This window comes from Colossoma macropomum, unplaced genomic scaffold (genome assembly GCF_904425465.1).
Source record: "Colossoma macropomum unplaced genomic scaffold, Colossoma_macropomum, whole genome shotgun sequence".
Classification (NCBI taxonomy): Eukaryota; Metazoa; Chordata; class Actinopteri; order Characiformes; family Serrasalmidae; genus Colossoma; species Colossoma macropomum.
The window spans coordinates 26,480,975-26,594,999 of record NW_023494799.1 but is presented as its reverse complement, the minus strand read 5'-3'; the positions used below and the strand labels follow the sequence as shown (position 1 = coordinate 26,594,999).

Genomic DNA, 114,025 nt, shown 5'->3' with positions numbered 1-114,025 from the left:
AATAATTCATAGTAGATAATATTTTTTTTTCTAGTAGATACCTTAAAATTCATAGATCCTAAATAATTCATAGTAAACACTAAATAGTTCATAATAATTACTAAATAATTCATAGTTGAAACTGAGTAATTCCTAGTAGATACTGAATAATTCATAGTAGATAACAAGTATTCCCTGTAGATATTGAATCACTTATAGTACATACTGAATAATTCATACTAAATACCAAGTAATCCTTGTAGATACGGAATAATTTATAGTAGATACTGAATAATTCATACTAGATACTAAGTATTCCTTGTAGATACAGAACAATTTATAGTAGATACTGAATAATTCATACTATATACCAAGTATTCCTTGTAAATACTAAATAACATATAGATACTGAATAATTCATGGTAGTTTCTAAGTAACCAGCCTTAAGGTTAATAACTGAGATTAAGGGGTTAAAACAGGCCAGAGCCAAAATCCTGCTCCATATTTATAGACGACTCTTCGGGAGGAAGTTCATGTTCTACTTTATCTAACCAGCCCGAGGCATGTGATGTCTTGTAAGATCACTTTATTCAGAAGCTGCTTGGTTTACGTTGCCGCACAATCAGGACAAGCCAGCGTTGCATAATACTGCACTGAATAAGCAAATCAAACAAACCATAAATGACAAATTAGAGCTGCTCTCGAGAAAGAAAAAAGAAAGACCCTACTCATATAAACAAACAAATGTTACATAAGAGTCCGCTGAATTCTCGTTAATTCCTGTTAAACTTGTTTGGGGAAAGTTGCTCAGGGAGCAGAGATACAGCCCCGCATTCCAATGAAGGCACGGCCCAGCCAAGTGGACGTCCTTTTCGGGGCCGGCCGTAATCTTCCCGTCCTTGGCGAATTGGCAGCTTGAGCTGTAGGTGAATGCAGGGTCACGCCGGCCTCGCTCACGTCACTCACTCCACAAGAGCTGCAGTTTCTCCCTCCATCTCTCTCTCTCTCCCTCGCTCCCTCCATCCCTCCCTCCCTCCCCGACAGCGCTCGGCTGCGGCCTGAACTTTAACTCCTTCGACGTTTCCACAGCAGCACTGCAGATTCTTTAGCTGATGGCAAAAGCTTTTTCTTCATTCATACAAGACAATTAACTTTCCTGTTGTGCTGAATATCAGTGTATTTGGTTGATTTGGGATTTTCATGAAACAAATCTGCACTTAGATTGTGGAATGTGTGTAATGCTAGTTAGCATTTTTGCTAGTTTGCTAGTTTGTTGGTTAACGCATTCATGTCCATCAACTAAGTGATTTAGTGTGATGAGGAAAATGGCATAGACCTTGTTCTTAGCTATAAAGTTATGGAATATGGTTCAGTTACACATTAGATAAACATTTAACAGTGACGTTTGAGTGTTTCGTATCACGTTTAATTTTCATATGACAAACTTGGGTTTTTGCCAAAAAATCAGGAGTCCAATTTGACCAAAGGACCAGATTTAATATGATATAAAACTCACTTTTTAGATTTAATATGATAAAACACACTTTTTTTTCCTGTAGTTACCATTTTGGAGATACGAGGTTTTGTTCCAACAACAGCGATATATATGTGTGTTGATTTCAGCTTGTAGTATTTCGTAGTATTGTACTCAGAAACCTGCTGTGCTGCTCCAACAGAACTGTGTTTTCATTGGATGCAGATTCTGTACTGTGGTTAAACCAAACAGACATAAAACAGACATGACTGTATAATGGCTGACCTGAAACCGAGCTATGCTGGTAGACGGTAAAATGAGATATTGATTCAGGTCACTTGGGTGTGTTTCTGACTTGACTTCAGAGAGCACGTCATGTGGGTAAAGGGCATTTTTCACTCGCCTCCAAAACCCTTAATAATGCTTGGCCTCGTTCCAAACACCAGTTGTCAGTGAAGAAAAGAGAGTGCATACCAAGATTTATGATAGGTCACTGCTGCAGGCGTTGTTGTGACACAGATTGTAAGAATGCACACATGCACTTACACCCGTATACACACACACACAGAGAGTAACCGGTGAAAAAGCTCACTAGACAATCCCTAAAGAGCAAACAATGAAACAAAACATGCTTTTGTAATCGGATTCCCGAGCCTTACAACACAACCTGGCCGGGCTTGATAAGGCAACCGGTTACCATGGGAAAGGAAAAAAAAGAATGCGGCTGTGGCAAAGTTGTGTGGCCTGAGCCTGGCTGTGCAGACATGTGCAAAGCATGTTGGTTGCTGGGGGCATTTCTGAGAAAGGCCACAGGAAGGGCGGGCTGAATTTCAGCTGAAGGCCGGCTCTTTGCGCAATACACGGCGTAATGGTCAAAGGTCATGGGGATAAATCTGGAGGCGAGACTCTGGCTCCTGATAGCGATCCAAGCAGTCAGCTGGTGGGACAGCGGTGGGAGCGCTGCAGCCAGCTGATTTATGGAAGTGGAGCATGCACCGTGGAGCGGCACAGAAGGGCAAGGAAAGTTCCGCCAGCCCCGCTTCTGGCAGCCATTTTGGAACAACGCGGCTATCTCAAGGCTTCGGCCTTGCAAAGCGCCCAGGCAAAACATTCGACAAGAGTGTAATATTTACAGCTATGATCTAATCTCAAGCAGACGTTTAACATTTGACTTGTAAAGTCAGAAGCCATGGCAGCTTTGCTAATAAGAAGCTACTCAGATCCCCCTCACTGTCAAAGTGGTCTATTTAAGGCTCACTCATTTCTGTGGTGCTGTTAATCAAGCCATTCTTACTTAAACATTACAGACAGTGCATTTTATAACATCTTGTCTGTTCTTACGTCTAGAAATCTATGATCATGATTTACCAACTTACCCCAGATGTAGCTGGTCATATGTTTGGTGTCCAAATTTGCTTCTTTAGTTTAGAAGGTTAACGTTGTTAACAGATACTGGAAGTCAATAGTCACCCAAAAATGTTCCATAAATACATCCCCAAAATGTCTCTCAGTCTGCATCCAGGTCTTGTCTATGTGGTTTAGGTGAACTATAAAAATGAATAAACCTTTACTGTGTAGCTTAAATGCTGTGGGAAGCCACCTTAGGCAACAGGTGTTGGGCTGTATTCCAACTTCCTTTTTGCATGCCTGTCAAATGACATTTATTGTTGATTTTATAAACACAAAAAAAGTCAACACTTTCTCTAAAAGGAACATCAATTATGTCAGGTCCTGCTAATTTTAGTGCATAATTTTTACTTATTTGGTGATTGGAACACCTAGGAAAAATAAAACATAAAATGTGCCATAACTTTTGAACAGGCCACATTTTTAAGTGTTTTTCCCCAATATGTTAAATTCAACAAAAAAGCAGTAATTGTGCCAAAGTGTGTTCTCTGTAGAGAATTCTTTGCACCAGAGTACCCAAACTCATACATACAACTGTATATGCTTATAAACAGAAACAGCAGAAATTGTGCATGTAGTATGTGGTGTCCATATGCCCGTGCTACATGCGTGACGTGCATGCAAAGGAGAAAGAGTGGGAATTCAGCAGAGCATCTGGTGTCTAAAATAGCTGCCTGCAGCATTCGGCTACACAGTGAAGTTTTGTTCATTCTTGAAGTTCTTACTGTCTTCTAAATCAGGGTTTCTCAGCTACTGGGCCAAGGACCACAAGTGGGTCGCGTGGCACCCCTTGGTGGTCCTTGGACCTATACTGAAGAGGCCCAGAGGTCAGTAGTGGGCCTGTGATGGCACTTTGTTGGAAAAATCAGTGGAAATAAAATTGACTCAGTAAAAGTGCACAAAGGCATCTTTGTCAGATTTTTTGCCCTTTGCCTCTAGAAACACTTGACCTTTCAGTTGTCCACTCACACCAATATTCTGCTGATATTTCATGTTTACTGACACACATCACGTATTGCAAGGGTAGGCCCCCACATATTGCTGTGTTGAAAATTTCCCAAAAATGACATTTTTAAGCAAAAACATTTCATTCCCATTTCACAAAGATTCTGACATTCATCAATGTTTTCTTATTTGGGATTTGTTCTTTGGTAAGAACAGAATCAAGAACAGAGCACAAAGATGGGAACAATTCTGCGGTTTAAGAACACGTCACAAATCTGACGTAGACTTTTTCTTATGTCCTTCCTCAAGAAGAAATTTAAGAAAAACCTTAGGAAGAAATTGGTGAATGAGGCCCATCGAGTTTTGTGGGCCTTCATGCTTTCTAGCGATAAACAGGTGGGCCTTGGGGTGGAAAAGATTGAGAACCCCCCTCCTAAATAACATCCACAAGTTTGCAAAACCTAAAACAAGACCTGGAGTGTGTTGACAGAAGTTTTGCAGGAAGACTTTAAAGTTTTAGTTAAGATTTGAGAAGTGTTAGCAACATTAGCCTCATAGCTCCAGCACTAAACTAATGAACTATCACTAATTTCATGCTTGAGTGGTACTTTACATGGTGAAATTGTTCTTCAGATTGATGAAGAATGCATTGTATATGGTTCTATATAGCACCAAAAAGGGTTCTTCTATTGTTATGATATCAACCTTGTAAACACAAGAAACTTTTCTGGTGCTGTAAAGAACCTTTTTCAAAAAAGTTCTATATATAACTATGTACAATGCATTCTCCATCAATGTAAAGAACCATTTCACCATGCAAAGAACCATTTAAGCATGAAATGGATCTATGTAGAACTCGCGGTTCTAAATAAAACCTTTCCCTTTAGTAAAAACCTTTGAAGAACCATGTTTTCTAAAGAGTGATTTTCACTAACCCATTGCTTTTCTCATTTCAGTGGTGCTGTTCATTCAAATACTTTATAGACAGCACATTCAATAACATCCTGTCTGTCCTTAATGGTCGCTGGTAGCATATTTTAAGACTCATAAAGGAAGTATTACAGTGAACACTGGCTCTTCACGCCTGTAACTTTGAGCCAGTGTGACGTGCCGATTCTTCCCCTTTGTTTAACAGGCAAGGTCAGCCATTTTGTGCCCTTTGTGCTCTCTGTTTACATTACAGCACATTCCTACGGGCATGACTAAGAGGGCGCCTACAGTACAGAGCAGTCATGATGAAACGTTTTCAGGAATCCTCCTCAGTTGCTTCATCTGGTTAAGCAACTTCTGCTTTTGTTTCTTCAACCGAAATATGCAGTTGCGTTTTTAAAAAAAAAAAAGTTTCACTTAAGGAAACCAGCTGCTCTGTGGGCATGTGAAAGCCTGATGTGGAGAGCACCGCCGAGTGCTGTTTTAACAGATTTTATCTCCTGTCGGCGGATAGAAGTCAACGGCCTAGTTTTCACACCTCACTAAAAGGCAGTTGTCTGGCAAAACAACCACTGTAGACACACTGTGATAAGCACAGGCCTAAAATAAGTCACTGCTAAATAGGCCAGTTAGAGCGTGAAGGTGAAGTCAGTGTTTTCCTTTTTGACAGAACAATATCTTGCATTAACCAGGTTGAGGAAAACAGCATGAGCTCATGTACGGGAATATGACCAGCCTAAACAGTCCAGGAATACAGAAGTGAAAGTGGGAAAGTGGGAAAACACATTTTTTAAAAATCTGGTCACGCTTCTGTCTCCACTTCGCTTCTCCTCACAAAGCCCCGCCCACCGACCTTCACACACCCACGCGCCGTTACCTGGCAACGGTGCTTCGCTTCAGAACGCCACGTTGCCATGGTGACAGAAGGCACACATGTGGAACTGTTTTCTTTTTTTTAATAGGTGGCAAATGTTGAAGAACATCGTGACTGAAGTTGTGAATCTCTGTCAAGTTTGTAATATTTTTTACAACAATTTCAACAAAACTGTAGAAGACATGCAACACATGCATTTACAGATCTGCACTGAAAAAGGTGCACAAATCTACTGTCTTAGCAGCTGTTGTTTTTGGAGAATGCAGTGGATCTATTGATTATGCACACTGCCTGACTTCAATTTCAAATTTAGCTTGTGCATGTGCAAATTTGCCAAAAGAATGATTACACTGATGCATATTTTTAATTTTTTGGGTAACACTTTGTGGATATTCCACTTTACTTAAATAAATTACATTCAAATAATTATCTACTAAATTGACCATAATTTTCTTTAACTCTAAACCTGGCTCTAATCCTAACCCTAGCCTTAACCTTATCCCAATACCTAAACCCAACCCTCACCCTGGTCCTGGTCCCAGCCCCAACCCTGGTCCAAATCCTAACCCTAACCCCACCACTGCTTAGAATCAACTGAGCTTCAACGGATAGTTTGTTAACAATTTGAACATCTGTAGATAATCTAAAGGGGACTATAGTGGACTATCCAAATAAACTGAGACTTTGCACTTCTTCTCACTAAAAGCAAATGACATATAAGCAATAATGAAACGCAGAACAAATCTTTCTAGAGCTTTGGTGTGTATATACACTGCAGAATGAACTGTTGACACTGATATCCTTTTTCAACACTTGAAGATACAGTTTCACTGGATAAGATCTTTTATGATTTTAAAAGAGACTTTGATTGCTTAATATGCACTTCTGTGTAAAAGGCTACATCACTCACCCCTTATAATTAACCACAATTGTGAAATTTCAGTTTGTCTGCACGGCGCTAACGGTTGCATAAATGGTTCTCTTCTCTGGAAATGGACGCATGCGCATGAGTCAGCAACATCCCAACAGTTCTTCTTTCGCTCTAAAGTTAATACTTCCTACTTCAATTCAATATGAATGAGAATAGTGTTGAAGTGCTATTTTTAAAGTTGTGAAAATTTGAGCACTAGGGGTGCAATGGAACACATTGGTCAAGTTCGAAGAAATTTTAGGTCCTAAGGTCAAGATTTGATTAAATTTCCAATATGTTATGTGCTACATTATGATGCGACCATCCAAGCATTGGCTATATTGTCACAAGATCCACAGCCATCCTTAGCCAGGAGTCCAAGAGAGCATAATTGGCCTAGCTTTCTGGAGGTGGGTAGGTTGACCCTCCGTCTCCCTCCATCACTCAGCATGATGCTAGGCAATATGGGCATGTGCCAGCTGACGTAACTGGCAATTAGTGTTCTCCTCCAAGCATGTTGAACTGTCTAATGGGTTAGCAGCAGTTTGAAAAGGTATGGTGGCACATGTGCTAGCCTTCAACCCCCATCTGGGAAGCATTCTGCAATTGTGCAGCTAAATGGGTAAAAATCCCCCAAAATTTCTAATTATACTCTACACAGATTTGTTTGGCTCTGAAAATGCTTTTTTGAATTTCATTCAAAAAAACTAAAAGATTGCAAAGTAGCATGTCCCCTAATAGTGATCTTATAAAACTGTAAGGGAGGTAAAATAGATAGAATTTACCCAAATGCCTAATTCTGGGCACTGATGATGCTTTTCAAGAAAGATCGTAAATGGAAGAAGCGAAGAGGCATTAGCGATATAGTTTTAAATTTCCATACATGATTTCCGCGTAAATAAATGTTTTCAATAATGCATTGAAATAGTTATACACTTAATAAATTTGTGAAAAAAATAAAAATAAACACTGGTATCTCTGGCAGTTCTGCTGCTGTTGTCTTGGAAACTTAGAAGGGAAGTGTAACATCTGAAGCTTCTACAGTGCTTTCTAAGCCCAAGACACAAATACATATATAAAAACAAGAGCTCTGCTATAAAGAGCTGCAGCTGCTGTTGCTGGACAGGCTGGTGCAGTTGGTACAACTGATTTACTGTGAACTGCAAAGTAGCGTGTACCAACAAGTCTCAGGTGAGGCGTGTGAGGAAAGAGTTAACCGTGTTTTGACTGTTTGCCTGATTCGGAGATAACAGACATGTGACGAGAAGAAGAGGAAGGCCCAAAGGGTGCCGCGAAGCCACAAGTGTTCCTTACCAGCTGGATTTCATTCAGACCCACTTCCGATTTAAAAGCCTTTTCTGCGGGGGGATTATATTAGAAGCAGCACCACTGAGTGGAAAGCAGACATTTGGTCCAAGCCGTGTTAATTGATTCGTTAATCAGCAAAGTGTCAGTTTCGTTCGAGAGAGCTGCACATTAGGCAGAATGGTTTGGCTGGCGAGAGGAAGAGGGAGCGAGATGTGTTTTTCTCAGAGTGTCCTCTTTAGACTCTGCCTCGTTGTGATTACTTTGGAAAACTTGCATTACTTAATCCCCCTCCCCTTTCCTTCCATCACATTGGAAAAACAAACACGGTTACAGTCAGAGGCTTCAAAGCTCTGTGTGTTTCAGATAAAGACATCAAACGGCTCTTTCAGATGCAAATTGGTGCGGCGACGCTCACGGATTCGAAAATAAACATGCTTCAGCATTGTCACAGTTATTCATCAACGCGGCACTCTATACAATGAGAGAGAGGATTATGGGAGGAGAGGGAACAGCACTTGTTGGCTGAAGTGGTTGGATCCAGCACTGAGATGAGGCTGAAAGGCCACAGTAGTACCAGTGTACTGGTAACACAGTGCTGAACCAAAATGATTCAAAATGAGGTGCTTTACACACAATTAAGAAAAGCCTTCTTATTACTTTACTGTATCTCACTGGAAAGCTCAAGGTGACATTGTCCTCCATTACAGAAAGAGGAAGAAAATGTAAAAAGCCCACCATGACATTGGAACGATAGCAATCCAGGTTTCAAGATGGCTGCTGCTACTGTTTTTAGCGATGTGGCATACTTATAGTCCATAATTCTAGATAATAGTATGGCATACAGTAACAGAAAGCGCATAAAAAGGTATATGTATAGTGTATAGTTTGAGGAATGTGTGATATTTTAAGCAAGCAGCTCCCACAATGCTAAATATAAGCTGTTACTTGTTAGCTATATTAGCCATGTAGCTCCAGAATCAAACTAAACTAGCAAACACGTCTTGGCTGATCAGCTACATTTGAAATAAGTGGAACTTTTGCTGAACTCTAACTTTAAGTCAACAAATAGCAGTAACCTGCCTGTGCGTAGAGATATGGCACTCTGTATAGTTTGGGGGAAGGCTGTATAGTTTGATGAAAGTGTGATATTTTAAGCAAGCAGCTCCCACAATGCTATATATAAGCTCTTGCTTGTTAGCTACATTAGCCATATAGCTCCAGATTGAAGCACTTTAAGTCAGCAAATAGCAGTAACGCATGCTTGGCGTAGAGCTATGGTACTCTCTGCAGAGTGGGCGAACTAGAGTTGGCACACCGAAAAGGTGCTTAGGCAGCCTTTACTGCGACGGGCTGGAGGCCACGGCATCTGTCACCCATCTCGTATGACAGGGCAGAGGACGCGTGGCCGGGCAGGCTCTCTGTAACTCAGCCCTGCTGCAGGGGTATCAACTCGTTTGCCCTTTTAACGTCCTCCCTCTGGCTCCATTTCCCTCTTTACCTTCACTAGCAGCTGACACTCCTTGGTAGTGGTGGTGGTGGAGGGGTTCTGGGGAGAGGAAGGGCAAGGGTTGGGGATATTTTAAGATGGAAGGTCTGTATTTTTAGGACAGCTGTACCTTACAACGTCCATCACATTCCAGGGACGGATGAAAATAAACAAACAAAAGGCTGGGTTACTGAAGGGGGCAGCTGGTGAGGACTGATAGAGAGCAGACCCGTCATCAAAATGGCTGCCACTTCTCAGATGCAGGCTTATTATTAGCCCTGAACATGGTTACGCAGATACAGTGTTGAATGGGCATGTGGAAATGATAGGCCTGAGATGTGAGCCTGTGCTAGTGCTATGAGCAACAAAGGCCTTGTTTCACTCGTTTAAACAGGATAATGCTACATCACCTGTTTAGCCTGGACCTTAATGTGGTTACTGTCAGAACTCACAATAAAAAGCATCCAACACAAACTTCCTCTTTGCTGGCGCACCAAAAGCAAGGCTGTGTTGCAAAAAGTGCAGAGTCAGCATGCGGCCTGGCTCCATGCGGCGCTGCTGCTAGCTGCTAGCCAATGACCTTGGCTGAGCACCTGGGGAGATTTCTGACTTTATGGAAAAAAAAATGCAAAGCTGACAGCTGCCTCCTGTCACTGCCTTTTCAACCTACTTCTCCTTTTGCTGCGACGCAAATAGCAGAATTCACACCTGTACCTTATCAATGGCCGTCATTAGCGGCAGGCATAGACAGCAGATGTTAAGCTGCCGCAAGCGTGGGTGGCAGAGCCTCGACATTGAAAGATCGCTCAACATGGGGTGAATGGCGGCGCTGGAGGATAAGAAATGTTGTGTGTCTTTCTGTCGGGAGCAGAATTTGGGGAGGGAGGGGAAATGGAGGTGGTGGGGTAGGGGTGGTGGGTGGTTTGGTGGGATTGCATCATCAGAGGACTCGTCTCTTTCACTGGGAGGTGCCCTGCCCCTGGCCATGTAAACAGGAAACGAGAACAGCCAGATGATGAATGTGTGGAGGGAGAGGGGAAAAAAGACCAGCGCCTTTCATCATTTGAGTATTTCCTGAGGCGAGCTTCAGGCAGGGAGCGAGGAAGAAAAAAGAGGGGAGAGAGAGAGAGAAAAGGGGAGGCTAAGTAAATGCAACTAAACTGGAAATGTTTTCTGAAGCTCGCGTTCCCAAACTCAGTCAGAAAATATGGCCTCGGGCCCGTGCCAATGTATTCATGTGAGTCTTGACCTGAAACAAAGGCTTCAAAGCCTCGGAACACAATATGCAGGCAGAGGAATTCGACGCAAAACACATCCTGCATAGTTCAGCAGTATCATACAGGCTGTAGCAAAACATGCTCGAAGAGTGTGGATTATTGTAAGGGCAAATGTGTTTTTCACCAGTTAAGCAGCACTAGTTTCTGCTGGATTCCTGAAAACACCTACACATATAATAAAAATTATAGGCACAAAAATTTAGTAATAAGTAGACCTTTTAATATGTCTATTTTAAAATGGCTTATGTGACCATATGAACATATGTTTGTTTTAGAAACAACTTTTCTCTTTTAGCAAGTGATGCGGTGATGCCACAGCCATCCATGACTGGGAGTCCACAAGAGCTTAACTGGCCACATTCTTGGTTGTCTCTGGGCGGGAAGGTTGGCCCCAACTCTCCTCCCATCACTCAGCACAGTGTTAGCCAACATGGGTGTCAGAACTGTTACTTAGTGTTCTCCTCCAAGCGTGTTGAGCTGTCCAGTGACAAGATGTGGAAAAGATATGGTGGTGCTTCTCATGTCCCTGCCAGCTGGGTAGGGGGAGACTTAGCTAATGGGTGGGAATTAGCCATGACTAAATTGGAGATAAAAAATTGTGTTGAAATCCAAAAAAAGTTCTAATATTGTACAGAGTTCTAAAAATCTAAAATCTAATTCACCCAATTTTCCACTTACCCCAGATGTAGCCCATTAGCTAAGACAAGTTTAGCCGAAACACACTCGAAGAGTCTGGATTAGCATGTTTTTTTCACCAGTTAAGCAGTACTAGATTGTAGTGGGTTCCTAAAACCACCAATACAAACAAAAGAAATTATGGACACAATAATATAACAATAGGTAGGCCTTAACTGTTTCAACATGTCTCTTTTACAAACCACTTTTGTCTAGCCACTGCTTGCAAAACCCAGCTATAAGTCTCAAAATGGCCACCAGTTCCATGGCTGGAGCACTATTTACATTTTTCCCACTTATAAAAACAAGTGCATAGATGTGGAAACAGCTTCCCCTATGTGTGCGGTGGGAGACCCAGAGGCCCAGAGACTGTAACGGCCCCCCAACACCCCCCACCATCTCCAGTTTCACAGGCTCAAGGCCATGACTATGGGAAACCCCGCTAAGGCTGGACCCAGCCGGCTAATCCCCTGCAGACGTCTCCAGAGGCCCTGCTAGTCACTGCAGGAAAAGTGATGGAGTGTAAAGCTAATCCTGCTTACACGGTTTCAGAGGCGGCGGAGCACAAGAAAAGAAGCCTCCTGTTCGACCGTCTCCTCCTCTTTTTTTTTGCTGTGTCGCCCTGTGCTGCAGCCGACTAGCATATTACACACAAAAGACACACCAAAAGTGCTTGGCCCCCCTTTAAAAGCAATGACAGGATAAAAGAATGTTTCACTTCAATAATGGCTATTCATGGCTCTTTAATCATTGGATTTAAACAATCCCGATATAATTTGAAGGCAGTTCAAAAGGCTTAATTGGTATGCTCGGATGTGCCCACACGTGATCAATGCCTGTCTCTTTTCAAAGGCTTTAATCAGATCCATTGCAGGCGGACACTGCATGCAGAGCATCAATCCCGGGCCATCTGCAGCGCCGGTGACCTCTGCCAAGCCGCTCCCGTGGATGTGCCTGGCTGGCTGGCGCTAATGGCAGAAGCACACAGGGGCTGAACACAGAGCGGCTGAACAGGTGCAGATCAACTATCCTCTCCTGCCCGCTTGATAATGTGATACAGGGCAGATTTTGAACACCTCAAAGCCTCCATCCGCAGACATTCAAACTGACAACATGTGTGGCATTGGTAGCATGAGAGCTATGAGCTACGAAAGGGCATCGTGTTGGTGTGTGTCCAGTAGATATGTCCACAGATAGATATATAAAGGAGTAATCCATGAAGGAAAAAGTGGGCCACCTTTTGATCTGCCACTACAAACGTGGCATTTGAATGAATGTAAGGCATTGATTGAATTGAGGGAGGTGAGGTCTTGCTGGATATTCCTACTAGCAAAATCTGATTAAAAAAATGGTACAATAAGTAAAATTTGGTTTCTCAGTTGTGCATTATTGGATCGCTGGTGGCCACATTGCTTGTTCAACACCATAATAGGAAGCAGCCTAACTGCCACCGCACTTAAAAGGCTTTAATGATTAAATTCGCCTCACCATAGAACAGTTTATACCCGCTACTTTTGTTAAGTAATGTTATTTTATCTCATTGCCACTGTTGCATCTACTAATTATACCTCTAAACCCAGCACCACACCATTCTTTAAGATATGGGTGTCTGTGTACAGTACGTGTGTGTGTGTGTGTGTGTGTGTGTGTGTGTGTGTTTGCAGGGTGAGTGCTAGCTTAGCGCAGCAGCTACCCCTACTGAAAGAAAAGAGATCATGTCCATTTTCTCAACTCTCTCTCAAGTCGGGCTGGAACACAGATGCACTGTTTCGTCCAGCTTCCTCTACCGCTCTATTTTGAAACCCTATCTTATGGCTTTAAAATGGACAAAGAATTGGACAAAAGTATGTAGAATAGCTAAAAAAGATAGCAACAGGCTATACTTTTGCCCATTTACAGATAATAGTATGCCATGTAGTGTCAGAAACCACAGAAACAAGTCTATTTGAGATTACATAACTCAAATTTAAAGTAAATGTGCGTTGACTTGAGCATGCACTTAGCTTAATGCTCGATTGTGGCAATAAGCTTACTTGTTAGCTATATTAGCCATTTAGCTCAAGTTTAAAAAACTAAAGAAGCAGCGTTCAAACCCAAACATGTCTTGGCTAACTGACTATACTTGAGGTAAAGGGAAAATTGTGTAGATTTTGGCCAGACCGTCGTTTAAAACGGGCTGGCTGTAGCGTCCAAGTAAAAAATGTTCTCTCGCAGTGAGGGTGGGACGAGCGAGCATTTGTGTGTTTCACCTCCCATGACCCAGGCGCTGAAAGCTGTGATTTGAGTTGGGGAGCGGAGAGATTGCTGAGAGAGATCCACTGTTTACTGACCGTGAAAACCACTGCTGCCAAGCACTGGGCCAGGAGCAGGAGGCCTAATGGGCTCCCCAGGCCAAGGACCACGCCAGCACTACAAAAAAGGCTTTACTCTCTCTCTCTGACTCTCTCTCCCTCTCCCTCCCTCCCTCTCTCTCTCGCCCTCTCTTATCCTCTTTCTCTCCAACCTCTCCCTCTATCTCCCAATTCCTAGCTTACGAGCCACCCACACCACCCCATTCCAGGTTCCACTACGTGTTCCTCCTTGAAAACACATCGGATGACATCGTTTTTTGGAAGCGAAACAGGCCGCTCTGGGTTCATGGAAAATACAGGGTCTGCCTGTCGCGAGGGCTTTATAGCTGGACGTTCCTGGGCAGCAGCTCAAAAAGTGCTGTATATTATTCCAAAGAACGGAGGGGGGATTTTTTCAGTTCCTGTCTCCTGGAGCTGCTCCATGCTGCACTGCGCCTGCCAAAGTTCACATAAAGCAGCTGCAGCCTGAGTAAAAATAATTACACCTCTGTTTGCCCCAAAGAGAAGGGAGGGAGGGAGAGAAAGAGAGAGAGAGAGGGACAGAAAGAGAGAAAGAGAGAGAGAGAGTGAGTGAGTGAGGGTGGGGCGTCTCCAAAACCTCCTCTCCAACTGAACCATTCACACAGAAATCACATAGCCACCGCAACCACAGCCCTGATATTTACCGTCATGTGATGTGTTTGTGATAGGCCTCTCCTCCTTTGCTGAAACTGCTCTTCCCACAGGGCTGCTGGATCTGTTTTTATCTGCAGTGTGGGACAGTACTTTGTGCGGGTGCATATTTCAGTAACACACAGTAAAAAATGCCTTTTTACACACAAACACTTTTATATTTTTAATACTATAATGACAGAAAAGAGCATCCATCATGTACAATTTCACCAATAAACTGTAAATGTTAAAAACTTTTTTTGTGTGTTTACAGTACTGTGCAAAAATCTTTGGCACCTAAAAATTGTTTAAAACTATTTATTTTGGCAGCAAGTATGTAACATCGGAATAAATTAGAATAACTACTTTGTTTTCAAAAAAGTAGTTGACATCTCAGATGATTTTAGTTTGATGATTCAGCCAAACTTGGCATCACATGATAGTTACACATAATTCCTGGCTTCCTCGAGGAGATGTTTGGAAATGCTTACTCCCCCACTCATTTAAAATACTGTGAAAAAGTCTAAGGCACCTTATACATACTTTTTACAAACATACTTTACTTTTCATGTAAGTCACTGGAACCAGACTTTTTTTTTCCAAGTAATTCTAGGCCACTTCTTTTGGTCCACATTTTTCGACACAATGTAAAAGGCAACAGCCGTTTTCACGTTATGTCAAAAAACTGAAAAACAACAAAATTGGATATATGAGGTTTTGTTCTGACAGCAGCGATATGTAATTATGTTATAACTGATGCTTGGGGAGGAACATGCCTGAAACCCCTCCCCCTCCAATCTAATGCCCTATAAATTCACATCCTCACCTTCCGTTCCCATGACGAAGTGTTCGCAATCCCACCGCCACCCCATCACCTCCCTGTTCCTCAGTCCTACTACAGCTATGAGGGGGTTCTGGCCTTCTAGCTATGGACAGAAGCTGCCCAGAACTCCAGCCCAAGTTCTCAGAGTTCTCCTTCAGTGTTTATTTGCCCCTGCAACCCAGAAGGATAAGCGGCTTGGGAAGTGTGTGTGTGTGTGTGAGTGTGTGTGTGTGTGTGTGTGTGTGTGTGTTTATTTGCCCAGAAAAGTACTAATATTAGAATAAATACAAACTACATTGATACAAGAAGCACTGTATTTGTGTTCATTTGCATTTATTCTAATGATGTGCAATGTTTTCACTGGCAAAAACACTTTTACTGCTGAGATAAATGTTTTTTTAGGTGCCTAAAACTTTTGCACTATACTGTATACATACATGTGTACAGTATTGTACATATTGCTGCTGTCAGAACAAAACTTGTATTATTATTGTCATTTTTCAGCTTTTGACATGATTTGAAAATGCCTGTTAGCCTTTACATTGTGTGTAAATTTCATGATGAATGGACCAAAAGAAACGGCATAATATGGCTTGGAAACAATCCTGGTTCCATTGACATACATAAAAAGTAAAGTATTTTTTTGCTTCTCCTGTAAAGTTACCATTTTAGAGATACAAGGTTTTTTTTTTCCAACAGCAGCATTATATACATATGTGCACACGTTTGTAACGTATTCGTATATTATTGTATGAAAGTCTCGAATGATATGTATAATGTGTAAAGCCATTTATCTGGGCACTAAGCATTTATTTGTATCAGATTAAATAGAAATAAACAAACAGTAGGCCTACACTGTGATGTGATGATGTGATATGTGTAAGCTTAACCATTTCCAAATCTCTCCTTGAGGAAGTCCAGTACTTACAGTTATCATCCAATACCTACTTTATCTGACTAGTCCTTCATTGCATGAAGTCAGGTGCTGCTGGTGCAACTGAACAAATCCGTGCAATGGCTTGAAATCCTAACTGTGATCTTCTAACCATGATGTCAGTAGCTTTTTAAAAACACACAAACAAAAAATCATCATAATTACATACACAGAATTACACTGCTATTTAACTATTTTCTACTGTCAACTTTGCCTCCAAGCCTTTTCTGCATTTTTTAAGTTTTTTTTTCTCTTACAATGCACTTTCATTTTGTTAGTGAGTGTTTTCTCTGTGCCAGTCAGACTAGGTTTGGGAAGTAGACACATAAGTGCTGCCTTGGCAGTTTGCTGTTTGGAAGCCAAGCCTAAAAAGCATGGTGGAGGACATAGAAGATTACAAAGCGAAAGATAATTGCATCAGCCTCGAAGAAGAAGGAAGTCAGTGAGCCAGGTTAGAGCAAAACGTGCTGACTTAGCTCTCCCCCTGCAAAAAAAAAAACAAGCAAACACTAAGCACTCACCGTTCTGCTCCAGCTGCTCTCACACTGCACTCAGCAAATGCCTCAGAAAATAACAGTGCATATACATGTACGGCATGGAGCGGCGACAGGAGAAACTTTCTCAGATGCAGAGGATACATTGTTTGAATCATAGCACGACTTACCGTGGGCTTGGGCTGCACCGTATTTCGCTATTTAATTGTTCTCATGATATTGGCACGATATTGTAGGAGAATATAGTATGCAAATATATGCAAATTAGCTCTTTTTTTATTAACTGTACGCGCTGAACATTTTGACCAATCACAGTTCCAGATGAGTGTCAGTTTTGATGAATCAAAGTATTCATGTAATCCAACAACAGAAACTGTGGGGACAATAATGCAGGCCAGTCATTAGTCAACTGCAAGATATGTTGTAATATGTAGCATTATAATCGCAGTACTAGTATTTCGTTGATATCATGTAATCCTATCACTGTCAGATAATTTGCACATAGTAGCCACTGTGGGACTTCCTATTTACCCCTATTAAGTCGTCCATTTTCCTCGCAGTCATATATCACAATATATAGCAGTGTAATCACAATTGTAGTGCTTTGTCCATATCGTGCAGCCCTACTCACACATAATAACCACTGTAGGACTCCCTATTTACCCCCACTGGCAGTCCTCCATGGCCCTCATAGTCATCTGACTTGGAGATCCCATGACCTACACGACGTATGCAAGCACTGCAACCAGGAGCTAATCGTTTTAAGAAATCAGTCCGGAATGCGCATTACTCAAACACACCCACTGTTCCAGCTCAGGCAGTTATTAGGCCTCCAGAAGGAGTGTGGTTAGAGGGGAGTGGCATGGCAGGGCATGTAAAAGCAACTTCCAGGAACAGTCTAGTAATACGGCGGCGGTTAAGCTGACGGATAGCTGTGATGTCTGGACTATGAGGACAGATGTCCTGAAGGAGCGAGAGCTTGGCACAGAGGGCCCAGCTGTGAATCAGCTGTGATCTGATAAGCCGTTATCCGAGAGACTACCACAGATTATCCCCCACGTAATACATACTGGCACAAGTAGGCCCACATCCTACATATTCTGATGTGCTCCCGACAGCAGTGAAGATGAGGAGGTAAAAAATATAATCGTCGCTGTCCAAAAAAGCATGTAGGTCCATTTTTTTCATTTTCAACATCATTTCAATGCAACAGCAGCCCTTTATGTTATGTGAAAGTTTCATGATGAACAGACCAACAGAAATGCTCCAAGATCACTTGGAATAAAACCTGTTTATGTTAACTTATATCCAATTAAGAATTTTTGCCTTCTGCCTTAAAGTTATATTTTTGGAGATACACATTTTTTTGAACAGCAATGCTATATATTAATGTATAGTTGTAAAATATATGGATTTGTTCAAGGAAAAAGAACATTTTCACAATTTTACACAATTTTCTCTATTGTATTACTGTATTATTAATATGGTATTATGATTGTGAGAGCTAGGCCTTTAGTTTCAAAAACTATGAAAAAAACCCTCTACGAGCATTTTGCTTCCACTCGCACCCCATTGAGATTCTAGTCATATGTTAGCATTTAGCTAACAGTGATTCACATGAACATTTTTGTCAATTCTAAATTAAACACAGACATTTAAAGCTTGTGAAAGACACTTCATAGTTTGAATCTTTTAGTAGTTGGAATGAAGCGCAATGGTTAGGCTACCACTCACACAAGGCCTTCCAGAAGGCCTAAAGCTAAAGTTTTTTTTCTCACAAAATTGGTCCCACTGGAAATCTATGGTTGATTCCCCTGTTAGTCCCTAATTGGTAGTAGCTAATCTAAAGCATTAGGCCTTCAGTTCAGCTCCTGAAGGCCTAACCAATGGAAGAGCTTGCATGACTGTATCTACTTAGACAGCACAGAGAAAATATTCTGATTGGATAATTTTTCTTTGGGTGGTTCAGGAATTTTTTCTCTTTTTGTTTCCCACCAAAATAAAAAAATTAAGAGTATTACTACAATACTTGCAGACTTTAGATACAGCTAGTATGATGATCCTATTACATAAAATAGAAATTATTAAACATTCTCTGAAGGCCTAGAACACCCTGAGGGTTTCTCACTGGTATTACATACAGTTATTCATAAAAATGAACAAAATTCAAGCTTCATGACGGTCGCTGCTAATACTACTGTTTTTGTCTACAGCTTGAAGCACGCTAAAGGCTTTCCGGCTTGAGCAAAGCACACAAAGCAGAGTAGCTCAGACAATATAATCTTTCCCTCTGCTGTCAACTGGGACCAGTCCAAACGTACACACCCCTTAGTGAATCCCCATAGAAAACATGTGGTTAATGACGACATGCAATCAGGCACCCATCCCTTTAATAAAGTATGACCACAACAGCTGCGTGCGCTGATGTAGGCTAGTAGTGCTGGGTGTAGAGCTGAGGCCTGCGCTCTGTCTGAACCACATGCAACTGCTGACTGCTCCTAATTAGCACTTGCATTTAGAAAAACACACGGTCTGTTGTTCAGAGGTGCACGACATCCTGACTAAAGCAGTGTTTCCCAATTCCAGGCCTGTCGTCCACCTGCACGGCCCAGTTACGTGTTTTCCCTGCACCTGAGTCACGTTATTATGTAATGATCTAGTCTTTCCGGAGCTGAATCAGGAAAAACATGAAACTGAACATTGCAGATGAACTGCAGGACTGTAAATGGGAAACTCTGACTTAAAGTATTACCTGTGTTAAGGAACTAGGCCGTTCTGCTGTGCACATTGAGACTACAGCAAATGTTAAAATGTTAAAGAATGGTAAAAGTTTACATTTATGAACTTTGCTTTCACAATACAGTTTTATTCACAGTTATATGACCAAAGGAATCTGTGGTTGTTTAAAGTATTTAGCAGCGGTGTTGAAGGTAGGTGGGTGATTCTGTTACTACGAACCCTTGAAATGTTTACATATGATATATATAGGACATATACAGATGAGTGGCAAAGAGAAAACCTGAAAGGGAAATTCCACTGTTTTTTTTTTCAGAAATTTCAGAATAATTCTGTCCTTGAGATGCAGTCATTCTAGATTGGTTTGATGTGAAATGGTTCATCGTAACTCAGAGACTCAAACATTTTTACAGTGATGATAGGGACCAGGGGTCACAATGTCTACAATGCAATTATAGCTAATTTATGTATTATCCAAAACTGCTAGTGAACCTACGTGTGCCTACGTGTGAGTTTTTACATGTAATGTTGATGATGGTACAATAGGCATAAATCTGACAAAAATACGTTTTCTTTGGTTTCTGTTTTGTCTTGGAACACCCTCCATGTATCCCTCCACCATGAATAGATTAAAGTAAATTGAAGTCAAATACATTTTAGGCCAAAACATCTAACAACATCTTATACATCAGGCTATTCTTAAACATTTCATTTAATAACTTTCTGTGAGAGAGCTTTTAGAGGTGGACGTCTGGTTCCTATCACCACCACTGTGAACAATTCTGAGTCTGTAAGTTTCTCTAGAATGGAGCATTTCACACCAAACCTCTGATTCAAAAAAATATTGCCACTGTTTTTCCAGAAAGGTTTGAGCAGTGATTTTCCTACTTCGAGCAAATTTCCCGTGGCTCGCTACTGCCATCCAGCGCCCACTTTTGGAATTACACATTTCTGATCTAAAATAAATTAAGATCGAACCGTTTCCTTTTTTCCTGACTTTATTTTTACAGTAGTTAAAATCCATCTGTGCACACGATACATTGATGCCAGGTCTTATATACGTCGTATCCCTCATATATACCGTCTTTCTGGCCATACGTCTGGTTTTTTTGAACAGGCAATATGAAAGACAGCTCAGCTGTCACCTCATGGAAAGCGCCTGCTGAATGGGGTCTTTCCTCTACTCCTCTCCTGCAGGGGTCATGCCCAGACTCTCTCAGTAATAAATCTGCCCTCCAGTATCTAAAACTACAGTTTTTACACCGAGTGTGGTTCGGAGTCATGATGGGCGGCAGGACGAGCGCTATCGCTGCCGGAGTCGGCGCGGCGCTGTTCGTCGGTTACTGTATTTACTTCGACAGGAAGAGACGGAGCGACCCGAACTTCAAGCGCAAGCTGAGAGAGCGTGAGTGTTTCCCTGACTGACACGCTGCGCTGCACAGATGCTAAACGAGCTGATTTGCTGACTTTTACTGTTCGTCAGTTCAGCGTTTTATCGGCCGGGTTTTAGTATGAGGTCCAGTCGAACGGATTTAGGCTGGAAATCGGAGGGTTTCAACCAGCAGTCCGTCACCGGCGCTGCCGACAAACCGGCTCAGCCAGAGAGAAATACAGTCAGTACGTTCAGCGATTAGCATCGTCTGGACGAAGAATAAGTACAACAAAAGCAGCTGAAGTAGCTTACAGTGTATTACAGTCCTCCGTCTCTCTCTCTCTCTCTCTCTCTCTCTCTCTCTCTCTCTCTCTCTCTCTCTCTCTCTATCTATTGTGTCTGCCTGCCTGCCGGTCTCTATCTCTGTCTCGCTCTCTCTGCCTGTCTCTTCTCTGTATTTTTCTCTCTGTCCGTCTATTTATCACTCTCTCTGTCGGCCTCTCTCTGTCTCTATCTATCTATCTATCTTTATCTATCTGTCTGTCTACCTCTGTCTGTCTCTGTGTGTCTATCTATCTCTCTGTCTATTTCTCTGTCTGTTTGTCTTTGTCTATCTTCTCTCTGTGTCTGTCTGTCGCACTGTCTCTTTCTCTCTGTTTCTGTGTCTCTGTGTGTGTTTGTCTGTCTCTCTTTCCATCTATCTATCTATCTATCTATCTATCTATCTATCCATCCATCCGTCCATCCATCTGTCTCTTACTCTCTGTCTGTCTCTTTTGTGTGTCTCTTTCTCTGTTTCTGTGTCTCTGTGTTTGTCTGTCTGTCTCTCTCTCTCTCTGAGTTATGTCTGTCTGTCTGTCTCAGTCTCTCTGTGTGTCTGTCTGTCTCACCTCTCTCTGTTTATGTGTCTTTGTGTGTTTGTCTGTCTGTCTCTTTCTCTCTGTTTCTGGGTCTCTGTGTGTGTTTGTCTGTCTGTCTCTCTCTCTCCATCTCTGTCTATCTGTCTATCTTTCTGTCTGTCTATATATTCCTCTGTGTGTCTGTCTCTTTCTCTCTCTGTCTGTCTGTGTCTCTCTGTCTGTCTGTCTTCTCTCTTTGTGTCTGTCTCTTTCTGTTTCTCTGTGTGTTTGTCTGTCTCTCTTTCTGAGTTATGTCTGTCTTTGTCTGTCTGTCTCTCTCTCTCTGAGTTATGTCTATCTGTCTGTCTCAGTCTCTCTGTGTGTCTGTCTGTCACACCTCTCTGTTTATGTGTCTCTGTGTGTATTTGTCTTTCTCTCTCTCTGAGTTATGTTTACCTGTCTTTGTCTGTCTGTCTGTCTGTCTGTCTCTCTCAGTCTCTCTGTGTGTCTGTCTGTCACTCTCGCTCTGTCTTTCTGTCATTTGGATGCAGCGTTTATAAATCTTTGGGTTGGGACTAAACTTGGTGTCTTGTGTTTTATATTTCCAGAGATCCATTCATGAAATCTGTTTTTATGTATCAGCAACATTTGTAATTCATTTCTACATGAACATTTCATAACCTGTCTTTATCCCGTAGAGTTCAACAGTTTTGTTTTTGTTGCTGTGCCTTTAATACTGATATGTACAAGAGCTCAGTTCTGATTGGCTGTCCTGTATTGTCCACTTTAAAAAGCAGTTCTGGCTGCTGTGTGAAAGGCCTGGGCTATAACTGCTATAGGCCGAATAGGCATATATGTAGATGTGTAGGTTCTAAAAAATGATATTGGGGCTTTAAAACAAAAGCTGACAGCAGTTGTTTTGTTTGCAGGAAGGAAGAAGCAGAAGGCAGCACAAGAAAGAGCTGGACTATCAAAGGTAAGGGCAGACAGTTTTTTCTGTTTCCACTGCAGTTAAATCAAAATTAACTGCTGTGTGGTCATACTGTAATGCCTGTCAATCTGGCACACATGTAAAAGAGACCAAATAGGATGTAAATATGATATAATGCATATGAAGGTTGTACGCTTTATGCTTTCTGGTCTGAAATTTGCATGCCTTGTCTGTAGCTGCCAGATCTAAAGGACGCCGAGGCTGTTCAGAAATTCTTCCTCGAGGAGATTCAGCTGGGAGAAGAACTGTTGGCACAGGGTAGGGTTCTCTTTTTTTGTTGTTGTTTTTTTGGTACAGTCAAATGTAAAATTTGAACACCCCTTGTCAGATTACGTTTTGTTGTTTTTCTAAGTGAGAAGTTTCTCATCCTCTGCGGGGAGCATACATAAATATGGCATTTTTCTGCACATTACTCTTCAGTTTCTGCTTACATGCTGAGTTCAACATGTAAAATCTAAAATGTACTGTGACTTTTGCACAGGCCACATTGTGTGTTTTAAATTTCTCCTATATGTTCAATTCAGTTAATAAACACTGTTTGTGTGTGAAAAAGAGTGCAAAAGTGTGTTCTCTGTAGAGGATGTGTAAACTTATTTTCCCATAGAAAATCAACAAAATATGTGTCCTAACTTTTGCATATGACAGTAAATTACTGCAATGTAAATACTGCCTACCTGCAGCACTTGTGGGTAGAACCTTTTTGGTGCTATATAGAACCATGTACAACACATTCTCCATCTGTCTGAATAATCATTTGGTGATGCAAAGAACCATTTAATCATGTAAAGGATTATTTGTCAGAAAAATTGCAATTAGATATTTTGCCAAAATTGCTCAGCCCTATTTTCAGGTTATACATTCCCAATCATATTGAAATCTGTTATACGTAGGAATAATCTATACATTTTATGTCAGTCAGCTTTAGTTTATCCAGTAGGACTGTAATCATCTTCCTCTTCTGTCTTCTAGGAGACTATGAAAAAGGAGTAGACCACCTGACCAATGCCATCGCGGTGTGTGGTCAGCCTCAGCAGCTCCTACAAGTGCTGCAGCAGACTCTGCCTCCACCGGTCTTCCAGATGCTCCTCACCAAACTGCCCACTATCAGTCAGGTAAGGAACAAATGGAGAGTGCTTGCTGTATTATGCTACATTTTGTTTGTCCATGGCTACTTTGTGCTGTCCACTGGCGTCTTGGCAAATATGGAGGGCATTGTTAGTAGACGTGTTCGGTATGGAACGTAATCAAAAGAACATCCGTCAGACATAGTTAGATAACTAATAGCAATAAGCATCAAGTTATGTAAATATGTGACACATTACTGGATGATAGTTTATTATCCCATTATAATACTAAGCCTAGTTGAAGCTGGATTAGTTTTACCTGAGAAGGTGCTGTAATTTGAGTTATTACCAACAAGATCTGTGATTTTAATCCAAAGCAAAGTTGCCACACTTGCAATTTTTACAAGTAATAATTCTGGAACAAATTCTAAAATTTTCTCATCCCAGAGCTCCCTCAGTGATAGTCCAGTTTAAATCAACATCTCAGTAATGCAATAAAAAAAAAGAACAGCATTTCCATTTTATTTCTTTTTTTGTGAACCGAAGACAAGGCTAACAAGGCTAACAGCTAAAATGGAGCTTGATTTAACCCAATTCCTTAATCCTTAAGTTCATGACAAGATTACTGAAATCCACAACAATTCAGTGTATATTGCCTCCCATACGCTAAGATTACGCACCATTATTTAGCCGTCACCCAACACTAAAATGAGATGTCAAGTCTCCTTCCTCCAGTCAGGGCTTTTTGGGGAAATTGCACAGATCCTTTAACCCGTATGAATTGGCGAGTCTACTTTGTTGTATTTTTTTCATTTCATTATGCACCAAATGTTTTCAGTGGGTGACAGATCTGGACTGCTGGCAGGCTCTTTTAATATGGAGCAATGCTGTTATAATACGTGCAGGTTTGACATTGTCTTGCTGAAATAAGCAAAACCTTCCCTGAAAAAGACGTCGTCTGGATGGCAGCATGTTGCTCCAAAACCTGTAACTATCATTCAGCATTAATGCTGCGGGACATGATTTCCAAAAAGTATTTCAGATTTTGAATATCTCCCTGGGATGCTTTTTATACCTGACCATGTTGCTGACCTGTTGCCAGTTAACCTAATTAGTTGTGAGATGTTCCACCAGGTGTTTTTTAGCATTACGCAATTTTTCCAGTCTTTTGTTTCCCCCGTCTCAACTATTTTGAAGCTGTTGCTGGCATCAAATTCAATGTGGGCATAGATTTTTCAAAAAACAAATTTCTCAGTTTCAACATTTGATATGTTGTCTTTGTACAGTCTTTAATTAAATATAGAGTTTGAATGATTTGCTTATCATTCAATTTTGTTTTTATTTACATTTACAGTTTTATTCCCAACTTTTTGGACATGGGATTGAAAACTCAATCTTACCTCATAATTGTAAAGGAAACAGTGATTCCACCATTATTCAACACAAAATAGATACCAGAGATTTTTTTTTACCCTCTCAGCCAAAGAAAAGAGGCCAAACTGAGATAATGTATCTAGATAACTTTACCTGTCTTCTTTTAGCTTGCTGTCTGCCTCATCTCATCAGTCATTTCTGTTGTTTGAGTGATCCATTTTGTCTGTTGTAGTGATTTAAAGACTGTTACTGTAGTTAAACAACTACTTCCTAGCAGTAACATTGCCTAAGTAGCTTTGTTCTGCATTTGCTAGCTAACAAAATTCTACCCCACCCCCAGACAGTCCCTCCCATCCTCAAAAAGCTATATCAGAAGTGGTTTTCCCTAGTCTTTAAACCAGAAAATCTCACACTAGACACTACTGCAGCACCACTAAAGGATGCAAGTAAACAGCTTACAACTTTGATTCCATTTTTCATTTTTGCTAGTGTTCCTTTAATGCACCTTTTTAAAGGGCCTATATTGTGGAAAAACTAATGTTCCCTCCCTTTTTTGAAATGAAGTTGATTTTAAGTTAAACCAATGTAAGATGTGGGCTCTTTAAACTAACTGTTCCCTTCTTTCCTCGCAGCGCATCGTCAGTGCACAGAGCGTGAGTGATGACGATGTTGAGTAAGAAGAGGCCGTGTTATTTATGTGATGCTCCTCCGTGGAACCTTCTCACAGCTGTTTTACTCCTCCACCATCAAATCACTCTCCTGTTTCTTCCCAGTTTATACAATGGCCACCCAGAATTTTTCTGATAAACACTAATTTGTCTGTAAAGGCTACATAAGCCTGTAAATTGTTAACATCTGTGAAAAATATTGGTGTCTTTTAATGTCTGGCGACCTTTGTTAACCTCTAGCTGTCAGGTAACTAACACAGTGATTAGTGTTTTCAAATGTGTAAATGAATGAGAGGCATAACCTTCAGTCATATTTCCAGTTTTCCTTATGACAGAATATAATATTTGTGCTAAAAATCAGCAAATATGCAACAAGCAAATGCTGCACATTGTTCACAATTCTTCCTTGGCCATAGACAAAATGTTTACATTGTCGGATCCAGCGGTTTTCAGTTCCATGCCTGGGGGTTACAAGCAGTGGACATTCTAGACATTTTCCCCTCTCTAACACCTCTGACTAAGCTTGTGAAGGGGTTTAGTAGTTGCCTGAGGAGTTTAATCAGACGTATTGAGTAGAACACAATGTGAACAGGACTGGGATTGAGACTCACTGGGCTAATCAGTTATTCATCATTGAGTTTCATTTAGTTGTATGAAAGAACAGGTCAAGAAAGCAGGGGGTTAAACTACAGAGCTGAATGTATTAGTAAAGTGTTTAGTTTTGTACAAAGTCACAGTTGTATGCAGATGTTTGACTAAATTACGTCTTGTTGACCTTCTAAGTTAACACATCCTCTACAGAGAACAGACTTAAATATGGCTCTATTTTGCAAATGTAAATGCCCACTTGCTCTTTATTTGCGGAGTTTAAAATATTGGAGGAAATAGAACATAAAATGTGCCATAACTTTTGCACAGACCATTATTTATGCTCCTCCAAGTATGTTAAAATGAGCAAATTAACAGATGTTGTGCATTAAAGAGCTAATTTTCACTTAGAAAAGCAACACAAAATTAGACCAGGGTGACCAAACTTTTGCATATGACTGTACTATAAAGTACAAACATTATGCACAGCTCTTGCATTACTGCAGTACCAGTTTGTAACCCATGCATTCAACTTTGCAGTTGACCTCCTGGGTTCATGGAGAAAGAACTTAACGTTTTATTCATCGTTATTTTTTTAAACCATGTAGAATGTCTTATGTATTATTTGTCTGCGGTACTTTTGAAGGTGCTTGAGTATTGCTCTCGGTAAGCTGATTTGTAATGGAGAGTCTCCTTTTTTTAAACTCAAAATAAAAGATGGATGAAGCTGTGATGTGTTTTCATTTTTATTTTTTTACAAGACACCACCACACTGAAAAAACTTAAAACTTAAATGTGTGCAGGCTTATTCTTTTTCTTGGGTTTAAATCTCTTTTTCAGTCCTTTGCCGGTCTTTGTGCTGGGGTCCACCATCTCCCCTGTGAAGGACGTTGATGTTTTGTTGCCCCGACCAAAACCTTTCTTAAAGGACTGTCCTGCTGACTTGTTGCTTTCAGCACTCTTAGCGCCTTTAAAGCTTCCAGGCTGAGGTCCTTTCCTTCTCCCTGCACCTTTCCCACTCTGTCCTTTAGCATTTCTCCCTGAAGCACTGCTGTCTTTCTTCTCTTTCTCCTTCTTCACCGACCTCTTCACCCTGATCTTCCGATCCTGCAGCTGGGAACCGTTCAACTTCAGGGCTAGCATTACAGAATCTGAGTTCTGAAAGGACAGGAAAACATGTCTGAATCTGAGTGTGACCTAATTTCTTCATAAAATTGACAATGACAGCTACAGAATATGGGTGCACAGCATAATGACAAGTTTATATGTATATAACAATAACTATCACTTTCAAATGGTGGCAAAAAAGATCATTGGTAGCAACCAAGACAGTCAGCATCCACTTAGTTTGTATGTTGTAACAGTTATGAGAGCTAATTGCCCATATATACATTACACTGCAAGTGGCAATCACTGGGGTCCAAGCACCACAGGCTTTATAGAGCCAGTAGGACAGAAATGATGGGTAAAGTTTTTAAAATTTACAATGGATAGCGGGGTCTTATAAGATATCTACCACATTTCACATTTACACACTTTCTTTTGGCCTCAGTATGTTAAGCAACTGATTTTTTTTTCCAACAGATAAATCAAAATGCCTAAACAAAAGTACAATATTTGGACATGACTTTGCATAGTTGCAGAATTTATTACACAGCAGTTACCTCTTAACTCCCACAAAATCTGACACTACCCCTCTGACTTTTAAATGATTATTTCAGACATGACAGGGTGACTTGCAGCAGCCTACACACACCATATTTTAGCATGCTTTATCTCATGACTAAAGCTACTTTCAATAATAATAAACAAATAAAATCTTACATAGTGCAGCTTTAACCACTTACAATCCCAAGCTTATTACATTCTGAGGCATATTATTCAGGAACCACAAGGACTTTGATGCAAACCGGCTGAGCTATTCTTAGGTTACAGAAGTGTGTAATAAAAAATTGGGACGGCCGCTGGGCACTGGCCATTGAAGGGGTTAATCAGTAATATTGTACCAATGCCTTTCCTCCACCCCAACCAATATATTTAATATTATGTGTTTAATACACACAACATATATCAATGATAATATGAAGAAATATTATCACATTATGGTATTACTTCCCTAACATGCAGCCCTACTAGAAAATGATAGGATAGAAACCATATATATTATAGTGATGTAACAATGCAATTTATCCAACCAAACTGAGTCATACATTGTATTGTGACTAGCATGTTAGCTTGTGGTTAGTGTGTTAGCCTGGGCATAACATATTAGCTTGTGGCTTGGACGTTAGATCTGGACACTATGAAGCACGGCTTCTGTTTCAAATATTGCATTCTTTTAATTCACTAAAATCTGAAAACAAAGCATTAACAAATTAACATAAGGCACATTTTCAGGCACTTCTTGTTTTTGCTGTATTAAAATTGTTCGAATGGAGACCACTGTATCATATCAAACTGAATAATGAGTTTTGTGAATCGTTACATCTCTAATATTTTATGATGTTCTCACCTCGAAAAGGACATAACCAAAGCCCTTTCCCACTCCGGAATTCCGGTCCCTCACCAATCGCACAGCCTCCACTTTTCCACACTCCTCAAAGTGCTGCCGCAAAGGGAGTTCCTTTATGTCTGTAAGGAAGGGTGGTTTCATTAAGGAGGAATTACAGAAGATATAATTTCTCTAGATTCAAATGCATGATGGATTACCATATGGAAGATTTCCCACGAATACAGATCTCTTGTGGTCATGCTACAGAAAAAAAAAAAAACTAAGATGACAAATTTTGAATATATTCCAACTGAGAAATGTCAAGAAATTACAATCATTATGAATGCAAGTTTAATATTAGTTTTCCAAGACACTCACCGACAGATGCTTAGAAACTCGATCCACTCTGATGTAAACATCCTTCTCAATCTCCATCCCATTCCTACAAAACAATACCAGTGAGTTGAATTACTGGATGCATGAGGTGGTATCAGAGTATGTTAGTGGAAGTAATATCTGTTCCTTGCTTGAAGTGTTCTGCAATCACTCTGCTCTGGTTTTCTATTTTTCACTCACACCGAAGAGAAAAACTCTCCACATCTACTCAGTTTTCGTAATTTCTATTGCATTTTATATATACAGACAACTGTACAAAAGTCAGAGACCACTTTTTTGATCTATTTAATTTCTGGTCAAAATGGCCAGTTATTAAATTTTTAGCATCAGGAAGGAAAGCAAAAAACATATTTAACAGAAAAGTACACTTAAGTCTCCACAACTAAATATGATACTATTTTTTTAGTACTTAGTGTCCTCCTTTTGCCTTTATTACACCTTCCATTCTTTTCAGGAGACTCGCTTTCAGTTTTTCAAAAAACATCTTTTTCCACACCTCCAAAGTTCAGTCTTAGACCTTGGTTGCGTTTTCTGCTTCTCACAATTCAAATAATCCCAACTGCATTCAATGATGATGAGGTGTGGTCAGTCTATTTTTCTGAACACCAGCAGCTTCTTTATTTCATTTTCAAAATGTTCTTCTTTTTTTTATCATAAGTAAAAACTAATAAATTATAAATCCTGTTACGGAAACAATTTTATCATTTAAACATTTCAGACCCAACCAAAAAATTTCCTATTAATTAAAAGACGTATTACCTTTGCAGGGCATTCACCGCCCCTTCTTCCTCTTTGAAGACCACATACGCATTGATGCTTGGCCTTTTGGGGTCAACCTGGCGTCTAGAAAGAAACAATTACGTTATCTCATTAAAAAACAAACAAATAAACAAAAAAACCCAAAGAAAACTTAAACCCTTTATTTATATGAGACTTTAAAGCTGGGAAGATACATTCATTAATCATAACACATACCGAATGGTGGCTAGCCGCCGTGACATCGATGGATCCTCCCGAACCTGTAAGAGATTTCATCAGAAAACTACTACCTGACAAAATGTAACATTTAGCCGAAATGTGAAAACACTTACCACTGAGCGGAATCGAACTGATTCAATGCCTCCCAGATCCTTAAAGATCCTTTTCAAGTACTGCAAACCCAAACAAACAAGAAATGCACATGATGGACTCATGATCTTCAGTGTATGCTATGAAACTTGCCTTCAAAACTGTTGCTTGGTGGACTACCTTCTTTTTGCAGTTGACAGGCAAGTTGCCAACAAATACAGTCCTTTTTAATTTGATTCTCTCCTCCGCTGGGTTCTGCTGAATCTTTCGTCGTTTAGCTGGTTGCTCATCTTCCAGCATTTGTCTGTCGTTATCTAATTCTGGAGCTTTGCGTTTAACTTTCTTTGGACTTTTCTCTACGTCGTCGTCATCTGCATTTTCTAAGGCTGCTTCCCTTAAAGACAGAGACAGAGGACTCGATTTGTTTAAAACCAAGCCAAACTATATTCTCAAACAATGTACTGCAATGTGAAAAACCTGCTCTGTAGTTTCTTTTCAGCTGCTGATTTTTCTTTGGTAGTCTTCTTCTGTTTTGGAGCTTCTTTAACGCTTGCTGCCTGGCCTGCTTCAGGTTTTACACAGCTGGCTTTCTGCTCAACCTGGGTCAACAACAAAGACAAATCACTCCAATCAAACACCTGTTGAAGAGACAATCATGACCTCAGGCACTTACAAATTCTGATCTGCATCGATAGTGTGAGCCTACCTTTGCTGCTGGAACAAAGACAAGAGTGTTGGAGGATGCGGTTGAGAACAGGGAGGACAGAGCTCCAGTGGATAGGGTTTTCTTTGCACCCAGGCTGCTTGACACCAGGCCAACAACATAATCCTGTCCAGCATTACTCACTGCCGCCTCACTGCAAGAGAAAATACACTCGGTGGTAAATCTATGAAAATCCAAACGCATATGATGTTCAGTGTGCGTGATATTTTAATTAAGGGAATCGTTCACCAAGAAATTACCCAGTATTCAACCTTACCCCAAACGTAGTCGACTAGTCAAGACATGTCTCTAGTTTGCTTTTTTAGAGCTTTGAGGCTCATACAGTAGAATTTGACAAACACAAACCGACCAGCCATAACATTAAAATCACTGTTTTTTTACACTCATTGACCATTTTATCAGCTTCACTTGCTATATAGGTGCACTTGTAGTTCTACAATTACAGACTGTAGTCCGTCTGTTTCTCTGCATACTTTGTTAGCCTCCTTTTACCCTGTTCTTCATTGGTTAGGACCCTCACAGAGCAGGTATTATTTGGAGGGTAGATCATTTTCAGCTCTGCAGTAACACTGACATGATGGTGATGTGTTAATGTGTGTTTTGGTGGTACGAGTGGATCAGACACAGCAGTGCTGCTGGAGTTTTTAAACACTGTGTCCACTCACTGTCCACTTTGTTAGACACACCTACCTTGGTGATCCATCTTGCAGATGTAAAGTCTAAGACAGTAGCTCATCTGTTGCTGCACAGTTTGTGTTGGTCATCCTGTAGTTCTTCATCAGTGGTCACAGGATGCTGCCCACAGGACGCTGTTGGCTGGATATTTTTGGTTGGTGGACTACTCTCAGTCCAGCAGTGACACTGGTGTTTAAATACACTGCTGTGTCTGATCCACTCAGACCAGCGCAACACACACTAACACACCACCACTACTTCAGTGTTACTGCAGTGCTGAGAATGATCCACCCCCCAAATAATACCTGCTCTGTGGTGGTCCTGTGGGGGTCCTGACCATTGAAGAACAGAGTAAAAGGGGGCAGAGAAACAGATGGACTACAGTCTGTAATTGTAGAACTACAAAGTGCTCCTATATGGTAAGTGGAGCTGATAAATAGACAATAAGTGTAGGAACAAGTATACTCTTAAATAGGATAGTTCTTCAAGAGTTCTTTAGTAAATGGAATGGTTCTATTTAGAACTATATCATGCTTAAATAGTTCTTTGCATGGTGAAATGGTTCTTCAGACTGATGGAGAATGGGTTGTATATGGTTCTATATTGCACTAAAAAGGATTCTGTTGTTATAAGCTTGACATCGTAACAGTAGCAGAACCCTTTTTGGTGCTATATGGAACCATTTTTAAAAAGCCCTCTACAACACATTCGCCATCAACAGGAAGAACCATTTCACCACACAAAGAATGATTTAAGCATGAAATGGTTTTATACAGAACTTGTGGTTCTAAACAGAACCATTCCCCTTTAATAAGAAGTCTTGAAGAACCATTTCATATGATTTAGTTTAATATGATTGTGGTATTTTTTAGCTGTTGTTTCACTTTTATTATACTACTATACTTTTATCTTAGTATTGCCAAGTTATTGTTTTACACGTTTACTCATTTATTTATTTCATTATGTTTTTATTTATTTTACCCTTATTTGATCTTTTATTTATTAAGATACTATGTAGTAATTTTAATGGTTTATTCTTTTTTTTTATACTTTTTTACTATTAACTTCACTATTATGATTATTATTACTTTTGTTTGGCATTTGATATGTTTTTACAATTATCCAATTTTACAGTTATCCAATTTTTCAAGCTCTGTTTTCTGTATTGGCTCAGCTGCATTGTAAATGAGGGTCTCCCTCAAAGTGCTGCGTTTACTGAGTGACTGATTTTTCTAAAAGTAGAATCTAATCTACTCTTAATTTTAGAATCAGAAAACTCCGAGAGGACAGCGGGTTAATGATTAATATTACCTTAACCCGTTTGTGCTTAATGCAGGAAATCAACGCATTTCCCTGTTTTACGTTAATATGACCCAAAGAGCGGCTTCATCTTCTGACTTAAGTAAGAATTTTATCGTAATTATGTGTTTTAAACGTAAAAGCGAACACAAACCTCTGAACTGCGCGTTTCTTCTTCATGTTAGTTTCCGCGCTTTTCTCGCTCCTTTAGCTGCTTCTTCCTCGGCTTTTACCTCTTCACTGTAAAACTGAGCCCTGTTGTTTATTTGCGCATATCTTTCCCGCAAAATATGAAAATCTTTTAGTTTTTCCAACACCGAAAGCTCCACATGCTCCCGCGCCACAAGTGCACCAGCTTCTCTTTCCCATGCATACCAAGAGCGTAAATCTTAGGTTCCTACTCTCATTGTGTCAAGACTACATTTCATAGTGCTATAAGTTTGCAGAATTTGGTTATTGATACAGTGTGAGTAATTGTTGAATAATTATTTCAGTACAATTTTCAGCACTTAAAGCGGACATGACATTTCGATATGTAGTATTCAATCGTCATGCAGTTGTGAGGTCGGACTGTTTTTCTAACGGACCAGAGAAGAAGGGTTACAGCGCATCGTTTCCTCTGGCTGCTCAGAGTGATGGAGGAAAATAATCAACTTTAAGGCGGATTTAGTTGCAGTTCAGAGAAGGACCTGCTGAGGGTATGTGTTAATATCGTCTCTATGTAGTCACAGTGTGATATGTGCTCTTGGTTGGGTCTGAAAGAGGCTTTAGCTGCGTTGACTAAGTAAATATGTCACTCTTATCCCTCCTATTATGATAGCGAACCGGTTACGTCATTGATTTTTGCGGGTCAGTTAAAACAGTTAAATCTCCTCAAAACAGCCCTACAACACACGTTACTCTACAGTTTCATTTGACCATACTTGCCAACTACTTACCCATCAACAACACAGAGATAAACTTGTTTTATTGCGTTTAACTGCTCGTATTTACATTATTTACCTTAAAATAGGACGTTTGTTTTCATTACAAAACAAAGAGTCTAGAAAATGTTATGGATTTAAAGCTGTTTGGATGTAGGAGTCATATAGTCCGTTTGATTATCTTATTTCTAGCGTGTGTGAACATCACAGGTGTTTTATTTGTGTGGATGACATCATTTGGTTTTTTGTGTTGATGACATAAACGTTTATGGGTCAAAATGGATCCTTATGTTACAAATTAAACCAAAAGAGTTTAATTCGTTTTTCCTGAAGAAAACTTGGACACTTGTCGTGCTACTCTTGTGGGCCCTGGGGTCAGTCTGGCTGTACTGTGAGGTGCCATTCTACCCTGAGTTTCAGAGGCCCATTCTGTGTGGACATTTTTTGACATGAATGCCTCCCTTTCAGCATTTTGCTGCACTTCAGTTTCCTCATCAGAGGTTCAATTCTCAAGGTCTGAATTGATTTCAGATGCCTCTTTTTGTCTTTTACTATCAGCATCTTGTAAATCGTGACCAAACTTGAGAAGTGTGTGTGTCTGTTTATTGTCATAAAATTGATCTGCACTCAGTATCTGCTCTCCCTCGATAGTTCTGGATTATGCTTTTTTGCCACAAGAAATATTTAGTTCCCGTGCACAGTGTGTGTGTGTGTGTGTGTGTGTGTGTGTGTGTGTGTGTGAGTGAGTGAGAGAGAGAGAGAGAAAGAGAATGTACATCCGTGTGTATGTGTGTGGGTGTGTGTGTGGAAGTTTCCCCAATCCGCCACAATCTCGAATTGCCATTCTGAACTACAGGGTCAAATTGGACCCTGAACAATATGTTTGTACCCGAATGGTGTAGACACTTTATGAAAACATCAGATTGGTCATCTTCATTTTACACATTCATATCATCACTGTTGAAGTCATTAGAATTCATGAAAAGATTAGAAAGTGTAAACACAGTGAAGAAAAGAGTCAGTTTTGACCCAGAATACAGTAAAATGGTTAAGGTAGTTGGTACAGCACAGAGCTGACCTGAGGGTGGTCATTCTAATTTTGTGCACCATACATTCACATTTATTATGAAATCAAAAGTATTAATGAGGAATTTGTCCCCTTCACTGCAGTATCAGCCTCTACTCTCTGCTAATTATAAGGTGGTGTAGTTTAAGTACAAAATATACCCCATGGGCAAGTTTCCCAGACCAGACTATATTTAAACCAAGACTAAAAAGAACTTCCAATGGATGAATCACCATCGACGCTTCAGATTAGTCCAAAACTCCATGAACTAATGTTCAAACTTTGAAGATTCTTGCTCATCCAGCATTTCTTCTGAAATCAAGGGTATTAATAGAGAGTTCGTCCTATAGTAACATCCTCCACTCTTCTGAGAAGGCTTTACACTAGATGTTAGAACATCTTTGAGGATTTGACTGCATTCAACCACAAGAGCAGTAGTGAGGTCAGCTACCCATGTTGGCTTGCAGTGTCAGAAAACCAAGAAATAAACCTGGTCATTAATACCCTACATCAAATAACTACCATCAAATCCCCATCTCAATCAAATTCAGGCTGTGTGTAGAGTGAGATGAGGATCAGAGAGACGGATCAGTGCGGAATGGCCCAGCAGCTTCCAGAGGATGCGGTGGGTAGACGAGTGTCCTGCGATGGAGAGCGAGGCACTGTGAGATATGTTGGAACGGTTCCTCCTACGACAGGTGGGCCTGATATCCAACGGTGCATGTCATTTCATCAGCAGAAACACTGGTTGCTAAAATGATTATATAACGATAACAATATGATAATTTTGCCTTTGATACTGATAACTAGACAGTATGAGATTTTAATTCTTTTAATTTACAAACTGAAACTGGGCGTGGCTGAAATCTGAAATGAATGTGAGGTGAGGGAGGTGGATATGTTTACTGATCACAAGGGACTGTAGACTAATCAAGAAGCACTAATGTTAATAGTATGCATTTGAAATGTAATTCAGACAGCCAATCAGCAGGCCAAATTTTGGTACAAGGATGATTGGCTCAGAGATGCTGATAAGACCAATTTTGTATTAACAACTCAAACATTGACATACTATGTCAAAATAATGAATTTGGTCCAATCCTATTTCTTATTTTTACCCCTACCCCTTGTTTCCGCTTGAAACTGAGTTACAACGGGTAGTGGTTGAAATCTTCCCCTATGAAATAAGACCCTCAACTAAAAAAGAACATTGCTTTACTAACAGGCTACTAGTGGTGCTCTGTAGGCAACTCTGCCAGTCTGCAGTGATAGCAGAGGAGGGTAAAGTTCAGCAACCTCGCTGCTGGGTTTTAGTTACATTTAGGGCATCATGCCTTCAGAGAGGGGGGATGAGACAATTATATTTTACCCTAATTCTTTGGTGATATGAAGCTGAAGTCAGCTGTTCGTCAGCTTCTTGTTCTAATTTTCCAGTTCCACCTTAAATGGTGAAGCAGTTCAGATGCCTGAAGCGCCAAAATGTAACTGCTGCACTATTTAAGGTGGAACGGGAAATTTAGCTAACTAGCTACTGAGACATCAGCATACAGTGTTTTTTGTTTTTTTTTATGCGTGTTATGAGAAAAGGACCATTTTGCATTGAAACGACTCTGTTTGGAGTGTACCTTTGAAAAAACTCTGTTTGGAGGGCCATGTAGCCCTAACACTTAACCCCCCCTCTTCTATCTCAACAACAATCAGGACACCCTACCCCTAGGCGTGAACACGCAAAACAGAGGGTAAGACCTAAGTGGTAGGGGCAAGGGGTGAAACAGGATCGGGCCTTTGTATCTTCAAATAATTACTTTTTTTTCTCAAACTTTTGCCTGTGTTAAAATATTGGATTAGTATGTCTGAGTCAAAACTCTGAGGAAGTAAGTCAAGGTTTCAAGATGTTTATTTAGATGACGTTTGGTATTGAATGACATGATTTTTTAAAAACTCATTAGTATTGAAAAATTTTGTTGGTACCATGACATAAAAGTATTGAATTTTGATACCCAGCCCTATTGGTTGCTTCTTTCTGCTTTATCTTGGTGTTTTTATTAAAGGTTTGTGGTTTGGTGTGGAGTGGGACAACCCTGAAAGAGGCAAACATGATGGAAGCCATGAAGGAGTTCGCTACTTTACATGCAGGTAATGTTTGTGATGTGATATGAACATGATGATATTCATGATATTCATGCCAGAGCATGAAGAAGCTTCAGTGTAACCCCTAACTTTCCTCTAAACCTCTACTTTAATTCAAATTTCATGTTAATGTTTAAAATCAATCTCACACATTGAAAAAATAATGCACTGAATTTAATTGATTCAAATGTGTCCACAATTTTGCACACAATTAAAATATATTACATCAATAAATTTGTCTTTACTTTTGACAATAATTACATCAATAACACTAATAATAATAATTCTTATTTATATAGTACTTTTCATGCCAGTGGCAGGTCAAAGTGTGTTACAGACAGGTGATAAAGCTTAACAGTAGTACAAGAAATTTTAAGTATTAATTCAGAATCATATAAGAATATGACACAGATCAAATTTAAAGATAAATACCACGAGACATAGAGTTTATTAAATGCTGAGTTAAAGAAATACACTTTTAGATGCTTCTCAAAAGTGAGCACTGAGCTTGACTGTCTAATAAAAGGTGGAATTGAGTTCCACAGTTTAGAAGCAGAATAACTAAACGAGTCTCTCCATGTTATCTATATTTTACAGAAGGTATTTGTAGAAGCCCACTATCTGCCGATCTAATATCACATGCTGGAACATAAACAGGCAGACACTCAGTGATGTAAGCGGAGCTTTAAGGTCATTTAGAGCCTTAAAAAGTAGTAGCAGAACTTTAAAATCTATCCTGAATAATACAGGTAGCCAGTGCAGTGATATGATCTCTCTCTTTGTTTTTGTGAGGATCTGTGCTGATGCATTTTGTAAGTTGTAAGGGATGTATTATTTTCTTAGGAAGTCCAGTAAGAAAATCATTACAGTGATCAACTCTGCCTGTAACAAATGCAACATTCTCTGCATCACTCTGAAATAGAAAAGGCTGAATTTTAGGTTGATATAAAATCATGTGGAAATTATTAATGTGGAATTTGTTTAGGTGGAAATTATAACACATTTGAATCAGGTAAATTCACCACTGCAGTTACGTATTTTCAGTGCATGAGAGTGACCACTGTGCTTACCCGAACAGCTCATCATGCAGACATAACATGAATTGTGGTCATGGATGTTTTTGTGTGTCACTCTCTGTCTCATAAGGCACCCAACAGGGGGGTCATTTGTGCGACCCAAAAAAGCTGGCTTCGGTGTGGACTTCCTGACTGCTGTAAAGCAGCGCTATGAGCTGTGCCTGGACCAGGCCATTAAAGAAGAAGTGAGAATCTCCACCAAGACTGTAAGGATGGTTGGCTTTGAGTCCATCATGGAGAAACAGAAGTGAGTCCAGGCAGCATGTTTATGCTAGATTCATTCAGGTCCATCTCTGTCCTCAAAAAGTGTGTTGCATGATGCTCTGTTAGATCATCTCAGTGGTGAGGAACTGTTCTTAGCTGTGTTGCTGTTTTTTCAGGATGGAGAATTTAGCAGAGGTTGCTCTCATAAATTGTGAGGTGTCTGGTCCAGGCCCTGAAAATGAAATCAAGAAAAACACACCCAGTATCCTTTTGAGAAAGTAATAAAAATATGGATGAAATCTTCCTCCAGGTTTTTGATGGAAGCCCATTCCTGCCACATAGAGGACAAAACATCACCTATGATTTTTCACCTTCTCAGTTTCTAGCAGCAGTATGTCAAACTTATGACATAATATCTCAAAATAATGATATACATACATACATCATCTAAACCACTTATCCTTCTGGGTCGCGGTGGGGTGCTGGAGCCTATCCCAGCTGTCATTGGGCGGAAGGCAGGAAACACCCTGGACAGGTCGCCGGTCCAGACAGACAGACATACACATTCACACCTAGGGGCAATTCAGCATGCCCAATCAGCCTGACTGCATGTTTTTGGACTGTGGGAGGAAACCGGAGAACCCGGAGGAAACCCACGCAGACACGGGGAGAACATGCAAACTCCACACAGAAATGACCCCGGTCACCCGGCCGGGAATCGAACCCAGGCCATTCTTGCTGTGAGGCGACAGCACTGCGCCACCGTGCCGCCTCAATAATGATATAGTTCCATCTAAATAATGACTTACTATCTTGTAATTATAACTTATTTACTTAAATGTTAGGCTTAATTGTTTGACTTGCTATGTCAAAATTATGACTCAAAATAGTGACAGTGAACTTATTCCAAAATACTTTTTTTTTCTCATGATTACTAATTGCGTAACTCAACATTTTTAAGTCATTATTTTTAAGTCAAAATCTGGGCTTACTGTGGCCAGAAACAGAGCAGGAATGCCTTTCATAGGTTTTGTGCTCCATGATATTACGTTCTGAAGATGATTGAGTGCTCCTTTAACTAGTTCTTCTAAGATGTAGTTTCTCTGGATCTCTCTGGGAATCTCTTGAACTCCTGGGAGGTGGTGGCAGCGATTACAGAGCAGCTAGAAGAACTGCAAGTACTTTGCCTGAGGTAAGCATCTATCCATCCATCCATCCATCCATCCATCCATCAATCCATTTGTTCACATTTTGTTGTTTTCCGTTTGCTACTTATTCAGTCTGTCAGTTATGTGCTGCTGCCTTTCAATTTCAAGCTTTATTGTCAAACAGCATCAACTGATGTTGTTTACAGCAAGTTCAGCTCAGGCTTCTTGTCTATACATTCAAAACAGATGTGTTAAAAACACCACCACATAGTTATTTTATCATATTTTATCATTTAAATATGTCCAGTTAAGGAAAACTAATTTTGTGTTACTTTGAAGACAACCAGTATTTTATTTTGCTTGACACAAGTAATTTGTTCGTATTATTAACAAGATGTGTTTCAATTTCGCTTTGTAGTCATAATCGACTTAGCATTGCCTCCAGCCCTTCCAACCTCAACCCCGCCTTCTCCAAACTAAGGGTCTTAACACTCAACAGCTGTGCTATCACCTGGTCTCAGGTAGGGGACAGTATCCGCATACACACTCTCTAACATATCAGTGTTTTATTGTCACCTCAGCTCAGTTCATCACCTCCTACCGAAAGCATGAAGTATGGGCTACAATATATATTCTGATTAAAGGGGAAATCCACTGATTTTTCAGAATTTCTGCATAATTCAGAGTTCTGAAATATAAACAAAGTCATTCAGAGTGGTATGATGTAAAATGGTTCATTGTAGAGAACCTTAAAGGCTCATTTTTCTTTACAGTGGTGGTGTGGTGGTGATAGGAACCAGGGGTCACTGTATCCAAAATGAACAGTGAACCTACATGTGTATTCGAGTTTTATCATGTAATGCTCATAGTGGTAAGATAGTGGTTATAGTAATAGCAGTGGAAAAAAAAATTATTTAGGGACTATTGCCATACAACACCCTGCACGCACCTCCACCATCAATTTATTTAAATGTGTTTTTAAAAATCATATGTATTTGTAACTATTTTTATGTAATAGCTTTCTGTAACTGAGCTTTTAAGAAGCATTAAGCAAACAGACGTCTGGTTCCTATCAACACCACTGTGAACCTCTGACTCTGTAAGTTTCTCTAGAACGGAGCATTTCACACCAAACCAGTCTGAATGGTTTTGTTTACATCTTAATGACTTACACAGAACTTTTGAGAAGTTGTTTTGTAAATCCATTGCTCTTGTCGTCTTTCACAGGTGCTCTGCTGCGCCCCAATGTGGCCACACATAGAGGAGCTCTTTCTTAATGATAACGATATCACTGAATTACAGAGGTGAGACACTTCATATGCTAATAATCCAGTCAGTTTCCTATATATGGAATCACACATCATTAATGTATGTTTTTGGTACACATTTAGGCCAGTAGATGTGCTGCAGGGTTTGAAGGTGCTGGACTTGTCCAACAATAGTTTAGTTCAGGAGAGCGTACTGCAAATATCAAACCTCTCCAGGTAAAACAGAAATGTTTTAATACATTGTACATATTTAGATTTTATGTAATTGTTTTCTGATTATTATAACTGTCTCTCTGTCTGAAATCACAGGTTGGAGATACTAAATCTCTCCGGTACAGGTTTGTCCACCGTTCACTTCAGTGACGCATTACCAGGTAATAGACTGCTCAGAAGTACCAACATAATGAAGGGAAAATTTTGAAGTAGGAAAGTGCTGAGAAGAAAATTCCAGGCCAGAATCAATGATCAGAGTTTTTGAATCTAAAATTGGTGATATTGGGCTGAAACACATGCCAGTACCAATATTTTAGATTTGTTACTATTACTTATAAAAGTAGAAGACAATAGGTTACTAACAGTAAAAAATGTACATTTTACATTTGTGAATTACTCCTTAAATTAGTCTAATTGGACAATCTGGCCAAAACTTTAAATTTAACTGTTGTAAACATGTCCACTCACCTTCTACAGCACTTCTACTGCCACAGTAGTCTCTGGAGTGAGATTTTCCAGTTTAAAGATTAGGTGAACCCCCTGGATGATGTAGGGACTCCTTCAGGGTGGATATTTGAGGCCACACTGTCTGAAACGTTTCATTTTTTTGTCGCCAGCTGACAAATGTAGGAGATGCATGGCTAACATTGCTGCTATGAAGCCGAATATCTTACTGCAGCTGTATAACTATACCAACTGTTTTCAAATCTTCATTATAACAAAGAGAATGAATTACCCAAAAGACTTGTTATTACCTCAGTTGGCTTTTTTTTCTTTGGCTGAATTGTTTGAAATTGTAAAAAAACGGTCTCTGGTGTTCATTTAGTGCTAAATAAAGATTGAATCTTTTATGTTCTTTATGAATTTTTTTTGATGGTAAGAGCTACAGTAATGCTACCTTGGTTGTATTTATTAGCCTATAAATCAGTGACTAGGCTAGCAGTCAGGACTGGTTGACACCACAGGGATTCCCAATGATTGTATTTGTGTGCATTGAGGGATACAGTGCTGTGATACAGAGTGCTGCATAACATGACAAATACATCAAATAAACATGTTATTAAATAAACATGAACATGTAAACATGAATGGTTTTGTTCTAAAATGCATTATTGACCCCTTACAAAAAAATATTCAATTTTTTCATGGTATATGTTTTTGGAAGTGGGCTTTTCACATACAAAAATGTTATTAAATATATGCTATATTATGATTAACTACCTTTATTAGAAAAATAAAGATGCATTTGTCCATCTTAAAATTAGGCTTATCTTAATAAATATGGCTTTGAATTTGTAAAGGCACCAAGACGGCGATGTTCCCTGCGCTGAAGATCCTTTTACTAGATGACAATAAAATCTCTGAGGTAAGAGCCTGTAGATAGTAATAGAAATGTGGGACATTGGCACAGATTGGCCTAATAACCTGACAGTCTCAGTTGATTTCATTCACGTTCCTTCTTTCTTTTTCTTCCTCTCTTGTTCACTGTCAGTGGGGTGTAATTAATGAGCTGGACAAACTAAGCGCCTTGGTGCAGTTGTCTTGTAAGAGGAACCCCCTGATTGATTTGGACAAGAACCATGAGACGACCCGCCAGCTCCTCATCGCGCGTATCCGCCAGCTGGAGATACTCAACAGAAGTCAGGTGTGTATGTGTATGTGTTAATCTCAAAAAGAGCATCGAGACTGAGCAGACATACAGTGCTGCTGCTATGTGCTGTGGAAATCCAGAGCATTCCACACACACATTTCTCACTGACCACATGATAAAGTGTTTTGGAATGGCCAAGTCTTGAACTACAGTACTGTTCAAAAGTTTGGCATCAATTTTTAATAAACTCTAATATGTTCATCCTGTGCAACTTCACACCTCTCAAGCAAGCATCATTAGCAGTACACTGAGAAACTGTAACTAAAAATGCTGAAATTTAAGATGTGTCAGAATGATGAACAGAGCTTTAGGTGATTCTAAAACGACCTACAAAGCTCTATAACATTAACAGTTGAATTCTAATAAAAAATAATATCTACAATTCATCATATTTCAAAAGTGGAAATCAAATGTCAAGGCAAATAAGTTGACACAAAAGTAATGTCAATAGATAATTACAGTATATTAGTTATCATTCATATCATACCTTTTGTTCAGAAATGTTAAATAAATTGGCGATACAATGTTTAAAGCTGCACTGTGTAAGATTATTTTGTTAAAATTGAAAGAAGTAGCATTACCAAGTCAGGAGAAAAAAAAATGCTACAGTTTGGTGAGTGAAAGAGACATCACGTGGGATTTCGTGGGCATTTAGATATTAACGTCACACACAGGCTCAAATAGAAGGGCCAGCTGGATGTTTAGCTCTCAAATGCAAAATCAACATTATACTGACGAAGATATGATGACTGCAGTAGATAATTCACATCCTCAGAAGACACGTGCATCACCAAGGTTTGACTGAGTTCTCTTTGAATGCTCTTTTAATGCGCTCACAAACATAAGATTCATCCACTCAGGGAAGGGGTCCAAAGCACAACCCATGTTAGAAAGTTATAAAGTTGCATGCAATTACACATTTCCACCAGAGAGGTCTCCAAATCTCTAAATCCAGAGAATAGACATAGAGTAGCTTTAAATCAACATTATATAAGTCACTGTTATATATAAAATGAAAAAAAAAAAATTTAATATGGCCAGTGATTCCAAGACTGAATAGTACAGATGAAAGGTCTACTGAGGAGTATCCCAAAGCTCTTTGAAGAAAACATTTGATGATAAAGTGTCTTTTATCCAGCATGTTTTGTTCATTTTAATTGCCTGTAAATCTGTAAGGCTCCGTAGATGATTGTTTCTCATGAAAACAGCTTAATATTTACTATAATACAATTGTTAACAGCAGACTTATTATTCATTTATTAATCGTAAGACTTATTGTGCAGTAATTAGTACTTACTATGAATTGTTTGCAGAAGTATTATTTAAGTTATGTAGTTATGAGAGTGAGGAACTGATGTCTGGCCCGCATACATGGTCTTGCAATTTATATACACTAGGCCTAACAACACACCTGCACCGTGATTGTGCTCTCTCTCAGGTCCTGCAGGAGGAGAGGAGAGGTGCTGAGCTGGATTACTGTAAGAAGTTTGGTCGAGCATGGCTGCAGGCTGGAGGCCACAGTGTCCCAGAAAAGAACCAGCCCAGTGCAGAGTTCATAGCGGAGCACCCACGCTACATCACCCTTATTCAGAGTGAGTCACCACAATATATTTCCCCTACACATGCAGGCTGAGCCTCAGGGCTGTAAAAGTGAATTATTGCCCCATGGGACATTGATCTGATATCACTACATATCAGTTTCTATGGGTAAACACTAGACCAGATATTGGAGTGAAATAAAAAATGAATGTATTCCAGTCCTATATCAGATTTATTCTGTGCAATGTGATGTCCTTGCTGTTGGCTAGTAGAGTAGTTTGAGGATGATAGCCCACTTTTAAAGTGACACACCTAAATTAAGTTCATTTTAAAGCTTAATAGATTTGAAAGCATTTTTCTTGTATTTATTTTTACCTCTGGGGTACATTTATAATGTTTGTGTTTATTTATATACCCCAAATAGTCAAAATTCATTTTCACATTCTCTCTTTATCCCTTAGAATGAAACAAGTTGTTTCTGTTACTGTGCCTTCAAGACTGAGGTATTTAGATGAGCTCAGTTCTGATTGGCTGCTCTGTACTGTGCCTCATTCAAATAGCAGTCTGAGCTGAAACACTCCTTTTAACTTCAGTGTGAATGGCTGGTTCTAAAATGCTGTAGGCTGAAAAGGTCGATATTTGTAAATGAGTAGGTTTTCATGACATCACAAAAACAGTGAATTCAAAAAGGGGTTGTTTTTGCAGCTTTCCATAAATTGGCTGAGGATTTAACATTTATGTTTAAAAACTTTAGAAATGTTTACGTACAGCGTCAAACTCTTACCTAGAAAAAGTGAGTAATATTTGGTTTTCTTTGATATAGGCCCTTTAAAGAAAACAGAATAAAGTATGCACTATTTTTTTGCTAAAATAACATTTCCAGGCTATTTTATTATTCAGTGTATTTTTAAAAATAATAACGAATTTCACCTAAATAATAGAACTAATAGAACTGTTTTGAAATTTAAGATTTCATGATGCACTTAAAATGAGGGGTCAGAGTTTTGTACATCTGGCCATTAGAAAAGCCGAGCTACTGCTAGCACACACTCGGTTCAGTGTGATGGATGTGTTGGGGTTTTGATTAATGACTGTTTGTTTGACTGCTTTATTATTAGAGTATGGTGCACCGGAGGAGGATGAGCTGAAAGAGCAGAAACCTTTCGCTCTAAAAGACCAGTTGTTGAGTGAGTAGCTGCTTCACATTATGATTTTATATTTCAAATGCATCTCTAGGAACATCTGAATTGTCTCTGGACCAGAAACACGCCTCCATTTGTCTGAAATGTCTCTCTAAAGCACATTCTCTTTTTTTCTTTTTCTTTGCTCTTTCTCATCAGCCGTCACATTTGAGTGCCCCGAGGAGACGGACAGGAAACCCATACAGAAGAAGCTCCCAGGTAAAGACCGGCGCACTCGATCACTCACCGACTGTTACCTTAAGGTTTATCCTGGTTGTGTGTATTGAAGAGTTTCAATTTATTTTCAGGGTCGATGGTTGTTCAGAAAGTGAAGGGACTGCTGTATAGACTCCTGAAGCTCCCAGGCACAGAGCTCCACCTCAGCTACACCAGCTCCAAGGTGAAACACACTCTGTTTATTCTGCTTCACCCCACATTCATACAGCACTGAGTGGTTAGAATAACAGTTCTTTTAAGAAACTGCTGTTAAAACCATCGGTCAAAAGTTTAGAACCATTGTCATAGTAGTTATTTTAATCTTTTTATCTATAATATCTTATACAACGCAGATTTAAATATAAAACTAGACACCAAAATATATTTCCTTGGGAAGCTAAATGACTGAAAATCAATGTTGGTATAATTTACAAAGAAAAGGCTAATCCTTTACTATTACTGAGTACATTATAACAAATTATATGATGGTATTTTAAATTCTAAAATAAAAATTCAGTTGTCTATTTAAATAACACCAAGTAAAGTGCTAAATCAAAAATGAAAGACAACTTGCTATTTCGCACAAGCGGTTCTGAATAATTAGGGTACAATATTTTGGTGTAGTTATAGCAGCAGAATTCAGATACAGCACGAGTGAAAATTGCAACACAGCTTGGTCAAAATAAAAATAATAAATTGGCTGATTGCTGATATTAATTACTGTAATGGAGGTTACTTTGCTTATTACTTTCAGGAAAAAGTAATCTCACTGTTTATTACTTTATGTACAAGTTATTCACTACAGCCCCTACAAATCTGTACTAACTAAAGTACAAGAAAAAATACAGTATTATTAATATTAATACAAAACACAGTTATGATTAATTATGAATATGGCTTTTGTTTGTGAAATAAAGTCAAGTCTGGCTGGTTTAGGTGAAGTTGATGTTCTCTCTTCTTCAGCATGGTTTATCCATTAGTTTATTATATTCATAGTTTTGTATTTGTATAAGGGCAGTCACAGAAAATACGGAAGCAAAATGTATGTTTCCCCCTATTACTTTAACTAACGTACAGTAACTGTGTTTCTGTACATTTTAGTTCCGTTATTTGCCTTGTGATCTGACCAGTACAACTGAAGTATGAAGCCTGCTGGATATTAATTGTATTTTAACTTCATTCTTCATGTTACACAGCTTTCTCTGTTATGGAATTAATATAGTGATCCTAAGAGCCCCCCAGACCATCCACATTTATCCTTAATCCTAATTCATCCTCAAGTGTTGTGAGTTGGATTGGAGCAAAAATGTGGACCATCTGCTGGGCCCTTGAGGGCCGCACTGGGAAACACTGGTGTAACGGTTCCGTTTATCATTCTGGACACATCTAAAATTGAATTTGAAATAAATTGGGTTCATTTTTGATAACATTTCTATTTTTTGTTATGCAGATGGAGGGCAAAGAGATCGAGATTGATAATGACCTGAAGCCGCTGCAGTTCTACTCTATAGAAGACGGGGACAGAATTCTGGTGCGCTGGTCCTGAGGTGGCACCTGCTGGAGCTCGCTGAACTCTGCGTCATACACAGCTGACCTCCTCCACACAGAGCCCGAGTCTGCTGGTGCCTGCTTTCATCTCTCACACCGCCTCAGCACACTTCTATAACAGAGACTGGAGGGATCTTGTGCACACAGATGCCTTTTTGGCTTTCACATTTCTGTGTCCTCATTAGAGCTTTTGCTTGATATGGATCATGATCCAGAGCTACTTAATATTATCATCACATTTCGAATACAAAGTGTTCTTATTTAAACAGCATACTGTTTTAACTTAAAGCAGGATTATATTTGATTATATATGTTTGTTTTTAGTGTGTGTGATGGAAGGCTGCACTTTATCCTGCTCTAAAAGACCCGATTCCGTTCAGGAACGGTTTAATGAGCAGATCAATCAGCGTTAGAGCAAGACAAACACATGCTTTGTGATAGTATCTCTGTAGTCAGTTGCTGTGTCTCAACATTAGATGGCACTATGCAGGTACCACGTAGGAGAAATGCCCATTACCCACTAGCCAGTACCAATCTATAACAGGGATGCACTGATAATTTCTGTTAGCCAAAGTTGCAACATAAGATTATTTGCTCTTCATTGAGCCAAACTGGCATTTTAAATCTGTAAATGAAAAATCAGTTGCATATTTAAATGACAAAAATCAAATGCTACATCAAAAGTAAGAGGCAACCAGCTGTTCAGCACAGTCAGTCATAGGTAATTATGCTATGACACTTTTGTATTTAAATAAACATTCAAACAAGTGCATGTGCACACACCTGCCTTATTTACATCATTATATTGTACAGATCAGCCAAAATTCTGCTAGTTCTGATTCTAATCTTTAAGGAGCACTGCAGCTTTTGTTTTAAGCGTATACATACATACATACACACACACACACACACACACACACTATTGTGTATATATATATATATATATATATATATTTTATTTATATTTTTTTTATATATATATATATATATATATATATATTATATATATATATATATATATATCAGATGTTAGACTGTATGCTACGCATGTGTCAGAGATTAGGTTGAAGAAAGCTAGTTTCTTTTACTGAACCCTAATGCAGATTAATGCAGCTTAAAACTGACAGTTAAGACTCACTGCTTTTTTCTTGGCCTGAGGTTAAAAACGTGTTTTTCTGTGGCTTTAACAATATAGCATATGTACATTTACGACTGGCAGACATATGGCTGCACTTTTTTTAAGCACTGACAGTCATTTGTCATTTTCCTGAGTTATATTCTCTGAATGAAGAAGCAGTTAGAGGACATGCAGCTGTGATAAAACATGTTTTTCAACACAGACGGTCCCATCTGCGCATGGGAGAGAAGAGAGAAGAGAGAAGCGGGAGGACTGTTTTATTGTACAGCAGCTGCCGGGCCTCAAATACACCTTCTTCCCTTTCCGCCTTATGTGCACATCATCACTCATGTTGTCATGAAGATGGTAGAGGCTTAACATCAGATAATCAGAAACAAACGCCAGCCATGTAGCACTGTGAAGCCACACACAGGAATAAATAAATGAAGAGAATGTACTCCAGAGTTAAAAAAAAGGTGTTTTTATTAGACAGCTGTACAGAGTGGAACTGTTCTCGTATGAGTGTATCGCCGCCTCCCTCCAGCTGCGTCCACAGTACGTGCATGGTAACCTTAGCTAATGTGTAAACGCTGAGGCTGGAGCCCCGTTTGCGGGATGAGGTCAGGGAGGTTTGAGCCAACGCAGCCTCCAGAGGAACTCGGTTCAGATGGACAGGATCTTGGCCAAGACCCCCGAACCATCACCCCTGATTAGCTTTAACGCTTGTAAACATTTTTACCTGAAATGTGTATTTAAAGTATGACTATATTTCAGTCATTTATTTACAATACAAACAAAAACATAAAATTATTGTAAATAGAATTTTTATGTAAGTGAATTAATGTCATAATGTTCACCCCATAACTACCCTATCTGACCCACTGACCCCATACACAGCTCTTAGGGCTTTTTAAACTTTAAAGCAAAAAAGGTGAGATTTACTTTAGGGCTGTTATTATCGATTATATCAGGGCTATAATGATTCCCTTGGCCTACGATTCCATCAATACTGCTTTCGCGATTTCATTCTCATGATATTTATTGTGATGTGCCATGATATGTGTTATTTACTAATGCACATGCTTGAGTGAACTGTTGACTGGTGCTCCAACAGTTCAACTGCATTTAGTGCCAATAAGAGAACACTCATTCTCCATGATGCATATATAAAGAAAAAACTGCCACATACAAAATAAAATACACATTAATATTCTGTTACAAGCTTGAAATGACTTTTATAAGCTTCAAATGCCCGTGTTTAATGTAAAATGGCCAAAAACTGTTCATGTAAAGCACTTATCGCTAAAACACTACTGGGATCTCATAGGGGCGCTAGCCGAAATTAGCATTTTCATAGAGGTGTTACTTTCCTCGTTTTTGTTTTGAAATTTATGGCCCAAAATGAAGGCCTAGCGCTGTCACGGTTCGCCACCGAACATCATAATGTAATGATACATTGTTACACCCCAATAATCAGCCAATTATTTCGATGAATAAATTTAAAAAACAAATCATTTAAAGCTTTTCGAAGATTCAAAACACTTTATAGGAAATAGGTTAAACTAGGTAGCCATTGAAATAAATATTAAAACACTATAGACTGGTTTCTTGGACAAGGATTAACAAGGATTAGCAAAACCAACAGTGTTCCACTATTAAAATCCCATTTGGTCCAGATTTAGACCTAAACCAGCCCTATGTAACATTTAACTGGTTGTGTCTATCAGCCTTTGTTTCAACTGTGTACCTAAAACACGTTTTTCCCAGGAGAAAGACACACATTTATACCTTTCATGACCTAATGATAAAAAAAAGCCCAGTCAAGAGTCCATTTTAAATTTAAAAAACTGAATTTCAATAGATTATGTCCCATAACTAACAGTACTGAAGATGTACCCTTGACAGCATCACTACGTTTAGTACCTTTTTTTCTGAGCGTGTAGGATGATGCTCATGAGGCTACACCACACATATATATGCCCTTTATGACAAATGACACAGACCTACATAAACATTTATAAGCACTTACTTCAAAAGGCGTCATTTGTCTAAAAAGTTGCAGCTTTGATGTCGACACAACACCCATCTCGGGTAACAGATTTTTTTTTCTGAAGTTATGACCGTGTATGTCACAGTGACATAATGCTCATAATATGGCCCTTAGGATAAGAGAGTTTCGTTCTACCATTTATAAGATCTCAGCTGTCGCAGCATCAGCATTATGTTACTGTGATATACAATAAGCTACAAAATCAGTTGTTATAATGTGATGATAACACAATGTCAGAAAAAAACAATAGGTGTTGTCAACTTGACACAAAATCAGCCTTTTATCAGACAGATAAAAGTGTTCTTATCTCCTTGTGCTAATTAATAAGTCCTGTTTACACAGGACTTATTAATACCTGCTTATCAATAACCGGTTGGAATAAGCCTTTATAAATGTAAGTTTATGTCAGTTGTCATGAAATGTGAGATGATGAAGTTTAATCGATTAATTATGACAGCCCTAATTCAGTCGCTTCTTAACATGCAAAGTATGACTATTTTTCTCCATATGAACAATACAAAACACGGCCACCTTCACATGTTGCATTGTTTTTAGAAAGTGGGTTAAGCGGGGAAAGTTTAAAAATAAAATCAATTGATCGGCTACAATATAATCAGTTAATATATTGATATAAACCTCACACTATAATTTTAATAACTGTGATTCACAAGAATTTTGGTAATACAGTAACTAGTCTTAACTTAGACCCCATTTGCACCAGCTCACGGACCCCGGTCTGTGCTTAGATAACCACCGTGTTGACCATCCCTCCTTTCTGAGCCCCACACTGCAGTCCATACCTTCAGTGTCCCTCCTTTCACTCGTTTCTGATCCCCTCAAGCCGTTTACACAGGACTCTGTATCAATATCCACTTCATTTTATGCCACTAACTTTCCACATTGCGCTCCTATCTGCAGTATCCGGGCTGTAGTGATGAGGGTGAGGTTTAGTGGTTGATTTAGTCTTTTGGTAATTATCATACATACTGCTTTCCCCCCCATGTGAATCAAGTGGAATCATCTTAAAGGCACAGGCATCCCTTTTCCTCTTCTCGTCAGAACACCCGCGGCTGCCTCGTCGAGCTGCTCTCAGAAGTTTTGGTCCCTCTCGACGCAGGAGCCGTCGTTCAAGGTAGGACATCGGCAGGTGAAGCCCCCGGGCCGCGGGAGGCACAGGTGGGAGCAGCCGCCATTATCCCTCGAGCAGTGGTTCACTCCCACTAGAGAAAATGTGCAGTAAATTGTAAAATTAATGCAAGCACAGATTCAGAAATCACAATATGGAGTCATTGTTTTTAATAACATAAAGCAACCTTACATGTTCAAAATGACTAATGATTCTTCAAATTCAGATGTCAAATCTTTGGTAGGAAGCTGTAAAGAATTATGGGTAACTATGGTCTTTGGAAAGCTGAGTTCAATTTCCCTAGCCACACCCAAGCCTGATTACTGCCACACCTGTTCTCAACCAAGAAATCACTTAAATAGGACCTGCCTGACAAAGTGAAGTAGACCAAAAGGTCCTCAAAAGCTAGACGTCATGCTGCGATCCAAAGAAATTCAGGAACAAATAAGAAACAAAGTAACTGAGATCTGTCAGTCTGGAAAATGTTATAAAGCCATTTCTAAAGCTTTGGGACTCCAGCGAACCACAGTGAGAGCCATTATCCACAAATGGCGAAAACATGGAACAGTGGTGAACCTTCTCAGGAGTGGCCGGCCGACCAAAATTACCCCAAGAGCGCAGCGACGACTCATCCAAGAGGTCACAAAAGACCCCACAACAACATCCAAAGAACTGCAGGCCTCACTTGCCTCAGTTAAGGTCAGTGTTCATGACTCCACCATAAGAAAGACTGGGCAAAAATGGCCTGCATGGCAGAGTTCCAAGACGAAAACCACTGCTGAGCAAAAAGAACATAAAGGCTCGTCTCAGTTTTGCCAGAAAACATCTTGATGATCCCCAATACTCTGTGGACTGACGAGACAGAAGTTGAACTTTTTGGAAGGTGTATGTCCCGTTACATCTGGCGTAGAAGTAACACAGCATTTCAGAAAAGGAACATCATACAAACAGTAAAACATGGTGGTGGTAGTGTGATGGTCTGGGGCTGTTTTGCTGCTTCAGGACCTGGAAGACTTGCTGTGGTAAATGGAACCATGAATTCTGCTGTCTACCAAAAAATCCTGAAGGAGAATGTCCGGCCATCTGTTTGTGACCTCAAGCTGAAGCGCACTTGAGTTCTGCAGCAGGACGATGATCCAAAACACACCAGCACGTCCACCTCTGAATGGCTTAAGAAAAACAAAATTAAGACTTTGGAGTGGCCTAGTCAAAGTCCTGACCTGAATCCGACTGAGATGCTGTGGCATGACCTTAAAAAGGTGGTTCATGCTCGGAAACCCTCCAATGTGGCTGAATTACAACAATTCTGCAAAGATGAGTGGCCAAAATTCCTCCACAGTGCTGTAAAAGACTCATTGCCAGTTAGCGTTGTGCTGGTACGAGTGGATCAGACACAGCAGTGCTGCTGGAGTTTTTAAACACTGTCCACTCACTGTCCACTCTATTAGACGCACCTGCACTGTTGGTCCACCCTGTAGATGTAAAGTCAGAGACGATAGCTCATCTCTTGCTGTACAGTATGAGCTAATCATCCTCTAATTCTTCATCAGTGGTCACAGGACGCTGTTGGCTGGATATTTTTGGTTGGTGGACTATTCTCAGTCCAGCAGTGACACGGAGGTGTTTAAAAACTCCAGCAGCACTGCTGTGTCTGATCCCCTCAGACCAGCGCAACACACACTAACACACCACCACCACATCAGTGTTACTGCAGTGCTGAGAATGATCCACCACCCAAATAGTACCTGCTCTGTGAGGGTCCATGGGGGTCCTGACCACTGAAGAACAGGGTAAAAGGGGACAAAGTGCACGTATATAGTAAGCGGAGCTGATAAAATGGACAATGAGCGTAGAAACAAGGTCATAAGGTTATGCCTGATCAGTGTACTGTGTATCACGAAAATTTCTTTAAGTATCGCCATATTATATTTTTGCCATATCACTCACCTCTACATGAGCCCAAATCTAACCCTTATGTATCTTCAGCCTAAAACCTAAACCTTATCCTAAGAGGGAACACTGCTGATGACTAACAGTTACACCAGATAGGTTCTTAACAATGAAAGAATCTGTAGATGATCTATAGGGAACTCAATTAAGAAATGAAGTTACAGACGATTCTAAAATGACTGAGAGCCGTATCAATAATAAAATTAATATCCAGAATGCCTCAGTGATCAGGTGATCAAACCTTGAAGAAGATCATTTTGACAAAAATGACTATGTACACAGTCGCACAACCTTGTATCTTCATTTTTGTGGGGTATTTTTGCATAATTAAAAAATGCAAGCTTCAGTTTACTCCGTGTCACAACTGCATGACGAATGGACCAATAGAAACGCTCCAAAATGACAAATAAAACTTTTTTTTTTTCATTTTTGTTTCGTATTTTTCATACAGGGGCTTGTTGATTTTGTTGATTTTCTAAGTGAAAATAAGTGAACACATCTTCTACAGAGAGCACTCTTCTGCACATTTTAATGCACAATTAATTTCATTTGCTGAATTTAATATATTGGGGAAAAAAAACATAATGTGGCCTGTGCAAAAGTTATGGCACATTTTATATTGTAGGTTTTATTTTTCCAATGTGTTAAACTGAACAAATTAATTGAAATTGTGCACTAAAATTTGCAGAGCAGTTGCATATTTAAGTCTTTTCTCTGTTGATGATGTGTTAACTTATTTTCACTTAAAAAAAACAAAATGTCATTTTACCAGGGATTTTCAAACTTTTGCACATTACTTTGTGTGTTTGTGCATATTATCTATTATTCGAGCTTCTTGTTGTTCCCAAAAATAGAAAAATATGTTGAACATTTAATAACACATCTTCTGGGTTTATTACTGGTTTAACCAACTTTGTGGTGTTCAGTTTATATATCTGTCTAAACTGTACCAATTATTACAGAATAAAATAATTATTAATATGAGAAGTGGTAGACTGGTTAAATGGTGGAGTGTATTATAATATTTGAGCAATAAAAGGCCTTTTATTATACCTAAGACAGATTTTAGTCATTATTAACTGTATTACCATTTTAAAACCTGAATATGACAAAGAATTCCATTCACAGAAAGTGGAAGAGCGAACCTTCAGGGCATTGTGGGAAGGACGTGGTGATGCCATAGGTGCGTGATCTCTTCCGAGGCAGGAACTCGTCCACCTCTCTCTCTGCCACGCGGTCCACGGCGACCACAGATTCCCTAGCAAAGGACACCATAAACATACACGGTCAGTGACAGCCTCTCCAGAGCTGTGACCATATAAAGCAACTTTCCAACTCTGTCAGAGTAACGTAAACATTCAGATTAGAGACCACCCTTTGCCATATTTTACATCCACACTCTTATGAAACTCCCAACTGTCCGACTAAACAAATTATAAATTGGCTAAATACTTGAGTAAGGCTTTGGGTTAAAGGCCAAGCCATGCAGCACATTCCACTGTGGTCAAGCAAAATTCCTCAGAGGTCAGTAGTGACCAGAGAGAATGCCTCTCATTTGCACCTCAATGTTCGTCATTATGCTGAGTTCTACTACTGCAATACTGAAATACAGTTTGGCATTTTAAAATGGATCAGCGTGTGGAACTGGAGCTTTCTGTGAGCTGTGATGTTTTCTTTTCATATTCTATATTTAAAAGACGCTCCATGCTGCCTCTATTGTTATATAGATTCTGCGTGAGCGTGTTCAGAATGAATGGTTCTTTTTGATTTGTTTAATCAGAGTAACGATAAAAAGGCCACCAAAGGTAAACAAAATAATCTATGAATTATCAGCTTTGTTAAATAATTCCTTACATATCAACATAAATGCAAAAACATCGATAAATGACCATATTTAAGGATAAGAGTGGACTAAAGGGCAGAAACAGCTGCTTAAAGTGGAATCAGTTGCTGTAGTGAAGTTACTTAATGCGCAGTATTTAACACAGTCTAACTGTAACGTTATGAGGTCTCCGCTATACCTTCTCCAGTCTGTGTAGTACAGGTTTCTTCCATAGGAGACGATGGCGAATGGATAATGCACTCCATCCATGATCTTTCTCCTCAGACGAGTGTACGGGTCAATACACTCCACCTTGCGAGTACCTGCAATAACCGTTCAAATGCAAATAAATAAGACAATTTAAGATTAATACTACACACTCTAATGCAGAGGTCTTAAAATCCAAACCCTGAATCCAGTTTACAGTCCTGGATTTTGTAATCAGTGGCAGGTAACTGACATGTTGATGCGACTAGAGGGTTTTACTATTCACCTCTTTTGTGCTAATTTTGAAACGCATAAAAACCCGCACTCAGATGAGATGCCAAATTTGGTTTACTGATAAAGGAGATTCGTGAAAAATGGTGACAGAAACAGATTTTTGAAAGAAGTGATAATACAGCGGGATGCCATCTAACAGCAGATGAAATTCACTGGCTGCCTCTTAAACCACATATATTGTGTTGAATATAATATATCAAATTTATATCAAATACATCAAATTAGTACACCACCAATGGTGCCATTACTATTTGAAACATACTATTTAGTACAGTAGCATGAGAATTGAGACACAGTCATCAATACTAACTTTGGCCTGACGTTCAAACAGGTTTGGTGGGCAACATTAACGTTGGACACGGACTTCAGCCCTCTTTAAATGGACCACTGCCTGCTGCGCTCAGCATCTCTAAACTGTTACTGCTGTCTTACAGAAGACAAAGGGCAAAACTGCTCTTTTTCTGCTCTACTGAGAGCTAATAAACATTCAAATCCCTTCTGTGTCTCATGCTGCACAGCCCAAGTGTGTCACGATATCTTTGAGATTTTGCAAAATAAGAGTAGTGGACGCGAACACCGATTAACTGCCATTTTCTTTCTTCATGTCTTTTTAGAAACTTGCTTTAAATTTGCAAAAGGTTTGAATGGAAACCCTGCTATTGTCCACTTAGTGTCATTCATACCAGTTATTACAAAGTCCAGGACTGGAAACTGGATTCAAAATCCAGATTTGAAGACCTCTTGCCCAATGACTCTCATTAGCGATGCCCTAATCAGAGTCATTCAAGGCATTAAATAGTTCAATACTGGATATGCAAAGCCCAATCAAATGCCAATCCTTTCTTGAAGGGGCATTCCACCATTTTTTGAAAAAAAATGTGCATAATTTAATTGTTATGATGAAAACAAAGTCATTCAGAGCTGCCTGATGCCTTAGACATTGTTTCACTTTAGTTTTTAAATAAGGTCTTGGCTTAAAACATACTTTTTTACATGGTGATGTACATACAGTTGTAAGGTAAAATAGTCCCAAAAAACATCATTTTTAGATTTACAAATTAACACTCGGAAGACGTGTAGGTCCACTGGTCATTTTGAATGCTAAATGAAATGGCTGTATTTGTGTCATAGATATTGTGACCTCTTTGTGGTTTCTGTCACCACCACTGTATAGAAATCCAAGTCTGTATATTTCTCTGCAGTGCACTATTCCATGTCAAACCACTCTGAATGACTTTATTCACATCTTACTGACTGAACTATGCAGCAATTTTGAAAGATCAGTGGAATTCCCCTGTAAGTCTATTTTATCAAACTGAGCTCTGTTTATGTCACTGTTGTAGAAGTGAGGTAAACAAATGTTATCCACAAATTTTGAATTACACTGTTAGAAGTAAACAAGCAGTCTAAATGTCAGTGTAAAACTATTTTCTAAGTCCCAATGACCACTTGTTACCACTGCAATGGCAGTGTTTTGTGAAAAGGTAACAGCAGAGCCGCTTTCAACATGACCAATATAATAAAGCATCTAAAAGGAAAACATCTGGAGGAATATAGTTACTGTCAGCCATTACTTAAGTGTCCAATACACATTCATATAATGTACAAAAATACTTATTAATATTTTAATGTTGTACTACTTTAATATTGCCATTGTATAATTTTAGAGTAATGACGCACTTATAATTATATATTAAAGGGCTCATATCATGAACAGCTAATTTCTCTCAAGTTTTGAAGTAATATGTAAACATAATGTTTTAAAACATATCCAGTCCATATCTGGAGACTAAGCTGCAAAACAGTCTGTTTTGAATTCACTGTTCTCTGTGATGTCACAAAAACCACCACACATAAATCCGCCTTTCTAGCCTACAGCAGTTTAGCCCCAGTCATTCAAGTTATAAGCAGTGTTTCAGCCCAGATTGCTGTTTGAATGAGGCAGAAAATCAGATCACAGCTCATTTACAAATATCTGTCTTAAAGTCACAACAACAAAAGAAAAGGCAGCCTGTTTAATTCTAAAAGATAAAGAGAGGTTGCAGAATGGTCATGTACAAATGAATGGTTTGGTACATAAAACCACACAAATGTTTTTAAGCAGCCCTCAAAAGAAGAATTAAAAAGTAAGAAGACTGTAGGATATGGGCTCTTTAATACAGTACATGATACACTCTTAGTAAATGCAGGCCTCCCAAAACTGAAACAGAAAAACTACTAATACTACACTAATACTGCTCTTCAGATGATCTAATGGGATTCCTGACCTGCATCTGCCCAGCACAGCTGCCTGGAGTGACGGTCAAAGGTCAATCCGTTGGGCAGCTCCAGGTCCCCTTTCACAAGCACGGTTCTGTCTGTGCCGTCCATGTTGGACGCCTCAATCTTGGGGCCGTCTCTGTTCCAGTCTGCCCAGTACAGACGTCTGTTCCACAGGAAAAGAAGAAATTTACAAATGAAGACAGCTGAAGTCTGCTTTGCTCACTAGGTCGTACAAAATTATCTGTAATGGACATAAATTAATCAAGGATTACAAGTCTTTTACTACATTCCTTTAAATATGCAGCTGAAAATAAAGTTTCCAGTGAGACGATACAATGCAGGGAAAGTCATGTCCAAAAAATGTCCATAACTATTTGAGTGTCATAAGAATCACAAGGATAAATAATGCTCATATAATTTCATTCATTAGTTGGAGCTCTATATGGTACAGCAAAAGGTTTGTGGACTTGATTTTTCTATTTTAAAAGTTTTTTGCAGTTTTAGACCCCAATTCTCATGACTGCAATGTGTTCACATATGAGTTGTTCATTAATGATGTTCATCTTTTTTTTAGCTTTTTTCATTCTAAGAACATCATTTGTATTACTTTTAACTATTAAATCTTGAAACTTCAATGTTTCCCTTGTAATCTGTAAGGATGTGAACCAAAACAATATAATGTTAAGTGGCACAGGTAAAAAGAAAAACCTTAATGTAGTGTTAGTCATATACAAAAGTTTGTCATTGACATTTTTTTTTAATTTTCTGAGGGAAAATAAGTTCACACATCCTGTACAGAGGACACATTTCTGCACATTACAATGCACACTTCCGGTTTATTTGCTGAATTTGATATACTGAGAAATCCATTATCTTAAATTCAGCAAAAACTAGAAATTAGATATTAGAACATTTTCACTTAGAAAATCACATAACATTTTCATTTGACTGGGGGGTGTGCAAACTTTCGCTTACAACTGTGTATTTTAATAATTAGCTTTTAAAATACTTCAACAACTGTATCTAGGTGCGTAAAGAGAATGTGGTCACTTCAAATGGAAAACATTATTAAATATCAATTTAAAATCAATTAAATCATTCAGGTTTATTTTGAATTATTCAATCAGGCATCACTGTTTCTACATCTAAAAAACAGAAAAAAAAAAAGTTTTAACCGTTTTAATTTTTTCAAGTTGGGTTCTAGTATTTTTCATGTTAATGAGAATAACCCACCCATTGGCAGGGTCAGCAACGATGGCTCGTGGGTTTATGAGGTCGTTGTCGAAGAACACGCGGCGGTGGCGTCCGTCCAATGTGGACACCTCAATGCGGTCCAAAATGGAATCGGTCCAGTACATGTTTCGTGACAGGTGGTCAATTGCAATTCCTTCAGGACTTCCCAAATCTGTCGGTTTGAAAAAGTAGAAAAAAAACAAATATTCAACTCTCTAGTATTTTCTGAATACTCTACAACAGTGTTCCTCATTACCCTAAAGTTAGAATGGAATCAGATTTTTAGTGCATACTTTTTAGTACTGAATTTGAATGTGCTTGGAAAAGTGCTGGCCGCCCAAATCTGTACACATGAGCTGGCAGATTTCCATAACTAGCCAGCGGTAATGCAGACCAAACAGGAAAAAAAAAAACTAAGCTGTCTTCCCACCCAGAAAACAGCAGGGCCAAGGGTGGCCTTGGTGATGCGACACAACCCTCTTATGCCTTGCCCACACCAGAGGACTTCAAAAACCCTAACTGATGCTGAAAATGTGAGAGACCTCACACGCAATGACAAATTTCATCAAAATTTCCAGAAAAAAACACCACAGATTTCAAGGTATTCATGCAAAAGAGTCCTGACCAACAGGCACATGCACAGATTGATCCCAGGGGAACTTGAGCTCCTGGTCTCAGACTGTACAAATGCTCTCTTGTTGGTGTGAATAGCAACTGTATTTCATATTGCATCTGCTGTTCTTCAAGATCCTTTTCAATGAGATGAGGCTCAGCCTCGGCCCTGGAATAGAGCTTGTGGTTCAGCTTGGGTTCTAAGACATTCACTGCTCTTGGATGGCCCCTCTGGTGCACTACTGACCACCTGTGGTTCTCCTTAGAAACCCCAACCTGTCACGCATCACCACAGTGCTGGGAATCCCACCAATAAAATGCTGATTATCTTTTTAGGAAAGTCATAATGTGGTAATTTTGAACAACCACCACATAATGATGGAATTAAGGGGTGCTGACAAGTTTTTTTTTTACTGTAAAATTAGGGGTTGATATGAGACTCTATGGAGCTCTTAAATAGATTTATGACCAGTGATTAAATAGTACGGTCACTAATGTCATGGCTTTGCACAAGGATGACTGAAGTTCCCTCCCAAATCCCTGCATACATAGTAACAGTGCTTTTGCCTGTTTTTTGTTAACATTTGCATTTGGTTTTATCTGAAACATGATTAAACTGTTTCTCTTGGTAAGAGTGATTTCAACATACATTAAATGCAATTTAATTGAATTTAGGGGTCTCACCTTTGCTGTATTCCTTAGATGACAGAATGCAGTTTTAGTAATATTATTGATGTGGTTTAAATCAAAGTTCAGAACTTTAGCTGTTGTCAGTAGAGACAGAGTTCCAAGTCTGCTACACATGATTTTTGTCTTTTGCTTCACTACCAAAGTATTTCTGTCCTACAGTCATTGTTTTAAACAATGCTGAACACCAACCAACTTTAATGACATTATCAGGTGTTACAGATATGTTTAACATATTACCTGCACAAATATGAAAACTGACATCTTAATAATTTTTCTCAGTGGCAACATACACAATGAAAACAAAAAGGGCCAAGAACAGAGCCTTGTGGTACACCCCAGAGAATTTCACGCTTATCTGAAATATGTTCACCTATGCTAACAAAACACTGCCTTCCAGTTACATAAAAAACTTGTATGGCTAAATTGGCTAAACTGGCACATTTACAGAAATGTTTATTAATGTGCATTGTCCCTATAAATCTAAACCAAATTAACTAAATTAAACTAAACTAAATTCATTTAACCTTGGTTGGTCTCCACAAAAGACCAACCAAGTTCTCGAGCTGTTTATAAAGCATTCTGTGATCTACAGTGTCAAATGCAGTGGTTAAATCCAGAAGCTCAAGTAGAGAAACACTGTCTGCGTCAGCATTTCTCAAATCATTACTCAAGATCATTATTAAATTACCACTTTCACTAATGCTGTTTCAGTGCTATGGTTTGATCTGATAGCAGACTGGAATTTTCATATTACTTTAATTTAAGCACTCTTTAAGCCATCCCTTTAAGAGCTGATTGAGTTTAATGAGCTGATGTGAACTGAGCAGTCACCTTTTGTGATGATGGCCGTAGGCTGACCTCCCTGCATGCTGGCCCTGCTAATGGATGGCTGGGTGATGTCAGACCAGTACACCATCTTGTCCACACAGTCGTATGCAACAGCAATCACCACCTGATCCTGAGGAACAGTTGTAACCACATCAGACCTGTTTACAGAAACTACTACAAACTTTATTTCAGTCTGTAAGTGTACTGTAAACCCTGTTTAGTCATGTTTACTCGAATGACAAGAAGACAAACAGCTGCTTCAACAAGAAAACAACAACTGTCTAGACTGTCTAGACTCCTTCAATACGCCTTTCCTACCTTAGTTAACCCCACATACATGTTTAAAAATCAGAAAGGACTGTTTGAACAGGCATAATGTGCAGCTGTGTGACTCAGTGGCTATTGTTTAGTGACCACAGTAAAGCCTGGGAAGTTTGGCTGAAGAACCGTGTGACTGCCAAGGCATCCACCACAGTGGGTGTTTCAAAATCAACAGCATTTTAGTCAAACTACAAAAAACAAGATCCGCAAAAAGGAAATGCTTTGTCTGTGGGTCAGAAATACTACAATATAATAATTCAAGATGCTGAAGATGGATTTCCATTTGTTATTGCTTCTCTTACATAGCACCAAGAACAGTTAATTAGCTTATACAGTTTAAAATGCCTTCCTAGATTTTATTGAATTATTTCGCACTCACTGCTCATTGAAACAAGTGGAGAAATTCTGTGGAAAGTGCAGACTCCAAACTTACCACCACACTCTTAAGTCATGTGTCATTGTGTAGTCAGTGTCATGCCCATATCAGAAACTCTGGGTCTAAGCTGGATTTCTCTATGACAAAAATGAATGCTATTTTTTTTAAAAAAGCACTGCTATTGAGCTCTGTGAAAAACAAACACGTTCCAAACCTGATATGCTCTGTCCTGTGTACATCCCCCCACCGTAAGTGTCACTAGATCCTTTGAATTACAAGGTCTAGTAGTCAAAATGTGAATAGTACAAGTGATATTTATAGGTGAACATGTCTCAGATAAGCATGAAATTCTCTGTGGCGTACCACAAGGCTCTATACTTGGCCCACTTTTATTTTCCTTGTTTGTGCTGCCACTGTATGTGTTATTAGCAAGCTAACACTCATGTGCACTGAAATGACATTGCATAAAAGTAGGTCTACTATTACACTACAGCCTGACTATATACCAACACCAGCAGCTTAAACTGCTGCCTCAACTCCCGAAGCAACTTAACTACTATATCTGACAAAACTGAAAGGTTTGTGAGGGACATTTTGGTGATGTAAATTTAATACGTAGCTTTGTAAGCTTGAATAGAGTAATGGTCATATTTCGAGAAATATGTCCGTACACCAGAACATATCAGCTTCGAAGCATATTTTGTTCACCACAGGATCCGGGCTATTTTAGGAACACGGCATCCATTTTTGTCATAGAGCAAACCAGCTTAGACCTAGAGTTCGTAATATATGCATGATGCCAACTATAGAATGACAACACAATTTCAGAGGTCTTTTTGTATTTCGAAATTAAAGAAGATATTTTGTTATGTTTTAAATTTGATAAATATGTGTGTGCAGTCTAGAAAAAAAAATCCTACACATTTTTGGCAAATTTTAAAAAGTTTGACACTGAAACAAACACAAAATTGTTAGTGCAGACTCAAATTTATCCATATAGAACAGAAATCAAATGCAATTAAATAACTATTTATAGGGGTGGGCGATACGGCAAAACATGTCATGATATGTATCACGATATTTAGTTTGATAAGTTGGAAGACCAGATGGAAAAAAGCACCAGTAGTACATTTGAAAAAACTATGAATACAATGAGTACAATTTTCATTCAACAGGACTAATTACTCTCTCTTTATAATAAAACATATGGTTGGTCAGTACTCTTTAGTACTAATTATGTTCACAATATGCTCAGAAAAGCGTATTGTAGTGTAACTATCACAATAACAATTAAATATAGTCATACTGTCTACCTCTAAGTATTTACAAAAAAAATATTATTTGATGTATCAAATCAAATGTATGGCAAAACAACAATTACAACTCCTAGTGTTGGTATGGATTAATGTGACTGAATGGGTCAATGATCTCCATGTTTACACATTAACGGGGAACTCTACTGATTTTTAATAAATTCTGCATAATTAAATGATTAAGAAGTAAACAAAGTCATTCAGAGTAGTTGGTGCAAAATGCTTAATTCTAGAGAAATACAGTAAGTCAGAACTGTTCACAGCAGTAGTGATGGGAACCAGACGTCTGAAGAGTTTAAGGCCTCTAAAAGCTACATCACAGAAAGTTATTACATTAAATTGTTATGAGCCTGATGTCTGAGACATTGTTTTACAGTAGTTTTGTAATATACTTTTTTGCATAAAGTGAATTTTAATCAATTTATTCTAATCTGATCATGGTGAAAGGATACATTAAGGGTGTTCTAAGGCAAAACAGTCCCCAAAGAAACCTCTTTTTTTCAGATTTACCACTATTTTACCATCATCAACTGTACATATAAAAACCTATCACCATCACTGTGAATAAATGAAGACATTTAGAAAAGTTGGTGGAATTCCCCTTTAAGTGGTGAAGTGGTAAAAAAAAGGCAGTCAGTATTCAGAACACTTGAAGTCAAGTTTTTATGTGATCCATAATGGTCCTTTAATTTATCAAGATATCCTATATAATCATAATCATAAACTCTCATTATATTTGCCTTGTCATTAACATGAACGTATTATTCCTGTATTTGAGGCCTAAGAACATTTCCTTCTCGTGCGTGTCTCTCTGCTTCTCTTGTTTTCAGGAACTACTGTGAGACTCCTTGAAAAAGTCATTGTGACACAGATAAGAGTTGATTACAAAGGCCTAACTATCTCTAGACGTTTTTAAGCACCTGTTGAGACTACTGCAGAGCATTCAAGGCCCTCACCAAGAGTGACTGCTGCAGGCATCACAATGTGCCCACCTCAACATGACAATAAAAACAACTGTGGATAACTCACAGGTACATGAATCACGGTCTTGGCCTCCTCTTTTTTCATGTTGGTGCCGTCCAATGGAATGTGGTCGATTTTGCCGCTCTGGGCAAATAGGAGGTTGGTTCCTGGAGAAACTAGATTAACATCAGGCCTGGTGGTGGGGCCAAACACAGTAGGAAATACACTATGTTCCAAACCTGGAGGAAGACAGGAAAAGAATGAATGTAGGACCACAAGGAGAAACAATTCTGGAATGAGGTTCCACAAAACTATCAGCATGAAGTATCAGGATCATCTCAAGTGTTCAAAGCGAATGCACTCCTTTCTTACAGTGACCCCTACGTCTCTTATAGGAAACAGGCCTATCCTGGTTTATCTTCAGTTTTAACCACTAGACCAGTGGTCTGCATTTTATTTTTACAGAGAGCATGGCCTTAACTTTATTATCTTTAGGCAGACCAAGAGCATTTTATCATTCACCGATAGTGTCTTTAATAGTCGAACGGTCTTCAGTTTTGGGTTCCATAATTTGTTTTTATTTGAAATACTACATACATATTTATTCAGTTTATGAAAATCTAAATTCACCAAATGCCCACATACATGTCTTTGCAGACCACTGCTCTGAATCGTCAAAAGTTTTGGCAAATTTTATGGTTTTAAAAATGTTATATTCTATAAATAATTAGAAATTGTGCACTAAAATTTACAGAACGTGTCATATTCATATACAGTTTCTTCCCTGTATAAACTTATTTTCACTTAGAATATCATAGAACGGGTCATTTGTCTGGGGGACTGTAACTTTGGACATTGGAGGAGTTGAACTTTAACAGGGCCTTTTTGTAGCCATGTGAAAGAAATGACCAAAGCTTTTAAACAGCCTTTGGAAATTACTATAATTATTATAATTATTATCTGCTAACTGGGACATATGGATGAGTTATAATTATCGAGCAGGATGTGACCCCCCCAGCCCCCCAGGAAATTGGGGAAAATATTAAAAAGAGACTGCTGTATCTGGATAATTTACTTTTGATTATTTTTTGTCGCTTACTCTCTGTTTTGGTGTGAGACCTTATTTTTGTTGTTGTGTAGATTCAGCATTTTGACCTAAGTCCTAAGGCGGAGTCACAGAAGCATTTGCCAGTGGAATTTCATCTGCAGAATTAATTTCAGTGGATTTTGCTGCAGTGAGCAAATACATTTCACATCTATTTCAACTTTGGTGAATTCTGACAGGCGAATTTGCATTTTTAACCAATAGCTGTGTTGACTTTCTGAAAAAGTGGCCCTTTATACAGCAGCACCAAACATCCAAAATGCTCATTTTATCAGTGTTTAGCACAAACCTTTAAACATTTCGTCCCCACTGGCTCTTAATAAACACATGAAATACAGGCTGCATGAAACAGTCAGTCGGGAGACTATTACTATCTGTACTTCTCTGATTTTAGTATTTGTGGTTTGTGGTTGACAAGTTAGCCAGCCTGTTAACTGTGATGTTATCTTGTGGGCGAACCACAGCTGCACACAAGTCACCCTACTTCGTCAAAGTTGAGGTCGGAGCTAAGTGTGAGGTTAGATGAGGATTGGTGGGCTGGAGGAGTTCAAGGGAGTTAACTCCTGTGCCCAACTGAATCTGATGTAGTTTTAAACTGGTTCACAGAGCATCCATGTGCAGTGCTAGATTAGCAAGCATTTAGCCGTATGTTAACTCAACTTGTCCTTGGTGCACTGCTGAACTGGCTGAGCCTTTTCATGTATTTGGGCAGAATGTTAGAGAAGTTTCGGTCAGGAGTTTTTTTTGCCTTAAAATTTTTGAGTGCAACTTAAATCCTCGTCTGCTGTTTGCAATGTTTGGAGTTCCAGCCGGCCCCCTGTCCTGCTGTTCCAGGGTGACTGACGCAATGGTTTTTACTTTTCTTTTAGCCAAGAGAAGAATTGTGAATAGGTGGAACTCTCTGCCCCCCCATCGCATCCTCTATGGCTCGAGGATGTTATGTTCTTTTTGAGTCTAGACAAAATTAAGTTCAGTCTAAGAGAGATGGCAGGTTTTAGACAGTGCTGGCAATCTTTATTAACCATTTTAAACACCTGATGGACTGTTGACCGGGGGTTCTCTTTTTTAAATTATCATTATTATTTTGCTGAGGAATGATGAGGGGTTTTGAGGACTGATAAGGGGTGGGGGTGTTATGGTTGGTTGGAGGGTTAGAGGAGTTTTTGGATTTACAGTTGGGGTCAGGGAGGAGGGAGATTGAAGACACATTAACTCTCCTATTTGTGTTTTCCCTGACGGCATTGTTTGAAATAAAGGGAGAAAAAAACAAGTCACCCTACTGCCAACAAACACGCCAACTACCTACAAATCAGTCTGCAGCACTATTATAGCATCTGATTTAATTATGTTCACTTCTGAGTTTTACTGTTTATAGTAGGCGAGTTAGCCAGGTTGCTACCTCCTGTGTTAGCTCTGCACTCAAGTCACCCTACTGTACTGTACTCTAATGAATATTTTGTTTACTTTTTGTCTTTATTGTTTATTGTTAGCAAGTTAAATAACTTGATAACTACCCCAAAATGGGTTTTTTTAGTCACCAATCCTCAGGTCCAACCTTGATCACAAACTGAAAATATCTAGTATGACTGCGGCTTTAAACAATTAGCCATCTTTAGAGGGCAGATTATAGCGAATGTAATTTTCCTGTGCTTACACATGGGTCTGCTTCCTGGTCCAGTTCTGGTTCCAGGTATCTCCTGGCCATTGCGGTCGACACACCAGCACTGACCAGTGCTGCCATGGCACTGTGTGGGCTCATACTCTCCGTAGCTGTCACAGGTGGGCACATACTGGCCGACCGCGGGGCGTGGGCGGAAGAAGAAGTATCCCCCTGATGAAGCAGCCAGCGCGGACTCTCTGTGCTGCTCACAGGCCATCTTCTCACGCTCTGAAACGAGGAAAACAACTGAGCAACAGGTGCAGAGACTATGCACAAACACACACTGAAGGCAGGTTTAGGGATGTGGACAAGCCACATGTAGTTACTGGGACAGGCCTGTAATCTCAGCCTCTCTGTGGTTCACCTCATGCCAGTCATCTCCCCTACACAGTCCAGCCACAGTCATAAACACATACACATCCAATGTACTCTAAACTGTTACACAACTAAAACTATGGAGGAGTTACTCAATCAAGAAGGATAAGGGCACAAATAAACGAGTACCAATGTTATTAATGTAAAAATGTTATTAAAATATTAATAAAACTATAGTGTAAATGTAAACACAGATGTTATCATTGAAAAGTTTGGAATCACTTGTCACAATATTAAAGGAATGGTTCACTTTAGTTTAGCACTGAAGCTACAAGACTAACATTGCTAATAAACACTAGAAATCAATAGTCACCCAAATCTTTTATGTAAAAACATCCACAAAAACCTCTCTCAACCCACTCAAACTGCATCCAACTTCTCATTAAGGCTGTGCAGACGTCTCTGCATTCTGCTAAATGTGGTTTAAGACACAGTATGACTTCATAGTGTAGCTGAACACTGCGGGCAGCCACTTCAATCAAAAGGGGTTTCGCTGTATTCCGATCCTGATTATTTTTTATTCATTTTTATGGTTCACAGTAAGTCACACTGTGTCCTTAACCACACTGACAAGCCTGCACAACCTTAATGAAGATCTGGATGTGGTTTGAGAGCTACTGGGGACATATTTACAAAAAAGACTTGGGTGACTATTTACTTCTAGTGTTTGTTGGCACTGTTGGCCATGTAGCTCCAGCACTAATTTGGACACCAAATATGTCTTAACTGATAGACTTCATCTAGAGAAAGTGGAAAATTGTGTATATATGTTATTTTTTCAAACCATTCCTTTAATTTCTATTATTTAATATGCAATAATATCTTATAAAATGTAAATATAAATATTGTAAACTAGACATCAAAAGGTATTTTAAGATGTTCTGTTCAATATTTCATGCATTTCTGAGAACAAGAAGAAATAATTAAATAATAAATGACAATTATTTTTTATTATCTGTTTTTGGCCGTTATCTGACTCAAAATTTGATCACCACTTTTTAAATATGACTCATTCTAGATTTTGATTTATTATAAATTTGTGTATGTTATGCAGCTTTCTCAATATATATGGAATCATGTACAGCATCTTTTTATATTCTCATCACACAGATAAATGAATAATTATAGTAATTATTATTGTATCTGCATCCAGCCTGTTGAAAACATTGGTTCCAAACTTTTGAATGGTAGTGTACAGTGTTTGTGATGGTTTTCAGTCATCCAGGTAACTGAACTGTCTAATAGACATACGTCAAGGATGCCAAACTTTTGACCACTCATCTGAGGGGCTTTGTCAGCTGACTTACAACTACTACAGTATAAATGAAATAGTATACAAAGTATACAGTGCAGTACCTGTACAGCAGCGCTCAACACAAAAAGAGTAAACAACGCATGTGGAATGGTAAAAAAAAAAAACAATATAAGCCAACAGAACCTCAGAAGGACAACAGGACTATTTACCAAAAGTAAACAAGTCCTGATTTTTTTTCAAAGCACCGTAATAATGTGACACATATAAGACTACATTCGCAGCCAATCTAATAACACATGCAGCAAAGATATTCACTGTTACGTCTTGAGCAGGAATGCTGATTTATGGCTGAGACAATTGCTTTTGGTTGAGAATGTTATCTTTGTTTTTAGTCTAGAAGATTTAAATCAATACTAAGACCTAACGAAGCATAATGTATTGAAAGTTCAATATGTTTTGAATACTGTAGCACAGTAACCCATTTAGTTCTTTATGAAAGAATTTAACTGTGTTGAAAGATGCTTTGTTTTATGCCTTGTCTTACACCAATTATTTAGATAACTAAATAATTTAAAATTTTAAGTATTGGTGTTGCTAAAAACAAAATGTTAAAGGGGAATTCCACACATTTTTTAAAATCTCTACAAAATTTAAACACTTAAGATGCACACAAAGTCATTCAGAGTGGTTTAATGTGAAATGATTGGTTCTAGAGAAACTTCCAGTGTCATTGTTCACAGTGGTGGTGAAAGGAACCAGATGTCTGAAGAGTTTAACGCTTCTAAAAGCTCCATCACAGAAAGTTATTACATGAAATGGTTATGAATCCACTGCCTGATGTCAAACATTGTTTAATGATAGTTTTTAAATAAGATTTTGGCTTAAAACGTCCATTTATGGCAGAGAGGTACATGCAGGGTGTTGTAAGGCTAAATAGTCCCAAAAGAAAACTCATTTTTCAGATTTCCAACTTTTTAAGCATTATCAACATAACATATAAAAACTCAGACATGCGTAGGTTCACTGTTGGTTTTGGATAGTAAATAAAATGTCTGTATTTGTGTTATAGACACTGTGACCCCTGGTTCCTATCACCACCACTGTAAAGAAATCATAGTAAGTAAGTTTCTCTATGATGTACCATTTCATGCCAAACCACTGTGAATGACTGTTTAGAACCCACCATTGAATTATACAGGAATTTTGAAGAATTTGTGGAATTCCCCTTCAATTAGGCTGTAATGACTAATATTTTTCTATACAATGAACATTAGGTCATCAGATCATGACAAATATTTGTTTTTTCAGTGTTATTTTGGTGTTGACTATTGTGATGCCACACTTGGTATCAGTATTCTATTCAAAATTCTAGTATGACACTTCTCTGAGAACCAGCTCAGTAAACAGTGCTGGCATGGAGTAGAGCAGGGGTCATGATGTGTGCAAACAACTCGAGATGACATAAGATCGATATTCCTCCAGGAAAGAGGAGGCTCAGCTGCACAGTCCAGTTATTTCTGAAAAAATGCCAATTTTTAACTTTACTTAGACCTATGTGACCCTTCTCCACCCTTTCGCCCAGTTTCACTGCGACACTTGTGGGAAAGTCGCAGAGGAGCTTAAAAAAACTCCAAACCAAACCACTACAAATCATCACAGTCATAAAATCTCCGAAACCCGTTTTTTATAAGAGAACAAAAAAGGTGACTGTAGGAGAAAGAAAAAACCTTCTTAACTTTAATGAATGACCATGAAACCAGATACTAGTCCACTATTTCTGAAACCCTGCATTTCTATCATGAAATGTTCATACAATGTAAAGGACCAGCTGGTGTTTTTAAATAGTGTAGAAAAAAAACATTTAATTAATTAAAATGGACAGCAACAAACAAAAGATCATTAGAATCAATCAGAATATTTAGTAAGGTATGCAAACATTTTTAGAAATTTGAAAATTGAAATACTAGTTTGGTTTTAATGAAACTAAATGTGCTGAGAGGGTAAGGCTTGGTGGTATTGTGAGGCTGTCACCATTTCTGTCACAATTTTAATACATGATTCTAAAAAAAAATATATTAAAAAGTTACGTTGTAAACAAATTATGTTTTCAATGAACCAGACTAGTGATCATTTGAGGAGTGATGGTTATCAGGGTTATCAGGGTATTATAAGGCATTATAAAGCTGTGTTTAGCGGTCTGATGATTCTCCACAAAAGGGAACGATTAGCAGTCCAGTTGCTTTTTGTATGTCTTTGAAAAAGAAGAAATCCACACCAGCAGGATCTGACAAAAGCATATAATATTAAAATTCATATTGTAGCATTATCCTAGCGGTGGTCCTCAGGCTACTTATAAAGTCAAGATTTCACGATTAAACACTGTTACATAATGATCTATGTGACATGACAAGTTCTATGGCTAACTCAAAACAGTGCTAAAGAATTCTTAAAATGGCATTAACTTAAAAACTTGCAGACACCCTTATAATACATATTTTAACACTTATTTACAGTTGCACATAAAATTTTATTTTTTTTATTAAATTATTTTTTAAGTGAAAATAAGTTAATATACCCTCTAGATACCCTCTCCCATGTGTCAAACATAAGGCCTGCAGGTCATGTCTGGCCTGTGAAATTATTTTTATTTTCTATTAATATTAGCCTGTTTCAACATGAGCTGCACTACAATCCCCAGCATGCATTGCAACGTAATGTGCACTCCCACCCCCTTCCCCCAACAACAGTCTGAGACAGCAGCTCAGAAACAAAGGATGCCATGTGTGTTCTTCTAGTAGGGGTGGGGGAAAAATCGATTCTTAGATGCATCGCGATGCGGACGTGGACGATTCTGAATCAATTCACAAATGTCAAAAATCGAATTCTAAATTTAATTTGTAACGTAATGTTGACAGAACGCAAAAGGCGGAACTTGGAAGTGTGGAAGTGCAGCGCCTGGACGGTCTGTGGCAGCACATAACAAAAACACACACGGATGAGTGAGAAATCCGACCGGCTCCCTCTGCATTAAAGCCAGGTTAGATCAGGAGTCACACCACAAATGATAAGAAGAGCCATTTTGTCCTTTCAGCAAAAATCAAACCACCTTGGGAGCCACAACATTTTATATCCAGTATGTCTCAGTATGTGCTGATGTCGTAGTATAGACTAAAAAATATAAACGAAAACGCACTTATTTTGCTCTGCTTTAAGATTTAGCTATAGCTGCTTTCCTTCCATCTCTGCCAGAAAACTTTTCTTCAAAAGTAGATCAGCTTATTGTAAAATGTCTCTCAACGTTCGACTGTTTTACGAGGCTGAAGTCGCTTCTTATTTGCCAGCTTGTTGTTCGAATTTTACCATTCCACCTTAAATTCTGACTGAGGCACCGAATGTAAGTGCGGCACCGTTTAAAATTCGAAAGAGAAGCAACTTCATCTTCGCAACTTTTTAGTGTTTGACAGTCTCTCGTTGCAGATTTGATGTACCAGGTAAACAACTGCGCTGCTTACAAATGCGAATAAGTCCATTCGTCTCCAAATGTTCGTCTTAAATCCCTCTCTTTGCCTTTTCGTTAGCTACTAGCTAGGCAAGACTGCATTGCTATGTGACCTGCAGTCTGCACGCCAGCCTTCAGGGTTATAGGGTGTTGAAATAAGACAACAATTAGAACGATCAGTAGAGCTTCATTTTGCTGAAAATGAGGATTATTTTATTTTTATCAGTACATGGACGCACTCTGGCTTCCACTCGGGTCCCTTTTCCCTTCTATGATGGATAAGAGTCATACTATACGCAAGTTGTGTCACACTAAACTATTTTGAAAACGACAAACATGAGAAACCAGTTTCCACCAGTTTTCCGTCCAGTTGTACTTGCTGCCAACCAGAGGACCATCGAGCAAGTGAGGTCAAAACTTCTAGCCAACTCGGAGGCAAATTACAAATTCTATCGCAACTGTTATTGCCAAGGATTTGCCTCCGTACTCAGTCGTTCAGAAACAAGGCTTCCCCCCCCATAAACACTCTCTACAATGAGACCAAAACCGAAATTATGAAATAACTGAATAAAAAAAAAGCAGCAGCTTCTCGTGCTCCAAACAAGAGCGCTGAATGAGAGCCTTCTAGTTCACTTGCCAAATCACTTCCATTTGATTTATTAAAAAAGATATTGGAAGTAAATTCATTATGGATCATTACAAATACTTTGCTTTAGAAGTACCAAGTCCTCACACAGTGAGAAAAAAGAAATCCTGTATAGAAAAAAAAGATGCATCGATAATTGTTTTATAATCGCATGGCAGCCTCTGAATTGCAACTGAATCGAATCGTGAGGTGCCTAGAGATTCCCACCCCTAATTATAAGTGCCTATATTTTGCTATTGCAGTTTTGGCATATTTTTAATAAACAACGGCCAGTTCAGGTCACAGCAAAATGTTTATTAAAATGAAATAAAACAAAAGATTTGATGAGATTTTTTATATGGCCATTTTAGTGGTTTAGTTTGACACCCCTGCTCTAGAGACACCACACTTCTGCACATTTTAATGTACAATTATTGTTTATTTGCCAATTTTAACATAGTGGAGAAAAAATATAAAACATATAATGCGGCCCTTTTAATATGTCTGTATGTTGTACCACTGTATCAAACATTTCTCCAATCACATTTGTTTATTCTATAGTTTTTAAATATTAAATAGTTCTGATTTGTACAATCAGAACTATGTGCACTTTGAGATTTAATGAATTTGATACGAGACGTCTACAGGGAGGAGGAGGAGGGGGCAGATGTGTGCACATGCACACAAATCCAAAACTTGGACCCAAAAATGCTCCCATTCATGAACAGTGAATCACAGAGACACATACTGTACGCAAATCAGAAACAGAAAGAAGCCTGTCTGTCTTTCCTCCAGTCTCACACTCATATCTCAGACAGAGGACGCCAGTGTGTTCCTCTACATCCTACACACACGTACACAGACAGAAACACACACACACACAGTGCGAGCAGAGCGGGGGTCTCTGTGTGTGTACAGCTCTCTCACTGATTCACAGCTGCTTTACACAACCGGCAATGATTTACCACTGTTTACACGTCCTGTTATATCTGTTTATGATGTGTTTAGAACTGTAACTGCAGTGATTCAACTCTACTCCACCACCTTCGCTGAGTCTGTACGAGAAATCTGTCTCTCTCTGAGTAACACAGATGAAGACAACAACTTCACTGTAAACAAGTAACAATTTTCACACACTTCTTCCTGCTGTCTGTGCTCCTGTCTCTCTCTTTCACTCTATATCCCTCTTCTTCCTTTAAATGTCTACCTGTTTCTCTTTCTGCCGCTATACTCTTACTCCAAACACTGTCTACTTCACTATGTACTGGTTGGATTTTTGTAGGATAGTAACATTTCAAATGCAACAATAAAGTTTTCCACTAAACTTAGAACAATGAATTGCCCCACAATTGCCTTTATCAGCCCTACATTTTTGTTCCTAATTTGCAAAGGCAGCCATTTAGAACGTTTTAAACTGCAGCAGCCTATGAAGGCTCCTCACCTTCAACTTCATATGGCAGCCAGCGGTCACTTAGTGCAAGCAGTGAAGATCCCACACGTCTTTTTTCAGCAATTCTACATCACAGTACATCATCTGAGTTAACTAGCAGCGCAACAAAATAAATTCTAGGCCAAAATCACAACCCAATTTCAGGACACACTAAGGAGAAAAAACAAAATTTAAATGAAATAAAAACAAACATTACATAAAATAAACTTTCTAAAATGATTACGCTGTCACGTTTGTGATTTATTTTTTTATCATTTCAAAAAAAGACTACAGATAGTGTCGGGGTGCTAGCAGAGATTTTCCTTTCTGCTTCTGTCACTTTGCTGTATTTTGCATATCAAGAGAGATTTATTTTTAAGTAGAATCAAACCTGGAATGGAGTTTTTGAACCTCCTTTTGATGAACAACGATTACAAATCTCTTATCCAATGTCCCTAGTAGAAATTTATTTGTGCTGATCCGCTGCTGCTCTAACTGTTTGAACACCTCCGCAGAAAAGAGAACACAGTCGTCATCTTCTTAAATTTTCTGTTCCGCCTTAAATGGAGCAGCAGTTACATTCTGGTGCCCAGAATCCATTGATTGTAACTGCCTCACCATTTAAGGTAGAGGGGAGAATTCAATAAAAAGCTGGCAAACAAGAAGAAAATGAGGGAAAAGAATAAACCATGTTTTTAATCATTTTCTCATTTTCATGACCTTAACGATTTGTAAAGTAGGAGACTGAGGGCTAGTGCATGCTTCATGTGAAGCCAGCCAACTGCCACTAAAACAGCGTCAATGGACAGCTCAACATGCTTAGAGGAGAATGCTAACTGCTAATTCTAGTAGGTCAGCTAGCAGATGCTCGTGCTGGACAGCATCACACTGAGCCAAGGGGGGGCGGGAGTAATATCCTACCCACCCACAGAGAGAGCAAGGCCAATTATCCTCTCTTGGTCTCCCGGACACGGACTGACGCTTAGAGGGCTGTGTCACTCGGGAGCTTCAATTATTTCTTGTTTACTTTTGTCTTTCTATCTTCAAAGAGAGGAAGTTTGTGTTGTGATACTGAGACATAATAAAGAGCAGAGGATGTGCATTAGACGAGTAACGGTTTTATCCAGTTGGATGCATTGAATCATACTGTATGTGCTCATATCCTGTTTGTGCAGAGTGTAGCAAGACATAAAAAAAACAGTTGAAGAACTGAAATACAATCAGAACGCTTTACTACAATTAACTATCAAAGGTACTTTTTTATTATCATACTCACAATTTAGAAACTCATAGCAAGATCTGTTGCCTACTAGCAATTATGACATTGTGGTGCTGTTTATGTGCTCATAATTATAGTTTCATCAGGGCAGCCCTGACTTTTCAAGCCGGAGTCATGAAAAAGGTCACAGTGATTGCTTGTTTTGTAATGTACACTGATTGTATTTTAGTTATTCAGCAGCTACATATGAACTCCACAGACATTTTTTTTTAATGGCTTTCAAGTATATGAGCATATACAGTGTGATTGGGTGTTTCTAACTTCTTGCGGTAAAGAGGAAGCAATGTTTTCAGAGGACTGGTGGTCTGCTCTCACTGTGGGCTTGCTTGTTTAATGTTTACTGTACTTCATGCAATATAATGAGTACTTTATTTGCTCCAGTCTGCTGAATGTAGTATTTGATGCCTGTGCGTTAAAGACTCATACTGAACCATACTGCAAGTTAAACTGTATTGTGACACTCTTAATGAATACATATTATATCATACCTAAGACCTCCAAGTAGGAACTTTGCAGCGCCTGAAGGCAGCATTAAAGTGTACTTGAAGTACTTAAGACATACAATGTGTTGTGTAATTATCTGCTGACAGTTGTTCAATTGCACACACACTCTGGAATAGCATCACACAAGAGTCTAAGTCAGCATGGACAACGCCATGTGTGGGCTAGAGGGGTATAAAGTCCTCCAGCATTGGGCTGTGGAGCAGTGGAATTGTATTCTCTTGAGTGATGGAGCTCCATCCAGTACCTTTGGGATGTGTTGGAGTTATCCAGAACTGACCATCCAACATCAGTACCTGACTTAACTAATGCTCTTGTGGCTGAATGCAGTCAGATCCACACAGCAATGTTCCAACATTCAGTGTAAAGCCTTCCCAGAAGAGTAGAGGCTGTTACTGTAGCAAAGGAGGACACTCAAACACTCTGGTGAGCACCTACCTGATTCAGGTGTGCAAGTGAAGCCATCACCATGAAAACGTGGACGGCACTGGCAGGTAAAGGAGCCCTGTGTGTTGTAACAGACAGCATCTTTATGGCAACGGTCAGTCTGACATTCGTCAATATCTATGAAACACAAAGAGAAAGAGAAAAATAAAAAAAAACATCTAAAAACTGCATATTATCCCATTAATTACCTTATAATGAAAATACAAAACAAACAATGCACAGAGTGTACGTAAACAATCAGTATGTAAAAGTTTGGGCGCCCTCGGTCAAATTACATGCTGTTGACTGAAGTAAAAACAAGTTACAGAGAAGACGCTTCTGCAAAATAAAAAATAAATCTGGCGTGTGCAAAAGTCATGGCACATTTCCTATTTAATTTTTTTTCCAATATTTTAAATTCAGAAAAAACAAAAGTGTGTTCTCTGTAAAGGATGTGTTAACTTACTGTCACTGTAACTTGACTAAGCGTTTTTCAAACCTTTGCATATGACTGTACATTTCATTTGAAACACATGGTCACCGTTTCACTGGTTCACTGTCTGAAAAAGGCAGCTGCTCTTTACACTGAGTGAACATTTCGTGATTATAGGGCCAACAGAAGTGGAATAAGGTCTCATGACATTAACAAAGTTAACAATGTTCTTTTTCTTCTGCTACAGACCCCATTTTGGAGATACAAGGTTTTGTTATGACAGAGATGATATACAGTGCAGATAATGCAAGCCAGTCAGACATTCTCAGAGAAAGAATTTCACCACAAGTTGGGTGTTGTCTAAAAGTGGTTATCACACAAGCAGAAGTGAAGAAAGGGGATTTCGGGGGGCTCGGGAGGGGAGTAGAAGCTCAGCACATCTGTGGAGCGCCTGGGGTCTGAGCATTTCCTGTCCTGCAATCTGCACTTCCTCTCCCCTGGGGACGGAGCGTGGGGGTGCATACCATCTAGAGAGCCTCATGCTCCTGGACAGTGTGTTGCTGGGCTAATGTGAACAGAGTTCAGGGAGAGGCTAGCGTGTGGCCTTTCCTACAGCTAAATGAACAGTACAGTTTTAATGCTTCACTCTGACTGTGAACAAATGGTGTGAATAACATTAAAAGCTACATTTTTAATTACTTCAAACATAAAGCAGTAGTATGACAAAAAATCTAATTTCCCCAGTCTCCCCATACTTAAAATGTAGCCAATCAGCCAAGACAAAGCTTGCCTAAATTATAAACTTGCCATGGACTGCGTCGAGACATTAAATAATCTCAACGGACTTTGTTCACGTGGTGTCTGACACTTTATCTATAAAAATAGAAGTATGAAAATAGAAACGTTTTTTTGCCTATATTTTTTCCATTTTTATATTTAAAAAAAGCAATCAAATCCACAGACATTACATATTCTCAATGGACTACTTTATAGATAACAAAATGCAATCAAATCCACAAGACAATGAGTGCGTTTACATGCATTCAATAATCCGATCATAATCGTATTTCTGCAGTTACCCAATTATTCAAATAGTCATGTAAACAGCATAATCCGATCTAGAAATCCAACAAAGAAATCCAATAAAGAGAGCTGGATTTTATCTCAGTAATCAGATTTCTCAGCGCATGTAAACTCTTACTCAGATTTCTTTCCGACTTCTCAGTTTGCACATGCACGAGAACAGACAGCGGTACCGGAAATAAGCAAGCAGTGTTGCTGCGAGACGCAGCGAAACACTTTTGGAGCGACACTGAAACCAAACACGAAATACAGGATTTAAATATTCTTCATCTTCTAGATGACATATGTTCATATTTTCAGGTTAAGTCGCGTCATGTCAAGTTCCGGGTTTACGCACATTGTGTGAGTTTGACATTCTGTGAGTTTACTGGTTGACTGCAAAGCAGAAATCTGATTACTGCCTGAGTCATGTAGACCTGGAGTTTCCCCGTTATCTGATTACTCAAGTGCATGTAAACGTGTTGATCGGATTACTGACAAAATCTGATTTTCTGCAGTTATTGGATTATTAAGTGCATGTAAACGCTCGTATTATCTCAATGGATGTTGCTGCCGTGGTGTCTGACACTTTTTGCCATACTGTTATCTATAAAAAGAATCCCCAAAGGTATGTGCAACACCTAAAAACGGAAGGAGCAGCTTAAACTCTGAATTTTGCTGATATTTGTTCAGTTATTATCAATAACATTATATCACACACTGCCAGAAACCACATAAGCACCTTGAGTGTTTGATGTCTGTGTTACATGTTAGATCCATTAGCCTCATGGCTCCAGTACAAAACCAGAAGAAGTAAACTTTGGAAACTAAACATGTCTTGGCTAACCAATTACATTAAGAAAAGAGGGAAAATCTGCAGTATTTTTTTTTGCAGTAATGTGCAGCAGAGAAATTGATTTTAAAAGTGTCCCACATCTTCTTCAGTTAGTTATTGAATTCCCCCCCTAGAAAGGACACACTACCCTGGCAGCTCCTGCCATCTCCGGAGAAGCCTGGCAGACAGGAGCAGACGTAAGAGGATCCTCCAGTATAGCTGCACTGTGCACGCTCCCGAATGTCACAGTCATGAGTCCCCCTCTCGCAGTGATTGATGGGATGGTCCACTTCTACAGAGGAAACAAAAACATCATGAAAGTTTTAAATGGAAACAAAAGGCTTAAAATGTTGAAACAGAAATGACTCCAATCAGGATTTCTTTCTTTGCAGAATGCCGTGCAGAGTAAATTAACTACCAGCGTAACTGAGCACTGGCAGTGGAATCAATCATGTTTTCATTTACAAATGTGTGGGACTAATTTTGTGAGAGAAAAAAGGTCAATCTCGTGTTTAATCATTAAGAAATTACACTCATACATGGCTTTATTTAGCCTGACGTCTTTTTCCTGAAGTCTTTTTCTCTTTCTTTTGTTATAAAGTGTAAGAACAGCGAGAGCAACGTTGTTGCTAACAGGCTAGCGTGCTAATCAGCTCTTCACCTCGTCTACGTCTTTAAAAGTAAAGAAATTACAAATTAATATCAAGCTGTCAACAATTAATTAATCGTATTTCAGAAGCTACAAAAAATGCACATAAAAATATTGTAGCACTTCCATTATTTGACCAAATTCAGATATATTTTTCTTTGGCTTTTCTACAAAACAGATGGATTCAGCTCAGTATCAGAGTCTGACTCCCCGCTTTTTACACTCCAATCAAATCCTGAAGAATAAAATAATGTTGTGTCCACATTTATTTCCCGCCTGCGTAGCCTGTTTTACTTGGACATACATATTGTGAAGGAAGAAAAACGATCTCTGATTTCCGTCAATTCATGTTGATGGTAATGTCTTTTACAAGCTTTGAATGTTTAATCTAAAACGGGCAAAAAACGCTCGTGCGCATTACTGTTAGCTTAGTGCTAACATTCTATTAGAAATCCCATAATGGGCTCTAAAAGAGATGAGTTTTGACAAGTTGGCCCAAACTAATATTCAGTGTCTGCACTGTGAAAGTCTCCACACATTTAGTTTCTTTCATCTTTCAGTTTGCTTTCATTCTGTACCACACTGGTGTATGTGAAAAGAAAAAAAAATATGCAAGGAAAAAAGTCAGAAAAAAGTTATCATCGTGTGAAACTAAAACAAACAGAAATAATCAGGATATAAACCGAATTTAAATGTATTTGAATTGCATAATTACCTTTAAACAACACACCAAACGCTAGTGGTCTTAGTGGTACGCGTTCATGTATATTTGACAGCACACACAAAGTGCGACACTTACGGACACAGGTATGTCCATCACTGGCAAACTGGAAGCCCTCCATGCACTCGCAGCGGAAGGTTCCGGGCTGATTGTTGCAGACGGCGTGAGCTCCGCAGACCTGAGGCGTCTCTCTACATTCATCAACATCTATGAGAAATTTAAGTGAAAATTACATTAGAGTCAGCATTTCCTTTAGTGCACATGTGGCACAGTCAAACATTCCCACAGTAAAACTCCACACTGACCCTAAAATCTTGGGATACTACAAACACATTAAATGTCTTAATTTGTATTTGTTCCTCATCAGTGATACAGCAAACAAGTTAGTCTCCAAATGAAACAGTTTTGCTATTCTTCAAAAAGAACCAACCGCAAACATTCTGCCACAGTCTTAGTCAAGACAAATACACACAAAGATCTTGATGAAACAGGATAAAACACGCTGGGAGTAAAATCAACATCTTGAATGTATTTCTTCAAAAAATATCTTCCTATGAATTCCAGTGCGGATTATACATAGTCAGTGAAGGGTGGGCCATTTACTTCTATTGTCTAAAGTAGATACTTTGGGAAAAAAGACTATATGACCAGCCAAATACTATAAAAGATTAAATGATTTTTATTCAACATTTCACATACCACACTGCACTGAAACCAATTAACCAGGACTGTAATGAAACCAGTGAGCTGATTGGCTCTTTTTCGTGAAGGGCGGGACTTTCTCCACAAACAGGCGCCATGTTGAGCGTTACGAGCATTCTCATTTATATTTTAACCAGTGACAGGTCACCTCATTTAGAATATCTCTGATTGAGTTTCAAATGTTTTATAGATCTGTACTTTCTTGCAAAGACTAAATTCAATTCAAAAGGTCATTTCCACAAAAGACAAATCAAAAATTCCTGGGCTGTCTGTAGTAAAGTTTAAAGAAATAGTATGTTAAATTCTGTCAAAATTATGTATTTGAAATAGCCGTGATTAATGAAGAATAAATAAAATTAAGGAATTTAATCAGAAAAATCTGTTTGTATGTCATTTTCTCTATGCAGCCCTGTCAAATTCTATTCTATTCTATTTTATTGTACAATTTGTTATATATATAACCTTTATGTGTGGGTTTGTATAATGATCATAATGATGATTTCAGAAATACTTTCATCCAATATTCTCCCAAGGTTTTTTGAAATGTAAAAACATGTTATAGTGCTCAATTTCTATATGGAACCTGACGGAACCCAGAACTTTCACCCAGAATGTAAAGTTATTGCTACTAATTTTTAAAAAATCCTAAAATTTGCAACGGAAATTCTTTTGACCCTCCACTGAAAAAACTGAATGCACTGCATTTACCTGATTTGAATGTGAAACTAATTTTCATATGAATTAAACACATCAACAGCTCAAATGTGTTGATGTGGAAATGATGTATGATTTGAATGATTTGAATCAATTAAATTAAACGCATTCTTTCAGCGAAATGAGTGTAAACCTCAGGTTAAAGTTCTCACCATAGCATGTTCGTCCGTCTCCCGTGAATCCTGCAGCACACTCACAGGTGAACTGGTTTCCCTGGCCTGGGCGGCAGACAGCATTGGTGTCGCAACCGTGTCTCCCAGTGTAACATGGGTTCTGCTGCGGGGTTCCATCTGAAATAACATCCACAATCTTTTTAAGCCTATTGTGCACACTAGATGCAAGTATTATATAACCACTGTGTCACATTAGAAAGCAGAGGTAACGTAGTTGATTACTCAGCATTCAGTTCTACATGTCTGTAGCCCCCAATCCACATGGATCTCAATGACAATATGCATAGGCATAGTTCCACTGTGGAGAGGGTTACGCTACACTCATTTCCATGGTTACATGGCATCCATTTCCAAGGTTAGGCTACAGGTGATTAGTGTAGTTATGTGGTTGATTTCTATGGCTACATACACCCATTTCCATGGTTATGCTACTCTCATTTATATTATCATACTAGAAGTAACGAGTTATGAGAAGACGGGCATCATTACTAGCTTAATGTGATTATGGTTACAATAAAGAAGTAAAGAAGTATGTTTCAAATCTTCTGACTACTGAGCAGAAAAAGAGGGAAGGAAATGCAAGTCAAGTGATTCTACTTTCTATTGTTCACAATGTTTTGATACCAATGTCTGAACTACACCTTTTTTGATACGTTCTTTTACACATTACAAATGGGAAGTTGGTGTGGCTTAAACTAGAACTGATTAGGAGATTCTGGATGTCGGTATTTTTACAGACTGCAATGGTCTGCAGACTAATCAAGAAGTGGTGACATCAATAACGTACACAAAATTCAGATAGCCAATCAGCAGTCTAGACTCTGAAACAAACACACATACTAGCTCACTGATGCTGAGGAGACCAGCTACTTAGGCGTAGAAATGTATTATTGTCTGATATGGAATTTTTCCAATACTAGCCAGCACTAACTTCAGTTAAGATAAGAGTTTCTGAGCTATGCATTACCAGATAAATTGTGAAACGGACTTGGTCAGCTAACCTTAGCTGCCAGTCTCCTTATCTCCAGCTTCATAGTGTCCCTCCTCTTTCTGAAACCAAAACCAGACTCTTCATATATTAGAAATTCTTAGTTTCCAACCTCAAACTAGCCAGACCTGCTGAGTAAACAACATCACGCTAGCGGCCCTCCTGGTGCTGGGAGCAGACATGTCGCCTGGCTGAGAGACAGCTGCTTATTACAGCATGTGTTTGAAGTCCAGGCCCCCCGACAGGAAGCCTTCCACAGATGTTAGTTCTCTCTGGCTGTAAACTCCAGCTGAGTCAAGCCTGCTTACATAACCTGGCCCCCACACTTGGAGAGTTACCCCTACGGCCCCCCGATCGCCAACCCCCACCTTAGCTCGGGCCTACACCTATATGCACATGGTTACACGCACTCTTACTCTAATGCAGAGGTACGCACGCGTTTGTGGTAGTTTGAAAGTCCAGAAAACAGAGCATTAAGTGTTAAAAATAGGGTCAGGCTGATAGATGATGCCATTGTCCATCATCAAAGGCTGACAGAAATCGCAATGTTGAGCCAGCGTCAGAATGCCACACCCCCGCCAACCCCCAAAGATTAAACGCAAAAAAATAAACGATGCATATTCTGTATATGAACACTGCTGTTGTTAATTTACAGAAATAGAACGTAAATTGACAAAAACAATTTATCAGCTGTACTTCAAAGACATTTGTGTTTCTTAATGGTTGTTACTCTTATTGCTATGGTAAAATATTGCCATAATAATTGCTGAATTACAGCAGAAGGCAGTAATTGTAAGGAATTACATGACTGTAATTTTACAGATTTTTACCATCACTGAGAAAACACACTTTTACTGTTAATAGGTTTTGTCTTGGCATCTACAGCCTGACTTTTTTTTTGGTACAGAGCACATTTCAATCTCACCTACTTTTGTGTGACCCCAATGGTCTTGTGAACTTGTTTAACAAGGACACCAATAAACGGAAAACGAGGGCGAGTCACACACAAAAATACTGCTCCTAATTCATAGCATAGCATTAACGATGACCACACAAGTCACGGCTGGAACAGCAGCACTTTTCCCAGGCAGCTGCAGTGCTGCCTAAGGCAAAACACAGCTAAAGCTTATGAATGAAATCGGGTGTATGAGGATCAGCTTATGTTGTGATGAAAGTAACTGTGCTCTGTTTCAAAACTCAATGTGAAAATTGTATATTTACTTTGAAACTGTTTCTCTGTCTCACTTTTGTCACAGTTGCTGCTGTTATTTTGTAGGGCAGCATGTTTCTCTAGACTTCTAGAAGAAGGCAAAGGGCCCACTTACTGACGGAGCCGATCTTGTTGCTCATTGCGTAGCGAATGAGCTGGTTGGCAGCGTCGTACATGACGAAGACCTGATCCACGCTGAGCTGCTGGCTGGGTGGGATTGAGTGCGAGGCCTCAGCATGGGGGCAGCTCTGAAAACTAACGCTCTGCCTCCACAGGTACACCAGAGTCTGCGTAGAACCGTCGGGGAGGGTCACTGTGTAATCCCGTGTGGAGGAGGAGGTGATCACTGAGGACAGGGAAAAGATAGAGAGAGAAAGGGCAAGAGGGAGAGAACAGAACACAGATGTTGTAGTTCTCGCTCCATCATTTAGTACAGGCGACTTGCTTTTCAGTTTTTGGAAGAAATTACAGGCACTGAAATGAACTGGGTTAATGTTGAAATGTTGGTTGATGACAAACCAAAAGCATTCCATGTTTTGTAACAGAGGTCCGAATCTTAAATCCAGTTTCCAGCAGTCAGAGACCACCCTTCATTTATTTGATGTCCATAAAGTACTGGTTATTCATTGCTAAGGATGTATTTCTGACTAAATTAGATATAAGACAATGCACCTGCATAAGGAAGGAGAAAGTCAAAGGTAGATACGTCAAAAACAAACCGTTTCCAAAACTACAGAAGACAACTCAACACTATGGATCTGAAAGCATGTGTAGCTATCAAGAAGCTCTTACTGAGAAATAAATAGACAAAAACAGTAAAATTTGCTAATTAAAGAGAGAAGCTGCTGGTATTCTCAGAACAATGAACTGATCAGACTTCAACATCACTGAATGTGTTTGGGATAATGGATCATGAAAAGCAGAAAATGCTACCAAATTCTAAGACTGATTTTTGGATGCTGTTGTTAATCTGTTCCAGTCAATGTGCGAAGAAAGTACAGAACAAGAAAAAACAGTAAACAAAACAAGACAAAAAACTCCACAATGTGTGAAAAATGTCTTTAAAAAACTGAAAGTGAGTCTCCTGAAAAGAATGAAAGCTGCAATCAAGGTAAAACGTGGACACACTAAACCTCATGTGCCAAACCCACACAATCCTATCTGGCCCGCAAAAGCTTTTTAATTTTCTATTAATATTAGCTTGTTTCACAATGTGCTGCACTACAGTCCCCAGCATGCACTGCAATGTAATGTGCTCTGACTCTCCTACCCTAACAGCAATCTATGGGACAGCGGTTACACCTCAATTCAACACAATTCTACACCAGTCATATCATCAAGCACACTAGCTTAATTTCAGCTGCAGTTCAACCAACATAAACACTTAACGTCAGCTACTTTTGCTTCATTGTACCGTTAAAAAAAGAAATAAGTTCTTAAGAAGATGGAATTTTGAACTAACGGTGCTGTGATGGGCAAAGAAAGAGGAAACTGAAGGAGGAGTAACAGTCTGATGAGTCAATTAATTAAACAGATCAATTAAATATAGAAATAATTAAAAGCAGACTCACAGTTGCTGGAGTACTGATAGATCTCATAGTAGGGGTCAATCTGGACCGTGGCCCCCTCTGGCACCTCCGGAATCCTCCCCTCCAAATGAGTGCTGACCACCAGATGATCGTGCTCATCAATCCCTTTGAATTCCTGACTGATGGTCAGCTTCTCGCCACCTGGCTGGAAGGTCACTTCAGTCTGCCGTGTGAAAACGCCTCCTGTGGACAGAGGAGCAGAGAGGGGTGAGTGAAGCCAGTGGCACAGGGATATCAGAGCGCAAGGCATGACCTCCAGCATGTGCTTTCACTTCAAACGAGGCCGCTTCTGGGGGACGAGAAGTCAGCTGGAAGCAATGTGCTGGAATAACAGTTGAATGGAAAGCTTTGTGCACAGAGCAGAGAAGGATGAAATGAACTCACGGACATCATCCTCCAACCTCCATACAGACTGAGAAATGAAAAGAATTTGAAGCAGAACCATTCAGTCTTTTTGTTTGCACCATTTCTGATGGAAATGTTTAACTACAGTGATAGAACTTCTTCACCGGGGGAAATTATTGCTCTTAAAGGGCCCATTTCATAGAAAACTGAATTTTGCTCACTTTTTTTGAAATAATAGAGTAACGATGTAGTATGTAAAGACTGCTGAAGTTTTAAAGTGTACTATTCACCCCATAGTCCATAATACATATGTGGAACTTAAGCTTCGAAAACAGCCCGTTTTCTATTATTATTTCTGTGATGTCACAAAAACACATTTACATTTTTATTTCTTACCAGCAACGCTGAAGCCATTCTCATATCCTGGCTGCTCCAGGGCAAAGGCCCAGCCGATGACTCCCCCAATGGAGGAGAGTGGCTGCAGTGAGGGTCCGACGTTGGCTGGGATGGTGCTGATAGCTACATAAGCTCGGCCATCATTGGCAACCACATATGAGTGCAAATCATTGTTGGAGAACTCCACTGGAGTGGGGGAACTCCCGACGTAGATCCTGCCATTTACTTTTCCATTTATCCTCTGGGGTTTTCCTGTTGATTTGGAACAAAATTTGCATTCAAAACCACCAAGGAAAGATTGAATGAAAATAAAATAAAGAAAAATCAATTAAACTTAACACTCTTGGTAAATCAGCAGTGATTTATAGGCTATAAGCATGATGATAACGCACATCTGAAATTCTGCCACTGCTGTTTGCAGTTAGAAACGAGCCTGGCAGACAAATTTATATGCATTTTTGACACACAATGTTTTTATATGTTTTAATGAAGTCTTTTAAAGCATTCCTAGTTCATCTAGGAAGTACTTTTATTGTTTGGCCCTTTTAAAACTTAGCACTCTCAATTATTTGTTAAAATAATCAGTAGATTAGCCGATTACTGGAAACAAGTTTGCTGAATATAAATTCAACATTAAAGATGAGCTTACCCTCAGCAACGCAGTCCTTCCCATTGCCGTAATATCCAGGCTTACAATGGCAGCAGTAACCACTGGTGTAATCTCTGCATTCCGCAAAACTAGAGCACTTATGTCTGTTGGTGGAGCATGTCTCATAATAGGAAAACACTGTAAAAATCCAAAAGGCCACAAATCAAAAAACACCGGCGCGTGGAAAGACAAGAGAATGACGTCATACAGTCTGTCACACAGGACTATGTTGATTAAGCTTTAGAACAGAGAGTTTATTATCGCAAAGGACATCAGGGTTGTAATATGGCTGCAGGCATGAGCCAAAGCCGAGCACAGCAGATCACCAGAGCAGTGATTTTATTTGTGATAATACATAACCTCAAGTATTTTATTGTTTATATTATTTGTTATACAACAGTTCTGCAAAATAAAAGAAAGAAGTAAAGCAAAGAAGCACTAAACTTCGTTTCATATGTGCTTTAATTTAGGCTTTAATTCTGCCAAAGAAGTAGCACCTTTTTGCTTTATGGATAGAGCCATAAAGCTATCACAATATCAGGTTCAGCTCAGCTTTCGGCTCATTTCTCTGGCTCAGCTTTCCGGCTAATTCCGGTTTGTTTAACTTTTTCATCAAAGCTGCTGAATGAAAAGCTTGTTTAGGATCAACAACAGGTTTGAAATGTAAGTGCTATGGTCACTATCTTCTTCATAATTAGACCAAAATGAGCTGCAGGTCAAATGTTATCTTGTTCACACAGCAGGTAAAAGTGGCCCAAATCCGATCTTTTTCTTCATATGTGACACAAATGTGTTATCTGTGTGTCAGTGTGAACATGACTTTGACATTTTCAGTTCCAATTTGAAATGCTTTCATATGTGGTACTGAAATCCGATATGAATCCGATATGTGGCACTGCGACTCAGTCTGAACAGCCAGATAGTAATTCATGCAACTTTAACGTCAATCGTTATAATTTCACACTGCTCATGAAAAGAGAGGAGACTGTGAAAAAAAAAATGAACGTGGCCGTAGGTGAACGAGGCTGCTGCGCCAAAGAACAGTTAAAAGTCTGAAAGCAAAGTTTCAGCACAGGCAGAACACCTCTCAACCAATCAGATTGTACCATCGGAAGTAAGTGCTGTACAATGTACATTACATCACACTTAGTTCCAACCTAATGTGATGGCTAATGTGTGGCTGACAGATGCTCTACGACCACATTTCTAAAATTTCACACTATTCCACCTTATTCACCTGTAACCCTGTAGCATGGGACACCACTTAATGGAACTATTTTTCTTCCCAGAACATAAATAAATCTTCTAAAAATTAAAAATTAATTATTGTTTTAACATTGTCTCTAATAATAAACACCAAGATTCTGTGGTATAATCGCAATAATACACTTGAGGTCAAGCTATACCTTGAGATACTGGCACTTCCTCTCTTATCATGTAAATATGTGCAGTATTACTATGAAAGCCATCAGCCTGTTTTTTAAACACTATTAAAGTCTCTCTCTCTCTCTCTCTCTCTCTCTCACCATTAACATTTAGGTCTTCCTCCTCTTCGTCCACAATCACCACCTGGGGGTTGACTGGCTGGACCACGATAGGCTGTTGTGGTCTGGGGGGCAGAGGGTAGCTAACCTGGGGATAACTTGGCTGAGCTGCGTATGGCGGCACCGTCTCCACATGTGACGGTATTTCTGACCCTGAGGTTGTTTCTGGCTCTGGCAAGGCTGCTGCTGATGTGAATGTTTCTAGTGAGGGTGTTTCCTCAGAGAACGTTTCTGCTTCATAAGGTGGGTAATCTGGGGTCTCGTCTTGTTCAGTGTATGGTTCAGAGTATGTGGGCTCTGGGATCTCAGTGACGCTCTGGACTGGCGCACCCTCCTCTGGGGCTACGGTGGTGACCTGGCCAGGAGTTACGGAGTTGAAGGTGGAGGAGCCGATCTCATACACCCACACACCACGCCTGCCTGAATTCGTTAGTCTGAGGGAAATGAAAAAAATGGCCCTCCTTAAAAGCTGTAGAATAGTGAGACACCCGAAACAGAATGTGCAGAGATGAAGAGCAGAAAAAACACATTAGCCTTTAATCAACAAGCACAGACTGATGGACAATCTACTCTGCATCTGACTCATGAAACTGTTCTACGCCATTGAAACATGCGTCACTGACAATTCCTTTTCAATTGACTGGAAGCAATTGTCTTTTATGGAAAAATCCACCCAGTCGTGGAATACTATTTCATCTGCAAGCAAACAAAGCAAAGAGGTCTGCTAGGACCATTTTGGGTTTATTTTCATTCTGTTATGTTTGCAACAGCTTCTGTGCTGCTTTGTGAACGGTCACCCTAACTAACCCTAACTCTAGAAATAGAAATAAAAAGTTAATCTAAGTTTGCAAACTTCCATTCAAATTTACAAAATATATACTGATATTATTTAAAACTCAATTGCCCATCAATTTAGTACAAGAATTCCCATGTGTACAGTTATTATTATTATTATTATTATTATTATTATAATTATTATCATTATTGTTATCATCAGTGTTTTTATTTCTATTACTGATACTATTGATTATGCTGATAATTTTAATGATTTAACTACAAATCAAGCTTTTTTCAGGCTCAAATTTACAAACATGACAAAAACATGACCAATTGTGAGTTTAACTGCAGATACAATAAAAATGAAATGATGAAAAACAATGTCAGTGAAATCTGCATGTGTTCATTTTATAATCAGACTTGATAGTTTGCAACTTTGGTGATTAATGGCTGCAGCGTTCACACTTACAGCACGAGGTCTCGGACCAAATCCTTGTTGTCAGTGGTAACACGATAATAAGGGCCCTGAGTACTGCTCCAGGAGAACCAGCCCTTAAGCAAACCTTTACTGAAGCCAACCTCAACAGGCTTGATTGCACCCTCTATAAGAGTGGAGTAGTACTGCAGGTCATCTTTTGGGTAGAGCAGGATGGCATAGGTGGACAGCTCTGTGGACGTCAGGACAAGTTGGAAAGTGCTTCTCTGTAAGAGGTCATAATTAATTAGCTTATTTTTAAGAATACAAAGGCAGGCATGTAAATGTTTGTAAGCAAAAATAGGTGAATAAACCATGAAGATTCAGTGAGTTCTCTGAGGTCAGGGGTTGGCCTCAGTTCAGCTCAGTTTGGTTCAAGCCCAACTGATGCAACTCTGCAGGTAATAACTAGGTTTATTAAGTATGTTAAAGCAGGTAAATCAAGAAACTGTGCTGGGCTTCCAGGATCAGTACTGGACACCACTGTAAGTTCCTCACTGGTTCTTGGTTTGGATGTGTGGTTGTAGGAAAAATCTTTAACTTGTGTAGAACCTTTACATTATGTGGAGCTTCTTTAAACTGTACACAACTCATTTAGAAATATAGTTCTACAAAGAACCTCCTATTGAAAGCCAGTCCTCAGGGCTCCCAACATATAGGGGTAAAGCAAAAATATGGGGGGCCTTGAAGACTGGATTGAGAACCACTGCTTTAAGGAACCAAAAGTGGTTCTTCTATAGCCTCACATCATAGAACCCTTTACTTTTTAAAATTGATAAAACCTTTCATGTCTTTGAAGTGCTTGATCATCATCCTTAATTCCATGTGGAAGGACTTGCCTTTTCGTTCAAATCATCTCCTCTTTCTGGAGCTCCATGAGCCATTACGTTCTCCCAGGTCACAATAAGGGCATGGGTGGGCTCGACCTCGTCCTCGTATGGGAAAGCTTGGGTGATCTGCTCTGCAATCTTCTGCAACACGTCTGGACTGCTGTCCTGCCTGAAATAGACTTTCCCGATTCCATCGCTGGTGTCCAAATCCCCAAGGAAAGCAGCAATGATGCCAAATTCAGCAGGCATTTTCCCCAAATACTCGGACTCAGCCGGAGGTTCAGCCACAGACACAAAGCCATTGGTGTTGACCTGCAGACATAACATCACACGTAGGCCGGAATGAGTCAAGGCTACATTGCGACAATGAGACAGAGCTATCAGAGATAAGACACAACACAGGCACAATCATTTGCTTTATACGATATAATGAAGGTCATTTAATGCTGACTTGGACATGCCTGCCGTACAGCAAGGCAAGAGATCACTTTCTTTTTCGCATTTATTGTTCAGCAGGATTGAACTATATATCGATGGTTATTCATGACAATGACCTCTCCAGTAATCTTTAATATGAGTATCCTGACCAATCAGAGTAGCAGATTAGTGTCTATGGGTTCTTTGAGGAATAAAGATGATTTAACAATCATAATGTCACTGTTGGAACAAAACCTTGTACCTTGTTTTTCATTTTTTTTACATATGTTTAAAACGCTAGTCAAACTTTCGAACTTTCATAACAAACAGACCAACAGGCCCAAAGTTTTATTACACACTTCTAAGCTAAAAAAAAAAGCTCAGCCAGTTGGCATTGAAGTCTCTGTTATTAAATAATAAAGCTTAGTATGTAATAAGCCTGAGTATGTAATAAGCCGCCCTGCGATGGACTGGCGACCTGTCCAGGGTGTATCCTGCCTTCCGCCTAATGACAGCTGGGATAGGCTCCAGCACTCCACCGCGACCCAGAAGGATAAGTGGTTTAGACGATGTATGTATGTATGTATGTATGTAATAAGCGTGAGTTTTTAAGGGTTAAACCATTTATCTCTGCAGTGAGTTTGTTTCTGCTAGTAAAAACATCATATTTCATTAGAATAAATACAAACAAATAAAAGTAACAGGACTTTCTTGTCTTCAAAAAAGTAGTTCATATGTTGTGAGTTAGCATAAAGACCACAGGTTTGGTTGGAGATTTCTCCACCACATAGACTTGTTAAATTCCATCACAAGTACTCGTGACTTAAGTTAATAAAAATATTGATTAGGTGAAGCAGGTTTTGGATGCTATCTACAAATACTACTGAACTGCCACAAGGAGAGGTATGGAATGTTTAAACACATCAACATACATAAAATCACTGCTTATTCTATTAATGTTATTTGTGTTGATTGTAATATTATTGTTGTTCTGAATGTAATTTTTGCCCAATTTAACTGCTTTTTACGCTCATTTTCACATAGTACTGTAAATGCAATATGGTATTTTGTTTATTGTCATAGATCAAAACCTTAAATTTACCTTAACATTATATATATAAACTCTATATTTGCATTGTATACACTGCAACCCCTGGTCTTAATCATCACTGTAAAGACATTATTTTACTTCAATGCACCATTTCTGAATGACTGAGTCTGAACTACTTTGTTTTCATCTCAACAATCTATGAAAGTCCCAGCACAACAACATTTTCATTGCTAGAGTGATAACAGCTCCATTTATGTGTTAATAAGAATGTGGAACATACAAAGCAAAATACATGTTTATGTTTACTCCTTTTTATTTTTCAAACATCAAAATGTTCACTGAAAACCTAAAACATACTATTTTTAGTCTTACTATGCACAGAACAGACTTAAAAATAAAATATATACAAAAGAACTGTAGACAGAAGATAAAAATATAGATATAGAACACATTGACAGTGACAGTTGTAAATAATTATACACTATATGTTATTCTAATAAAACATGGTGTTATTACAGGCAAAAACACCTACTATTATTAACCCCTTAAAAACCCAGGCTCATTACATGCTAAGGCTTACTATTCAGCAACTTTTCAGTAAATCTTTTTCTATATAAAACATCACAATGCTGTTCAGTTCTACTCTCAAGTTTAGCTGCTGCTAGGATTAGTAACCCTAGCTTTAAAACATCTGGATTCCCAGGAACATCCACTCTCACAATGAGAAACAGATGGTTTTCCAATCTGTCGGTCAGCACGCAAAAATGTCCATTGCACAAGTCCATCTGCTGACCGTGCATTGGCCAGCTTACCTGTGTTCTCCCTACCACACAGGCTGCAACTGCTGAACTTTCACTGCGCCCAGCAAGTCCTATGATGTTCTTTTATTTGAAGGAGTTCCAGCATAAAGGTATTTTGCGCTGCATATTATTGTAGAACATGATGCCAAAATGTGTGCTGGGCGTAAGCCAGCCCGAATCATGTACACAACATAAAATGATCTAATTGGTTACAGATGATGTGAATTTGTTCTGAAATTAGCAGAACGTCCAAGAGACGCAGTTAGACTGAATGCAAGGCTGGTTTTACACAGCAAAACTCGCATGTGAGTGAATGAGCTGCATGGAACATATACAGGAATTAGAAAACAATCAAAGTTGCACAAAATTACAACTCCAGTGATATTTCAGCGGTTAGCCAAATTTTTTTAAACACCCTAGATCGTTCTCGTTATATAATGTAATCCATGAGGTGTTACTGACATCAGCAGCATTGTTACCTTTGAATAATTATTTACAACAGTCACAAATATACAACACAAATATATCTATTTTATCTTTTATTTATGGTTCTTTTCTATATATTTGACTTTTAAGCCTTTTCTGTGCATAGTAAGCCTTAAAAAATCATGTTTAACTAGTTTTTACTTGATCCTTTAAGCATTGCAAGTTCTTACAGAGCCACATCTCAACCTCTCCTTCTCATATCATTTTCACCCTTTGGATCCGCTTTATTTTCTGTTATACTGATTTATTGAAATGAATTGTTTGAAACAGTGTTGTTTGTCATGGTCACTTTATGCACTACTGCATAAAGTGTTGTACTTTTTATACCCCTTAAAGTGTTAAACTTGTTATACAGAGTTGAGGTGGTTGCAAGACTGACATCCATGATGCAACTTTCATGCAACTAGTTGCAAGTTTCTGCGCAACCTGACAATTACACAAAGCAATTAAAAACCTAGTTGCATACACATGCATGCATTTAATTACTCCACTAATCAGCCTAAGGAGCAACTCGTATTTTTATGGCATATTGTTCTTGCTACATTAAGTCATCTGCAACGTGTTACTTACATTTACTTATTTAATATGTAATATAACTTTTCCAGCTGTATTTGGCATTCTGTTTTATATCTGTAATTCTGTACTACATATAATATATATATATATATATATAAATAAATCTATTCTGTGTACATCAAGCTTTGAAATTAATGTGTAAGTAGTTGTTACGGTTGTAATTAATGTCTCACTCATGTTTTCTTATCATTTAGATCCCATGGGGGTCTGCACTCGGTCAAGTCAGGGGGCATCAGGAGAAGACACAATGATTTATCTAATTATGTCTAGGGAAAGACTTCCTCTCGAGTGACTTCCGATTGAGTGAATGTTGGCATGTCTGACTGCCGCTACTCTTCGGATGGTTTGGCTGTTGTTAATTGTTATTATGCTGTTGCGGCCGGCTAATAATTCCCCCTTCCGTCATCAGAACTCTGCTGTAAGTTTTTGATGTTTTTAACAAAAACATTGATAGTACCTACTTAAAACTCCAACAGTCTTTTAGCTCAGAAAAATGTTGTTGCTAGGTACATTAACATATCCAGACCTACTACCTGTCTCCTGGGTCCCATGTCCACCCTACTGTTTAAGCATGTCTTCCCTCTCACTGCCCTCTTAAAACTGAGGTCATCAATGCCTCTCTTAGGTCTGGTTTGATTTCATCCAACTTAAAAGTGACTTCAATCCCCTCAACTCTTAAAAAGCCAGGGCTTAACCCTGATGAATTTATGAACTAACAACCCATTTCAAACCTTCCCTTTCACTGCAAGTTGCTTGAGTGTGTGAATCATCTAACTTTTAACAAGCTATTTCAGCAGGTTCAGTCTGGGTTCAGAGCTAACCACAGCACTCAAACTGCGCTTGTTAGGGTTACAAATGCTTAATTCATGGCAATTGACTGTGGCTTATTAAACATACTTGTTCTTTTCAACTTTAGTGCTGCACAGCAGACTTGAGAACTTGACTGGTATCACTGTCCTTACATGGTTTAAATCATATCTTAGTGACAACAATTTGTCTCTACTGGCAGGTTTAGGTCTGATCTCTCTCATCTCTCCCATGGTGTTCCCCAGGGCTCAGTTCTTGGCCCTTTACTTTTCATATACAGCAAGGCCTCCAGTTCCATTGCTATGCAGATGAAACGCAAATCTATATATACACTAAACCCTCAGACAGACTGTCACCTGCTGCTTTGCTCAATTGTTTGGCTGCTATAAAAACCAGGCGCCGGATTCAAGTAAGGGTCTTATGAAAGATAATCTTCTTAAATGTGTTTTTTTTCTTAACATCATTCTTAAGAAAAAGTTATGAAAAACTGTTATACTTCAAATCACTTGAGAATTCTCTTATGTTTTTCTTAACTCTTAAGAATAGTTCTATGAACAAGTGGTATTTTTGAAAACATTATGATCTTAAATGTTTTCTTAACCTTACAATAACAAATTCAAATGTGTTGCAGATTTTAAGTGGGTTTCAAGCAACTAAAGTTGCATGAAATTTCACAGTGTAAAGCTAGTCTTCAGAGTTACACTCTTAGGCATTTGTGGGCTAAGTTAAGTGGAGGGAAGTCAGCTGTCCCACTGGAAAATGAGTGTACACATCCTTGGACTTTAAGCATTATGTTAACAGCTGTCTCTGTTGAAATGGACACACGATGAGTAGCCTGTCCAAAAAGCACAAACAAAACAAGTGTTTACCTGACGCCCCATAAAACAGGGCAGCAGATCTTGCCTGTAATCTTGCGCTCTCTAACTACGAAGCTGTATGTGCCAAAAGCGTGAGATAAGCTGTTTTTATCATTTCCTGTTAATGTGAGTGTCAGTGTAGTTTGTGCCAAAGTCTGTGCCAACTGCAGCAAGGAAACCCACAGGGAATGCTGTTAAACCACAGATAATGGCTAAAGTATCATTGCAGGGATGTGTGAGCTTTGTTTCCTCCCCTCTCTGATTACAGTTGCAGTCAGCGATAAAGTTAATTAAGAAAAAACAGGGTTGGGTGACACCTTTGGTCTAATTTAATGCATCTCATCACCATTTTGTGATTGATCCAATCCCAGGTACTGGTCTCTTGAGGATTAGCCGGTACTAGCGGCTTCTTCTAGATCAGTGGTTCTCATACTGATCCTCAGGGCCTCATAGACAGCTTACTACCTGAGGCTATTAAGAACACTGAATACCTGGTTCTGGTGTTTGGAGAGCCTGGTTAGAGCAAAAACGTGAACTGACTGAACCCTGTAGACTGGGGTGAGAACCACCATTCTAGGTATTACATACCTTAGCTCACAGTACTCTAGAACAGAGTTTTTCAAAGTGTGGGCCACGACCCACTGCTGGGTTGCAGTGAGTGGGTTGTGAGGAATCTAGATCAGTGCATATTTTGTTTTCCACTCAGTTTCTGCATCACTTCCACTTCCAAAGCACTCCTGTGTAATCAGTGTGGACCTTTAGGTTGTTTCACACATGCTACACCGTACAAGGTATACTGACCAGCAAACTACTGCAAAATGTAGTAAATTGGTCAAAAGCATGTTAGAATAAAATGCAGAACATAAACCATGTGTTTAATATATGGTCACTAATTGTAATAATGTGTATGAGAAATTACAAAGCTATACCTTTTTATTCTATTTTTTTGGATATACAGTTTTTTTCAAGAGTATTTTTTCAAATTGTCATAAATTTCTATAAAAATTGGATATACCGAGAACATAAATTATTTGATTTTGAATCTACAATGAAAATAAACATATAATTCCATATAAAAGTTCATTCATGCACCCTAGTGGTGCAAGAGTTTGAGTGATCATCCCAGCTTCAGGAGTTTGAACCTTTATTGGCAACTTTCCCAACAGACTTTCTACTGTTTTTCAGATTATGGGTTTTGGTATTCTTTTAATTTATGATCAGTATTTGGCAGCCTGTGCTGCCCGACTTTTGACTGTTTTTGGCATCCTGTTTTAAATTTGCTGTCAATGTTTATTCAGTAGGGGTGTCATGATACACGATATGTGAATATAAATTTTTTTGATATGGGGTTCGCGAGGTGATACACATTGTGAATGGGAATGATTTCAATAATTGTATTCAACACAATCTATTATACTTCTGAAAATAACTATCAACAGTCCGCTGCGTAGCTGTCGGGCCTGGTTTGGCTAGCCTAGCTTGGACAGAGCTGAAGTTACCTTCTTATTTGAATTGAATTTTTCATTCCACCTTCAATGGTGCAGCAGTTACACACTGCCACATGAAGAATCTGAATAAAAAGCTGGCAACTAAGAATGCAACTTCAGTTGAATAAGACGTTTTTTATCTGAGCTGTTTAAAAGTCCACATAGTTTTTGTTTTCTTCTATTGTTATGAGCCATAATAACACATTTGCCAAACACACACATTTAACATGTAATATACATCTTGCACTTTTGTTTATGATTTGTTATTTATTTTGTGTTCTCTTGTCCAGTTTTTTGGGAAAATATAGGAATTATCAACCAATAAATTAATCAAGAAATAAATAAATAAATGAGAAAGTTAAGTGAGCATCTTTTTTAATTCTGTGTCAAAAATGTAGCGTACTGTGATGCAAAAACAGCAATTTGTATCATGACGTGAAATTTGCATATCATTACACCTCTATTACCCACCCTGTGCATAAGTCTCTGATGTTCGAATGTGGTACTTTGTAACTGCGTTTGGATCACGATTATATTGTTTATCGCAATATTTCTGCAGACAATAATCATTTGCCTTACTTAATTGTCCAAGCTTAATATCAGCCAGTATTATTGGGCTCCATGGGCTTCATACCAGCACAACAGAGTATAGGCAGTGGTATCGGCCTTACTGAATCAAGCACAAAGTGCGAGAATAGCCCACTACTCAGTGCTACTGATACTTTTGGGTCAACCCTAAAAAGCTCTTAGAGAACATATGAAAAAACTAGTGCGAGTATCAACTTCACAATGACCCTCGAACAAGGAGGAGACTTCACACCACAATGGCCATAAAGAACGAACCCTAAAACAAGCCTTTTGGCTCCTGACTGAAATTAGGCACACATAAAATATACAAAACACTTGTATTTTCTATCATTATGAAACAGAATTGTTCTAAAATCGGATTGGCTGGGCCAAGTTCGAAGCTATCATTATACATGCACATACAATTTGCACATACTGAATTCCGTATTAATGTGGAGGTTATTATAAACCACTGTGCTGCTCGTCTGCTTGACATGAGAATTACTTAGTGAATAATTATTAATAGTAAATTAAATTGATGCACTTTATCACATTGTTCTTTGTTGTCATGAAGTCAGCAAATACTTTTTATTCCTGCTGCCAGAGTAAGAGACTCTGAAGTGATGCTAATTATAGTCCCAAAGGTCCCTAACCCTAATAAACCCTGTTAAGAGTGTCTTCTTCTACCAGGGAGACCCTTCTAATGACACGCGTAAGTGCGTGAAGCGCAAAAGCAGCTGATGAAAGGCAAGCATGCAGCCATTTGACTTAAGAGTCACCTATGGAATGTGAGTCATTGGTGCAGATTATGTTGGGGCAGCCACGCTTTGTGCTGCCTTAGTGAAGCAAATGACAAGACAGACTCTCCTATTAAAGGCTTAGCACACTTTTGAAATGGAAGAGGGGGAAAAATTCCTTCTTGGGCCGGTTGGTGAAGCAGAACTAATCCGAAACATCCCTACCACCTTGCTGCTCACTGAGCTTTAAATATGTGAGGAATCTAGACCATGGCCTTAGGAATAGCAGCCCCATATTACAAGTATCTGCAATATGCTATATTACGGAGGAGGACAGACAGGCACGGGGAGGTGTTAAAAGACAAAAGAGACGGACATCTGCTTTACGAGCTCTGTACAACTACCCCAGATGTGTGAGCCTCATGACTAATGTGTCCAAGACACCTTCTGGAGCTCGAACATTCCATCAAACACCCACATGTCAATGATATATTATGTTAGACTGGATGCACAGACTCTTTCAGTATAAGGCATTATCTCAGCTTTAGCATTTATTGTCTAACAACTCCAGAGTGCAAGAACAGAGACTTAAAGTGATGGTTTGGTCAAAAACAAATTTACACAATTTCTTCCTTAGCCCAAATGGAGTCGATCAGCCAAAATATATTTGCTTCTTTACTTTTCTTTACCCTGAGGCTAATGTAGCTAACAAGTAACGGAAACTTACAGCAATCAATTAAAATCATGTAAACGATATGCCTAAATCATCACATACTTCCGTCAAACTGTGTCAAGTTGTTAAAACAGACTTGCTTATGTAGTTTCTAACATAAAGCCAAAATAGACTGCTACTTTGTTTACTACAGTCAGTAATGACCAAAGAACTACTTACTAACTACTAATTCCCCCTGGAATGGTTTTCAACACTTCCTTACTATACTACCATCATGTGTTGACTTATGTCACAACAGTGATTAATAGCTTGTGTGTGTGTGTGTGAGAATGTATATGTCTGTCTGTCTGCCCTGTGATGGACTGGCGACCTGTCCCGGGTGTTTCCTGCCTTCCGTCCAATGAGCGTTGGGATAGGCTCCAGCACCCCCCGCACCCAAGGAGGATAAGCAGCTTAGAAAATGTGTGTGTGTGAACAGAATTCATATGGGCTGTGAAATGCTTTATAGACTGACTGGAACAAAACTACATTCAGGGTAATCTAGTAAGTATTGAAAAAGGTGAAATGAACCTGATCATGATATCCTTTTATACTCTAGTATAAAAGCAATAAAACACAGGAAGCTGTGATGTTATTTTTGAAACTCCCACTTATGTTCTACTGCATAAGCATCAGACACTCCCAGATGAAAATGGAATAAAATGCAATATGTTGTCCTACATTAGATTTATATCAAATATATGACATAAATACACATCATATTTTGTAGGGATGCACAATGACATCAGAATCACATTAGTATGGGCAGATCATTGCTCAAAAAGTATATATTGGCATCAGACAGACATATATTTGACCAACATATCGCTGCTGTCGGAAGAAAACCGTAAACGTAACTCAATTTTTGTTGTTTTTCAGTGTTGGACATAATTTGAAAATGGCTGTTAAAAATGCTTACATTGTTTGTAAATTTCATGAAGAACAGACCAAAAGAAAACAGCCAAAAATGACTTGGAATAAAGTCTGGTTCCATTGACTTACATTAAAAGTAAAGCAGGTTTTTTGCTTTTCCTGTAAAGTTACCTTTTTGGAGATACGAGGTTTGGTTCTGACTACAGGAATATGCTGATGTATTTATAGTACTCCAGAAGAGCAGAACGTTTAGGCCATGCTGGGCCGAAACACTAATATATCTGCACTTCATTCATTTTACTGCATTTGTAACCCCCCAGAACTAAATGTTAAATTTCTCTGTAACGCTAATCCAGGAAGATTTAGTCCAGCTTCTAGATTTCATACATTTTTAAAATCTGCATTGGCCCTTCTATATCAGTGCGTCCCTAAAATTTCGAACATAGTACATTTCTGTGGGCTGTTCTCTGTAAGGCTTCAATAACAGACAAAAGTGCACTGCAGAGCTTAAGACAGTAGTAGCATCCATCTTGAAGGCTAAGTTTTGCCTATTTTGTTTATTCTCTACTTTTGTCCATTTTTGCTATAGTAGTAAACCAAACATGTCTTTGCTGACCACAACTTAAAGACGTAGACATGCCCTTGCTGCCCGTCCCAGTGGAGCGCACAGGAACTCAATCCTGACTGCTTTAATCAAACCCCCCACCCCTCCCTGCAGGCTCCACTGGGTGGAGGTGGGCTGGTGAATCTACACCGCTTCGGGGGAGGGCAGGAGATAGAAAAAGCGAGCTGGAGGGGCCCGCAGCAAAGACACTCACTAAAGCAACCTCAACCTGAGGAAGCTCAGAAAGATCAGAGGAAAGAGAGAAAAGGCAAAGAGACAAACAGTAAGTAAGTAATCAAGCACTGAGATTAAAACAAAAAGAAAACGACAATTTCATGGCGGTTGGACCAATGAAATCACTATTTATACAATGAAAACAATTTATAAAATCACATAATATAAGGAAACACAAAAAATGTAATTCACAGTTTTCCACTTACCCCAGATTTAGTTAACCAGCCCAGACATGTTTGGTGTCCAAATTTTGCTTCTTCAGTTTAGAACTAGAGCTACAAGTCTAACCTTGCTAACAAACACTACAAGTCAATAGTCACCCAAGTCTTTTCTGTAAATGCATTCCTAAAACTTCTCAGTCTGCTCGAACTGCATCCAGCTCTTCATTAAGGTCACGCAGACGTCAGTGTGGCTTAGGACCCAGTATGACTTACGGTGTGTGAACACAAAACCACACAGTGTAGCAGGGGCATCCATTTTGGACAAAAGGTGACTCCCCCGCAAAACTCCCCTTCATGTGGACATATGGATACAAGATTATGTTTGCAATTTCTGCTGTTTTTATTATTAAAATTCAAGATTAACAGTTATTTATAGGACGAATAAACAGAAATCACAAATAATAAGTCAAGCTGTGCTCTAAACCACAATAACAAGCATGCATGACCTTAATGAACACCTGGATGAAGTCTGTGGTGGTGATGCACCCAGAGTATCGGATCGGGACTGTAATAAATTAACCGGATATCGGTCAGACGTGTCCAACACATATACCATCTCTTAGCCGCGGTTGCTCTTCACTTGAAGCGTGTTATTCCAAAACGTGCTAAACATCAAACACACTTTCTGAACAGAAAACTCACACATGTAATAATTATGAATGATGTTTAATGAAACAAAATTATCAAGAGTAAAATCCATCACAGTTGTTTCTCTGTGCTGCAGTGTGTCAGAATAAAAGCGCCATGCAGGAACCTTTTCAAGTACTGCATCAGCTTTGTGAGCGAAAAACTATCACATGCATTTATATTATTATCAATTTCATGTGGGCTAAATAATGAATAATGTGAAATATGAAATGAATAATAAGCCAACAAGACAAGCAGCACAACTCATTTTAATAACAAACATCTACAATTTGGAAGTATTTCACGCTTGATACAGCTGCTAGTAACACAGCAACCTGTAATCTTTGTAAAGCTAAAGTTTGGGGGGGTAAACTCACATTTTCTTTAATTATTTTACAACTTTATTGCTGCACTGAAAAGTTTACACTCGAATTATAATCTCTGCTTATGTTGCAATACTTACTTTATATTTTGCTGTTTCATTATCCAGAAACATATTAATAAAGCTTCATTCTTGTTTTTCATTCTTATTCATTTTTATTTTTAGCACTGTTTTGCTCTAGTTATAGCCTCCCGTTAGAGACTGTGAGGTATACAGTATTTAAATAACATTTTTTAAAAAAGCACTGATACCAGATCGGTACTCTGTATGTTTGGCTGATACCCAGAGCTCAGGCATCATATTCGGAAGAGAAAAACTGGGATTGGTGCATCCCTAGTTTGAGTGGGTTGAGAGACGTTTTGAGGTTGAATTTAAAGAAAAGATCTGAGTGACTACTGACTTCTAGTATTTTAGAAAAAAGTGAAAAAAGAAGCGAAACGTGCCTTGGCTGCTTGACTACATCTGGAAAAATATTCTCCTATGCACTTAGAATTTTAGAGGCTTTTTATGAAACTGACAGCATCTTTGTTCTTACAAAAATGTTACTCATTACTGTTACATCATGGAGGCATTAAACAGTCAAGAGGTTCAGAAATGTTTGAATAAACCCTAAATATGAAGCCTAATGTGGAAAAAATGTTCCATTCATGCTGCCCCACATTACACTTAATCTGTGCTAGGCAGGCAACTGAGTACAGCTTCTGAACCCACAGAGACGCCAGCAGGTAAGCTTCTTATATGAGGGATTTTAACACGCTTTTTCATTCAGATTGGGCGTCAAACGTCGAGCACCCTCAGAACTCTAGCTTAACAACGGAAATGCTCTTGATGAAGCTGAATGGGCCTCAAGAGGGACAGGAAGAAGTACTTATACAGGCTTTAGAGAGGGGGCGGAAACTGGAGCTAGTATAGATCTACTCTGATGAATGCAGGAAAGTCTCAACCTCAGGCAAGAGTTGAAGTATGCACTGAGAGCCAGAGAACACAGCAACATGGCATGGTGTCGCCTGTCTGCACACAACAAAGGCACTTGAGTCCCGACAGAGCTAAAAACACTCTTTGTTCCGTATCTATGTAGCATCTCAGAGCCAGCATTAAAGTCCCCCATGCCCACAAAAATGTGTCCCTAATAGCAAATGAAAGGCAAAATCTCAGCCCAGATCAGCGCTCCTACTCTCAGACTCTCAGTGAATCCAGTTTGGATCTTTGCATTTGCAGTTTCTTGGTTTGGTTTGGTTTTCCAGAGTACGTGGTATCTGGGAGCAGCAGTGAACTGACCTGTTAGCTTCTGAGACTAATTAACAATCTATAAGGTCCTGTGTGACAATATATATCGCTGTGTAAGCACTCGTTGGAATGCAGGCCACTATCAGTGAATGCAGGGGGATCGGTAAAAAAGGAAGATTTTATTTGAAGGGGCTTGTGTCAACAAAGCAGGAGAGATGGTGGGGGAGATGAGACCAGGCCGAGAGTACAAAGAGTCAACAAAGCCAACGACCCACTGAATCACAGTAGTAGTCATAACTGTAAGTAACTTCACCTGTTTTACACCTTTTACATTTGCTTCAGTCTTGGGCTGACACAACTGATTATCTCCTTAATCAAGTAATCTAACAATTACTGTGACAATTAATCAACAAATCAGTTTTTAAAACAGGCCAAACAATGAAAATAGACCGAACCGGACAAATTCAGAGCCATTCAAAGATTCAAAAATTGGAAAAAAAAGATTAGAGAAATGTAAATTAGTAACCCTTTCTTATCCTCATTAAACCTAAAATGCATAAGATTTTGCATATTTTCAAAAAATTAGTAATCATGTTTGAGTTATTGTAACAGCTCTACTAGGGTCATCAAATGTCTATAAGGCAAATCTGAGTTATCACATCAGATTTGCTTTCCTAGTCTACTTAGCCTACTTCTAGCAGCACTGCATCGATACCAAAGGATTTTCCAAATTATTAAACCAAGAAATTGAAAAACAGAATGCTTTCTGTGATCTTATGATCATATCAAAATACTCAAATACTGCAAATCTATATTCACAGTTTGACAAACTAGATGCTCCTGATATTAGCAAACCTGTACGCTACAAAAGCTGTTATGGTCCAAGTTTGCAAGTAAATTCTGAAACGATTCTTCAGGATCCAAAGGCAAACACCATGTTATGTTAGAGGCTCTCTGATTTTCACCTTCCCTCCCTGGGTTTAAGACCCAGCAGCTGTAACTGTTTTTTTCTGTAATTTATATAAACCCTTAAAAAGATGGTTCTTTGCATGAAATGCATCATGAAAGCGTTCTTCAGATTGATGGAGAAAGTGCTGTAGATGGCTTTTTGAAAAGCTTGACATCAAAACAATAGAAGAACACTTTTTGATACTATATATATATGCATTGCTAATCCAGATACACGTAGTATTTAATCAATGTTTTTGTACGGCCATCAGCCCACAGTTCCCATGTTGGCGCATCCCTAATCCCAATACGCGTATTTTGTTCTTATCATGCAGCCCTAATAAAAAGGATCATCTCAACACACTTAGTAGAGGTTAGTCCTACAGCATTACTGCCTGTGGAGGGAGATAAATGACAAGCAAAGGTGAGAGGAGTCCTGCTTAATCTCCACAACACTTCATCTAATTTGCATGATCAGGCTCTCCACACACAGGACCCAACAATGGAGGCTAAGCAGGGCCACTCACACACTTCGTGTCCTCTCTGTCTTTTTGGTCCAATCAATCACAGTGAGTAAGTTCTTTAAGAGTGAAGATCAGACTCTGGGGGGCTGGGGTTAATGTTTTGTGTATTTGCACTAGTGGAGTGAACAAAGCAGGAGGAGAGAACAAAGCAGGAGGAGGGAATAAAGCAGGAGTCCAAGTGCTGTTTGTAAAAGAAGGCTGATCAGACAGCAGTCAATGGCAGTAAATCATCAGCAATGTAAATACAAATCTCGTTCATAGAAGTCTGGCAGTACAAGCCGGAAAAGAGGGGTGGGAAAAGGGTCTTGTTCCATAAAGCCTCAGCTGTGCTGAAATCGCTCCAGTGACTAATGACTCCATCTACGGCTGGCACAGAGAATAAATATTTAGGTCTGTCTTGCTGGACTTTTTTTTACCTTTTCAAACGACATTTTTAAAGCAGAGAGAGAGAGAGAGAGAGAGAGAAAGAGAGAGAGAGAGCATATGGCTGTATCATGTAATGCATTAACAAAGCACGTGGTACAACCTTCCCAGTCTTTCTAAGAGAGAGTGATACGTTTTCATAATACATTTATAACAACATGTCGTTTCTTTGAGCTTTGTGGACAAGTCAGAACAGACAAAATTCACCCACAAAACGACAGTGTCACATTTAAAGGGAAATTCCACCAGCTTTTCAAAAGTTCTGTGTAATTACATCATTAGGATGTAAGCAAAGTCATTCAGAGAGGTTTGGTGTGAAATGCAGAATTGTTCACAGTGGTGGTGATAGGAACCAGACGTCTGAATTTCATGTCTCTAAAAGTTCCCTTACAGAAAGTTATTACATGAAATAGTTATAAATACACTTCCTTATGCCTGAGACATTGTTTTATGACAGTTTTATAACAAGGCTTTGGGCTAAACTATCTATCTATCCATCTACATATACATATATGTTAAAAGTAAAGAAGGTTTTTTCCTTTTCCTGTAAAGTTATCATTTTGGAGATTTTTCCGACAACAGCGATGTTTGTTTACATCTCAAAAATTGCATTATGCAGAATTTTTTTAAAAATCGTGGAATTCACCTTTAAAAAAGGATGTATATAACTACAAATATGATGATCTACTCTACACTGCTTGTTATTGTTATTTACAGGCTCTTTATAACTGGCCTAAACGCTAAATTTAGAGCTCTAGGAGTACTGACCATACCTATATTATACCCAGAAAAGGGTACTGTGATGAAGTTTATCACGATAACGAATCATTTATTGCTGCACGTCCTGCAACATTTGTCTTTCAATTCTGCAAACATTACATTTACAATCAAAGGCAACTAACTCAAGAGATTACAGAGGACTATAATGCATGTAATGCACATGATGCATACAGCAGATGACAACCAATCCACGAACAGCTGGAGCTGCAGAAAAAACCTGTGGGCTGAGATATCGTACGTGGCCACAAAGCACATTTTCTTCCTTTGATCAATGCACATGTGAAAGTAATTGAGAGCTGCAGATTCCTGCACGGACTGATAGCAGGTATCAGGGTTTCACACGCAAACTCCTTCAGTACGTAATATGTTCTAAAACCAGCCCAGATCTTCAGGCCTGCTCAATGAATCCACTCCATGAAGCAGAGCAAACTCTGCTTTTACACTGCATGAATGAACATACAGCTCTGTGAAATTTTAAAGACACTGTAAACACAACTAATCCTCTCCATCACTACTGAATTCAATACACTGGCTAAGGAGTGCACTTATTATGTAATTATCTCAAAGGGGAAGGCCACCAAACTTTTAAAACTTCTATATAATTCACTCATTGAGACAGTCGAGTGTTCTGACATCAGGCTGACCCGTTTCATGTAATAACTTTCTGTGGAGGAGTTTTTATAATCATTTAACATGAGACATCTGGTTTCTAAGACCACCACCACTGACGGCTTTGGCTTCCAGCATACATAAAAACAAGATTAAACAATTACTGTGCAACATTCTGTTTCACAATGTCTTGTGCTATAAATCCAGCACACCCCGTCCCTTTACAGCCCCTCCCTAAAACTCACTTTCAGTCAGGATGTGGCATATTTTTAATTGAGCTCAAGCCAAGATGACAGAAAGAGTCTTTGGTCAACAATAAAAGTAGAACCAATTCATGTGTTCGGGAACACTTTGGGTTTGAAGAATCCAGTGAGGAACAACTACAAATATTGTTTAGGATTTGTTATATGGTGGCGTCTGCACCACAAGGCCATACAAACAATTAGTTTAATCAACTGAAATTCAATCTGTTAAGAAGTGCAATAAATGCATGACTTTTCCAAAGTCAGTGTGTAATCGTGTGATCTCAATATTGACCAAAATAATCGTGATTATGATTCTGTGCCATAAACAAACAGCCCTGCGATCACTGTGAACAATTCTGACTCGGTAAGTTTCTCTAGAACGGAGCATTTCACACCAAACCACTCTGAACGACTCTGTTTACATCTCGACCATTTAATTATGCAAAAAAATAGGTGGGGTTCCCCTTTAGGCTACTTAACAGCGTCCACTTTTTTGGAAACTATCAGTAAGTGACATGAATGAATGAAAAAAAAAACGAAAAAGCGACACTTTGAAAACTAAAAACAAGAGCTTTAAGGAGCGAAAACTAAAACCGAACATATCTTCAACAACGTACACACTTTAAATTCTGAAACAAAAAAAACTCCAGAAAACTCACGTAAACTGTGTCGAACTCTCCATCGAAGAAGAACACAAGCTGGTCCAGGGTGATTTTTTGAGTTACGTCCGTCCCGGAGTCCAGAAGCTGGTCGCCGAACTGAACTCCGTAGTCCAGCAGGTCGCTCCGGCTGAGACAGTTCACAGTCACGGCTAAAACGAGGAGCACCCCAAACACAGCCGGGCAGGGACGAGAAACACCGGCCATGGCTGCGGCTGTGCGGCTCTACGGGCATGTGGACGTCCACCGCTCCCCTCCAGGAGGAAACTCCGGAGGGCGGAGTCAAGGGGCCTTACTGCTTTCACTCAACACGCTACGGTGTGATTGGCTGTAGCATCGCCAGGCTCCGCCTCCTGCGCGAGGACAGAGCGTTCCTCCGCTAGTTGCGTACCGTAAAATCCGATGATCAAATTTCACCGACAGTTCTGTAATTCATCAGTTTCATCTTTGACACGTTCAACTTCGCGTCTGATAGAAGTGTAAATTTGAGGGTAAACGTTTAAAAAATGCCTGAATTGTGGTTAACTAACCAAAGATATTAATAGCATCATCGATAATACAAATAATAAGGATAACAATCGAAAATTACTTATTTAACTATTCATTTATCTACATGGCAACCCAGTACAAAAGTGGATGTGCTTGTTTTACATCAGAGACGTTATAAATGAGGAGACGGTCACTGGTTGAAACATGAATGAGAAAGCTCGTCACATTCAACATGGCGTCTGTTTACAGAGAAAGTCCCGCCTTTCGATAAAAAGAGCCAATCAGCTCGCTGGTTACGCCACAAGCGGGAACACCGTCATTGTAGAGAGTGAGAGAACAAGCTGAAAAAAATACATTGTACATCACGTTTTGGTATCAGCTCAGCTAACTTGGAACGTCGACGGAGATAGTACTGAAAACTACCGGGTACTAGGTACCAACTTTTGCCAAATGGAAAACCAACAAGCAGAATTGAGTCGAGTTGTACCATGCAGTGGAAAAATCGCCTAAAATGCCAGAGGGCGCCCATGAGCAAGTCCTAAATAAGCAGGGGTAAATGGAGCTAAACAGCTACAAATGACAGGTTAAAATAGTTTCTGACCACTTGTCCAGGACCTTCCCCTAACTTTGGAAAATAGAAGGATGTATTTCACTTAAAAAGCCATGGAAACATACCCAAATATTTCCTTTTTTCTACAGCAAACAAGTTTGGGGCAGCAGGAGGCTAGTATTCCTGCTACTGAGTGCTCATTTATTGACATTACGGCTCCTGAGTGCCGATTAGTTAGCATTACTGCTACTGAGTGCTGGCTGGTTAGCATTACTGCTACTGAGTGCTGATTGGTTGGCATTACAGCTCCTGAGTGCCAATTAGTTACCATTACTGCTACTGAGTGTTGACTGGTTAGCATTACAGCTCCTGAGTGCCGATTAGTTAGCATTACTGCTACTGAGTGCTGATTGGTTAGTATTACTGCTACTGAGTGCTGATTGGTTGGCATTACAGCTCCTGAGTGCCATTTAGTTAACATTACTGCTACTGAGTGCTGATTGGTTAGAATTACAGCTCCTGAGTGCCGATTAGTTAGCATTACTGCTACTGAGTGCTGATTGGTTAGCACTGGAGACATGGCTACACCAGGACATTCCGGATGACAATGTTTCCATCGATGGCTTTCAGACTAGCCGGGCCAACCGGGGCTGCACCGAGAGTGGTAAGCGTAAGTGAGGGGGGCTCACTGTGCTAGTTAATAACCACTGGTGTAACCCTGGTCACATTACCATCAAAGAACGTGCCTGTTGGCCGGACATTGAGCTGTTGGCTGTTGGACTCAGGCCATATTATTTACCTCGGGAGTCCTCCCATGTTATGATCGTGACTGTTTACGCAACCCGACGTCAGTGTGTGACGTCATTCATTCAACCATTGCGCATCTCCAAACTCAACACCCGAGTGCCTTTATCACCATATCGGTTGACTTTAACCACGTCACTATGGCCAAGGTACTACCAAACTTCACTCAGTATGTGGACTGCCCCACCAGAAAGGAAAGAACACTGGACCTGCTGTATGCTAATGTTAAGGACGCATACAGCTGCTCCCCCCTCCCCCCTCTGGGTAAGTCAGACCACAACTTGGTGAACCTCAGTCCCTGGTATGTGCCGCTGGTGAAGAGTCAGCCTGTGACCACACGGACAGTAAGTAGATGGTCTGAGGAGACTTACGAGGTACTGCAGGACTGCTTTGAGGCTACTGATTGGCTGCCACTCTGTGAGCCGCACAGAGAAGACATCAACGAGCTCACTGAATGCATCACGGACTACATTAACTTCTGTGTGGATGCTGCTGTGCCAACCAGAACTGTTAAATGTTACCCAAACAACAAGCCGTGGGTAACAAAGGACATTAAAGCTCTCCTTAACAACAAAAAGAGGGCCTTCAGAGCTGGAGACAGGGAGGAGGTGAGAACGATCCAGAGGGAACTGAAGACAACTATCAGGGAGGCTAAGAACAAATAGGAGGAAGCTGGAGTGAAAACTCCAGCAGAACAACATGAGGGAGGTCTGGAGTGGAAAGAAGACCATCACCAGCTTCAGGTCCAGCAACAACAGAGGAGTAGAGGGCAGTGTGGACAGGGCCAACAAGCTAAATTTGTTTTTTAACAGATTTGACACTGCAGGCTCTGTCCTTCCCCGTCCTGACTCCTCTGCTGCCGGTCCTCAGCAGCCCACTCCACTCACCCTCCCTCCCCCTCCTGATAGCCTGCCCCCCTCCTGTGACAGCCCACCTCACACCCTCCCCCCTCCCCCACACGTCACCTCTACAGTGAGTCTCACTGCTGACCAGGTGAGAAGACAACTGAAGAGACTCCACACAAACAAGGCTACAGGCCCTGATGGGGTTCCCCCCAGGGCGCTTAAAGCCTGTGCCTCCCAGCTTTGTGGAGTACTGCACCATGTTTTCAACATGAGCCTGAGTCTCCAGAGGGTCCCTATGATGTGGAAGACGTCCTGCATTGTTCCTGTTCCGAAGACGCCGCAACCCAGTGACGTCAAGGACTACAGGCCAGTAGCACTGACATCCCACGTCATGAAGACCATGGAGAGGCTCGTCCTGGATCAGCTCCGGCCCATGGTCCAGCCATTTCTGGACCCCCTCCTGGGAGTTGAGGACGCCATCATCTACCTGCTCAACCAAGTCTACGCTCACCTGGATAAGCCAGCCAGCACTGTGAGGGTCATGTTTTTTGACTTCTCCAGTGCATTTATCACCATTCGGCCTGCTCTTCTGGGTGACAAGCTGACAGTGTTGCAAGTAGATGCCTCCCTCGTGTCCTGGATTGTTGACTACCTGACTGGCAGACCACAGTATGTACGCCTGCAGCACTGTGTGTCAGACAGAGTGGTCAGCAACATTGGAGCCCCGCAGGGAACTGTCCTCTCTCCCTTTCTCTTCACCCTCTACACCTCGGACTTCAGCTACTGCACAGAGACCTGCCACCTTCAGAAGTTTTCTGATGACTCTGCAATAGTTGGATGTGTCAGCAGGGGTGATGAGGACGAGTACAGGGTGACGGTGAAGGACTTTGTTGCATGGTGCGAGCTGAACCATCTACAGCTCAACGTGACAAAGACAAAGGAACTGGTGGTGGACCTGAGGAAGGACAAGGCACCAGTGACCCCTGTGTCCATCAGTGGGGTCAGTGTGGACACTGTGGAGGACTACAAATATCTGGGAGTGTACACTGACAATAAACTGGACTGGGCTAAGAATACAGACGCCCTCTACAGGAAGGGCCAAAGTCGTCTCTATTTTCTGAGGCACCTGAAGTCCTTCAACATCTGCCGGACTATGCTCAGGATCTTCTATGAGTCTGTGGTGGCGAGTACTATCCTCTATGCTGTTGCATGCTGGGGAAGCAGGCTGATGGCGGCAGACGCCAACAGACTCAACAAACTGATCCGCAATTCCGGTGATGTTGTAGGTGTGGAGCTGGACTCGCTGATGGCAGTGTCGGAGAGGAGGATGCTGTCTAAGCTGCAGGCTGTTATGGACAATGGCTCCCACCCACTCTACGACACAGTGATGAGTCATAGGAGCACATTCAGTGCAAGACTCATTCTACGAAAATGCACCACAGAGCGCCACAGGAAGTCATTCTTACCTGTGGCCATCAAACTCTATAACTCCTCCCTCAATGTGTGACACTATGGTTCATCTGTGCAATATTCAATACCAAATTGTACTGTTGTGTACAAAACTCAGAGGTGCAATAATTTGAACTGCTTTACACTGTTTCATATTTATTTATTATCACTTACTGTATTTGTAAGAATTTAAAGGTGTACATATTGCAAATTTCTCTCGTTTTAAATTATTTGTTTTAAATTATTAGTGTTTATTCTTTTACATTAATGGTTGCAACTGTAACTACTGCAATTTCCCTCTGGGATCAATAAAGTATTCTGATTCTGATTCTGATTACTGCTACTGAGTGCTGACTAGTTAGCATTACTGCTACTGAGTGCTGATTGGTTGGCATTACAGCTCCTGAGTGCTGATTGGTTAGCATTACTGCTACTGAGTGCTGATTGGTTAGCATTACTGCTACTAAGTGCTGATTGATTAGCATTACTGCTACTGAGTTCTGATGGGGTGGTGAGCTGATCCGTGCATTGGCTGAGTTTCCACTGGCTGATTTGAACATGCATGAGGCGCCATTATAAAGACCTATAACTGGAATTTAAAAGCGCTCAAAAAATAACAGCAGTGTTAAAATGTTTTATGCTGTTCTATGTTCGGGAAATGAACGTATTCTTCTACGTAAAACGATTAAGCATTTACAAACTATAATTTTGCTGAAATGCTCTGTATTACCACATTCATTTTGGACTCGCTCTTGTGCGCCTTCTAGTGTTCGACAAACCTGGAAGTCATTAATGAGTGGAGTTCTCCTCCCTACAAATTCCCTCTAAACTTCCTTAGTAACACTTGAAAACACTAGTAACTCTACTGTGATAAGTTCTTAAACCAGCCTAGATCTTCAGACCTGCTCTGTGAATCCACTCCATGAAGCAGAACAAACGCTGAGCTATTACACTGCATGAATGAACATACAGCTCTGTGAAATTTCTCTGTTAACAAACCTAATCCTCTCCATCACTACTGAGTTCTCTACATCCCTTTATTGGTCAAAATAGTTTACATGATTTTATTCAGGGGAATTTCAACTGTTAAGATGTAAACAGTGATCCAGATTTCATGTGAAATGCTCATAATGAATCAGAATTGTTCTCACGGTGGTGATAAGAACCAGATGTCTGAAGAGTGGAATGTTCCCACAGAGCTGGTACTATTTGGGTTGTGGATCATTCTCAGCACTGCAGTGACACTGACGTGGTGGTGGTGTGTCAGTGTGTGTTGCGCCGGTACAAGTGGATCAGACACAGCAATGCTGCTGGAGTTTTTAAACACCTCAGTGTCACTGCTGGACTGAGAGAAGTCCACCAACCAACAAAGCAATGAGCTACTGTCTCTGACTTCACATCTACAAGGTGGACAAATAAGGTAGTAATGTCTAACAGAGTGGACAATGAGTGAGCACAGTGTTTAAACACTCCAGCAGCACTGCTCTGTCTGATCCACTCGTAACAGCACAACACACACTAACACGCCGCCACTTGTGATTCATCTACATTGCAGGGCTTTAGAGCATGAACTGCCCGTTTAAGGTCTTGCCACAGCATCTCAATGGGATTCAAGTCAGACTTTGACTCGGCCACTCCAAAACCTTAGTTTTGTTTCTTTTGAGCGGTACAGAGGTGGACTTGCTTGTATGCTTCAGGTCATTGTCCTGCTGGTAGCTTTATGCCAGAGGTAACAGTACCCATGTCTTCCAAAAATTCCACCTTTGACTCATCTGTCCACAGGATATTATCCCAAAAGTCTTGGAAGTCATCTACATGTTTTGCAAATGAGAGACAAGTGTTTGTGCTCTTTTTGGTCAGCAGTGGTTTGTGCCTTGCAACTCTCCCACGGATGCCATTTTTGCCCAGTGTGTTTCTTATTGTGGAATTATGTACCTTGACATTAACTGTACCAAGTGAAGACCTGCAGTTCTTCAGATGCTTGTCTGGGTTCTTTTGTGACCCCCTGGATGAATCATTGATGCAATCTTGGGGAAATTTTGGTAAGTCAGCCACTCCTGAGAAGGTTCGCCACTGTTCCAAGTTTAGGCCTTCCAGCCTAAAACTATATCATATTTGTTGTGTTGTGCAGTCTGCAGTGTTATATCCTTCAACCTTATCGGTGTGAGAGAATTTACAATTTTATATTGCTTTCATGTTTTCGTTCATCATCATGTTCTCTTAATATAATACTCAGCATGCATTATGCAAGTTTGTCAATCACTGGGAATCCCTGTGGTGTCATTCAATCTGCTAGTCTGGCCTAATCTATCGGCTAATAAAAATGACAAAACTAGCATTAGTGTAACTCTTACCTTAGCCATCAAACAAAATTGTAAAAAAAAAAACAAACAGATTCTTTCTTTATTTAGTACAAAATTGATGTACAGAGAAGTCTGTAGCTGTTCCAGCCGAGGAAAAGAAACAAAACTGTTAACTCAGTAATATCTGAAATTTTAAAATTTGGTCTGTATGTTCTCTGGGCTTGGCTGAGCACAAATCAGAAGAATTTTCTTTAATCGATCAAAGCATATGGCTAAAAATAAGTTTTTATTTCTTAATTGGTCCAATTAAATCTAGTCTTTTGGGACTATTCCTTTATTTTTTTAATTGTGAATAA

The 114,025-nt window shown here is 39.4% G+C and overlaps 4 protein-coding genes across 4 annotated transcripts; 2 read left to right on the top strand and 2 right to left on the bottom strand.

Annotated features, from left to right (window-relative positions):
• The first annotated feature begins 20,414 nt into the window (after positions 1 to 20,414).
• Positions 20,415 to 26,883, top strand: tomm20b (translocase of outer mitochondrial membrane 20b). The gene is made up of 5 exons (XM_036586224.1): positions 20,415 to 20,659; positions 22,395 to 22,441; positions 22,633 to 22,714; positions 23,426 to 23,568; positions 25,527 to 26,883. Exons 1-5 carry the CDS (start codon positions 20,536 to 20,538, stop codon positions 25,569 to 25,571), a joined length of 441 nt encoding a protein of 146 aa, XP_036442117.1. The 5' UTR covers positions 20,415 to 20,535; the 3' UTR covers positions 25,572 to 26,883.
• Positions 26,884 to 26,910: 27 nt separating this feature from the next.
• On the bottom strand, positions 26,911 to 33,165 carry rbm34 (RNA binding motif protein 34). Its single transcript, XM_036586223.1, has 11 exons — positions 32,958 to 33,165; positions 30,812 to 30,962; positions 30,583 to 30,704; positions 30,286 to 30,499; positions 30,129 to 30,188; positions 30,013 to 30,056; positions 29,797 to 29,880; positions 29,020 to 29,083; positions 28,860 to 28,902; positions 28,663 to 28,781; positions 26,911 to 27,308 (listed from the first exon to the last, which is right to left on the bottom strand). Exons 1-11 carry the CDS (start codon positions 32,981 to 32,983, stop codon positions 26,940 to 26,942), a joined length of 1,296 nt encoding a protein of 431 aa, XP_036442116.1. The 5' UTR covers positions 32,984 to 33,165; the 3' UTR covers positions 26,911 to 26,939.
• A 211-nt stretch (positions 33,166 to 33,376) lies between these two features.
• On the top strand, positions 33,377 to 47,734 carry tbce (tubulin folding cofactor E). Its single transcript, XM_036586814.1, has 17 exons — positions 33,377 to 33,501; positions 35,344 to 35,490; positions 36,844 to 36,928; positions 38,069 to 38,245; positions 38,379 to 38,464; positions 39,295 to 39,394; positions 39,769 to 39,871; positions 40,578 to 40,654; positions 40,742 to 40,834; positions 40,928 to 40,992; positions 42,133 to 42,197; positions 42,324 to 42,476; positions 43,921 to 44,074; positions 45,140 to 45,208; positions 45,362 to 45,421; positions 45,511 to 45,602; positions 46,869 to 47,734. The coding sequence occupies exons 2-17, from the start codon at positions 35,361 to 35,363 to the stop codon at positions 46,962 to 46,964; spliced, it is 1,605 nt and encodes a 534-aa protein (XP_036442707.1). The 5' UTR covers positions 33,377 to 33,501; positions 35,344 to 35,360; the 3' UTR covers positions 46,965 to 47,734.
• An 816-nt stretch (positions 47,735 to 48,550) lies between these two features.
• LOC118818958 (nidogen-1-like) lies at positions 48,551 to 107,490 on the bottom strand. The gene is made up of 20 exons (XM_036586529.1): positions 107,230 to 107,490; positions 90,386 to 90,688; positions 89,541 to 89,773; positions 88,277 to 88,728; positions 86,751 to 86,888; positions 86,102 to 86,353; positions 85,343 to 85,543; positions 83,887 to 84,117; positions 81,553 to 81,690; positions 80,063 to 80,191; positions 78,763 to 78,906; positions 76,297 to 76,422; positions 66,890 to 67,123; positions 64,197 to 64,369; positions 61,161 to 61,287; positions 59,028 to 59,199; positions 57,800 to 57,957; positions 55,231 to 55,354; positions 54,355 to 54,467; positions 48,551 to 51,353 (listed from the first exon to the last, which is right to left on the bottom strand). Exons 1-20 carry the CDS (start codon positions 107,434 to 107,436, stop codon positions 51,223 to 51,225), a joined length of 3,786 nt encoding a protein of 1,261 aa, XP_036442422.1. The 5' UTR covers positions 107,437 to 107,490; the 3' UTR covers positions 48,551 to 51,222.
• Between the last annotated feature and the right edge of the window lie 6,535 nt (positions 107,491 to 114,025).

What these genes read in the sequence shown, in the direction of transcription:
- tomm20b (XM_036586224.1), top strand. Translation starts at nt 20,536, where the DNA reads ATGATGGGCGGCAGGACGAGCGCTATCGCTGCCGGAGTCGGCGCGGCG. An exon ending in AAAGAGCTGGACTATCAAAG is followed by an intron (nt 22,442 to 22,632) that starts GTAAGGGCAGAC and finishes CCTTGTCTGTAG; the next exon opens with CTGCCAGATCTAAAGGACGC. An exon ending in AGAAGAACTGTTGGCACAGG is followed by an intron (nt 22,715 to 23,425) that starts GTAGGGTTCTCT and finishes TCTGTCTTCTAG; the next exon opens with GAGACTATGAAAAAGGAGTA.
- rbm34 (XM_036586223.1), bottom strand. Translation starts at nt 32,983, where the DNA reads ATGAAGAAGAAACGCGCAGTTCAGAG. An exon ending in CTGTCAACTGCAAAAAGAAG is followed by an intron (nt 30,189 to 30,285) that starts GTAGTCCACCAA and finishes TTGGGTTTGCAG; the next exon opens with TACTTGAAAAGGATCTTTAA. An exon ending in GCGGTGAATGCCCTGCAAAG is followed by an intron (nt 29,084 to 29,796) that starts GTAATACGTCTT and finishes ATTGTTTTGTAG; the next exon opens with GAATGGGATGGAGATTGAGA.
- tbce (XM_036586814.1), top strand. Translation starts at nt 35,361, where the DNA reads ATGAGGATCAGAGAGACGGATCAGTGCGGAATGGCCCAGCAGCTTCCA. An exon ending in AATCAAGAAAAACACACCCA is followed by an intron (nt 38,465 to 39,294) that starts GTATCCTTTTGA and finishes AGTTCTTCTAAG; the next exon opens with ATGTAGTTTCTCTGGATCTC. An exon ending in CTACATCACCCTTATTCAGA is followed by an intron (nt 44,075 to 45,139) that starts GTGAGTCACCAC and finishes CTTTATTATTAG; the next exon opens with AGTATGGTGCACCGGAGGAG.
- LOC118818958 (XM_036586529.1), bottom strand. Translation starts at nt 107,436, where the DNA reads ATGGCCGGTGTTTCTCGTCCCTGCCCGGCTGTGTTTGGGGTGCTCCTC. An exon ending in GAGAGTTCGACACAGTTTAC is followed by an intron (nt 90,689 to 107,229) that starts GTGAGTTTTCTG and finishes TTATGTCTGCAG; the next exon opens with GTCAACACCAATGGCTTTGT. An exon ending in TGATGGACATACCTGTGTCC is followed by an intron (nt 78,907 to 80,062) that starts GTAAGTGTCGCA and finishes TTTCCTCTGTAG; the next exon opens with AAGTGGACCATCCCATCAAT.